Source organism: Sinohyriopsis cumingii, chromosome 7 (assembly GCF_028554795.1).
Source record: "Sinohyriopsis cumingii isolate HCF-2022 chromosome 7, ASM2855479v2, whole genome shotgun sequence".
Classification (NCBI taxonomy): domain Eukaryota; kingdom Metazoa; phylum Mollusca; class Bivalvia; order Unionida; family Unionidae; genus Sinohyriopsis; species Sinohyriopsis cumingii.
In genome coordinates, this window is record NC_142967.1 from 58536056 (window position 1) to 58666357 (window position 130302).

At 36.3% G+C, this 130302-nt stretch overlaps 2 protein-coding genes across 2 annotated transcripts; one reads left to right on the forward strand and one right to left on the reverse strand.

Moving 5' to 3' along the window:
* Positions 1 to 12977: 12977 nt before the first annotated feature.
* Positions 12978 to 46906, forward strand: LOC149795332 (unextended protein-like). Its single transcript, XM_089965103.1, has 5 exons — positions 12978 to 13117; positions 23516 to 23647; positions 31470 to 31637; positions 32986 to 33066; positions 41331 to 46906. The coding sequence occupies exons 1-5, from the start codon at positions 12985 to 12987 to the stop codon at positions 42002 to 42004; spliced, it is 1188 nt and encodes a 395-aa protein (XP_089821229.1). The 5' UTR covers positions 12978 to 12984; the 3' UTR covers positions 42005 to 46906.
* An 8747-nt stretch (positions 46907 to 55653) lies between these two features.
* Positions 55654 to 112645, reverse strand: LOC149795333 (uncharacterized). The gene is made up of 11 exons (XM_089965102.1): positions 112590 to 112645; positions 101294 to 101452; positions 98146 to 98300; positions 91691 to 91806; positions 90347 to 90475; positions 80864 to 81032; positions 77715 to 77772; positions 69327 to 69459; positions 63644 to 63849; positions 62673 to 62782; positions 55654 to 59829 (listed from the first exon to the last, which is right to left on the reverse strand). Exons 1-11 carry the CDS (start codon positions 112614 to 112616, stop codon positions 58083 to 58085), a joined length of 3009 nt encoding a protein of 1002 aa, XP_089821228.1. The 5' UTR covers positions 112617 to 112645; the 3' UTR covers positions 55654 to 58082.
* Positions 112646 to 130302: the final 17657 nt, after the last annotated feature.

The window sequence follows — 130302 nt, forward strand, 5'->3', positions numbered from 1 at the left end:
CCACTCTTCATTCCAAATGCCCACCGTAGCCTAGTTTTTCAAAGGTTCAACTGTCTGTGTGCAATTCAGACTGGTCTGCCTTAGATCTGAGGCCAAAAAATACAAAATCATTTTCCAACCACGAGCGAATTTTGAGTGGGGAAAAAACAGGTACAAAAAATTAGGTTTTTCCCTATGTATTTTGTAGTGCAATTAGAACATCCAGATTATTTGGTATCATTGTAGAGCTATATCTGTCTGCTTTTTTGCAATACCACCCACTTTGGTGTATCTTAAATTACCTTGATGCTGCAGAGCTCGGAGGTAGGGTACAGCCTCATCATGCCTATAGGTGGGATTGGGGCTTAATGAGTTAAGTCCACCAATCTCTGGTATCAAAACCAAGGGTTCCAGTAAAGACACACTGAACATTTCAGATTGGCAACCAACTATAGTGGGTATGCTAGTTCCACATACTAAATACAAATCTTTTATGACAAAGAGCCACAACTATAACTTGTGATATTGTCAGTTTCATCATTCATGACTTGTGTCTATTCAGTATTGTGTCATAAAAAGGGATTGTTAAAGATGGCATCAGTGCTGGATCTGCTATTTGTTGTATCACTTACTACTTAGACACATTTTCTGAGAAAATTATTCCAGATATGTATTTAAAAGTCAAAGAGGACATGAAATCTTGCATGTCCCTACCATCTGAAGCTGTGTTAACAACTAGCAGTTGTTGATCTTTGGGGTTGACGCAAACAAAGGTTTGGAATGGTAGATATTACTAATTTACTGCATTTTGTATTATCAAAATGATATGTAATAGTTATGGCTGCAACCAAAATATATAAACATTACAGTTTACAGTAACTGAAAAATGCTGTTTAATCAAAATGACTGCAAAAGCAACCTTTGCCACTACCTACCCATTATGATTATTGAACATGTATGCTATATCTCAGTGACATGTAATGGTTTCATTTGCTGTTCATTTTCGGTATCTTATCATGAGATGATTCAGTTTGTAGGGCATCTTTATTGAATACATGTTGCAGTTTATGTAAAACAGAGTTTTCATGATATTTTTTCCTGTAGCTTCATACACAGGAGTCGCGCTATCAGGTAATGATAATAATAATAATAACAATGATAATAACTTTATTTAAAGAGGGTAACACAATTAGCTGAAGAACTAATCTACCTTGAGGCCCTCATAAAAAAGAAATGTATTTATTTTAACTGCATCTCTGAAGCCACTAGATATATTGGGTTTGGAGGAAGGAAATAGAATGGGCAACTTTTTTTATCTTAACTGGAATACTTTTCCAGAGCAAAGTTTCATAGTATTGGAAACTTGTTATGAATAATTCCTTATTTGGTTTGGGAATTTTATACTGTTTGGTAGACATGGATTGCAGGTGGGCAGAATTACCAGGTTGCCTATGCTGGAATTGTGATTGTAAATATTCAGGAGCATTATTGTTGGATATCCTGTATATTAATTTAGCTTTTCTCAGCTGAATTTCGTCTTTAATAGGTAATATTTTTAACAGTTAAGTTTAACTTTCTGTCTGGATTGATATTTGCCCAAATGCTCTTTTTAGGAAGATGTGCTAGCTTTGCTATGTTTTTATCATATATTACAGTATTCTCAATAAGGTTGTATTTAACTGTAATGAAATAGTTTTTTTTGTGCCATTCATGGAGAAAATGTCTTATGCTACTGAGAAGCCATAAACGTGAATTAACTTTTTTACTGATATGTTTGACATGTTCAGTCCATGATAGGTGATTGTCAACCAAAAAACCAAGTAGTTTATCCTTTCAAGTCAGACATAGTTATCACTATTAAGATTTGTTCTTTTTTGCCGTGTTGATATAACATTTTAGTTTTACCAGTATTTACCTCCATGCCATTGCATGTGCACCAGTTGTCCAGTTTGTTTATAGCATCCTGTAAAGAAATTTCTAGTTCATGCTTTGTGTTTTTGGATGTCTGCGAATGTTGTGTCATTTGCATAGAGATCTGTAGATGATACTGAGACCCTTACTAAAAAGGGGTTGGTCATTAATAAACAGTATAAACAATAATGGACCTAGAATTGAGCCTTGTGGTACTCCATATCTAATTGTTCCATGTTCAGACAGAACAATACATGTATTTATATAAACATGTTGTATTTTCTCACTTGAGTATGAAGTAAACCATCGTATTGTGCTTTCATCGCATTGAAGAATTGTCAGTTTCTTCAAAAAGATTTCATGATTCACCATATCAAAAACTTTCATGAAATCTACAAACACAGATCCTATTACTTTACCTTGATCAACTGCTTTAAGCCATTTATCAGTTAGGGAGATCAAGGTAGTCTCATGAATGTTTCTGTCTAAAGCCTGATTGCTTAGGGTTTAACAGCAAGTGTTTGGTTCAGTAGTTCATGAATGAGTCACGGACATATTTTTCAATCAGTTTTGAGCAGTGAAGTGGGCAACAAAATTTACATTGTAGTGTGTATTTTGAGCGTGACCTTACTTACAGCTTTTTAACTGCTCCCTTGACTGAGCTGAGTAATTGCAATGTTTTATCCCCATTTAAAATATTTTGCAGGTGTTGATTTCAATTGTGCAGGCAAAAAAAAGTCTTACACATTCATGGGAGTATGTTCGACTAGCTCAGGGGTACACAACCTTTTTTGGCCAAGGGCCAGATTGAATTTTCTAAGACCACTCAATGGCCACAAACACCAATTTCTTTAATATAATTGCAGTTCACTTAACCAGATTTCTGTGTTGTTTTAATTTGCCCTGAAGGCTGGACAGAACACATTCGTAGACCGGGTCCAGCCTGTGGGCCATGGGTCGTGCACCCCAGTGCTAGTGGATTGACCATTAAAATAGTGCACATTAATAGAATGTACAAGATTCATCAACCAGACATACCATAAATTAGCAAATGTAGCATGCATCCAAGTATAACATGCACTCATGTATTACCACATTTTTTCTGTTGTGTGTAAAAAAAAATATATTAGAATAACCCCAGATGTAGATAGCCTGTAGGTTTTTGTAAAGATTAATAAATGACCAAATTTATGTTGGCGCTTTTTCAGTACAAACAGTGCAGCGGTTCACAATTTTGTAGAGATAATTTCGCAGTACATTCTGTTATGGTCAGTGTGACATGTGACCATCAAGATTTATGTTTGGGATAGGTTTGCAATAAATTGCTGACTGCATAGGGTGGAATATGCTCTGTTCGAGGATTGAGTGGACCCCAAATCGATGTATGATTATCTCCAGAGAATGTTGTGATTGATACACTGAAGCATTAATGTGAATGTCTGTACACCTTCAGGAGTACATATCTCACAAGACGGGTCCGGGGAGCCAACGTACATTTTAGTTTAATAGGTACTGAGTGCTAGTTAGAGCGTCTTCTAGGTAGTTCCTTCACCCATTTAGTCTGGTGAATAAATTGTTGAACATTTCCACATTGTCTTGTCCAGATGTTGCTATGTCATCATTTTGCTTGTCTAGGGATAAAACAACTGTTTTTGGGTGGGTTCAGCTCTTTTAGATGCTTCTACAATGTCTTGTTACTCTTACTTTCATGAATAGCCTGTTTATAATAGTCTTCCTTTGCCTTATCTATCAGGTGTTTAGTTAGCTTTATTCCTCCATTTTCTATAGTTTTTCGTCTTTTTTCTTGTGGTAATTATCTCTTCTGTCCCTAACCCTTTTTGTTTTAATTGGGGCATGCTTGCATAAGGCTGCATTGAACATCTGATACTGTTTGTCTAAGGTATTGTTGACATCAGCTATATTGCAAACTGAGTGGAAGGGTTTGCAAATTAGATCATTTAAGAACTTTTCCTCATCAAACTGTTTGAAGTCCCTGTATCATATATCAATATGGCAACCATTTTTAGATGATTTCTGAACATGTCTGGATGAGTTATATAGACTGGATAGTGGTCATTTATTGCAGACACTGGCTTATTAATTTCACTATTACTGTTAACATGATCAGTGATACTAGCACTTTTATCTGTTACTCTAGCTGGGTGTTAATTGTTTGGGCAAAGTTGAAAGTTACTTATCCATGTTAATGGTGGAGTTTACATAACTCTCAATCCAATCAGCAGTAGAACTAGATGGCCTGTAAACTGAACATGAGAGTATTGGCTTGGATTGGGCATGGGATGCTTCGATCTAGATACTCTCCTTCCCATTACCATTAGTTTCTTGATCGACATGTCTGTTAAAAATTATGGAACTGTCTACATAGAGGACCCCCCCCCCATCCCAATGGATCCACTACGTTTTCTTTCAGAGTTAAAGCCCTGTATTTGGAGATCCAAATCATCAGTATTGTCAGAGAGGAAGGTTTCACATAGACCTAGAATATTGACTGATGTAGTTTTCTGTAACAATTATTTAATCTCATTCAGCTTAGGAAGGACATTCTTTTTATTTAGGTTGACTACTTGAAGACCTTTTTTGAAGAGGCCAAACACACTACAGTTCTGATCAAAAGGCTGATTTTCAAACATGGCACTATGCAATGTATTGTTTTAAACTTAACAGATTTCTTTTCATTACTTTGATTATTTATATAAACACATGAAGAGAACATATAAGACTCATCTGCTCTACCATGATCACATGTAGTAGTAGAGCTGGATACATCAGAAGGCTCAATTTGAGTCTTATTTACATATGTTCCAGAAGACATTGAAATGTTAGACACTTGAGGAGCCTCAGAGGGAGAAGTAAAGCTGAAGGTATCACATAGTTGTTTACATGTTAATAAGTTACGCTTTGTACACAAATCGTATAGTGTTTCATCAGTTTATGCACAGTTGGATAATTGTGGAATAAACATAGTATTGTTATACTGTTTCTTTTAGAGTGTGGATTTGGAGAATTAAAATAGTATATTGGTGTTGTGCATTTACAGTTGGTTTCATGGCATTCTGTGCATGTTTCTAAAGAAACATTAAACTTGGTTTTGATTATTTTGCATGTGGGCTTGAGAAAAGTAATTACCCAACCAAGTACAATTAGCATTCTCTTCATGGCTATTAGTCGAACAGAGTTTTTGCTTGTGGCCAAATTCATTACAAACCATTTAAATTTTACTTTCCAAAAACTGAACAATTTTTTACTCAGAATATTCACATTTACTTGGAATTAACCCCCTAATATGTGTAGTTGTGGACTTGTTGACCACAGTGGTTTGATAAGACAGGTGTGGATGTACTGTATCTCTTTATAAGGAGTGTTTCAAATTAATTTGGTTTTTGGTCATTTTCTGGTTAAGATTTAGAAACCTACAAGAATTTGAAGTGGTAGTTCATTATGCGTTTTTCTGTAAACAGAAGAAAAAAAAAAATGTTTAATTTTTCAGTTCATGCTGTTACACAAAGAGCTCTCTTTTAAAAATCTAGCTTTTTCCAAAACCTCTGTTGATATCTGATAAATCTATTTCCAAAAGGTTTTGCTATCTACCCGTTTCTCTGTGTGTTTGCCCCTTTTGAATTGTATAAGCATTTTGACTTATCCCATTCTTTTCATCTACTTGTACTATTTACATCATCTTTTTTTTTTCTCTAACTTTATTAATTGGCATAGGGTTTTATGGTACAAAGATAAACAAGGAAGCAAAAGTTCTTTGCAAAATAAATATTACTCAATTTCCTTATAAATTGCCATATTTTATTTTAGCAAATTTTTTAACTTTACCTTGGGTGTTATGTTGTCATAGTTTGGGGCATGCTGATATCTTCTAACTTGGGCAAATTAAATTTCAGATCAGCTTATTTCCTTCCATAGAGGGGTCCCAAGTGGCTGAGTGGTCTAAAGTGTTCTCCATTACGGATCACTGCCATCTCACCTCTGTCTGTGTGGGTTCGAGTCTCGGATTTGGCCAATATGGGTATGTGAGAAAGCTTGCCAGTAGCTTCTCGTGGGTCAGTGGTTCTTTCCTGGATTCTTCCTCCACCATTAATACTGGCCGCCATGTATAGCCTATCATGTGCTGAAAAATGGCGTTAAACCCAACAACAACAATACAACAGCAATCCTAACATAGAGTGAAGAATTGTCAGTGGAACCCAGTCTAGTCATGCACATCAAATGCCCATGTGCAAAACAGTCTTTTATTTTCTAGAATGCCATCCTCATGGGTGTGTGTCAAAGCTGAGTAGAGAATAATTCCTTGTTGCTAGTGTTTTTCTGCATTGCAGTCTTTCCATTTAGCACATGTTTAAATCTCCATGTTATATTTATTCCTCTTCAATGTATATTCATGTGGCAAGACTCAGCCTCCCCCCCCCCACTTTCAGGTTATTGCTCTTTAAGAGGCCACTCTATAACACTAAAGAATGACAGGTGAGTTCATGATGTGACATTGTATACTTATTATTATTCATTGTTTTCTAGTAGGAATTTTATTTTAGAGAAATATGTCTGGATAGTCTGTAGGAAAGTGTGGCCACAAGAAGAGCCCATGGGATGCTCACCCAGACTGCCTTGTTTGTTCAGAGTGCACAAAGATATATTGCTGTACATTTTGTTTATTTTGGTCAGCTGAAATCTAGAAAATTGGTTATTCCGTACACATATAGAGGGCAGAGCAAACATCCTTTCCCTGTTTTTAAGAAAGTTCAGATTTTTCTCTTGCAGAGCTCTTAAGGACTCGTCTGTAAAATGATAATTCTTCAAGTCAAAAGAATGCTGATGGGTCCCAGGAGATCTCTTTGGAGACAGTCATGGCTCCTCCAGAATTAAAGACTAAATATTAAGAGAGTGCATCACTTCCGTCCCACCCACAAGGGATGAGCAGATACTTCTCACCTTCAGAGTAGTATGTTGCACCCTCCCACCTGGGAGGAGAATCATCAAATACTTCATGTCTTGATTTGCATTTCACTCCTTCCTGCAAGGGAGGAGCTGCACCACACCCATCACAGCCTGGTAGCACGTTTCTGATATCTGTGTATCCTGACTGGTCATTGTCTGGTGACAGTGCACTGGTCAGTTCCTCTTGGTGACTAGTCAGATCATAATGGTCACTGGCCTCTTTTCATCCTGTTCTGATCACAGTGCTTGGTACTGGAATAGGTTCAAAATGAGCCCCCCCCCCAATCCCTTGCAAGAATTGCAGCCTGTCCCCAGGGTTCAGACTTGGGAAATGGATCCAGTGAATATCCCCCCTCTGCTTTATCCCTATGAATTGTTATGGGATGTGGGCTACTCTACCTTGGATCCAGAGTAGAGGTGATGATGTGGCTTATGAACTGCTATCAGCCCCTCATCAGGTGGCATCAGGCAGGAAGACTGGAGGTCTGTCATTTATACCATCCAGGCAAGACTAATGAGACACAGAGCTCTTACTCAGCTTTACGAGTTGTGGCAGAGGTGCCAAGTGACCTATAACACTTTTCTTTGGACTTTTACCTGAAATCCTTGGGGGCACAGTCCAAGAAAATTGTTTCCAGTTTGGAAGAGATATCAGTGACCCAAACTCACCATGATCTGCTTCTTTCTTGTTCGTTTACTATAGAGGAAATCACTCAGATGCTTCCTTTTGGCCAAGATATAGTTCAGTAATGTAGCGTGTGATCTGTTACTTCTACCTTAAGACTTCTGGGCTGAGTCTTATACTACTGGGTACATTGTCCAGAGTGGCCTATTAAGGCTTACCATTTGGATACAAGGTAGTTGCAAGTAGGTATTTCTACTGGAGCCTTGGCCTGCCTTCCAGTTAAAAACAGTTATTAAATAGAAAGCCTGGTTGTTAGTTGCCATGGCTTCTCCTGCTGATCTCTTACTAGTAAAGAGTGATGAAATAGACCCAAACATGGGAAAATTTAATAGTTGACAAAGAATATAACATTGGTGAAAGTGGTAGGTCTCAAAGGGGTTACATTGTTACATCACATGTGGCTGACATCAGTGTTTCTGGAGACGCTGGTGATAAATACCCAGACAGGAATCCATTGTTAAACAGGGTAAAACATTTAAAAACCCAAACGGGAAATTAACATTAGGTCACCATTTTGAAATGTATGGTGTGTGTGTGATTTGGATTTTTAACGTAGCTTTAACAATTTTTCAGTCATATCGCTGCAGTGTAACAGTTTATAGTGATGTCTATCACAGGGGCATCATGCTGCAGATGTGTAGCATCATGTCCCACCCAGTCACATTATCCTGACACCCGGCCGACCAGTCCTACCACTAACCTCTTAATGCTGAGCGCCAAGCGAGGCAGCTGTTAGTACCATTTTTGTAAGTCTTTGGTATGACTCGGCCAGGTATCAAACCTTCGACCTACCGCATCCGAGGCAGACGCTCTAACCACTGGGTCACCGGAGTGGTGAAATGTATGATGTATAGTGTTGCATCAGTTTGTGCTGTTTTCTAACTTAGTTCTTTTTTTTCGAGGGATATGTTATGGGCTATAGTTTTTCTACCTTCTATTAAAAAGTATTAAAGAATTTAAAAAAGACTAATCAACACCATTTTTATAAAACCAAAAGTTTTGAAAAATATTTAAATTTGAATACATTTTTTAAACAAAATACATAAACTTAAATAAATATTGAGGGAGGGTGAGTTCCTTCCATTTTATGTACATAAACAATTCAGATATTAAGGCCAAAAAGAAATATGTGTTTACAGTTAACCAACTGTCCCTTTTGTTTTTTTGTCGACCATATCACCCACCCACCCCCAAGGTTTCCCACCCCAAACAGAAAACAATTGGTTTTTGCATCTGAGTTAGTTTAGCTCAATACTTGAAGTGCTTAGTATATACTAATCATTCTAATATATAATGTTAGAATTAAAATCTTGCGGCACCATGCCACATTTTTACTGTTTGCTATAGTGAGGTATCATGCAATGGCCTTAGTCCTGTTTGCTTTTGTGAGGGATCATGCACTAGCAATATTTTGTTTGCTTTTGTTTAGGATCATGTAATAAGGCCCCCCAAAATTTGTGTTTCCTATTGCACTGGTTTGAAAATTAGGGTGGGTATATAAGTAGTTTAAAAAAAAAAATTCTTACATATATATATATATATATATATATATATATATATATACACACACACACACAGAGTGGTCCCCCTCATGAATGGCCCCCCTGACCAGCAGCCACCCACTTTTTGCTGCCAGAATCCCTTGTCACAGACGAGTTTGCATTCAAAAGTAACCCACAAGAAAGGCCACCCCTCTAATGCGACCAGTGGCATTACATCTGGACATGATTGTCAAGATCATAACATGGTCAGATAGAAAGATAGAAATGGAGTCGGAAATGTTTTTATAGAGCTTTGGCCTTCACACAGTGTTTTTAAGTTTGTTTTTAATTGATGATTACGACTGACATAATTGTCAAGATCATAACTTGGTGAGATAGAAATGAGCTCAGCACTGTTTTGATAAAGCTTTGGGTTTCACAGCAGATTTTTTTTCTTTAAATTGACAATTATGACCAATGTAATTTTCAAGATCATAACTTGGTCAGATATTAAAAATTTATTGTGAATTAACATACACACACAGAAACAATTAACCTTGAACAAAATAGGGTACCAGCCAAAGACTGAAAATCAAGTGTCAGCACAAGTATCACTTCCTTTAGAACAAGGTTTTTCGTTTACAAAAGTTTCGTCTGCAAAATTAAATTGCAGTACTGTACAGTTAGCAACATAAGAATAAATCATTACAAAACTTTAATATGGCATCATGTTATTGAAGAAATAATGCTTTAGAAGGAAAAGTAAAAGTTATTCGACTTAACGACATTGGGGAGAATTTACATGCCAAAAGTTTTTATGTTGGCAAGATTCAAATAAGATTGTAAAAGATAAGTAGAATATTCTGTTGTTGTTGTTGTAGGGTTTAACGCCAATTTTCAGCACATGATAGGCTATACATGGCGGCCAGTATCAATGGTGGAGGAAGAACCCAGGGAAAAAAACCAGGAAGAACCACCGACCCACGAGAAGCTACTGGCAAGCTTTCTCACATGCCCACATTGGCTGAATCCGAGACTCGAACCCACGCGGACAGAGGTGAGATGGCAGTGATCCGTAACGGAAAACGCTTTAGACCACTCGGCCACTCGGGGCCCCGAGAACATTCTGTAACAGTGGGATCATGAAATAAATGGAAAGAATTATTTTAAATACAAAACAATATATGTACCAAGATTTAAATAACGTTTTGTTTTATGCACATACCAACAGTGTTCAACTCAAATTCCATGCCTCAGAATAAGAACTATCAATTTATGTTACCTTAAAATAACTGTTTTTAAGACAAGAAGAACATTTTAATAATTAATGCTACTTTTAAATGAAGATATTAACTGCTTTAAGTTATGTGTATAGACATGATTTTTTTCCGTTTTAAAGTGTAATTCCGCTTTTCTCTCGACTTGAATCCGATTTTACTTGATATAGTCTGGGTTTTTAATCATTTCCGATCTGGTTTTTTAAAAACGGTCTGTTCAGTCCCATTCCACAACTACCCTTGTAACATATTAGTTCCATATATTAATTAGCCCATGACTCTTGTAAAAAGTATTCTGATTGGTCAAAAGTTTAAATTCATCCAATGAATCTTTGTGTAATGGAAACTGATAGCAATGGAAAGAAGAAGCATGCTTGCCAAAAAATGGCATCCCGAATTGTTGAGAGAGACCATGACACGTGAAGGTTGAAAAAATGTATGGAAATGGGAATGGCTGGAGCGAAAAGTCGACGGAAATTTAGTTGGTCAGTTTATAAGAAAACCGAATGCTAGAGGATTGGTATTTTGTGACCTCTGCTCTACGGTAGTCGCGGTTAGCAGAGTTTGGAACAGCACCTACAAAAGAAACTGCATACGGAAAAATTAATTACTATCTAGCTCTCTGTCAGAATATGTGCATTGCATGTTGCCAACACAAGCACCTGCTTGAAAGGAAAAAGGCTCACATTGAGAAAGGAAAGATACGATTTCACATTGAGCCCAAACATGAAGGCTAAAGAAATCTTTACCAAAGCCTCAAAAAGAGCTCAACTGGCATATCAACAGGTTGTGTCCATTGGAGTATTTGGGTGTTTATTTTACACATTTGTTATGAAAAGAGAGAAGTATAATATATTTGCTGCAAGAATTGAGAAATTATTTTGGTTAATTATGATGTGAACACTGACATGCACATGAAATAACTTAGGCACTAATAGTATTCGAGAACAAATTCGTGTGACAATAAATATTGTATTATTATTCAAGTCAAGTTGAAATTTTTTGGTAAGTTTGTTAGTTTTTCATATGATTATTTTATTATATATTATGATCATTAGTTGCACCCCTGGACCCCTAGATCAGGGGCACTGCTCCTCGAGACCCCATTGGGGGAGGACCCACAAACCCTTCTTTCAGATTTTCATTTTTTTTTTTGTGGAATACCAAAATCATGTCTGTGTGTAGCTTTCCTACTGTATATACATATACATACACATCTCACAAATATAGTACCCCTCTGGAAAAGCCACCCGTTTTATAAGGCCACTTTCCCGGTGCGGAAGGGGTGGCTTTATATATAATGATTACTGCCATGTCAGCCTATTCTGCGCATCAGGTAATTCTGGCCAACGATACGTCATTTCTGTAAACATTTGATCATGTCCTATTTTGGGTCAAAAATCCATTTTGTTTCCAGATAGAAGAATCATACTTTAATTAAGAAAAGTGATATTCATAAAGTGTACAAAAATATCCCACATTTAGACTCGAAATGGACATAAAAATGTGATTTCTAAATAGCAACGTGAAGACCCACTCCACCACCTTCTTGAACTTGTAAGCCAGAAAATTTGATTATCTATGCATCTTTTAGAATCATACAAATAAATACATTATATAAAAGATGGAAATGTGTACCTTAAAACAAAATTGTATTTTAATCCAAGTTTCCAATTTCGCAAGAAGTTGTCCCACACGTATAAAATCGTCTGCTACCCAATGTGTCTACTTGCCGCTAGAACATAAATTCTCAACAAATTCCCTGGCATATAGTCTGTTTTGAAATTCTGTAGCAATTTTTCCCCATCAACAAGACGTAAACATATTACATCCTATTCATTGTTGTTTCTCTTCCACATGATAGCTTATTTTTCATAAAATGTTCAACTTTACTAACATTTTTACAAGATTGGTTTAGTTTGCTTAATATCTCATGCCATTTATTGGCATTTTTACATTGAATTTTGTAAAACTAGTATAAACCTGACCTAATTACTCGACTGAACTGCTGACAGAAACAGTCCAAAGTAATATATTTCATTTCTATCGCAAGATGGATAAACATTACATCTTTTCAAAGCTAGCGCAGAATAGGCCGACATGTCGCGAGTCAGGCAAACAGGGGGTTGGTATCCCCTGTGTCCAAAATTAATATTATTTTGAACAGAATATTCTGGTGACATTTGCATCATTTCAAATGGTAAACATTGCTGTATCTTATTTTTGTCAATCACTCGAATTCGGTATGCGTTTTGCTTCAATGTTGGAAACAAAAACCTTAGGTGCGCAGAAATGCCTGACAGCAGTGTAGTATATTTAATTTACCACATCAATTACTGGGCAAAACTGGCTCAGTTAGATGCACAAATCAATTATGGGAATTTTAAAAAAATAATCTTGTTTTTTACCTTGTGGGGAAAATGAAAAACAGGGATGGCCAGAAACAACCACATTTTTGTGGGGTGCCTAACTAACTTTGCTTTTGTTGTAATATGTATTATGCAATGACTCTGTTGTTGCTATAGTGTGTGATCACTATATATATATATATATATATATATATATATATATATATATATATATATATATATATATTGTGACTATATTTAGTAGTCTGGTAGATGTAGACAGATTTCAGCATGGATTTTTTAAAATATTAATTTTTACAAATATTCCAGGACACTCACACATGGCCATTGTGCGTTGCGTTAACTGTGAAGGAGAAGGAGATCCATACTATCAGACCATTGGTGTTGTAACACTGGAAGATGTCATTGAGGAAATCATCCAATCAGAAATCATTGACGAGACGGATACTTTGAGTAAGTACATTTAATGGAAGTTGACTTGACTGGTTAGGAGTTCATCAAGGAGGTTTCAGTTTGCTCAGATTTTAAAAACCACTCATTCTGTTTGCAGAAATATGTAACTGTTAATGGGGATTTATGTTGACCAAAATATGTTTCGATGACTGCTTTTCATTTGTTAGTATGCTTTTCATTTGTAAGTACCCTGTTTAGATGTAACATCTCTTGAATAATAGTAAAATAGATACTAAAGGAAAGGATTCAAATAATGCAGAGTGTTGTCTGTCTTCTTGTATTTGTCTGTTAGCACAGGTTTCTTATTGCTACTCCTTCGAAACTACTTGGATTACACATATACATTATTTGTCTCAGGGTCTAGTTGGTCCTGAATGAAACTGGTGCTGTTCAGACATCCAGTGTTGCCTCCACAGCTTGAAAATCTTGTTATCACCTCTCCACTGGAATGGATGGTCATATCAGCATAGTTTTTTTTATACTTATGATGTCTCTTGTAAGTTCTAAATTAAAATGCACCTTATGGCCAGTTGACCGAATGAGCTTCTTTTTTAAATAAAGTCATTATTATTATTATTATTATTATTATTATCTTGCTATTGCTATTTCTCCTAAATGGAAAGTCATATTGACATGGTGTTTTCACTAGAAGATTTTTTTAATGATATCTAGGTGATCTTGAATGAAAATGTTTACACGTGGATGTCTAATATGGCCACCACAGTGGCCATCTTAAAATATTGCATTGCTGCTTCTCTAGAACAACAGATGGTCATATTAGGATGGGGTTTCCACTCAAAGACTTCTTATATTATCTAGGAAAGGTGTTGAAGTAATTAATGTCCAATAGAGTCGGTCATCTTGAACGTCTCCTTATTGTTGCTCCTTCTGAATATTTTTATTTCTAGTTTGTCCTTGATGATTTGGTTCTAAATGAAAATGGTTATGAGCTGGTATCCAATATGGCAACCACAGTAGTTGTCTTGAAAGTCATGTTATTGCTCTTGAGCAGAAAGTTGTACCAGCATGTAGTTTTCATTGGAAGACTTCTTATGGTATCTTGTTGGTCTTAAATAAAAAGTATAAATTCAGATCTGATTCCCAATAGTTTATCCTCAGTGAAAATCATGCTGATGTTACATCCAATATGGCCATCTCAGTGGTACATTTTAAAATCTTATAGCTCAAGAATATTAGAGATGCTTTCAGCACTCAGCAGTTAAAATGAAGGAATGATGTCACCTTGAACTGACGGAAAATCTCTTTGGGTAGGGCTCTTGTTTCTTTTGTTACACTAACATTGACCATTACTGTTAGGTAAAAAAAAAAACTGGGTTGAACACATTTGATTTTCCTTTGAATCTAGTATGCATTGCTTTTCAGCATCCTTTTATGAAATCAGTGATTCTTGTATTATTAACTGTAAGCCATAGATATAACAGTTGTTAGAGTTTACAAATTGTTTCAGCCTTTCCTTTTGCTTTCCCTATGGTCAGACAGATTTTAAATTGAGATGGTGTCCCATCAAACTATTAAGATTAAATTCATTAATCCAGAAAAGGTATTGGAATATTAGAAACTGTTAGCTTCCCTTTTTTCCTTATTATTGATAATTAATAAGTGTTATCCTTTGTGAAATCTGAAGGTTGTGTTATGTAATGATGTAGGATAAGGTATTATATAATCCACTAGCCCACAGGGCTACCTGAATTCAACATATGCTAGTCCATGCCTAGAATTCTGATACCTCAAGGGTTCTGGGCACAAGAATTGTTTGATATTACCTGTTCATTGATTCCAGTATAAGCCTGAAGTGTTAAATTAAGTTGGTTGAAATTTTTCCTGAAGGTTTTATCTAGAGCGATGAAATAGATCTAAAACAAAATGGTTTATAATTCCTTTTTTACACAGGATTAAATGATGTGGATTTTTCACCATTCTTTAAAAAGATTTCTCAGATTTAAGCCTCTTAGTAAACATTAAATTTGAACTGGCTTCATTACAAATTTGTGTAGCTTCTTTGTTTTCGAAGGAATGATTTCCTTTTTGTCTGCCTGCAGTGTATAGGCGAGAAATTGGGTTTCCATCACCATTATTGTCCTCATTAAATGTTTCTCTGACACTTGTATGAAACTTAATGAATGTATTCATCTTGGAGGGTACTATTCACCACGGGCAAAAGTAGGTCACAATAAAGTACTTTTCACACTCCAGTGATTATAGTAATGTTTTGTGTTTAGGTTTGTTTCTCTGAAACTTTTGTCTGTTCAGTTATGAAACTTGATGTGTTTTGTTTATTTTGGAGGCTACTGCTAATCTTGGGCAAAAGTAGGTAACATTGACCTACTTTTCATTAACCTTTGATGACATTAGATTTTCACATTTAGCCTGTCATGTGCAGAAAAATGGTGTTAAACCCTACAACAGCAACAACAACATTTAGTTCTGTTTCTATGGAATTGTTGAATGTACATTCATAAAACATGGTGGGTGCTCAGCATTAAGAGGTTAGTGTTAGGACTGGTCAGCCTGCTGTCAGGATAATGTGACTGGGTGGAACATGATTCTACATGTCTGCTAAACGTTGCTGTAAACTGCCACTCTGCAGAATTGAAGCAGTATGATTTACATTTTTCAAAAACCATGTTATAAATCCAACACACACACACACACACACTTTCTGATCCAGTCTTGAGTAAACTTGGTACCGTATTTTCCGGCATATAAGTCGATACTTTTTGACTTGAAAGTTCGGTCTTCGTCTTATAATCCGAATTGACTTATATATGGATTGTGTCATTGAAATTGCATCAACTTATATATGGATTACAGTATCGGGTATGCTACTGACATTGCTCTATAATCGGCATAATCGAAAACAGGTCACATAGAAGTACAAATTCATGTTAAATTACTATGTCAATAAATTGTCATAAACTAATATGACTGCGTTTATATTTGTAAGTTTTGTCATTATTTATTTTGCATTCTGCATGTTTTTTCTTATTTCTCAAACATAAAATAAAAGAAAACAATTTACCGTACCGGTAAAAACTTCACCGGGCCGCATAGCACACTTACGGTCTATACTCTATAGTGTACTGTACTACTTCAAAGCATATTGTTTGTTCCTAAAAAAAAAGATATGAAATAAATAGTCCATTAATATTTGATTTTCCAGTATAATGTTGGACACAAGTGAGCAATTACCGGCATAGCTTTTTAATTGATCCAATTGATCCTACAAAGGGATGTAATCCATATTAACTCGAGCGTTCTATGATTATTTATAAAATAATGTAGATCATGCATTCTACTGAATCCCCCAAATCATATGTTTATAATTGTATTTGACAAAGTTTCTCAAATAAATTAGGTTTAAACTACACTAAAAACAGATATATAGATGGACTACCGGTACTCATAGATCATCAGTGATCCATGATTTTTAGTTTCGCAATTCAGTTTAAAGCAAATTGTAATGTCAACACTTCACCTATATTCATTATTAACCAGCTGACGATTCGGTGTCTCTCTTTGATTATACCGGTTGTTGATAAATTGGTCTTTGGTTTCCAACAACAATCAAAGCCAGTTGCCGCAATTGTTTAGACCTTGATATTGGCTTTAGCTACCGATACTAGTTACCATATTGCCGGTACCCCATTGTTCTTTATCATTAATCCGCATCAATTACTCTACCCGTTTTTAATATCAATGGGATTAAGTACAACAGGAAATGATGCCCACTCCCTTCTCTAGATGTAAATAATGAATTTAGCCATGGGCATTGTTTTCATTGCTATAGTACGGGCACATTTTAATGAGTTTTCATAGCAGGCACAGCCACGTGGCTCTTGTTGCAATGGATATCATAATTAAAACAAATATGTTTTAAACTTAACTAAAATCAGATATATTGTGAGCGCGCGCGTGCTTGTGTGTGTGCGCACGAGAGAGAGAGTGAGAGATGAAAAAAATTGTCCGTGTACAAGATCGTTCTTTTATTCAGGGCGGTTTTTATTTATAACTTTTGCAAAGAGAAAAAAGACGGTATTTTGAGTTACCTGACGATTGTGATAATCCTCATGTATTACGATCCTGCTATATTCCATTATCAATAAACACCTCTAAATCAACAATTCATTCTTGTTTTAATTATGATGTACATTGTCACAACAACCACATGGCTATGCAGTGTTATTTACATGGTAATGAAACATGCTTAGCGCTTTGGCTGTAATTGAAACCAGATTGAGGGCAAGAATCGACAGAATAGGTCAAATCAGCAAGGCTGCCAGTAGGGAAATGAGGCTTATTTTAGGGAAATGAAAATCTGTCAACATTTTATTAAAGTCATTGTCCATACAGAATTTGTTATAAGGACAAGAGATCATACCCATTACTTTGTATTCGAACTAGCCGATAAAGATAATAGTGGGGTATAGCATTGAATAGATTAGTAATAAAATGTTAATTATATCCAAGTCCAAAAAGAACAAACACTTAAAAAATAGTATATATATATATATATATATATATATATACAAATCGATTTAATGGAGTCCGTGACTTTCAAACTTACGATAGAAAATGCCAAGTTTGTATAAGTTACATTCGTAACTACAGGTAATAAAATGAACTACATGAATGTGCTTTCAATTATAATAAGACAAGCATGGACTGTTTATTCAGCTGTGTCAATTGATAACAAAATATAGCAGTTCAGAAGTAAAATCACAAGCATGTTAGCATCGGTAATGCCGGTAATATGGAATATCATACAACGATACCATCAATATTCATGCAACCGGAAGTTACTACCGGTAGTATAAAATACAAAGCCAAGTTATTGACCTGGTCTTGTCTTATACTCCGAATCGACTTATATATGGACGAAGGATGGAAAATTTACAAAATTGGTCAATTCGACTTATACTCCGCATCGGCTTATACGCCGGAAAATACGGTAAATAGACTTAAACCATGAAGATGTCAAATGAGTTTTATTGTGAGCAAAATGGCAATTCACGACATGTACATTAGTCTGTTTTATGGACTGTAGCATCTATCACCAGTATCCAGAATCCTTTTTTGTGTGTGTGTGTGTTTGTTCTTTATATGTTTTTTTTTAATCAGAACAATGGTTACTAATCAAGCAACCACTCCAGTGCCTAGTGGTTAGAGCATACACCTTGGATGCAGGAGGTTTGAACCCTGGCCGAATCATACCAAAGACAGCCGTCTTGCTAGATGCCCAGAGGGGCCCAGAGTGGCAGAGTGGTCTAAAGCGCTTTCCGTTACGGATCACTGCCATCTCACCTCTGTCAGCAAGGGTTCGAGTCTGGATTCTGCCAATGTGGGTATGTGAGAAAGCTTGCCAGTAGCTTCTTGTGGGTCGGTGGTTCTTTCTGGGGTTTTCCCGGGTTCTTTCTCCACTATTAATACTGGCTGCCATGTATAGCCTATCTTGTGCTGAAAATGGCGTTAAACCCTACAACAACAACAACAACAGATGTTCAGAATTAAGAAGTTAGCGTTAGGGCTAGTTGATCTGGCGTCAGGATAATGTGATTGGGTGGGACATGATGCTACATGTCTGCGGCATGATGCCTCAGTGATAGACATCACTATTAACTGCCACACTGCAGACATTGTAGCGATATGACTGAAAAATTGTTAAAGCTATGTTAAAAATCCAAATCAAACACACACACACACTAATCAAGCAGTTGTTGTTATGACTGAATACTTACAGGTCAATGGTGTCTGTGTTCTCTTGATACGGTCGTTCATAGGGATACTGATTCCTACTCATGCATATGGACACTAACTATGAAAAGGCCAGGAACCAGGCTAAGTGTGGAAATAATACAAATATGAAAATTTATACAATTATTTTTCTTATTTTCATATTGTGAATGATGGTCTGAAAAAATGGTACATTAAAAATGATTTTATCCATGAAAATAAGCTAATTATGCTTTTTTTGCTCTTGGCTTACATAATATGCTGTGAGGCAGTATAGTGAGAATGGTGGCCTTAATTATGGGGAAATTAGAAAGTCTTAGAATATAGACATGAAGCCAAATTCAATTTAAGACTGTTACATTAAGTTAAAGACATATAATGAAAATGTTTCTTTTCATTTCTTTTCAATGAACTTAAAAAATAAATGATGACCAAACAAATTCGCTTACTTCTGTATTAAACAATAAGCAGATATTTTAACCTGTGACCTTCATGAGCTGCATCTCTTCCATCCCTTTTCAAACTAAAATTTATTGGTGACATGTCAGGAATAATTCTGGCAAGTTTTATGCTCCAGTCTTTCAGCATAACATTAGTTGCTATGTTGACAAAATTGGTAATGTGCATTTATAAAATAGCTCACTTTTCATTGGGGAGGGGGGGCTGGACTTTTGTGAGACTCTGACACTAACAAATATTGTTTTGTGTGTGGAAATACAGGAGAATTAGTCAAAAGGACTGTTTTAATGCTTGCAACATAACATTTTCAGCCATAGAATCAAAATTAAATCTTACAATAACAACAATACCTATATGCTTTACAAGAGAGCGCTGACCAGTTATTATGTTCTTTTGAGAGAGTGACATACATTAAGTGTTGTTTGCATTTGAAACCTGCACAGTGGAGAGAATGCTGGCCTACCTCTACTACTTTGATGTAATGTGGCTGACATTTCTTTGGGTAATGTACTTAAAGAAATTGTACATAACTGCTCTCTTGTGCTGAACAAAAATCAGCCTGAATTAGTCTAAAGTACACTATCTTTAGCACATATTAAAATAGGGAAAATGAATTTTGCCCAACTATACAATAGCAGCTTGTGAAGGTGCAATGGATAAATTACCAAATATATAAAGTGTAATATAAAAAAAGTTTTCAGCTCGTTTCTTTACAATTTACCTCAGAAGTTCAGGAAGTCAAAATGGCCAAGTGGAGCTAGCAGTTTTTTAAAAGCTGCACATCTGGAGTAAGGCCAAGCTGTAAATTCTATAACCCATACTACACCCATAAATCAGGGGCCCCGAGTGGCCGACAGGTCTAAAGCGTTCTCTGTTATGGATCACTGTCATCTCACCTCTGTCTGCGTGGGTTCGAGTCTAGGATTCGGCCAATGTGGGTATGTGAGAAAGCTTGCCAGTAGCTTCTCGTGGGTCGGTGGTTCTTCCCTGGGGTTTTCCCGGGTTCTTCCTCCACCATTAATACTGGCCGCCATGCATAGCCTATCGTGTGCTGAAAAATGACGTTAAACCCAACAACAACAACACCCATAAATCACACACCAAAATAAAGGGAATTAATAGTTCTTTGAACAGTACCTAAGATATACAAGGTCTTTTTTAAATAGTATAACCAGTGAGGACATCTGGGAAGTTCTTTTTCTTTACAATTCTAACCTATGCAAAATAGGAAACTGTAACAAAGTGCCACGTAATCTACATACTTGAGTCTGGTTTACAGTAGAAACTATAATAACCCTATGCAAAGTAAGAAACTGTAACAAAGTGCCACCTAATCTACACATACTTGAGTCTGGTTTACAATAGAAACTATGAAACACTGTCTGGCTTACAATAGAAATTATAAAACACTGTCAGCATACCTACAGAAATTTAGACATCAGTAGCCAGCCTCATTTGATTTTTTAGAAAGGTAGAAGCAGCCATTGTTACAGTGATTAAAATTAAATAAAGGTCTGTGGAGTTTATCCTAGTTTTTTGCAATGATGTTGTTCATAGGAGCATCATATTTTGTCCGACATCGTGGTCGCTGGTCAGCAGGTGCTTGCTCATTACAGAGCATTTATAATAAAATTGATCCATGCATTATGATTGTGGTTGGAAATTTCAGGTGGTTGCTCATAGCAGAGGTTGCTCATAAGTTTTACTGTATTGATTTTGCTCCAGTTAAGAGTGTGTTTCTTGTTAAAAAAAGTTGATGCATTTATTTACAGAGAATTGTTCTTTAAAATATGTACCACATTGAAAAATTTTAAATATATGGAAGCAAGTTGATATGTTTGGTGAAATAGTTTGACAGATGCTAGTATTGTGTTCAGTTGATCCGCAGATATCGCTAATCAACATCAGATAAATTCGTACACATGTGACAGTGGCATTAGTTTCTCAGTTTGAGGGAGAAATTACATGGTTCATAATGTGTTGAAATGTTATTGGAACCTAATGATATTGAGTACCAATATCTTTCAAGATTCAGTATTATTCAGATGATTTTGCATATACAGTATATTACTTTTTGTATGTAACGGTGGTATTGGGACTTTATTTGTTTTGTATAGGAGAGCCAACAGTCACCTATGACAATTTATCATAACTCTGGCTATCAAGGGCCAAGAACATTAGAAAACAATTTATCATACAAAAATCAGGACAGGCCATGGGAAACTATTCAATACTTGCCAAGTACATGTACTAATGAGACATACCAGATTGTTTAGCCTCAAGTCTTCATTCAAGATCTTATATAACTACTATACTCAGTCTTGACTTGTCAAATGCAGACAGAATCATGATGCATATCAAAAACATAATTTCATTACAAGTTGGAACCATTTTCCCACTATGATTCATCAGATTTTATAAAACGAAAAGCCAAATTGTTGTCAGATTGTGCTGTAAATACCGTATATATGTACATAACAGAAGGCCTCAAGGTAGGTTAGTTCCTGTAACTGAGTTACTTTCTGTAATAAAATAATAACTGTTATTAGTAAAAGGTAGATTAGTTCCTTTTAACTGAGTTCCTTTTTTCTAAATCAAGTAAGTCATTATTATTATTATTATTATCATCAGACTTTACATCATAACAGTTCATGTTATCGTTAACCCAAGGCATACAAATCGATTTAATGGAGTCTTTGATTATCATATTTAGGATAGAAAATGACTATTATGAAATAATAAGACTACTTGACAAATGGTCTGTGGTCTTCACTTTAGCATGTACTGAGATGTAATTTTTGTTTGATAAGAAAACATCAAAGGTCTTCTGAACTCATTTTAAAATGCACATGGTGTTTTGTTATGGTGACAGACTTAATACGGAGAAATAATTAACGATAATATTTAAAGGTATGGTCAGTGAAGTCCTTTGTCCATTTCTTAATAAACACCTGTAGATATTGTAATGGCAATAAGAGAGCTTATGCACATGGGCGCCCACATGATTTTTTTGCAGGGTGGGTCAGTCAGCCACGGCCAGGAGAGTTTGTATAGTAAGCAGTGTGAAACTAAAGCTAATATTTACAAAGCAGTTTGAACAGAATCTTTTGACATATTTTCAGCTTCATTTGCATGATTAACCTTGTTGGAATATATATATATAGATGGAATGTTATATAAACATTGGGTTTTCACTCTTGTGATGTCTTGTTAATATTAAATGAAAATGGTGCTCATTTGACATCTAGTATAGCCACCATTTGTTAATATTGCTATTGTTGTAGTCCTTATTTCAACTTGGGTTTTTTTATCAGAGGACTAATTATGATATATACACAGGAAAAATAATAGTTCTGATTGGATGTATTCAGTATCACTCGTACATTTTAAAATTCATTCTCAAGTTGAACCAGCAGGTTATTAATTTGTATTGAAGTCTCCTTTTTATGCCATATTACTAATTTGGCTCCTGAATCATACTTGTTAAGTTATGATCACTACATATGGTAACAGGGTTAACAAAATAGATTTCAAAACTGACGAATCAGTTGACCCTTGACCCAAAAATCTCAAGAGTCAAAATGAAAATCTTAGAGTCAAAACTGAAATCTTGAAAGTCAATTATTTTAGAGAGTCATGATCCCATAACTGATTTCTTGTTATTGGTGGAACAAATGATGTTTAATATTTCTTGTCTTCTGCTGAATAGTGAGAAACATGTGTACAGTATTTTGTAAGAAACATATAATCAAATTTTTGTAAAAGTGTTTCTCTTATTTGCTGTGTGTGATTGTGTGTATATTTTGTATATGAAACAGACATGATTATTTGATACTTTATTATATTTTCAACTTCTCAACCTATTCCTTGATCAACTGCTCAGATCATTTTATATGTAAAAATATACCCATACAGCTATGAAGGTTATATATTATTCAAATATCAAGGATGTACATTACAAAATTGTCAGTTCACTTTTCCACTCGTTCTTAAATTTTCTAACAAATTTCGGAAATTTACTCTCCTTCTCCTCCTCTTCTTATGCAAACTGACAAGATCTTCAACCTTGGTTCTCAGATACATGCATGTCCACATGTATAGTCATTCTTTCTATTATATTTGCTGTTATTGAAGATTTGACCAAGATGTAGCCTTGATATTGATGTTGTTGATACATTCTCCTTGCAGCTGATAACATCAAGAAGGCACCACGAAAGCTGCCCCAGCATGACTTTAGCATCTTTAATCAGCCAGATGAGATGAATCGACCTGTAATATCACCACAGCTGTCTTTGGCTGCATTCCAGTTCTTATCTACATGTAAGTCAAGTCAGATAGCTACTGTATTTGACACAGCTGTTTGTATTAGTTTTATAGTATGTTAATGACCCATTATATAATGATGCCAAGTTAATGGACAGAGACTTTATGCCAAAACAAGGAAGTTTCTGCTCAGTATTATTGCCTAATAACATGGGGCATTCCAAATTGGGTCTTGCAGTGAATTGATCCCACTGATGATCATATTATTTTTATACCATTTTCGTGTGGAAGCAAGGCACTGTAATGGTTAACAGTGTCATAACATAACACCATTCATGATAAGACACATCACAATGACCAGGTAATTATATCCAAATCTCTGTAGAGGTGGGATATATAGCAATTACAGTCTTCAACAGCACTTGTTAGTGCCAGTAAACTCAGTTTTGAGCTTACTTGGCCAAGTGAGTTTATGGTATGACCCTGCATCTGTCATGGTTAATTCAAATTTAAAGCAAGTTATATCAGACAAATGCAAATTAGTTAAGTAATTATATACAGAGTGTATGTCTGACTGTTGGAAAACTTTGTGTTGTTGAGTAATAATGGTCAGAGAAATAAAATCAGGACATGCAAACATCGTTCACTTTGAGTAATTGGAGGGGTGAAAATGAGTTTTTTTAAAAATCTATTCTGACCTGCCAATCCAATTTTCTTATAATGAAACTGGATAAACTTGTATTTGGTTAGGCTTAAGATAGAATGTGACAGCTAAGTGCTGCCATCTTTCTTTTTTCACTTTACAGTTTCATACATGAATTTGTTTTCACTGCCTCGAGTTTTCAGAATTGACCAGGTGAGTGATATCAGATCTACTTTGGTCTCTTGTTAATGAATAGTATGGTCATCAGTTGAACATATACGCATCAACAAATCATGTTGCTCTCACAATTTGTTTTATATAAAGTTATTGGCCTTATTGTCTTTTATCAGCATATGACAGTTATGAAAGAAGGATCTGTATTATCAAGATCATGTGCAATATTGATAGTGAACAGGATCAAGACATATTAATGATGTGATCTTGCATCTGATTGGCTGAACTTGTTGCCACTCTTCAAGCAGTATTTTATATGATTTTGATAAAAGTTCAGAATAGGCTATATTAATGAAATAATTGCATCTGATTGGCCAAGTTTGTTGCCTCTCTGGATCTAGAAACAGTAAACTCAGTGTGCTTTACAGATTTCCCACTCAATCCAGTGGAGGTGGACAGAGTGGCAGGGGATTCAGTGACCACTGTTAGCAGTGGAAGTCCACTCATCCTGGTGGATCCCCCCCCCCTCCAAGACTAGTTGAAATCCACTCAATCTAGTGGCAGTCCTTTATGGATTTTATTGCAGCTGTAGTGGGTTTAATGATGCCCATAGCAGATTCTGTTGTACCTGTTCTTTGAGTCAGCATACTAAACAAACATATAGGAGAAACTCCAACCACGTAAACCCTACTTTGGTAGGGGGCAATTTCATACCTTTAACTTTATAAACTATACAGTATTTATCAATTGATCTTTTAACACTGAGTAACTACAACAGAAAGACTATCATTCAACACAGCTTTTAAGATGTTTAACACATGTAGGCAAAATATTATCAGCAACTTATAAACATCTTATTTCTTGTGATAGGAATACATATTTGGTATCATCGTAAAGAAAACAAATTCATGTCTAATAAAATTTGCTCATAAACAAGTTTAGTCTTACACAGGTGACTATGCAGGTAAATCAAAAGTTAAAGAAAAGTTTCTATATCCAATTTTATATCGTTACAAATCATGCCTTATTTTATGACACTATGGTCTTAAACTAAGTAACAGAATGGAGCAAAACCCAACAAGATTTGTAAAATTCAACAAATAATTTATTTTCCTGGAATACAAAGTGAAAATTTAATAAGAACAATCCCAAATAGTCATAAATGCTTTATCACAAGTTCAGATATCATAATTGAACTTGTATCTCTTTGAAACACCTAAATAATCTTGGCATTGTTTGTTCATCAATCTCTCATCTCGTGCAAAACACGTGTGATTGCATTTTAGTGGGCAAGTTTTTTAATAGTAAACGACATTGTTTATGACTAAAAATAGCATTTTGCACCTTGTACTGCAGCTGAGCCAACAGGTAAATTCCACACAATGTAGTGGACATCCATGATTGCATAATTATATTGCTGTGACTTCTAACTGGGGCAGTAAAACTTCATCCATCCATTACAAGCCACCACATGGACAATCCACAATGACCACTATGTCCTGGACAAAGCATGAAAATGATTAAGGTCCATTGTGGGAACATGGATTTTATGTAAAACATGATGCATGTAATGTATATTTCTCATCCAGATTGTGGATTGTCCATTCAGCACCATGGACATGGACACAGGAGGCAAAGGATTAATTGTCACTACCTATGTTGAAAGTCAATTATGACTGTTTTGAGACTTACTGTACCCCTCACTGGTTTTATTACAGTTGCCTCACAAGTGGACACATTAATAGGACAGAAGGGAGAAACATTAATATTGTAAATCCAACCATGCCAGGTGACAGCTTCTTACCTTTTCCTGGACAGACTATACAATACTAACATTGTCTGTGTTATTTATTAGTGGCCTAGCTAATGATACATTTAGACAGATGTGTTTAATGTAAAAAGCAATACAAGGTTTATGATCTTTTGGATATCCTTCCACACCATTGCCATGACAGAACATATATAAGAAACATTGTCTAGCTACAGAGTACATCCCTTTTGATAGCCTTTCAGCACATATACCTGTTGGGCATATATATACATGCAGAAATTTACATAAAGGTGCTTGTTGTACTGGTTATTCATTTGTCATAGTTTCTCTTAAATTTCCATACTATTGCCAAGATACCCTTTAAACAAATTATTGAAAACATGCACACAAAAAATGAAAATCTTCATCTTGTTACAAACACATAAGTTCATGTAAGATTGTTATCCTTTAAGACAATGGTCTTTCAGACAAGTTTATATCAAGTAAACAGCTTAATTAAATAGGTTGAAGAAGATGCCATTGACAGATGTGGCAATAATAATTTTTGAAAAGATAAACTTTAATTATTTAACAAATAATGACAACAGATTTATAGCATACATGCACTCTGAAATACACCGAAATAAAGGGAATTAAAGGTTCTTTGAAAAATACATAAGATATACAAGGTCTTTTTTAAGTAGCCAGTATAACCAGTGAGGAAACCCAGGGAAATTCTTTCTCTTTAAAATTTTAACCCTATGCAAATTATGAAACTGTGCCACCTTAATACAAATTTGAAAATTTGTGCTATTATTTTTCTTATTTTCATATCATTGTGTATGATGTTCTGAACCAAATGATACATTAAAATTGATATTATCCATGAAAATAACCTAATTATGCTTATTTTGCTCTTGCTTACATAATATGCCTGGGGCCCCGCGTGGCCGAGTGGTCTAAAGCGCTCTCCATTACGGATCACTGCCATCTCACCTCTGTCTGCGCCGATTTGAGTCTCGGATTCAGCCAATGTGGATATGTGAGAAAGCATGCCAGTAGCTTCTCATGGGTCGGTGGTTCTTTCCGGAGTTTTCCTGGGTTCTCCCTCCACCATTAATACTGGCCGCCATGTATAGCCTATTGTGTGCTGAAAAATGGCATTAAACTCAACAACAACAACAACATAATATGCCTTGAGGCAGTAATGTATTAGTAGTGACCTTAATTATGGGGAAATTAGAAGTCTTAGAATATAGGAATGAAGTCAACTTAAATTTCAAAATGTTGCATTAAGTGAAAAAATATATAGTGAAAATGTTTTTTTCTCTCATTTTTTTGCAATGAAATTAAAAAGTAAATGATGACCAAGCAAATTCGCTTTCTTCTGTATTTAACAATAAGCAAATATTTTAACCTTTGACCTTTAGCCTTCATGAACTGCATTTGTTCAATCCCTTTTCAAACTTATAAACATATTGGTGACATCTCAGGAATAATTCTGATAAGTTTTATGTTCCTGTCTTTCAGCATAACATTGGTTGCTATGTTGACAAAACGTAATGTACTTTTTCAGAATGGATCACTTTTTTTCAGGGGTGGGGTGCTGGGCTTGTGTGAGACTAACAGTAACAAATATTGTTCGGTGGAGGGAAATACAGGAGAATTATTGAAAAGGACTGTTTTTATGCTTGCGACAAACTTTTCAGCCATACAATCAAAAATAAATCATACAATAATAATATTTATGTGTTCATTAAGAGGGCGCTTACCAGTTATTATATACTTTAGAGAGAGAGTGATGTATGTAAGGTGAAGTTGTTTGCATTTGATACATACACAGTGGAGAGAATGTTGGCATACTTCTACGCTACTTTAAGGTAATATGGCTGACATTTCTTTGGATATTATACTTATGGAAATTGTACATGATCTAACCACATTGGTAACTAAAATGACTACTCCCTTATGCAAAAAAAATCAGCCTGAATTAATCTAAAGTACACTATCATTAGCACTAATTAGAACTGGGAAAATGAGTTTTGTTGAACTAGACAATACCAGCTTGTGAAGGTGCAATGGATGAATTAATAAATATAGAAAATGTTTTTTAAAAAAAGTTATCAGCTCTTTTTTTTTACAATTCACCTCTGAAGTCCAGGAAGTGAAAATGACCAAGCAGAGCTAGCATTTGTTGAAAGATGCAAATCTGGAGTAAGGCCAAGCTGGATACTCTATAAACCATATTATACCCATCAATCATACACCAAAATCAAGGGAATTAAAGATTCTTTGAGCAATACCTAAGATATGCAAGGTATTTTTTAAGTAGCCAGTATAACCAGTGAGGAAACCCAGGGAAATTGTTTCTCTTTAAAATTCTAACCCCAAGTAAAATACAAAACTTCAGATTGGCACCATAAGTAGTATGAAATGGATAATGTAAACATGAATACACAGAGTATTCACAAAGACCCTACAAGTAGTATGAAAGGGACAATGTCAATATGAATACATGTACAGTATTCATAAAGACCCTACAAGTAGTATGAAAGGGTTACTAAAAATAAATACACTGACAGTATTCATAAAGACCCTACAAGTAGTATGAAAGGGTTACTAAAAATAAATACACTGACAGTATTCATAAAAAAGACCCTACAAGTAGTATGAAAGGGTTACTAAAAATAAATGCACTGACAGTGTTCATAAAAAAGACCCTACAAATAGTATGAAAGGGACAATGTCAATATGAATACATGTACAGTATTCACAAAGACCCTACAAGTAGTATGAAAGGGACAATGTCAACATGAATACATATACAGTATTCATAAAAAAAGACCCTACAAGTAGTATGAAAGGGACAATGTCAATATGAATACATGTACAGTATTCATAAAGACCCTACAGGTAGTATGAAAGGGACACTGTAAACATGAATACATGTACAGTATTCACAAAGACCCTACAGGTAGTATGAAAGGGACACTGTAAACATGAATACATATACAGTATTCATAAAAAAAGACCCTACAAGTAGTATGAAAGGGACAATATCAATATGAATACATGTACAGTATTCATAAAGACCCTACAAGTAGTATGAAAGGGACACTGTAAACATGAATACATGTACAGTATTCATAAAGACCCTACAGATAGTATGAAAGGGTTACTAAAAATACACTGACAGAATTCATGGAAAAGACCCTATAAGTGGTATGAAATGGACACTGTAAACATCAATACACATACCGTATTCATAAAGACCCTACACGTGGTATGAAATGGACACTAAACATGAATACATTGACAGTATTCACAAAGACCCTACAAGTAATATGAAAGGGTTACTAAAAATAAATACACTGACAGTATTCATAAAGACCCTATAAGTAGTGTGAAATGGACAAAGTAATCATGAATACACTGACAATATTCATGAAGACCCTACAAGTAGTATGAAATGGACAATGTAAACATGAAATAACAGGGGTTTATGCCCTTGAAGCCAAAACCTTTTCGACCTTCAGTTTGGAGTAGGTAAATAAGTTCTACCATGGATAACAGTTTAAAGTCAATTAAATTTTGAAGCCACATGTTACATCTAATAGCTGTCAGTGCAGTAGATTTATAGCACTGGCTTAGCTATTTTGGCCATTATACAAGGTGTTATTGATAGATATGATGTATTCAGTGAGTAACACAGTACTATTATACATCAATAACAAAACTCCAAACGAAGTATGAATAAGAAGAGATTCTGCTTATATGAAGCTAAAACTAAACCAGTTTACAAAACCTTGCAGCTATTTGTATTTTTTGTACAGTAAATACATTTGTATCTACATGTACTGCAGATATTTGTATTTTTTTTGTACAGTAAATACATTTGTTTCTACATGTACTGCAGATATTTGTATTTTTTGTACAGTAAATACGTTGGTATCTACATGTACTGCAGATATTTTTATTTTTTGTAAATGTGTTATACCAGATAACTTATATATACATAACTGAGAATAATACAAATTTATCTCCAGTTGAAAGTATTGAAGTGATTATGCTCTTTCTTTGCTTTCACCCATTCATTTGGTAAAATAATAAGATAATCATATGACCAGACTAGCAATCATAAATACATTTGTTTGCACAAGAATACAACAGCACTTCTTTAGTAGACTCTGTATAAATCTGTATGTCTGTGGTAAAGGTAAATATGTCAGATTCTTGAAAAAATGTCTTGCATTGACATGTATATTTGGTTTGAAAGTACTACACAGAGACAGGACATGGGGTTGTGTTTTGAATAGCATGGCACTGTTTATTTCATTGTTTGAGAACATGTTCAGCAAAGTGTAAATGCAACTGTGGAATGACTACAAAAAGAAAAAAACAACAATATTTCTCATATTCTTTGTTTTTGACTGAAAATGTAGTCTATGCAGTCATGTTGCATGTTGCTTCAATGGCTACGAATGTTAAAGTTCATTGTGTACAAATTTCAAAGAGCATTTTGGTCTGTCTTTTGTAACTCAACTGACAGGTAAGTTTCACATGATCTAGTGGATATCAACTATAACATTAATATATTGCAGTGACATTCTGAAGGGGTGAGGGGCAGTAAAACTTAATCTGTTGATGGTAAATTACAATGTTGATATCCACAACAACCATTATATTTGGTCAGTGGTGGACAACAGCATGGAAGGAATAATTTCCACTGTAGAAACATGGATTTTCCATTAGTTCTGATGCATGTTCTGTTGTAAAATAGGTACAATCAACATGTTTTGGGAGATAATTTACCTTGGTTGTGTTCTTACAACACTATATAAGTTTGCTTTGTGAAATGGTGAACTATTCAGCAGATAAGATGGTGAATGATACCAGCTCCACCTGGGCCTCTTGTTAGCTGATTTGTGTAGATCCTTATCAGCTGGCACATATGTGATTCCACTTGTTTCATATTGTATATACTTGTGCATAAGTTGCCTCCATTTTCAGCAAGATAGACTCTGATCTGCCATTGCATAATGTATCAGCAGGTAAGGATCTGTATTATTCGTTATGGTGATAAATTATAACAACATAGATCCAGATCTGCAAGTGCATTATGTGATGGCAGATCTGGATCTGTGTTGTTCAAATGTTTAGTCCTAACAAATACCATAGACCAAGATCTGCTGATGCATATATACTGGCAGATCTAGGTCTGTATAGTTTGCAGTTGAATCTAACTGGTACATTGGTTTGTATGGTAACTGTTACTTTGAAAATGAGACATTTGTAAATATGGTATTTTCCAGCTGTGGAGTCTTTCATGAGCAAGTACATTTCTGAAAATGTTTTGAAGAAGCTGATTAGACAGAATATCATAGTCACGATCCATACCAAAGATTCAGAAACACAAGCAGAGAAAAACTTCATCTACAAGGATGGCGTAGCCTGTGACAACTTTATACTCATACTAGAAGGTAAATTCATTTCATTGTGTTTTGTTAATATGAAATTAAGAAGACCCAATGTTTCGCAGCATACTCATTTATGATAGAACATGTTATATCAAACTAATATGTTACCAACTTTACTGATTTTACAGTTGGCTTTTGTCACTTACCATATATGTTTTGAGTAATTTTGTTGTAGTAACAGTTGTTGAAAAGATCATGCCTTGAATTTAGTAGTGATATGTATAAATGAAAAAAAATACAAGATCTAAATCTTTTGCTTATATATAATAATATCATAATTAGGGCCCCACATCACTGTGAGCCCAGCAGCAACTACCATATATGCATATATGAGTCCAGCTGAAAACTGCACAGACTCAGATCTGCGATCACATAATGCACTGGCAGATCTGGGTCTGTGCAGTTTATGAGAAGTTGTCAGCATAAGAAACAACATAGACACAGATCTGCAGACACATTATGCTATGGCAGATCAGAATCTTTGTTGTTTCCAGTCTGACTAGACCTGCAGGTATAACTTATATACAGTACCTTTTCCATCCATCCATCTGTCCATCTGCCAGTCTATACTTGTAACTGCCAAAACTCTGCAACCTTGCACATAATTTGATGCCATTGGATTAGTCTGGTAAGTTATCCCCCCCCCCCACTCCCCTCCAAGCTGTGCTGATAATGTTTAATAGTTTCTGAGTTTTTTGTTATCTATTTATTAAATCATGGAATTGATGCAGACAAATGTGTCCACATCATATATTTCACAGACTCACTTTCTCATGTTTTTTCTATATAGTTATTCAGCTGAAGGGTTCTTTCGTGATACGTACAGAATATTTGCAAATCTGATTTTATATGATAGTTTATGTATCTATATGGAATGTCCAAACCCTATCTCCAGTAGACATTTCAAAGTTTGTGGCATCATCCTTCCATTCTGTCAGATACAGCAACCAGTCTTAATCTAATGTGAGTTCCACTCATTCACTCATATGTTGTTTTTTGGTCATGTGTTTCAACTTGAGTGACCCTGAATTTTATCATTGGAAACCTTCAGCTGAGCAAATGAGTAGGGAGTCACATTGGATTGGTTGCTGAATATGATGGAACAGCATTATGTAACCTTTAACTTGGAAATGATCACAGTATGTAGTGTTAAAAAATACTTGAATGCCTGTATGTGCTTACCTGCAATGTATACTTCATTGACTTGGACCTTAACTTTCAGATTTTACAGTATTCTGTCAAACTGAGCTGTGAGAGATGGGATTGGATCAACTAAAACACATACTGACTTTTTTCCTATCAAAATTTACTGGTAATTTAATATTGTTTTTTCTATTTCTGTTTATGACAGGTCATGTTGAGGTTGCAGTTGGGAAAGAGAAAATGTCCTTCATTGGTGGACCTTTCAGTTATTACGGAGTGCAGGCACTAAGTGAGTTTCAGAGTCATATATTTTGGACCGTGTTCACCCCTGGAAGAAGAAAAATAAATTACATTTTTTATTTAAGTGGCACTTTGGATAAACATTTCTCAATAGAAGACAAACTCACATGCACATCTGGTCTTCCTGCTACCCCTGTATTATAAATATGTCCCTGTAATAAGGATCAAAGTATCCAAGACATTAGAAAATTAGCAGTTAGGAGAGGTGTGTGTGTGTGATAACCTCCCTTTCATATGGGAGTATGTTGTATCCCTCATAAGTTAAAATTGTGTTGCTGCATCACCTTAAAATAGTCTGCGTTTCTCCCATTTGAATACATTCCCCAAAGGTATTAGTCTGCGTTTCTCCCACTGAATACATTCTCCAATCACATTACATTAGGAATATTAGCCTGCTACTTCATGAATCCAGCCCTACTAAAAGACGAAAATCTTCTTTTCTTGTCCATTTCCAATAGACAAAGGGCAATAACTCTTGCCCATTACTTTATCTTGTTACCACCAGGTCACTAGTGTTTTTCTTCATTCTTGTAGTGATCATTGTACAGGTTATTCTCAGATAATCCAAGCCAATTATGTGTTCAAATCGAACCATCCAATCAAATCCATCCATTCAAATCGAACCATCCTTTTGGATCTCTTGTGTGGTTTAATCATTCTCCTGCAGGTTTTATACTTTCTTTTTTCAGTTTCTGCCATTTGAGTGATTTTGTCACCTTTAGCGACTTTGTCCCTTTAAAACGTCTCACCACACTATCGTTGACCTCTGCAAGGTCATTATGAGTTAGTGCCTCTTTGATTTTTTTTTTGCTTGCTCCATTTGTAACAGAGTTGGTTTTAGCAAGTTATTACCATGCTGCATTGCTGATTTATACTTCGTTTCCCTTCTTGTGTGGTTTCAGTGGAAATATCAACTAAATACTTAAAATGCATAAGTTCAAAGCAAAGTCTATAAGTTTTGAATGTAACACTGACTTTTTGGAATCCTTGGTTAGTAATGGGGAATAATAGTGAGTTAGTATCTTCATGAATTATTAATTTATGCTTTGCTTTCTCTTGTGTCAGCAAAATGTTATAAAAATGCTCTATATGCAACTTCAGAGCATGGAAGTCTACATTGACTCTTGTTTATACTAAGTATACACTGTCTGTGATATTCATTGTCTGTAATACATGGTCAGAGGAGGTCTGGGCTACTGTATTAGCTATTTAATCACATTCTGAATTGCTAATCTATGCTTTGTTTTCTCTTCTTGTGTCGTTTCAGGAGGAATGTTTAATAAATGTATGAAATGCATATTCAGAGCAATAGTCCATTCAGCATTGAAGGGAAGGAAAGATGGAATAAGTCTACGGTTTGTTGTTGGTGATACCAACTCATTGGGGAGTATTCCCCAGTTTTAGGCAGTCCAGTGGGTGTAAGTCCCCCCACATGTTCGAGCATGGCCTATGGATCTGTAAGTCAGGGTGCATGGGGTTTGTATTGGATCAATTGGATCCACTTTGTTATACCACTGCACAGTTACCAGCACAAGCCATCACAGACTGTCCAGCTTGGGAGACCTATTGAGAAGACGGCCCAGCCAACTAGTTTGTTGCTTGCATTTATTACTCATTGGGGGAATGTTTCCCAATGTTAGGCATCCCAGTGGGCAAAAGTTCCACAACATGTCTGAGGATAGTCTCCAGTCCTACAAGTCAGGACACAATTGTGTCTGTACCTGATCCATTGGATAGAGTGCATAATAAAACTGCATCATCGCCAGCTGTCCAGAAATCACTGGCTGTTCCAACATATGGTCCAGCCAACAATGATTTATGAAGACCTTAGTGACCGATCTGTCCATCTAAAAAATAATGTCATTGACATACCCTTTCGTTGACAGAAATTTGAGTGAGAAGTCTGTCTGTCCAGCTGGGCCCTTGGAGCGACTGGTACTGGCGATGGCTGGACCATCTTCCATATCACCAGCTTCCCAGCTGACCATTAGCCAGGCAAACCAGCTAGCTGTCCTAGCAGTGCTGGACTTCCATATGTTCATTGCTTGCCCACAAGGGGGAGCTTGTGATGTTATGACTTCTCCGTGATGTTATGTTTTCTCCAGATCCCATGTAGTCACATTGGGCCTCAGCACACAGTGAGTGCAACTGAACTCCTTCACATCCACCATCCTTCATATCTTGCTCAGATCCAACCATGGAACAGACTGAATTTTAGCTTTGAAACCACCATTGACGACATTTATAGGGTGTTTGCTACTTCAGAATGCCCCCCTCCCACCACTCCTTACTGCTACTCTAAAGAATCAGTAGATCTTGATGAGGAGGAAGAGATACCATCTTCTGGTTCCTACCCCCAATCAAATAGACTCGAGGTGACAGATGCCTCAGTGCAGATCTCCTGGTACTTGACAAGAATATAGCAGCTTTTCATATATCCACTCATCTGTTTTATGAGGTTGACAAATGTGTTTCGTACCTGTCAGAGCTGATCTGGATGTCATTGCACCTTCTTCATTGATGGATTTGGCCTCATTGGCATCTTTTGGACTCAACAGAGACACCTGGTGATAACCATGCTTAGGAGGCAATAGCAAGGACTGCTAGGTCTCTGACAAGGGCTGCACACCACACCATGGCCAATACTTGGACAGGTTGGTAATTTACTCCTGATACAATGTCTGCAATCCATGTCTCTCAGACCTTGTCATACCCTTCATTTCCAGATGATACTGTTCGGGCCACCATTGCTTTGGAGGAAGAATAGAGAAAGTTCAGAGGCAAGCAGGTCAAGAACCGCCCTTCCACCTCGCTTTTTAACCCACATGGGCACTTGGACCCCATCAGTCCCTGCCATTGTGAAATGATGTAAACCCTGGTAGTGCTGTGTTGTTTTACTTGACCTTGAAACCAGTGTTGATTTATTTCTAACTGCACCATCTGTGCATGCTGAATTGTTTCAGAACAATACAGACTTTTTGGGCCAAATTTATGTAACAGCTCAGAACTATTATCAAAAATCAGATTGCTGTAAAATTGCACAAAGTGATGCATATATGCATGCAGATTGCAAACACTAAACATGTTGGTAAAAATAAAGGTAGGTACAGATGCCAATGCACATACTAGAGGTGCCCACCTGTTGCCAACCTTCACTACCATCAGTAACATAGAGAACGACTTCTACACATCAACATCCTAGAATTGAAGGCTGTCATCAACGCCTTTCACTTCTGAATAAATTAACTGAGACAAAACAGTCCTCATTAGGTCCGACAACTCTGGTGATGATCTATTATCTGAAACAGGGAGGTATCCAAATCACCTAGTGTGTGTTTTGGTTTGGCAGGTTCTACGTTGTTATGACAATATCTATATCAGTGTACAAATCTGACACATTCCAGGCAGACTCATTGTCTTGGCCAACAGAAGAGGTCAAGTTCTTGTCACAGAATGGTCTCTCCATGAGAGTCTTCACTCAGATTTGTGCAGCAGATTCCATTTGGTTGGGGGTGGGCATCCGATGATCAACCCCTTTGTGATGAGGTGGAATCAGAAGCTACCCACCTTCATCTCTCCAGTTCCAGACCCAAAAGCTTATGCCGTAGATGCACTGTCAATCATTTGGGAGGGGTTGGGGGGCTCCCCTTCCATGGCGCTGATATCAAAAATAATCCAGATGGTACAGGGTCAGAATGGCAAGATGATTCTGATAGCCTCTCTCCAATGGGACAAGTCCATGATCATCAGTCTACTCATTCTAGTGATAGATCTGCCCAGGAAGATTCTGGCTAACCGGAATCTTTTCCAACAGTCATGGTCACGGGTGGTCCTTCCCTGCTTGAGCTGTCCTTTTCTTCTACATATTTGGCTCTTATCAGGACAGCCTTGCAAGACAAATAATTCAAACCTTCCATTGTGGAGAGAATCTCGAGACCAAGAAGGTCCTCCACTCTGAAGGTTTACGAGAGATAGTGGCATGTTTTTAACATCGCACCTCTGCATACCTCAGTCCCTCAACTTGCCGATTTTTTTTATCTGGCTCTTTGAGGAGAAACAGTTGGCCACAATCTCCATGAAAGGCTACCACCCCATGATATTGGATACAGTCTGACATCATGGCAGACATATTGGACACAGTCTGACATCATGGCAGACATGATATTGGAAAGTGACATCATGGCAAACATGATATTGGACACAGTCTGACATCATGGCAGACTTGATATTGGACATTATATAGACCTATGGGATCTTATTGAACTTTTTTGGAGTCAATCGATCAATATCTCTCACTCTGTTTTCAAATTGAACCATTCCTGAGTTTTAACATGGCTCGAATTGAATCTGTTTGAACTTCTAGCCCAGGCTTTGTTAAAGTTGCTATCATACAAATCATGTTTCCATATGCAGGGTAAGTGAGCTGCATGCCTTTTATGTCAACCCAAACTCAGTTAGATCAGAGGGTTCTCTCTTCAACCAGGCTTTGTAGCCAAAAATATTTTACCATGTCAGTAACCAAAGAGTTGTCATTCGTTCACTCTCTTCTATAGATGGGTCAAAAACAGCAAAAACATGCAAGATCCTGTTCTCAAGCACTACTTGAAATGCACAGAAACAATAAGTGGCACTCATAAAAGCCTTTTCCTTCCGGTGTGAGCTGTAATACAGGATATCACCCTTCAAACCTTTGCATCAAGGCTGAAGTGGGTTGTGTGCTCACTCACCTCATGAAGAATACTACCCAGCAGAAGCTTTGAGCAATCTCTGCGAGCCACACATTTGAACTCAGCATTTTGATCTGAGATATAATAGGACTGGCATGCAGAGTAACCTTCTTGACTCTAGGCTGTGTTGCTTATGTAATTAGGAGAATGGGTTATTGTTAACATGGGGAATCCAGCTTTTCTTCCATAGAAGGATACACAAGGTAGAGATTGGATGCTCAGCATTCCCACCTCCTGTTACTTGTTCTCCTAACGTTTTGTGATTGGGGAACATATTCGAAGGAGAAAGCAAATTTTTAAGTAAATTAATGTTTCTTTGAGAATACTTGCCCATTCACATTACTTTAAAGATCCTCCCATCCATCCTGCTTTGTGAGCATCATTGTTAGTATCTAGCTCAGCGAAAAACTAACATTCCTAACGTAATGTGATTGGATAGGAATTCTTAATTCCTTAATGGAAAATTGTGAACTTTGTTCTAAAACATTTTGAAATTTTTTTGTATTATAGAATTTTAAATATTGACAAGACTGCTCCAGTGGCCTAGTGGTTAGAGCGTCCACCTTTAATGCAGCAGGTTGTGAGTTTGAACCCCGACAGAGTCATACCAATGACTTATAAAAATGGTACTAACAGCTGCCTCGCTAGGCACTCAGCATTAAGAAGTTAATGTTAGGACTGGTCGGCCTGGTGTTAGGATAATGTGACTGGGTGGGACATGAGACATCATGCTACATGTCTGCGGCTTGATGCCCCAGTGCTAGACATCACTATAAACTGCCATACTGCAGACATTGTAGCAATGACTGCAAAATTGTTGAAGCTACTTTATAAATCCAAAACACACACGTACATACAAAAATTGACAATCCTATGGGTGCCATCTTATTAAGAAGGGAAAAAATATGCAGAGTTATCAGGTTCATTTATTTTGAAAATAAACCAGTGCAGTATGTTGAATGAAATTAATATATAGTAATTACTTAGTTATATATAGTAATTACTTAGTTGACAAAAGAGCAATTTTAAAAAATGTTTTACAAAAAGCATCATGAGAAATTGTAACTCACAAGGTAATTGAATAATTAAAGCAAAGTTAAGTTTTATAATATTATACAAACTAAAAGTCAGTATCAAAAATAATCAACTGATGAAGAGAATTTATTGTATAATCTGTCTCTGTTCCACTATTCAGTTGTACCCCACCTCTGGTTTTTGAAAGTATTTAACTGGTAAAGTTACAGTCTAAATAAAGATTATATAATACCTTTAAACTGTGCAAAGTTCAAGCCAGACCTTGTTCCATCAGTGCAAATGTTTGTAATTTGGGAGTATATTTTTTTATAAGTTGATGGGAAAAAAATTAAGTTTGAATGTAAACTAACACATATTTTCCCATACTTAGAAAGCTTAACTGTCAAACCTTGAAACTGTTTTGTTTACCCTGATTATAGCTAGAATTCCTTTTCTCCACCCATCATTTTTTAGTGGCTTGCCAGAAGGCAGAGCATGTTGTATTGAAGTGTGTTCATTGATCCATTGCCAAACTGTAGGGAAAATGCTTTTTATTCATAAACATTTCAGTTATCTATATATAGATGAATATTAAATATGGCCCGGGTGTATAATGTGCTGTTCACCTTACTCTGTTTTATCTTTGTTTTGTTTATGATTTTTATTTCTCTGAATGGTTACCATATTTGCTCTACTCTGTTGCCTTGTCTAAGCAGTTTGTATTCATGAAGAAGTGCATGAAAATGAATGTAGTAAATTTCTCTGAATGATCACCATATTTGCTCTACTCTGTTCCCTTTTCTAAGAAGTTTGTATTCATGAAGCGCATGAAAGTGGACATAGTAAATTTAATTCAAATACATACTAAATAAGGAATCATACTGCTCGTCATTTCCTGTGTAGAGGCAATGAAATTTTCAGGACTGAGGCCCATTGGCCCTGTTTATCACTGGCGTTCTTTACTGTGTAAGGGCACATGACTGAAAAAGGGTAGTCACACTTACCGAAAAGATAATTGGAAATGTAAGTACAACCTGTGAACACTTTTATTTATGCATAGAAAAAAAAATCAGAACTGCATACAGTATCTGTTTTTTATTTGTTCATGTAAGTATTCTTGCAGGCAAGGATAGAATGCAACCTAGTTTACCTTAGCCACTTCCAACTGAATTTCATGATTAAATGTATCAGGACAGAGTAGGGATATTAATTTTTAGGACGAGATATTTGGGAAAGTGATAATTTTCATTAGCACTCCAAAAAATGTAATTATACGTTTTATGTCAGAACAATTGGATAAATGATAAGTATGATTCATCATGATGGATATTCTCAGTACATGCGAGTACGAGTTCCTAATGATATGTACCATATATACTTGCTTAAAAGTAAAGTCCATGTACCATATATACTTGCTTAAAAGTAAAGTCCATGTACCATATATACTTGCTTAAAAGTAAAGTCCATGTACCATATATACTTGCTTATAAGTAAAGTCCATGTACCATATATACTTGCTTATAAGTAAAGTCCATGTACCATATATACTTGCTTATAAGTAAAGTCCATGTACCATATATACTTGCTTATAAGTGAAGTCCAGCTGTTGCATAATGTACTAGCAGAGCATTTTTTCCTACTGATTACTTCAAACAAGTTGCAGTCTCAGATCTGCCAGCACATTATGCAGTCACAGATCTGGGTCTGCACTGTTTAAAGTTGGACTTGACGTATAGATGAGTATCGACAGTGTGTTTAACTTATTGCATTATGTTTAAGAAATACAGCTAATATGTGTGATTAGGTTTTTAAAAAAAATGATATTCATTTGGTAATTTTTACCACTCATTACCCTATATTTATTATGATTTCCTTTTGATATCTCTATACATTTCCCAGTAGTTTTGACACACTGTGCCCTATAAAATCCTAGTAAGTTTTAAAATCATGGCTGGGAAACCTGAGAAAAAGTAAGCTCCATCAATTCATAACAAATGTTTCATGGTTCCATAAAACTTGTATAATGAAACTTTTGAATCAACAGATGTGTCTGAACTTTCATGTACATTCTTGTCAAGAGACGGTCGAGAGATTGGGAGAGAGATAGAGAGATATGCACAAGGATGCGCTTTCTTAATATAAGTGATCATACTTTGTGAATTTTGTAGATAATGGAGGGCCTAAAGAGGGATTAGTTGTACTCCACAGTGTTACCTTCTGTAAGTAAAGACATTACATTTGAACCTGTCTTGAGAGATACACTATCCCTTCTGCCAAAAAAAAAAATGGGTTCTCAAGGCAGCTGGCTTCATTTTGGGCCAGAACACTATAGTTGATTAATCAGTGCATTCAGAATGTGGTCTGTTAAGACAGGTGGTCTTTCATTTTTAACATACAGGTTTTACTTAAGTATTATTATTATTGGAACAAATGGTTTCATTTGCTGTTAGATTTTTTAAAATAATAATCATCATGCGAAACTTCTTGATGAAAAATTATATTAATTTTTCAGATGTGTCTGAGAGCTTACTTGTACCAACCAGCAATTCTGACAGCATCTATGTAAAACATGATCCCTATATTCCTGATTTCACAATGACAGCGATGACAGATCTCCAACTCTTGAAAATCACACGTGCACAATATATTGTAGCCCGGCGTGCTACTTTAATGGGTCGTAATAAACCAGAATCCAGCCAAGAAGAAGAAACCTTTACACAGGAGTGGAAAAAAGTGCGAAATTTGACGAGCACCGTAACTGGTGCTGCATCAGGGGATGTAGTTTTGCACAATAATAGTAATTCTAATTTGCCAATCTCTGTAAACTGTGACGGTTCAGAGGTTTTGCTTAAAAATTTTACACTTGACTCAAACAACCAAAACATAGCCATAGCAGAGTTCCAGAGAAATGAAAGTAAGGATTCAGTTTGGAGCTTTCCTTCAGTGGAAAAGCAGCATGATTCTTCAGACAGTTCAGGAGAAACAGTTGAAGCAAAAGAAACTCCTAGTGTCATAATAAATGTGGAATGTGGAGATAACCAAGATGAAATTATCGAAAAAGTCCATCTCCTCACAGATAGGACTAGTGTGCAAAATGATCCTGGAGAGAATGAGAGTCATTCTGAAGTTGAGTGTCTTTTGGGCGAGTTATCTCCATTGGTACCAAATTCTAAAGTTGCTGGATAAGTTTAATTGTCTTTCTACAATGTTTCCATGGAAATCTGATTTGCACATGTACAAAAATATGACTGAGGATTTTGTATGTCTTTCCATAGATTCTTGTTAACCAATTATTTTGGGTTATTTTTCTTAAACCTGACTTTTTTAACCAAACTGCTTTTTCCACTGTTAATACATATCTGTAGCTACATTAATGCATTTTCTTACATATAGCTGATAATAGTTGATTTATGCAAGGAGTTTTAAATTTGTACATGGTGCACTAGTTTCATTTAACAGATTAGAATACATGTTTATTTCACAAAGGTTTCCATGTCTGTTCTCCTGAGTTTCTTGTTTAAGGCTAATCAATCCAATCTCCCATAAAATAATGAAACATAGTCAGAAATTACTTTTGCACTTGTGAAAATATTTATTGTAATTTGGGACATTTACAGCCATCATATCAGAAGAGTTTATTGCATTTAAAGTGACAGGGATTGAAAATTCTGGAAGCCAGAAAGTTTGGTACCTACATTTTGTTTTACCTTTTGGTCCAGCAATAGTTACCCTAAAATAAAAGTCAGGCAGGATTGGTCTCAACTGGTATGTTGAACCATGTAGATAAATATATAGGCAAAAATAAGAACAGAAAGATCTATTAGGTGCAATAGGACTGGACAGGCATAAATTTTATTCAAATGTCGAGGACCCAGGGATTATTATACATGTTGAAGCAGTACTAAACTACAAAACTTTAATGAGCATAAAATTTTAGCTAATTTTCCAAGCATTCTAATGTGTACTACCAGATAAAACCACAATATTTACCAAAGAAAATAGCCATACTTTGTCTTTTATTTTATTTGCTGCACTGGTGATCGACTGGCAGAGCTTATGGGATGATCATTTGTCCATTGTCTTTTATCCTTTAGCACAAGTTATGACTGCTCCTTGGATGATTGCCATGAAGCTTTACACACATATTCATCCCAAGGCTTGTTGGTCCTAAATGAAAATGGTGCCACTCTGAAATTCATATTAGCTGCCACAGTGGCCAGTTGGAAAATATTTTTTTCACTTCTCATATTAACACAGCATATTCTGATGATGTTCAATTGGTCCTTAATGAAAATGAAGCCAATCTTGCATCTAAAATGGTCACCATGACAGCCATCTTGAAAAGCTTGCTATTGCTGCTTCACCAGAATGGAAAGTCACATGAACAGTGGGTTTTCACCAGAAGACTTTTTATGATGTTCTTTTGCTTCTTACTGAAAATGTGCCGATATGAAATCAGTATGGCTGCCAACCTGAAAATCTTGTTACTGCTACATTTCCTGGATAAAGGGTCATATCAGCATCTGGATTTTCACCAAAATAATCTTTTGATGTCTAGTTTGTCTTAAAATGAAAATTGTGCCAATGTGACATCCAAAATGGTGGCCAAAGTAGTCATTTAAAAAATCTTGTTATTGACCCTTTTCAGAAAAGGGGTTTCATCAGAAGACTTTTTACGGTGTCTGATTGAACCTAATAAAATGATGCAGACTAACATCCAGTATGATCAATATGATGGCCGTTATTTGTATTCTTCCTGAAAGCATGGTTATATCAACCTGTTGTTTTTTGACAAAAGACTTCCAATGATATCTATTTGTTCTTCTTTGAAATTGGTGATAATTTTTTATCCCATGGCATTAATCTTTGGAATTTTGTTTCACCATTCCTCCTGAATGAATGGTCTTATTGACATGGTGTTTCACCCAAAGACTTCTTCCTAGTTGGTCTGAAGTTAAATGATGCTAGTCTTGCATCCAGTATGACCACCCAGGTGGCCAGCTTGAAAATTTTGTTATCGTGCAAAAATGTTGGAGATAGTTTCAACACTAGCCAGCTGAAAGTAAGAAATGGTTTTATCTTCGATTCCATTAAATTCTTTACATCCAGCAGGGATAGTGACGACATTAATAAAGTTGTCGCCATATTTTGTTGCCAGTTTTTAAAAGATGTTGCCATTTTCATAATACAGCACTAGTCGTTTATTTTGATATCCCTGTGACCAAGGTAATATTATTGACTTGAGCGGATATTGAGAGGAGTAATTGTGGAGGGGAGGGCTAAAATGAAAATCAAATTTCAGATAGAAATGAAATTCGTTAAGAGGTAACCTGTCACCATTGAGTAGGATTTACACCGAAAGTGTGAATTGACAGCTTATAACTGTGTAGAAGAATCCTTAATACGTAAAGTACTGTACATGTATGTGAAAAATCCATGAATTTGAGTATGGATCACATGTTATAGAATTTAGATATCATTCACATCCCATTAGAAAAAGCAAATAATATATATGTAAAACAAAATGTCATTCCTGGTTTGATCTAAATCCAATTGTCAACAAACATGTGTCACTAGATAATCACTGAGGTATTTATTGTTGCCAGTAGCCTAGATTTTGGTCAGCTGGAGACGGCTATAATCTTGCCAAGGCTACCAAGGGGACAAAGCTGTTAATAGGGAAATGAAAACACATGAACAGACTAAAAAGTTTAACAAACATCTTTGCGACCTGGTTTCAGAAGATTTTATATTTAGCTTGCGTTCAATGCCGCCTTTGGTGAGATCATAAGCATAAACATTCTTCCTGCAAAGCAGAAACTTTCACAGGACAATAAAAGTGTTCCAGTCACAGTGACTTGGAAAAATGCAACAATCGATCAGATTTGATTTATTTTATGTAAGTTTGGTGCAGACTTCCTTTGATGAAAGGTACTTATGATAGGTGATTTTTTAAAGATTTTAGTCAGTTTGATTTGATAATTGGTGCATGTGTTATTGAAGTCACCGCTAAATGCAAACGTCTGAGGACCAAACAAGTGCCGGTTGGTTATTACAGGAGTAACATCAAGTAACTTTAGAACACTGAGACCGAGTTTTTTGTTTCATTTGCTTAGTATTTTATACAGAACAATCGGTGCTTCAAAGATAATAGTTTTCTATGAAGTTTCAGAAAAATTTGTATTGGGTTAATTTTTATATAAAAAAAACACCACAAAAATTAAACATAAAAATACGTTCATTTGGTCGATTGTAGCCATTCCTGTTCTGCCTTCGGAGGTTGATTGAGCATAGCTAATCTGGAAGCATAACTATTTGTTTGTATCACAGCATAATTACCTAGACCTCGTGTATCCATAATTGGATTGTTATCTAAAAATGTACTGTTAAGATGCATTTGTCAATAGATTCCAGTGCATTTTGTGTCCATTCCCAGTCCAGTAGTGTATCAGTTCCTTCAAGGACTCTTGTATACCTTAATATATCTTTTAGAGAATCGTAATATCATTAACTGTTTTCTTTTGTATTGTGGTATTACATTTATATTGATTTCAAAGGGTTTATCTTCCTAAGTTTTGTTGTTTTCTTTTTTTCTTTACATTTTAGAACTTTTAATTGGCGCTATAGAGCCAATATTGTTCTGATATTCTGCTTAACCATATACGTACATATATATACATACATACTGAAATGATTTTTTTAATAAAATGTTATGCTCGTTAACATTCTGTAATGATATGTATGGTAAAAATGCCAATATCTACCCAAAGGGGCAGTTCTGAAAGTTTGTATTCATAAGTACCAGTTCATACTAATGAGGTAATTGAACAGACTTGTAGTAGTTACCTTAAAAAATGCTCCAGTTGATATTTTGTCTTGTTTTTAATTTCCTTCACTGTTTGCAGCATGTTTTGTGCAATTTGATTATATTGTGTATTCAAATAAAATGACCACATATAACATAGTATAAAACTGGATCCTTCATTTATCTATGTGTGCAGTTTAGCATGAAAAAATATATAGCTTTTCGTTTTTTGGGGTAAAACTACCACTGAAAATGGCATTTTCTGCCTGATGGTCTTTCAGAAAACTGTTGCTAATATGGGTAGATATTGGGATTTACAGTTAGTAACAAAAGTAGGTTTCTTGATGAAAAAATGCTTTTGTAAAATGGAAGAACACATGAAGTATAGATGTAGAGGGAGTCACCAGGGCTGTACAAACCATGGATAAAATTGACTTCATTTGACTTGAGAACTTGTGGATAGAATGGCTCTGTCACTTGATGGCATGAGTATACTATGAGATGAAGATATTTAGAGATTTTTAGACTTATTCACTTCTTTATTGATTAGGTTTTCTGTTTTCAAAGTAACTTAGTAACTTATTTTGCAATTCTTTATTTTTACATTTTTAGAATGTAACATTTAATTGTTACCATATAACTTTTGTGTTGACATGCTGTTAAACCCTAATACCTACCTGCCTGCTGCCTGCCTACCTACCTACCTACCTCCCTGCCTGCCCGCCTACCTACCTACCTGCCTGCCTACCTACCTACCTGCCTGCCTACACACACACACACAAAGAAGGCTTTCCTTATGGGCACATTCTCTGAAACAGGGAACCAGACAATTTTTGTAGTACGCATACTTCATTAGGATTAGAAATGTTTGGGTCTTTCGGTTGTGATACCTAGGCTGCCAAGCAGTTTAAGGTGCTTGCCTTTACAGATCATTCAGACATATCACCTTGTCTGTGCAAGTTCAAGTCTCACCTCAACCATCATGTCAGAAAGCTTGCCAGTAGCTTTCTGTAGGTCAGTGGTTCTTCCTCCAACAAATGTACTAGTTGCCATGTAATGTGCCAAAAAATGATGTTAAATCCTTCAAAACAAAAACAAATTTTCTTGAGATTTATGTATCAGCGCAACCTAACAATCCCTTTGGAAAATCACAAAGAACAAGACAGAGAGATCATACAGTTATGCCAATAACTCATTCTGCCTTTAAGTACAATTTCTGCTTTGTACATTAAAACTAGGTCTTTGTTTAATTTTAGATATGAATAAATGTTTGGAAAATGCAACATGTTTTGTAAATCATTTTTATTGCTTTCTCTTATTGCACTATCTTGCTTCAGTATTGTTTTCTTGCTGTTGGACATATATATGTTGGTGTTGTAATGGGACATAGGGATTTATAAAGTATCTGTCTTGGATGCAAGATGTTGTGGGTTCTGACCCCAGCCAAGTCATACCAAAGACATAAAAATGGTACTAGCAGCTACCCGACTTGGCATTCAGCATTTATAGGTTTCATTAGGACTGGTTGGTCTGGTGTCAGGATAATGTGACTGAGTGAGACATGATGCCACATGTCTGCAGCATGATGCCCAAGTACTAGATATCACTATAAAGTTCCACATTGCAGACATTACAGCAGTATGACTGAAATTGTTAAAGCTACATTAAAAAACAAAACAATTATAAAGCTAGGGCCCCTTGCCACTTTTGAACAAGGCCCAACCTATATATTGCATAGAAGATCATTGTCTCTGTGACCAGATATCATGGTTACTTAAATTCTGTTTTGTGCTATAGACTGGTGCATTGACCTGGTTAACATGCTTACATAAGTTTAAAATGCTTTCACAGTTGAACTCATAGTGACAACTTATATTTTTTCATTGGACATGCAACATAATGTTAGCATTATTATAGACTAATAGGTCTGGAATCAAGTTTTGTTGATAACAAAGGAACGAGGGCACTTCTTTGAATGGTCAACTTTCAGTATGTGCAAAAATTGCTTTTTTACAAGAATTTTAAAATCTGTATTAATATATTGCGTAAAATTGACTTAAGACAATAAAACGTAAACATGAACAGTTCTAGTTTCCTTGAGGTTGAAATCTGGCATCATTGTATGATGCTTCCACAGCATCACACTTTGATACGATAATAAAAAGTTATGACTGTTGAAAGACAGATGTGGTTCAGTAAAAACATAGTCTGTTCTAATGCATTCTTTACACAAGAAATATGTTTTCTCATTTATATACTGTGTAAAAAAGACACTACAATTTGTCAGTTTCAGAAATTGCATCAGCTAAAAATAGCAATGAAGGTCAAATCACATTGGTTTATAACAATATATAAACTCATTTTCCTGCACATGAATCATATAGTATGTCATTTGTGTCTATGTAGATCATTGTCATTGTTTTTGCTATGGCAATGTACTAAGAAATCACAAAACAACCAAGATGAACATTGTAAATGCATTGTAAGCATCTTCAGCTTTCTTTGTGTGATGAAACAATTTAGCAAAGTTGAATGCTTTAGATGAATTAGATACATTTCATCAGAATTGTTATCGACATAGTCATAGTTGTGTGTTTAGATATTTTGGCATGCATGTTGTTCAATACTGGCATGCTGGCTGAAACCAGACATAAAAGTAAATACATATATACACCCTCTCTGCATCGCAACCATTTTTCTTCCGGTTTAGACATTAGTTTGGAGCGAGTTTCATGGCACGTATCCCCTTGGGGGAGGAGGAATGGCTAAGGGGACCAACTTTGTACATGTAAAATAGCTGTACGTTGTATGGTACATTGTTTGCATCTGTCTATGGATTTTGACTAGTTCTATCTGTAAACATGAAACTTGGTGCATCTTGGTAAGTACTACACCATTCTCACAAAAGTAGATCACTGTGATCCATATCATACTTAACCTAGTTTGGTTAAACTTTGTTTTAAATTATTTCTCAAGCTTTATTCATGAAAGTCATCAATACTGATGATTGTTTCCATCTGTTAGTACTATAACCTTTACAACAATATTCACCGTGGCCTACATTTCTCATTGTCTTGGTTAAGTTTCTGCATTTAGTTCATGACCAGTTTTTTGCGACTTGTTTATTTACTGTTATACATAGAATCACGAAACTTGAAGAAGGGATACATCTTGGGGAGTAATACACCTTCATAAAGGTGGGTCATAGTGACCCATGGTTCACTCTTCACTGTCAAGGAAATAATGTCATTATGACACATCAGACAGGGTTAGGTTTAAGTTTTTGCATTTGGTTTATTTTCTTTATTTCATCCTACATGTTGTTATATTTGGAGTCTTGAAACCAAGTGAACAGAGGCAGCTTTATGAGTACTACACCCTTATCACAAAGGTGGATTATGGTAACTCATTTTTCATGCTTAATTGTCTTTGGTTTAAAAAAAATTGTTTCAACTGCTCAAGTTTGAATCATTAATGTAGAAGATTATATACATCTTTCTTATTACCACACCTGTGTATAAAAGCATAACTGACCTACATTTCACATTGTGCTTGCATAGGTCAAGTTTTGCACTAAGCTCAAGACCACAGGGTTTGTGCATGCTTTGTACATACTATCCGATCTAGAATTGTGACAATTGGTGTGGCGGTGCATTTTGATAAGCGCTACTCCCAAGGTACAGAAGTAGGTCCTTATGGTCCATATGTTATGCTTCACTAACTTGTGTTGGATGTTCATTTTTCAGGCACTGTTCTTTCTAGAGTTGTGAAATTGATGATGATATGCATTTTATTACTACATCAACTTTACAACAAAATATTATTATGACCTATTTTTCATCTTTTACTTGCTTTGATTTAAATTTATTTAGCTCATGACCACTCAAATTTATACTATCCTATTTAAAATCCTTAAACTTGAAAAGTAATACCCTCATTTTAAAAAGAGATGTTTTGTTATGAATATTTCATGATCCAGAGACTCTTTAAATTTTGTGTTTAAAGGGCATTTATTTGGTGATGTTGATATTTGAATGATAAAACTTGATAAAAGATTAAATATTTGTGTTTCGCTCATAATGACATAGATTTTTTCATGCTATACACAACCCTTTATGGTTCGAGTCTCGGATTTGGCTAATGTGGGTATGTGAGAAAGCTTGCCAGTAGCTTCTCATGGGTCAGTGGTTCTTTCCGGGTTTTCACCAGAGTTCTTCCTCCACCATTAATACTGGCCGCCATGTATAGCCTATCATGTGGTGAAAAATGGCATTAAACCCTACCACAACCCTTTTTGACCAATGCATGTTGGAAGGAAAAATAAATGTTTATTCACTGGTAGGGATAACTACTTGGATGTGTACTAATGCAAAAAATAAACTGGGAACTGCTTCAAAATCAGAACAATTATTATTATTATACTGACAAAGTACCTTGTTGATATTTTAAAAATATTTCCTTTTTTATATGCTTATTTTTGAGCATAGTGTGCAGAAAGGGAGTTAAGATGTTTGCTAGAGTGAATAATGGTACATCTGATGAAATTTTTAATGCATATACAGAAACATGTTTCTGGGATAGTTTTTGGTTTGCAAAATTTTATTCACTTGAAGCAAAATATGCAACAAAAAAAAATTTGGCCTGAACATTCTTTATTTCTAAAGATGCAAAATAATCTCTTGTATATATTTAAGCACTACCATGCATAGCAATTAGAAAATGTTAATTTAAACATGTCTGAAGTCCCTTTTAAATGTACAAGTTACATCCTGTGCCTTTTCTAAGTATGAAGTAAATTTAGATGAAGATTTAACGCAGGTAAGTGTAATAAGTTATTTAACAGTTTTCTCCCAGTTGTCTCAATAATTATGCATAAAGATTTCTCTCACTGAGCCATCTTCTGTTAATTTGTATTGCTATAAATGGAAATCCTTCCATATTAAAGTCTATACATTGTTTATTGTGCTAGGTGTACCTGGTTTTCTTTTGCTTCAAGGGAGCAAGTTTCAGCTGACAGTCTGGCCAGACCACCTCTTGGTTTTATATCCAGACTTCTACATTCATAACTTACACACATGACAAGTGATGCAAAGCTAGGGTGCCCATTTGTCCGGTTTTATACTAGTCTGTTTTTCAGCTGGTATGTCCCCTTCTTAACATGATCATTTTTGTGTGGCTGTAAAAGAGCATCCAGTCCAGTATTTTTGCATTCCATCAGTGGTCACTCTATGGAAAGGCCAATGAACCTCATAGCTGCTGTAAACAATTATTAATATATTCTATACACCAGAAATGGGTGAACACAGGATTTGTTTAATTTGATAGCCTTACTATATAATGCCCATAGGTGGACATTTCATGTATGCACATCTGAATGGCAGACACAGGAATTTGAGCAAAACATTATATGCTCTTAAATTTACTGCATTTGTTCAGTTATCTATATCTATAATGTATGAATATGGTAAGCTTTTCTTCAAAATAAAATATTCATTCTTACCATCTGTCAGTATTACTATTATTACATAGTGACGTCAGAATATGGCCCACACTGTGTAAAAATTGATGTTAGGGACAGGTACTGAATCACTATTTTACAGCCAGAGAACTGTTTCACTGGTTTGGGAATAAATATTTTGATAAATACCCATTAGCTACTAAAGGGGTTTAATTTTCTTCTTGTAATGAGGCTGCCAGTGTGTGATGAGTTTGCCAGTTTGACTGTGCATATATCATACCACAGTAATTTGCACATAATGAGATTATGTTACCATGACAATTTGTGATGAGGTTGCCAGTTTGATCTTTCATGCATTGTACAATATTAACTCACATATAAGATTATGTTCCCATGACAATTGGTGATGAGGTTGCCAGTTTGACCTTTCATGCATTATACCATAGTAACTTGCACATGAGATTATGTTGCCATGACAATTTGTGATGATGTTGCCAGTTTGATCTTTCATGCATTGTACTATATAATCTGTTGATATATTATGAAGTAAACAAGCTTGGAAATCATACAACTCTGAGCTTTAGTTTTCAGTATCAGCCAATCAGAAATGATCTTTCACCTTTTGAAGGGAATGGAAAGGGGAACACTAATTCATTTACCATAGAACTGGATGTTAATACATTAAAAAATAAAAATAATTTCTGCATTAGATTAGCTTATAAACCACACGTGCCTCCCGTTCACTAGTGTTACAGAGAGTTGCTTCAGCTTTGTGCCAGAATTGTTTCAAATGGCCCCCGCCCCCACAAATAAACTGATCATTTAAAAGTAAACAAATAAATAAATTGATCACCAGTACTTTGCAAATATCAGCTTAATTGGACCATAATGTTCAAGCTCGGGATTCAGAGTTGCAATTTGAGTGATTTGCCAGTGATATATGCAGACTCGATGTAGTGAACCTATCATGAGCATTACTTTCATTATAAATTAACAAACTAGCTAAATAATTTCTGTATTTTGCTAGCTTATTTGGGTTGCAAAACCTGAAATAATTCATAGAATTTTAGGAATTTTATCTGAAATGAAAAGAAATGTAAAAATCTTAAGGTATAACATACTTACTAGTTTATTGCTTGTTTATAAACTGCCACAATAAAGTTAAGTAACTGCCACAATTTTGGGTTTCATTTTAGTTGCCTTGAATATTGGGCTGATGTTATTGAATAGATTTTACACATGCACTGGGATAATTTAAAAATAGAACATTGTAACTGATATATAAATTTGTAACATTATGGACTTGGAATGACAAACTAAAAATAATATGTACTATGGGTACTGCATTTCTTGTTTGTGTGATTTTGCATTAAAAGTTTGTGTGGGTTTGCACTGAATGCAATTTTCTGTTGTGAATTTGAAAATAGAGCATTATTTTTCTAGCTGTTTAATTTTGTAATTACATTTTTTGTCATTCAGGTAACACTAATACCATTTATATTTTGTATTTATCACATATATTTTACAAGTTTAAAATACAAATGTTAAAGTTTGTTACATAGTCTATTTCATTTTTATAGCAACTGAGCACAATGTCAGATGTTGGACTTTTTTCTATTTATAATTCATTTCAAATGCTGCATGAAGTTTTTTTTAAACAAGAAAGAATAAAATCAGTTAAAATGAGATATTTGTATTTACAAAAAGATTATACTCCTTTTGACTAGTGATCAAACAAGGTACATTTAATGTAACCACCATAGCTCAACAATAACTGTATTTACCCTTCTAACTATTTTGCTTTATCTACAAAACTTTGCCTTTGTTTACATTAAAAGAGACAGTATTAATTTTTTTGGAAATGTTTATGTTCCCAAGAGTTGAACCGCTTTTAACATTTACATTGTTACCTAAGGTCTTTGCCTTTTTTTATCTTGAAGGACTACACATTTACATTTGGAAGGGTTGTTCTCCCTTTAGTTTTTTTTTAGTTTTCTTTGTATTTTTAAAATATTCCATTTAATCAGCCCTATATAACCAGGATTTTGCTTACATGCCATCAAATCATATAAATACATGATTGATGTCATTTGATAGGTTAATTGCCTATTTTACGCAGTTGTGCCTTTTAAAGATTTCACTATTTCTGGTCCATTTTGATAGATTGCCCTTTTATCATCAGTTTAAAATTTTCATTACAGCAGGTGATTGTAAGCAGCATAGTTCCAATGTCATTCAACATATTCAGTTTGATGTGTGCATTGTCCCATAGAATTATGGCCCTTTACAATTAACTTCATATCTTCACATGGGATAAAGCTTGCAACCAGCACAGCTCATGAGCCACTCAACATAATCTGACACATTTGGACAAGACTGTTGTCTCAGAGACTTGGATGTGTGTGATAACTGCTTTTTTGTTTTACTCCATTTTGAACCAAGTTCACCTTGTTCATCTTGTCAAACAAGTTGTATTGTTGGAATTTGGTAAAATAACTCTTAGAACAAGACGTCATTTATGGGTTTTGTCTTGTCTACTCTTGTTATATCTTCATATGGGATGCTGCTTGTAATAATCAGCATAGATAAGGAACCTTTCAAGACGTTCTGATGCAATTTGATGTCAACATTGTGACCTAAATGAGCCATGCAGTTTTGTCTCATGTTCTCTATTTTGGTCAGTTATGGCCCTTAAGGATCACCTTCATTTCATTTCTGTGGATACTACTAGCATTGAAGAGATGTCTCTTCATGGATTTGAATTTCAAAGCTTTTATGTCATTAGAGGAGTCATGGCCCCTGAATGCCTGTCTACTTCTAACTTTAGTTTCCTAACACAAATTTCTGTTTAAAGCTCTGGAACAAATCGTAGTAGTGGAACCTTGTGTGATGCATTCATCACTAATAACTAGTTTGAAATCAAGCCAAGTCATGATAATATAACGTTAACAGACTTTCCAGTCTTTTAAAATTCTTTAAGAATAAAGGTGAAGTCATGAAAATATTGTTCTTAAATTAACATCGCTTTATTCATGTACTTGCATGGTAACTAAGATTCTTAACATTGGAATCAATTGTTTATTTCTTTACTTAAATCAGAGTTCAATTTGTGCACCAGGATATTTTTTGTAGCAGGGTCATGTGACTGAGGTGTTACATTTTTCAATTAATAAACTGCGTCTGTTGTAATATAAATCTTCATCTTGCTCTGTATGCGTTTATGATAATAAGGCTGTTATGAAACAAAAAACAATTCAGACTTTTTCTTTGCAAATCAATTAGTGTACTGTTCACACTGTGACATGATTGGTATGCCAGTACATTTATTCTTTTTAATTAAGGCATTCGTTAACGTTTCACATTCACATTTTACAACTAGCTACACACTTCACTAACCTTTATCTTTAATGCACATTATTTATATATTCTTGTATATGTACTTTTTGTAATGTTAATGTTCATGTTTTAAAAAAATTAAAAAATAAAGAATTTACATGTGTCTTGTTGTTTTGGGCCATTTTGAACAAATATGGAAATATAAGTTGATAGGTGACATTCCAAACATTAAAAAAGAACTAAAAACAAGAAACTTGTTGTTGTTGTGGAGTTTAACGCCATTTTTCAGCACACGATAGGCTATACAAGGCGGCCAGTATTAATGGTGGAGGAAGAACCCGGGAAAACCCCAGAAAAAAACACCGACCCACGAGAAGCTACTGGCAAGCTTTCTCACCTACCAACATTGGCTGAATCCGAGGCTCAAACCAGTGTAGACAGAGGTGAGATGGCAGTGATCCGTAACGGAGAGCGCTTTAGACCACTCGGGGCCCCCAAAACAAGAAACTACTCTGATATATAGTCAACATCAATTGAGACAAAAATACCTTATAATGAGTTATCAAAAACTGTTGAACAGTTTTTGACCAATCAGACAGAATATCCTGACCAATCCCCTTTAAGCATATGTGAATAATGCTATCTACCATCCAATATAGCTGCAGTTACTGCTCCAAATCACGTGGTCAGTGACTGTTAGGCCACTGTCAGGCAAATTATTTAGTGATACCTTTCTAATTATAAAAAACTAATAGTGATTCTGAGTAAAAATGATTTGTCATCACTATTGTACTCCATGGGATTTTGTTCTTGTTGTGGGGTTCAACACCCATTTTTCAGCACAAGATAGGTTAACATTGGCACCCAGTATAACTGGTGGAGGAAAAGCCCAGAAAATCCCCGGCATGAACCACTGACCCACAAGAAGCTACTGTCAAGCTTTCTCATGTACCAACATTAGCCAAACTCAAGACTGTGGTCTGGAATGGTGAGTGCTTTAGACTACTTGAGTCCCCTACTACATGGATTAAGTATTTTATTTTATGCTAGAGCATGAATCACTGGATTTTGCAAGTAAATAAATGTGATAATTCATTGGAGTGAATAACGAGAAATAATTTCATTGCCACATTATGAAGATAAATGTGAAATTCAAAGTATTATTAGATGCTTGCATTACGAAGTGGTTAAAATGCCCACCTCATGTTAAGGACAACCTGATTTCAAATCCAGCAGTAAGCAAATTATTTCTTTTATTCATAACGTAGTATTCTGCTTTGAATTGTACAGGAGATCATGGAACAGTTTTTATTTTTTTGTGTGAATAATCACAAAACACTAGAACATGCAGGACTCACGGTACTAATTCAGTTCCCATAGTAAACCCATGCAAACACCACGATATTAAAAATTCAATAACTTAAAATTTTTTGAGTGCTCATGATCAAACTTATATTTATCAGTATAGATGAAACCTGGAAGTCAGCTTCTGTGTGAAGGAAAGGATATGAGCTGCAGCATTTTCTGGACCTGCATGTGTTTGAAACAGGTGCTTTCAATAACGCACCAAAGAGTCCGGTGCTAATTTTAGTAATGAGTGTTCCAAACTCAAGACTGTTAAAGGACTGTAATTCCATCAATAAAACAATGTCTCTATTTTTTTCAATTACAACTAGGATAAGTTCTCAAAGGAGTCTTTTTCCTAAAACATAACAATATTAACCAATCCTGGTCAGCCAAACCCATATATACTATATTTTAAGTTCACCCATTTCCAGGCAGGTTCCCATTTTTCCATATCATTAGTACCATGTGTCCTATATTCACCCTTGATTTTCCTGACAGCCCTAGGAATAGTTCAATACATAAATAAGCAATGTGCATAGTCCTGCTTGTCAAAGATTACATTTGTGAATATTACATTATATTGCAAGTTCCATCTTCACCTAAAGACCAATGGTGCATTTCAGGCAACATTTAAATATTTCAGCTTTATTTAAGAAAATCAGAAAAAATATTAAAATAAAGCTGTCTAATAAAAATCATCTTTTTTAATGTCACCATTTATCGCTCTTCAATTTAATACTGAAATATGTTACCAGCCTTGTCATATTATGTAATTAATGAGTAAAAGGTCAAGGTGACCATCTAATGTACATGTATTATTACAGAAAAAGAGATTAAATAAAAAAAATTACATAACATTCCCCCCAGAAGACATATAATTTAAAGTAAAGTGGACATAAGTCCATTAAAATACAAAATATGAACTTTCAAAACATTCACTGAAAGAAATTAGTGGGATGAAAAGTCATGAGAGGTCATCACCATTACGCATGGTGGAAGAGACTGAAGTGATCATATCTGAAGCATTATGTTTCAAAACACAACTAGGAAATACCATACTGCTTAATGTAATTACTCTATAAATGGTAAATTGTATACATTTTATATATGCATTGCTTAGATATAAACCAAAGTGCTAAATACTCCACCTAACATAGTCAAATCTACACACTGTTCCCCCTCCTCCCTTCTTGGCAACAGTTGATATATCTGAATATGCATTTAACATCCCACTGAAAGTCACTGTGGTTTACAAAAGGTATTAAATTTGCTTGTTATCCACAAATAGAACCATATGATTGCATTTATAGTAAAGTTAATTGCACTTGCATATGTGGAGTCACTGTATTGCTGTGGCGGTCTACAGGACTCGGGGTACTATTTCAGTTCCCATAGTAAACCTATGCAAACACCACCATATTAAAAATTCAATAACTGAGAATTTTTGAGTGCTCATGATCAAACCTATATTTATCAATATAGATGAAACCTGGATTTCAGCTTCTGTGTTGAGGAAAGGATATGAGCCGCAGCATTTATTGAATTTTTAGTATCATGTTTATATTTCAATAAAGTGCAGAGGATATGATGGATTTAAGTACATGTAATACAAGATGGACTGGAATAAGATGGCACAGAATTTCATTAGCTATGTCTATAAGATTCCATGATAGGCGTAATTTGGACTAAAACAGTGCCCTCAAGTCTGTCATTTTGCCTAACCATACCCAAAAGTTTCACATCCCCACCCACCCCCATGCAATGCATTAGCAGAGTAATATGTAGACTTTTGTATCAATTTTACCCTCTAAGAAAATGATGGAAAGAGATGTTTTATGCCCTGAAATCAATTCTGGGGCTAATTTAATCATCATAAATGTTATATATTGCATTTCTCTCAGCAGAAGTCCCACCAAAAGTTTACACATTATCCTTGGGAATATGAATCAAATTTTGTTGTCCAACTGAAAGCGAATTATAGCTAGGTGGATGTATCCCAGTCTATTACTAATAAAATGAATGATTTTATCTAATATTTCATCCCATAAACATATGAAAAGATTACTTCTGCTACTGAAACAATTACTGATTTTTGGAAGTTGCTTAACTATTTTATACAAGAACTGTTGTGAAGCGAAATAAGGAGAGCATCACAATATTTTTTAAAAGCTGTAATATTATTTCATCTGTATTTTAATCATCTGACTTGAAAATATTCTAAAGAAGAAGTTAAAAGTGATAATTTCTGAACATTATACAATTTTAACATTCTACACTATCATCTCAGCCAGCTTCACTCTATTCTGGCTGGGGAGAGGTCATTTTGCACCAACATTAGAGTCCAGCATAGACCCTGCATTAGAATCTGATATATCCTCTAACAACTCGCTCACACAGTACTCAACATTACCATTGTTTAGTGTCAAGGTCAAAGCTGCCCTTGACCTTGGAACATGTGGAAGAATGGATAAGATCATATTTATCTTTTCTTCCTTCTCTCTATCACAGGTAGCATGTTTAAAATGTAAACCTAAATCTGATCCCTTATATTCTTCTTGAAAATCTAATACATTTGTGTCTGTATCTCCTCTTCTTCCAGAATCTAAAAGAGCTGTATAATTTTTTGTCTGCAGTCTAGTTGCCTTTTGGGACAAATCCAGAAACTGAAGTTCTGGTGAATCTGCATGCTTGGGAGACAGATCAGAATCTGTCTTACAAAATCCAATTATATCTGGTAGACTATCTGAGTTTGAATAAGGTGTACTTGGTGAATTTTGCACCACCCTATTAGCACTTTTAATATCAGTAGGACTGAAATCTTTGGAACAACCTATATACAAGTTAGGGTCAATACCAGCATTTTCAGGTTTCCTGACAGATACTGTCTGGGACATTTCAAAACCTGGGGAAGTTGGTTCAAGATTTGTGTCTTTGCTTTTCTCCATATTTTGACCTTTTGATTTTGGACTATCTTTCTTTTTCAGAGTTTTCATTTTGTATAATTTGGCACTCATTAATCTGTGTCTTTTTAATGGGGAGGTAACTTCTGATGGGGAAGCAACCTCTGTGTAACAAGGACTTGCTGTTAAGTTTAATTTGACTGTTGTAGGATTTGGTGGCTGAATGGTTGATTTAGTGACATCGTGATACAAATCCTGACCAATACTATCTGTAAGTACTGAGTAAGAGGTAAAGGTATCCTCTTCTGTTTCACAATGCTTCTTTTTTGTCAAACTAGTGCAAATTTTCTTTGAGCTATAGCTTATGTTAGCTATATTTCTCTCTATAATATCTTCATTATATTCTACCTTATTTTCATTCATGCATCTTTTACAACTATTTAATGAAATGCTGTATCTTGTTTCAGATTGATCCTTTTGGCCTTTATCTTCATCCTTGTTGAGAGATTTAGACACAGTAGTATTTTGGGTGCACAAGATGGCACGTCCTGTATCTATCATTTTCTCAACACTCATTTTTGGCCAATAGGCATGAGAAGCAAGGTCAGGTTTATTACTTCTATAAGGTCCAGGTTGAATAAAAAGTCCTGAAACACACGTGCAATGATACTGGGCAAAGGGCTGAACAGAAGTTACCTCCCCTCCAGAGACAGGAGTTGTATCGCTTTCATCATCTGAGGCTGAAGAAATGTCTCTTTTTCCAATAAAATCTTCACTGTGATCCCTCCTCTTCCATTCAAACTCCTTCCTAAAGGATGAGCATCTTTGAAAAGAATTGTTTGAATCTACATTTCCAAATCTGTTTTGTTCAACGAGTGACAGCATTACAGCTTTTTTCAGCTCTGTATCAGATTCATTTTCACTCTCCAAAGCATCTGAACAAGGTAACTGAGTAAACTGGTTTCTCCCTGATCCATTTTGTGTACCACTGATGTAACTGTTTCTGGCATCATCTGCATCATTCTGATTCTTTATATCTTCCATTTCATCATCATCAGTGTCATCCAGAACTTCAACTGCATTTGAGTTGGCATTACCTATGACAAAACACTCTGCTTGAACAGATTTCCATCCCAACAGGACATCAAAATCTCCTTTCTGCATGCTGTATAATAAAAAGATATATATATTAAAATATGAACTGAGTATCACCATCACACATATTAACAAGACTTGACTGTATGTCTAAATTGTCAAAATAACAAGGAAATCTTTAGACATGTTTGACTTGACTTAATTTTGTTTCTTTTCTGCTTTTGTCTTTCTGAAAAAAAGTCTGAAATCTCTACAATCTTATTACAAACATGTGCTATATACAATGACAGCTTAGTAAGAGAAATCAATGAAATGGTGTATTGTAATTTTTGCCAGATAATCTATGGGTATGGCTCATGTGCCAGATATGCTTGTGGGTATGGCTTATGTTCCAGATACAGTCAATACTTATTAGTTTCAAAAATCTACAAGCAGTACATTTTTAGAAACAACCAGTATTTTCCAGAGCTGTGACCATTTAATTATTATCATAATAAAAAAATTCTTAGAAGTTGCATCGACTGAGATGAATTAAATTCATTTATTTCTAATAAAAAAGAAAATCAAGACCTTCAGCTGTATGTGAAACAACCAACATGTGAACACTGTTTTACACCTGACAAAAACACACCTGCTCATCTGCCAAAGCAGCATGGTCATGTGAATTCTTTGACACTGTGAGCACATATCTGTGAGCTACCACTATGGTCAATACATTTTTTATTCTTAAAAAAGATTGTTAAAAGTGGCTCATGGTTGAGCAACCCAAAATTAAATTACTTAACAGATAGCTAGGTAAATACAAACAAATGTATCAGGAAAATAATGTGGTTTCATTTAATTTCATGGTTTTGTTTTTAAAATAAACCAAAATCAAAGGCACATTTTTAGACATGTAACAACATACATTTGCTTGTCAAAGTTTTCATATTTGTATGTATTTGATTTCAAGGATTAACTTCTACATTATCTTCTACAAAGATCCAAAATAAAGAATACAAAATAACAGAAATATGCCAATAACAAAAAAAATTGGTTCCTTCAAAGGTTACAACAATACTACCACCCGTATGAACAAAAATGCTGAGCTTCATCATGTACATTGTCTTTTTGTCAGAGTGCTTGACATCAATGAGAGTTTATGCAACCAACAACACAAAGCTAATCCATTACTAAAGCACATGTGCATGATCTCTTACTTAAAACACCATCAGTACTGTCTGAAGACCATGATGTTAACTTAGTGGCTTAAGAGCGCTAAAATTCAACTTACCATATGTACTCGCTTATAAGCCAATGTGTTGTTTTTACTGAAAATTTGATTCATGCAGAGAAGGGGTTGAGATGCAAAAATTTGATGCATAGAGGTAATGCTTGTAGTATTTACAAATACTGTCAATTCAAATATTTTTATGTTTTCTTGCCATTATTCACATTCAGAAATGCATATATGGTATGCACTGTGTTTATTTGTTTCATGAAAGTATTCATTATGCAACGCTGCTACCTAGTTATTTGGATTTTAATTAACTGAAAATATTACAGGCAAATTAAATATTACCCATCACAAAATGAAGCATCCATCAATGTTGTTTAACATGGGTGTTTACTAGTAAGTATTTTGCTTACATTTTCATGCCAGTCCAAACAACATGTATTTGTATTATATTTTGTGTTTTGCAGTACAAGTATTATTTGCAATTTTTTTATTTTCCTTTTCTAAAATATGAATCCAGTTCCCAAATGATCTTTTTCAAGCTATCTGCCAGTGAATGTGGGATGATAAGCTGCTGTCATGTAAAGGCAGAACTCACTTTGTTTTCAAGTCAACAATCCTTTTGATTGAGCCATGAATTTGATACTTGTTGAGTGCAAAGCAGAGTAATACAATTTCCTCCGTGTGTTTTGAATATTATCCCCTGATGTGTAAAGGCAGCACCCCCTTTGATTGAGCCACAAATTTTAATTTGCCAGTAACTGAGTATGGTTATTAGAACTCAATTTGATCCTGCCACACAACTGACACATGTTCAGTTGCATCCTTTAATAGATTTCACAGACTGTATGATCAAATTGATACTCAGAGCAAGCAAGCTCATTCTTTTGTTATGTGTTATCTATACTGTGTTAGTGTTTGCATTTGCACCCACATAACACAGCAGAGATGAGGAATCAGAGTCTAACAATATTTACAACAAACAGATGATGATGGAGGATTTCAGAATTTTATTTGGTCACTCAACTAATGCGGATCAATTCTTAGGCTTTGTACCTGATGACATTAGAGAGTGACATTTACAGAATGCAAAAAATCATAAAGTGTGGACTTGACTTTCTTTGCTTATTTCTAAGACACATAATTAAAATCTTACAGGCTACAATTTTTATACCAGTATGTGACCTATAACAGAATTCATGGATTTATTTCATGAAAGGATTTAAAATCTCAAGCATTAGGGATTTCTATGAATCAAGCTGATTTTATGACATCAAGCTGGACACAATGTTAGTTGGTAATTTATTTTTGACATACCACTGATTAATATAATTTTATTTTACTGTTTCTCATGTCTCTATCCTAATTATCTCACTATATCAATTTAGGCAGAGTGGAAATTACATCTACTGTATACCATACACATGTGTGTACTAAAATATTATAAAATGCCTTAAAATTCTTTTCTAGAGTTAAAATATTAAAAAAACACATAAAAGCCAATATTTTAGCACTAGATTACAGAAAAAATGAAGTTGATTTATCAAATAGCTAGTAATGTTTCAGTAAGAAAATGGATGAGGGACTCCTTAATCACATGTGGCTAATTTTTCATCAGGTCTTTATATTCACAGTTCAGAGCAATAAAGTCCACAAAAATTGGTACTCATTAAAGTCAGTGCAACCACAGTAACTACCTGTTAATGAGATCTGAAGTAAGAGACGCCAGGAAGACGACTGTATCTTCAATCCCTGTTGTCTCCTGCACATCCAAGTCAGGGTGGAGCTTGAGATCTTTTATTGCACACTGCATTGTAAAGTGAGAGATTTCAGCTTACAATGGAACTTGTTGTTTAATTCAAGTATATTTATTTGCATTCATTAAAAATAACTTATTTCAAAACTTTTATATTCATAACAAACAAGAGGCATCAGTGGGGGCCTGAACTCTCTCCCCCCTGAATGACATCCAAATAAAACCCAAACAAACAGCATTTGGCCAAGGTGCTTTCTGACATTTAAAATATATATTAGCCCTACTGGGCATAAACCAGAAGAGCTTATGTGATGACCTGTCACCTGTGGTACATCTGTCTATTAACAAGTTTTTTTATCACTCCTTTTAAAAAGTGTCCATCTTGAAAACCTTTCTTCAGTCAGTGGCCTTGACCCAAAAATCAAAAGTCTTCTTTGCACCAAGTGCAAGTCATCCACATCATTTGGCAACTGTAGATGGCAGAGACATCATTGTGCAGAAACAAAATAGTAACAACCAGATGGACAGACAACAACATAAGACAGGCATACAGAAAGAATAAGCTGCCCAAAGACAGTGCACGAAAACTGGCCTAAAGGCAAAACTTAACTTGTTGGATAGACGTAAAGATGTACATGTCTATTTATATATGGACAAGGGTTATATTATATGCAAATATTTTAGTCTGGATTAAAAGAAACTGACTGTAAATCATTACCTTTTTAAAAAAAATATCAAGTTTAAAAAAAACAATACAATAACAAAAGTTTCATAATTTAACCTGTATAGCAACATAATTTTAAAATAATCTGTTATGTCACTGACCTAATCACTAACATTGTATGCAATATATGTGCTTCATTTATTAAATTTGATAAATTTAGTGATACGTGAGTATTGTATTCTCAGTACCTTGACCTGGATGAGGGTGGGGTTACCACAGCGTCCCACCCCCTTACACCCATCTGCACATCGTACTACATACTGGTCAGGTTGACCCTCCAAAAGGTAATGTAACTGACATGGCACACCTGTCTTCAGGAACTCTTTCTTCCAAGCCACCATCTTGTTTACTTGAGACCAAAATCGTCCATCTTTTAGGGTTCTTGCCACATCATCTTCAATAAAAAATGAGCATGTAACTCTGGCAATTTTTTTGTCCCATGTCCAAATATCTTGAGCCTGTACACCCTCCTTATCTCAACTATACCATCACAAAAAAGAAACAGACTAATATGGCTACAATGCCCAAAGTAAAAAAGGTAACACAACTAAGATGACAATGAATATCTTTCTTAAAACAATTTATCATGCAATAAAAACATCCATGTTTGTTATAGTTGGCTGAGATGCAATCTGAAGATTTTGATAGCTGTTTGAGCAACATATTTTCAAGGTTAAAGTGACCCCTAAGGCGAAGATGATTTAATTTATTTTAAGGCTGAAAAAGTGACTAAATTTGTGCATTAAGTACTACTATTTCATGTGTCCCTCTAAAATGGTGCCCCTCAGGTTGGAGGGGGACACTGTCCTCTGCCCTTGGGATCCTATGTGCAGAACTGATACAATGAAATTAGTAGACCATGTATAAAGTTAAAATCACAACTAAGTTTGATCCATGTTTACAGCTGATGCAAACGTTTGGTTCACTTAGATTAAATCTGTAAGTCTTAAGATTTTCACAGAAATTTCAAATACAGCATGAACCATTAGTGTAACCATACAACAAAAATATCCTGCACATATGATGCAATTCTTTGAAATTTTGTAACTGAATGTTTGAAATCCAACCTTTGTTTTAAAAAAAAAATCAAACCAAAACTTGCTTCAATTCACAAGTCCATCATTCCTCGTCGTATATAACCGATATAATTGCTGTTAAGATGATGATTCATTTCAATAAAACCAAAATGCTCCCCAAATTTGGATGAAAGAAGAACAAAAAAAAATAAAAGACCATTTTCTCAAGTAAAATTAGACAGCAAAGTAAAATCTGAACAAATATGTAAGCAAATACTTATTAACAACTATGAGCAACTTTTTAAAATTTCACATATTTATGTGTTCCTTCCTCCATGGTTTGTATTATGTTCAATTTTTAACTTAGTTAAATTGTTTGTCAAATAACTGACCAATCAGGTGGTTAAAGCATCCACCTCAGATGCGGGAGGTTGCAGATTCAAATCCACAGTGGTTAGAGCATCCCCACATATGTGGGAGGTTGTGGGTTCAAACCCTGGCTGAGTCATACTAAAGACTTATAAAAAAATTATATTAACATCTTCCCTGCTATGTGATCAGCATTAAGAGGTTATTGTTATTGTCTTGAATGGTCAGCCTGGTGTCAGGATAGTGTGACTGGGTGGGACATCATGCTACATGCCTGTGCCATGATGCCCCAGTGATAGACTATAAACTGCCACACTGCAGACAATACCAATATGACTGAATTTTTTTTAAAGCTACATTAAAAATCCAATCACACACACACACACACCTGGCAAATAACTATTTAAATCCTGTTTATCATTCTTTCTATCTTTACAAGGAAGATACCTCTCGTCAACCCTGCTAAATTATAAAGATTTTCCATAACTTACCTATTTTTGGGGAGTCTTTCTTGTGTATTTCATTCTAGCTTTCCTACTTACAAAGACAGGCAGAAAACCAGTCTGCTTTTGTAACTCTAAATCATCTAAAGACTTACTGCTGGATTGGAGAACATGTAAAATCCACTTCCATGAGGAGGATCAAGAATTATTAAAACTGATCCTAATACATTCAAGGGGAAGTATGCATTGGTAAGCTAAAGACAACAATTTGACTACAAATATCAAGTGAACAATAATGAAGCAGAATACACTGACTAGATCATTTTGATTGTTCAAGATTTTTTAAATAAACTTTGACGATTTTTGTTTACATCACCTGTTGCTCTCATTGTCCTTGCATCAAAACAAATCCAATGTTCACTATTGCACTTTTTGATAAGAGTCTCTAGAAATACTAGAAATATGTACTCATCAGTGTCAAATGTCAAGAATTTTATAACAAGGTCAATGAATAACTCACTGACAATTGCTTCCATAAATTGCCACGGGTTAGGGGACCCAAAAAATGATGGGAGACGTATATTAGATCATCTTTGAGTTTTGGATGTATTTTCAATTCTTTTACATCCAATTTAAGGGGATTTTTTGTTCTAGGGTTTAATGCCATTTTTCAGCACTAGATAGGCTATACATGGCGGCCAGTATAACTGGTGGAGGAAGAACCCTGGAAAACCCAGGGAAGAACCACCGACCCACGAGAAGCTACTGGCAGGCTTTCCCACGTACCCATGCTAGCCGAGCCTTGGACTCGAACCCACGCAGACAGAGGTGAGATGGCAGTGATCCGGAACGGTGAGCGCTTTAGACCACTCGGCCACTCGGGGCAATTTAAGGGGAGAAGATATTTTATAAAATAATAACTTTCAGTTTACCATAGAGTAAAATTAGATCAAAATGGTAACCCAATAGTTTTAGATATTCAACTCAAAATACAGGTTTCGACTTAAAAACATTTATGGTCATAATCATTGGTTAGATTTCATCCTAGTTACAGAAATTCTTTTCATAATGATAAATGATGCCTGTATATAACCAGGATATAAAAGTGACCATTCTTCAAACCAACTAACTCTTTATTTTTTTTAAAAACATCTGGAAAGGTATCAATTCTCTGTTAAAAGATTTTGAATTTGTTAAGGACTTTAAGTTCAAGAGTGCTAGAACAAATATATGTCTCCCCACATCAAATTCCATCTTGGAACCAACTACAGCTTCTTAGATTTAATTCTCCATAAATGATCAATTATTTTTGGAAATGCTTTTGTTAGAAATAAGAGGCAAAAATATTTCTTGTACTATTTATAAACAACAGGAAGATCAAATTATAGATGAGATTGCTATTTTACAAGAGGAAAACTATAAATAAACTACATGAATTAAAAATGAAAAGAGCCAGTTAGTGAAAAGCTGTGCAAAATAATGGAAGCAATCAAAGATAGACCTAGGGCAAATTGGATTGAAGATGGGGAAAAGGTTTTAAAATATATCCATAATTTGGAAAACAAAAGCTATTTGAAGCCAAATTTAGCTAAACAAGATGAAACAGCTAAGTAAATGAGCTAGAAATTGTAACAGAAACTAAATTATACCAAAAAAAAAATTATATTCCTATCACCATGTATATACAGTTGATATTGAGGCTCCATTGAACTTTGTCAACACCCCTTAAATGGATAACATACAAAATAAATCAATGAATGGCTCAATTACACTAACAGAAGCCTAATAATAAACATCCAGAATCAGATGGATCAAGTTCATTGGTATTTTTAAACAATTACAAAGGTGTTAATATAGTCGATTGTTAAAGTACTATTTGTCTTTTAATTTATTATTTTCTTTAAATTATATTTTAGGAGATTGGTGGTAACAGAAAATAGATCATTTAAATGATAACCAAATGAAATATTATCAAATAAGTGAAGAAAATAGTGTATATGTGTGTCTTTTGGGTTTTTAAAGTAGCTTTAATAATTTATAGCCATACTGCTACAATGTCTGCTGTGTGGCAGTTTATAGTGACGTCTAGCACTGGGACATCATTCCCCAGACATGTAGCATGATGTCCCACCCAGTCACATACATGTGTATGAGTGTCTGTTTACATGTATTAAAGACCACTCCAGTGGCCGATGGTTAGAGCATCCATCTCGGATGCGGGAGGTCGCTGGTCTTTGTTTCTAGACTACATTTAAATAAATCAGACAGTAATTGTTCATATTTCCTGTGTGATAATTTATCATGAATAAGGATCTTCAGTTTGTGGAAATGAGTGTCCTGAATAATGTATTTTTACATGATTTATTAGTGATATTTTTTATGTAAATGTTTACTCTAGTGTTTATGAATGCATATTCAAAGACTTATATGGAAATAAAGTTGATGTATAGAAGTAAGGAACATGAAAGTGTTTGTGGCTTATCTCGTTTTAGTATTTCTCGTTTCAGGCATATGTTGAGCAAGTACCTATAATCGTTAACTTAATGGCAGGCATGTAGTGACACACAGTAGACAGGGGGAGGTAACTAAGAAGAACTGGAAACATCTATAGTAAGCCAGGAGGGCAGATAAAAGGAGGAGGTCCTACATACTCTTATCTTGGAGTTGAGCCTGTCTCTGGTCTACTGATATATGTACAGCAGCTTAGGGTCATGTGTGATAGGGTTAACAGGGGGAATCAGCATGCTTCTAAACAGTGGGTGCTTTGTTTGAACCCATAGTGGGTTCCATTTCAGGCAATGGGCAGCTGCAACAAGCTTAAAATAGAATGAAGGTCAGAAAGGTCTTTCTCGGACCTATATCTTCCCTTCCAAGATGGCAAATATATCTGAAAAATATGGAATAGTAGCTGCAATTGTGATCAGAACTCTCCAAAAAGCCAAAGATGAAGTTTTTTACTTGTGATACGGAACTTTTAAATGAGAGGTGAGTTTGCACTCACACAACTTGAAGAAAGCACATTCTTAAGTAAATTATGTTTCTCCAAGAATACTTACCCAATGACATAAGGAATATTAGCCTGCTACCTGCAAATCCCGCCCTACTAAAAGATGAAAATTTTCTTTTCCTATTTCAAAAGACAAAGGGCAAGAACTCTTGTCATTTTCACTCATAGGCTTGAATTACAATGGGTTTCCTTACCCAAGTAATTCTGCCTACCTCTTGTTCAGAGCAATGTATCTTTCAGACAATTGCCTGTGGCTTTGCACACACTTCAGCAACTCTGGTTCAGAAAGAAAACCTGTTTGGCTGTTTTGGCAGGACAGAAGAAGGCAGGATTGCTCTCTGAATCTTTTGGCAGGGTTACTAATATTAACACTTTATCTTTTTGAGAACAAATGTAAAAAAATTGGAAGAACACCACAGGACATGTACATGATCGATCAACAGCAACAGATAAGAAGTATTCATATATTTAAAATAGCTTATATATTAACAAATATTTACAATCAAAAACATTTAGTGTATAAAACAGACTCAGACCAGTCAAATTCAGCTGCAGCTTAGTTGTGTCTCAGGTGACTGTTAATTAAATTAAAACTGTAGGTAGTAAGTGATGATAACTAACAAAAGTGTTCCCATTAACTTTCATTACAATTAATTTATTTTGCAATCTTTTTTATATCACATGGCAGAAATGTGAGAAGAGAAGATCATATAACAGTGCACTATTTCCTCAGCCACGAGGACAACTTAGACAAGTGAGTGAAAAATATACTTGTGCAGCCCTGATTTCTCCTCGCAACATACAAATCTGACAAATAACAATAGAAAATGTCTTCAGCAGAAATATCAAGCACTTATTTCAAACGTGGTATTAAGAAACCAAAGTGAACGTGAACTCTGTAATCATGTAGGTTTCAACAAACCACAATCTGGAGTTTAATACAGCTATATATTCCTTACGATGACATTACCAGTACGAACTGGATCATGGTAACAAGAATTAAATGCATCAAGGTGCTATGAAGATTAGATCTTACCTGCCCTTTTTCTTTCCACTAGTAAGGGCAGAATCCTCTCTTTTCCATTTGACCTCCAGAGCCAGCTATAATCCCCTGTGGGAAGCCTCTTTGTCTTGTACCTTATTTCTGTCTGATTCAATAGCTCACACAACTGAAAGAGAAATTCTTCAAAATAAGTACAGAAGATGACAATTTGATAAGTTGACATTTGTGCAGCCAAATCACTTTTCTATTGCCTTAAAACATGTACGTTAGTTACTTTTAGTTTTTTTGTTGTAAACCAGTACAGAAGCTTCTTCATTTCATATATCATTCCCTTCTCACACAGCAGATGATTTTATGCAATACTTCCTTCCTTATTAGCCTTGTGAAAATCTTATTCTGTGCTTTTTTTTTTATACATTTGTGCAACAAACTTTTTTATAAAGATTTCTGCAAGACTTTCCATTCTTATGGAAATATCTTCTATGTCAGATTCTTTGTACATTTGAAGTAGCATGAACTAATCTTCACCCTACTCAGTCAAAAATTAAATTAGGTATGACAAAATTACAAAAGAAATGAGTTTTCAGCCTGGTGATAAATGACTCTCTAACCTGTACCTCAAAATCCTCGTTGGGATAAATTTTGTATGAAATAAATAACTTGCTGACTATAGTTAAATTGGTGACTTCACTTCTCACTGTTACACATTTTAAGACCTAGAGTTGTAACAATATATACTCACATATACACTAAAAACCAAAGTCAAGAGCTTTTACCTTAACTCACTGCCAGACCAGCAAAAAGTCTGGTATCATTCAAGGCATTCTTCAGATATACCCATTTATCTTAGGACAAATTAGATTTTCTTCCTATAAGATACAATAATAGAAATGAATGTCCACAATGGTTTCAAAAGATTTTATCATCATCTTCTCCATATCAATGGTTCTATAAATCTCTGCGGGACTTGAAAAAGCAAACCAGAAGGTAGCCCCAGAAAACTTGGTCTCTATCAGCTGATACTCAACTCAACCTGGCAGGATGTTTTACAGAAATCTTGTCTTGATTAAATCAAGAAAAAGAATCATAATTCACTTAATTCATCAACATAGTTTTGTTAATTCATTTCCTATATAAGACTGCCATTTACATTGTCTTCTTAATCTGCAATATTTGAGTTTGTACAACTATTCAATACCTACATTAATATACCGTCTCAAGATATATTATTTCAATTTCAAATGTAAACTGTATCCACTTAACATATTACACCCAGGAATGTCTTTTCATTTTCACCTAAAATGGCAAGCATGTGTGTCTTAGAGACTTTCATGTCACAGGATGCTTAGGGGTTTAAGAGACACTATTTTGGACTGGTATCTCAGCCACACATAGGCAAAAGCGTGAAAATTGGATTTTTGTTGTGGTGTACTGGGCACAATAATTTGTGTCCTGGATTCACTTCACTCCAAATCTGACACCTACCCTACTTTCTGCAAAGGTTCATTTGTATGCAATTCAGACCAGTCTGATTTACATCTAATGCAGAGAAGTCTAAAATCCAAGCAACAACTCCGGTTCCAAAACCAGCCATTTTTAACCTGAATAAAATTGTGTATCAAAGATCATTTTTTTTACCACTGTGCATTTTAATGCAAATAGAAATTCAAAATTTTTTGTATAATTAAACAATAGATTTTCTCTTTTCAGAATACCACCCCCTTTGCTGTATCATAAATAATGCCCATGTTACAAATCTTGGAAGTAAGGTACTGTTTCATGACTTGTAAATGGGGAAGAAAGTATTATTTACAACTTAGTCATCTAACTTTAAGCTAAATGAAACCACTTGTTATTTTGAATCTCAGTGTAACTGCATGATAATTAAAGATGACGTTATAAATTGGCAATAATAAAACCTAACAAGAATCATCATTATAGATCAAGATTCTGTTTCAGTTTTTTTTTAAACTGCAGTCTAGTACAATAATAATGGCTTCACTGAGGCCAATACCAAATGAATGATCCATATGCAGGACCTCAATTAACAGCCTGAACAAATTTCCCTCAGTATTAAATCTCTGATTTTTTCCCCCTGAAATTGAACTGAATTGTGAAGGAAAAATGTAAACTTCTCTGCGGTCATTAAAATCTCATATCTAAGCATGTAGAAAGCAAATTTTTAGTAAATTATGTTTCTCCGAGAATACTTACCCAATCACATTAACGTTAGGGATATAAGCCTGCTACATCTCGAATCCAGCCCTACTAAAAGACAAAAATTCGTCTTTTCTGTCTATCTCATACAGACCAAAGGGCAATAACTCTTGCCCCTTACCTCCCTTTGCCACCGCCAGGTGTCACTAGTTTTTTTAAGCTGAGCGATATATATTATGCGAGGATGCTCACATAGCGGGGTGGTTGGGAGGGTTTTTAAGTAAAAATGTGATCGGATAAGTATTCTTGGAGAAACATAATTTACAAAAAATCTGCTTTCTCCTTCAAATACGTTCCCCGATCACATTAACGTTAGGAGAATAGGTAATAGCAGGAGGGAATGCTGAGCATCCTACCTCCACCCCGGGTACCTTCTAGGGACTGATGGCTGGATTCCCCATTTGAAAGATAACCCGTTCTCCTAATTTCATCAGCAACACAGCCTAGGGTCCTGTGATATGTGATCACTATATACAGTTAAGAAGATAGTTATTGAAATCTTCTTACCTACCAAATTTCACTGGCGAATCCAGGGAAGCTGATAGGCTGTGCTGATTGTTTTAAATGGGTCTGGTGGTCATCTGGGCTGCCGACACCGGACCTACCTGATTCAAGGTTTGCCTCTGCAAAGCCAAATCTCTGAGATGAAAACTGGAGAAGGTTGACTCCGCATGCCAGCCAACAGCTTCTATTATATCTCGGATCTAAACATTTCGTTTGAATGCAAGGCTCGCTGAGATTGCTCTAATCTCATGAGCTGTAATCTTCATGAGGCAACTCTGATCTTGTGAGACCTCAGAGTACGCTGAGTGTATAACCCACTTCAGCCATGAAGCAAGGGGTTGAGGGGTGATATCCCATTTACCAGCTTTGGCCGGAAGAAAGAGGTGATTACGTCTGTCCCGACACGCCCCTGTGCATTTTAAATAGTGCTTGAGTGCACAAACAGGATCTTGCATGGCTGTTGCTCTTGACTTATCTATGGAAGAGAGCGAGCGAATGACGATTCTTTGATTGCCAATGGATGGTAACCTATTTTTGGCTACAAAGCCTGGTTGCGCAGGAGGACCACTGAACCATCTGATCTGAACTGAAGAAAGTTCAGGTCACTGGAAAGGGCATGTAACTCACTCACCATGCATGCTGAAGCTAAGGCTATCAAGAAACATGTTTTGTATGATAGTAGCTTTAACGAAGTGTGGGCTAAAGGTTCAAATTTGTCTGAATTGAGCCATGTTAAAACCCAGTACAGATTCTATTTTGGAAACAGGGTGAGGAATTTTGGTCGATTGAAATCAGAATTGGCTAAAAGATCTGATAGATCTTTGTTATGCCCAATATCACATCTACCATGATGGCGAAATGTGTCTGATATCATGGAGCGGTAGCCTTTGATAGTAATTAGGGCCAACTGTTTCTCCTCGAAAAGCCAGAGAAAAAAGTCGGCCAGTTGAGGGATTGAGACACTCAAAGGGACGATGTTATTGATATGGCACCAGTCCCTGAAAACACGCCACTTTCCCTCGTAAGCCTTCAGAGTGGAGGGCCTTCTTGCTCTTGAGATTCTCTCCACAATTGAAGGTATAAATTGTTTGTCTCGCAAGGCTGTCCGGACAAGAGCCAAGCGTGAAGAAGAAGACGGTCTGGGCAGGGGTGGAACACCCGTGACCGCGGTTGTTTGAGAAGATTTGGGCTGGTTGGAATCTTCCTGGGTAGATCTATCGCTAGATAGAGTAGATCCGTGACCCAGGACTTGTTCCATCTGAGAGGGGCAATCAGAATCATCCAACAGTTCTGACCCCTTAACCTCTGGATTATTTTCAGTACCAAAACCGTGGGAGGGTAAGCGAATGCCCACAACCCCTCCCAGCTGATTGAAAGAGCGTCCACGGCCCAAGCCCCTGGGTCTAGAACCAGAGAGACGAAGATGGGAAACTTGCGATTCCACCTTGTCGCAAAACGATTGATCATCAGACGCCCCCAAAGTGTGCAAATCCAAAGAAAGACTGATTGATGGAGTGACCATTCCGTGTGAATGACTTGATCTTTCCTGGATAGAGTGTCGGCCAAGACATTGAGTCTGCCGGGAATGTGTCTGATTTGTACGTTGATGTGGAGGTTGTCGCACCAACGTAGAAACTGCCAGATCAGAATGCACAGGGTTGGTGATTTGGTGCCCCCTTGTTTGAGGAGGTAAGTCACCACCAGAGTTGTCTGACATAATGAGGACAGTTTTTCCTGAGAGCTGATCCCTCCAGAAATGAAAGGCATTAATGACAGCCCTCATTTCTAAAAGGTTGATGTGGAGAGGCCTCTCCTCTGGCTCCCACGTGCCACTGACTGTAGCGAAGTCTGGCAACAGGTGGGCACCCCAACTGTAGGTACTGGCGTCGGTACATACCGTTATCTCTGCTTGGGGCATCTCCAGAGTAATCCCCGTGGACAGCCAACCGGGGTTGTGCCACTGACGCAGGAATGATTGTATCTCGGGAATGATCATTATTGCTTGATTGAGAGGACTTGAAAAGGGGCGCCATTGTGCCAGTAACGTCATTTGTAAGGGACGCATAAAAAGATGGCCAAGCGGGATCAAGTCCACCGCTGCATTGAATAATCCGAGGAGTTGCAAGAATTCTCTCGCTGAAATCCACGTCCTGTTGGAAATGAACTCGACGAGTTCGACGATCTGGATTACGCGAGCGCGAGGAAGCCGTAACAGATTCAGATCGGTGAGAAACTCCATACCCAGATGGACAAAACGCTGGGATGGACGGAGATCGGACTTTTTCCAGTTCACGAGAAAGCCTAGATGATCTAAAAGTGCTAAAAGATCGTTTCTGCCTTTGAGCAGAATAGAACTTACCCTGGAGGATGTTGTCCAAGTACACTGCTGTCCCTGTAGATAAAGTCAAGTGGAACAGGGTGACGATGCAATCCATAACCTTGGTAAAAGCCTAAGGGCTGATGTTGAGGCCAAAGGGTAGGACCTGGAACTGATAAACCGCAATGCGGTAAGCAAATTGGAGAAATTTCTGTGACGCGGGGTGGATGGAGACGTGAAAATATGCGTCGGTCATATCTAGACTGACGGCATACTCGTCCTGCTGGATGGAAAGACGGATTGGTCTCACCGTTTCCATCTTGAATTTCGGTGGTAAAATGTATTGGTTGAGGCGACTCAGGTTGATGATCGGCCTCAACTTGCTGTTTGCCTTCTGGAAAAGAAACAGCCTGGAATAAAACCCCGGCGATTGTGGATTTTTCACAATCTCCACCGCCCGTTTTTCTACGAGCGACCATATCTCCTGTTGTAGAAAGGTATCCTTCTCCCGATCGGATGGTATGTCCGTGAAGAGGGGAGAGGAGGACAGGGGAGGGGGTTGGATAAATGAAATCCGAAGCCCCTCCGAAATGACCTGGATCACCCAATCATTCTGAGGAAAAAAGGTGATCCAGTGGTCCTGAAATTCCAGGAGGCGGCCGCCCATAGGTAGGCTGTCCGCGGGTGGTGGGGAGGGTATGTCAACTTTTAGAGTTAGGAGGCTTGAAGACGGAGAAACTTTGTTTCTTACCGCCTCTGTATGGTTGCCTCCTAGCTTGATTAGACTGTTGTCTCCTGGCATTGGGTTGGGATCTATACTGCACATTTGATTGTAAGGATCCCTTGTCCCTGGTCCGCCAATCATCCCTCCGCTGTGGCAGGGGATTTTTTCTAAACGCCTGCGAGGGTTGGGCGGAGAGTTGGAGGGGCAGTTCCTGAGCTACCTGCTTCCGAACTTCTTCAATTTTTCCTCCAAAGAGTAAAGGCGACCCAAACAGAGTCATCCGTAAAGCCAGAGTATGATGGGGCTTGAGCGACGTGGACCACAGACATGTGTCACGTCGTATCAGGTCTAAGTTGGCAGAAGCAGTCAACGCATTAGCCATGGAATGGTGAGCTGCCCTGTTAATAACTCTAGCAATCCGGGCCGTCGCTTCCCAAGTGTGGTCATTGTTGGATTTTTCTGCGAGTCGGAAAATGGCTAATGAAGCCAAGTCTAACACGGAAGACATAGCGACTACGTTTTGGACTAGCTTTGACGTGGCATGGAACACATTTTTGTCCACTTTGTAAAACAGTGGAGCGGACATGTGAACTGCTGCCATATTTTTGTCCAGGGCTGGAAGATCCGTATTGAAGGCATCTGAACAAGTTTTGTACCAGCGACACAAGAACGTCGCTGGTACTTGGCTTTCTGAAAAGAACGCCTTAGCATTCCCGGATCAACTATTCGTCCTGATAGACGATCATTGATCTCCTTAAGTTTTGCCGAATGGGGAAGGAGCCAGAAGGACAGCGTCTCTTCCTCCCCGTCAAGATCTACAGATGCCTTAACTTTGCAGTCTTGAGTGGCAGTAGGAGGTGGAGGGCATTCTGAAGTTGCCAACACCCTATAAATTTCTTCCACTGCCGCCTTGAAGCCAAACTCAGTCTGTTCCATGGTTGGATCTGTGTACGGCTGATTTGCAGAAGTTTCTTCACCCTCACTGTGTGCCGAGTCATGTTCTGGAATAGCTTGCATTTCTGGATAGAGCATACCAGGTGTTATAGATGACACAATTCCGTCATCCTTGACACTGTCACTAACTCTCCCTTGTGGATAAGCCATGAACATATGGACGGATGGCCCTGCCGGCTGGTTTGTCTGGCTTGTGGTCGGCCTGAATGTTGGCGACGGTCCTGCTATCACCGGTACCGGCTGCTCCAATGGCCTGGCTGGACGGACAGATTTCTCACTAAAATCTCCGCCATAGTATTGGTATGTTGCCGGCGGTACAGCTTGACGGACGGATTTATCACTAAGATCCCCGTAAATCATATTTGGTCGGACCGTTTTAGCAATAGGATCCCCATGCTGGGACAGCTTGACGGCCAGTGACATAGAGGTTGTATAATGAAATGGATCCGATAAAAACCCCATGCGTCCTGACTTACAGGCCCGAAGGCCATGCTCGGACATGCGGGGGGACTTACGCCCACTGGGCAGCCTAAAATTGGGGGAACATTCCCCCAAAGAGTCAGAAAAAGCTGTGGAAGCGAGCGAGGGAAATAAGGGTAATACCTGGCCTGATGTCAATAGCTGCGTCGTCGTTTCCTGGACCAAACGACGCATCTGTTCAAAGGTGGACTGTTGTACCCTGTCAACATTATTTTCCTCCATTGCCGCTGATGTTACTGTGGCTGACGGTTGCAAACGACAAACTTTAGGTGGAGGGGGGACCCCAACATCCCCCACAAGACTTGCAATGGAGGCTGTCTTCGGATGTATACTGAGGACATCAATGCTATCTTTCTTCGACTTATTCCGTCTATCCATCCCTTTTGCTGCCTTCTGGACTACATCAGCCCACATTTGCTCTGTCCAAGTATTACACACGCTGCATGGTGCAGATGATGTACACTTGGTACATACAATACAAGAGTCATGGTTGTCTTCTTTTGCTTTGAACTTTTTGCATTTCATGCATTTGGTTGACATTTCTACTGAAACGACACAAGAAAAGAAAACAAAGCACAAATGAGCAATTCAGCATGTTATTAATTCGCTAATACCACAACCATTACTAACGGAGTAAGCTAAATTAGTCAGTGTCGCATTAACTCTTAATTGACAATACGAGTTCAGCGATAGCGTGTGCAACATGGTCTTCAGTAGACGAAATCCGTAAGGGTGACAGAGTCACTAAATTTTGAAAAAATTGTTAAAATAATGTATACAACCTGTAGAAGAATGATTGTCCAACGCAATAAATCCAAATTTAACTTCGGATGGTCCAATTTAATGCTAAGATGGCTTGGATTGTTTGGAGGTATAATGTACGTGTTATCAGTACAAGCGAAGCTTAAAATCTAGTGACACCTGGCGGTGGCAAGGGGAGGTAAGGGGCAAGAGTTACTGCCCTTTGGTCTATATGAGATAGACCGAAAAGAAAAATTTTCGTCTTTTAGTAGGGCTGGATTCGAGAGGTAGCAGGCTTATATCCCTAACATTAATGTGATCGGGGAACGTATCTGAAGGAGAACTTTTGGTACTTTTCCCAGTGACATTTGTCTGGCTAGCTTTGCAGCAGAGGCAAATATTTCCAACAATATCCAAGGAGCATTATTACTATTTTTTAGAAAGAGAAATTTTTATAAACAAAACGTGTTCTCTAAGATCAGACCTGCCCAAGACCCACTCTGTCTCCACCCCACTCGGAAGTATCTACCAACATCACAACACTGAAAGAAAAGCAAATAAGTGTCAATAATGAGGAAAACTTCTCACAGAATGTTCTCTACCTATGAGTGCAGAAAATTAAAACAATTTGTCATTTAAAATTATTTGAAGGTATTGCAGTACAATAAGAGCTGAGTACTGGCAATTCACTGATATGACACATATCACAAATCACAAAGTAACTTCTGATGCAAGTCATGTATTAATGATACACATCTAAAGCTATTCAAACATGTCTACCTCTAAATTATTGTTTTGGATTAAATAAAGTTGTAAGGCCCTGAAATGTTCCATTTACCAAGGTCATAGGAACGCTAGCTGCACCAAGAATTGTGCAGACAGATGTGAAACTAAAACAAAGAAAACAAGCTCAACATAATCCATGTTGTTTACTTCCTGCTGTATGTGACTGATTCATACAGAAAACACACGAACATCGTTTTTCATCAGTAGAATGTTAGTTAGAATTTTAACATTTCTTGTTTAACCAATAAAGTAAAATAAAGAATAAATATCGTCCATGATATTGGTGGGTAATAACACTATCTATACCAGTTTATTGCTATGATTCAGCCATAACAACAATGATGGGTTTAGTCCACATCCATGCAATTCTTATCAAACAGTGATGGGTGTTACGCAGCTTCACCCCAATATTTGAAACATTAGTTTATAACATGTGAAAGCAATGTCAAATAAACTATATTTAAATTTGAGAATATTTATTCCATCAAACACTGAAAAAGGATCTGTGAACTGCATCACTATTAGACCCTTCATTGTAACACACCTTCATTAAAACACAGTTTTTATTATGTGTATTATCATGGAACCTATTCCATAAAGTGGTAGTAAAATTGTATGCATCACTGTCTTCATTATAAGGCAGTCTCACTATTAAACAGTATACTATATGGCTCCCATGGGCAGTGTTATAATGAGGAAGTACTGTATGTATCATGTACTTCACCATAAGGTCATCTCACCATTAGACAGTATACTATATAACTCCCACTGGGGACTCCGAGTGGCAGAGTGGTCTAAAGTGCTCCGTTATGGATCAATGCCATCTCACCTCTATCTGAGTGGGTTCGAGTCTCAGATTCGGCCAATGTGGGTATGTGAGAAAGCTTGCCAGTAGCTTCTCGTGGGTCAGTGGTTATTTCTGGGGATTTTCCCCAGTTCTTTCTCCACCATTAATACTGGCTGCCATGTATAGTGTGCTGAAAAATGGCATTAAACCAAACAACAACTATAACTCCCATGGACAGTGTTATAATGACAGATGTTATGTTTTGGAACGCAATAAGAAAAGAGCGAAGACAACAAGCTTTGTAAAATTTAACAAATAATTTACTTCCCTAAAAAACAACGTTTTATGAATCAAATCCAAAAATAATCCAAGAATTAAAAAGAGGTCCAAGTAATAAAATGTTCTAATGAAACTAAGTTAAAATCCCGATGAAAACCAAAATGGAAGGTGATGATGTATGCTGTGGTCAGTGTCAAAGAAAATAATATCCAGTGTTTGAATTCTTTGTAAATTTCAATAACTGTCCTTGTCCAAGAATTCATTTAGAGTACAAGCATTTCCGGGGAAAAATAATCTCTTTGAATCCAAATAATTTGCAGAAAAATTAATTCAGCTCAAACTGGTCACAACATAAAACACATGGACTTCTCAAGTGTTATGGCAAGAATAACTATTATTTTGCAATACGTTAATATTAAATCTAGCTACAGCGCAAAACATATGCCTGGATGTGGGTCAATCCACTGGAAAAACTGCTACATGGTATTTGTCACCTACTCTGAGTATGGCCTCAATTTCACTTTATGAATCTACTCTAAGAAAGAATATTGTTGTTGTTCTAGGGTTTAATGCCATTTTTCAGCACAAGATAGGCTATACATGGCAGCCAGTATAACTGGCAGAGGAAAAACCCTGGAAAACCCAGGGAAGAACCACCGACCCACGAGAAGCTACTGGCAGGCTTTCCAACATACCCACACTAGTCAAGCCTTGGACTCGAACCCACGCAGGCAGAGGTGAGATGGCAGTGATCCATAATGGTGAGCGCTTTAGACCACTCGGCCACTCGGGGCCCCTAAGAAAGAATATTAAAAAAATATAAAAAAGTTGTTTACTTCAACTCTTACTGATTTCTGAATCAAGATCAGGAATTAGGTCAGCATTAGTGTGTGTGTGTGATTTGGATTTTAAACGTAGCTTTAACAATTTTTCAGTCATATCGCTACGATGTCTGCAGTGTGACAGTTTATAGTGATGTCTAGCACTGGGGCATCATGCCGCAGACATGTAGTATGATGTCCCACCCAGTCATATTATCCAAACACCGGGCCAACCAGTCCTAACACTAACCTCTCAATGCTGAGCGCCAACCAAAGCAGCTGTTAGTACCATTTTTGTAAGTTTTTGGTATGACTTGGCTGGGAATCAAACCCATGACCTCTGCATCCGAGGCAGACGCTCTAACCACCAGGCCACCGGAGTGGTTAGGTCAGCATTAGATACAAAGTTTCTATTATTAGTGTTTAGGTCAGGTCAAACTGAACTGAATTTCTGGAAAATAACAAACACAGTAAATAAAATTACATTACAATAGCATGTAATGGAATTAATTTTTTTTAAGCTAACAAGCAAATAATTAAATTAAATCAAATATAAGTCAAATCAAATATACATAACACAGTGTACTGTATTTATCATGCACTTAACCATAAGGTCATCTCACTATTAGACAGTACACTCTATAGCTCCCATGGCAGTATTATAATGACAGAGTACTGTATGCATCTTAATTATGAAACTTAAGGTAGGACAAGAAAATGCACACCACGTTTTAAATTATTGGTGACTTTGGATTGCCTGGACCCTTAACTACGTAACAATATAATTTCTGTGCACAAAGCTAAATATTCCAACATATTACAAGTGAGTATCACTAAGACAAGTTTCATTTTTCACAATGTTGGATCACTGCACATTCAACATGTTTCCTCTCAAATACAAGGGAGCAACCATTCCATGCAATACAAATATTATTTTTTTAACAAAAATGAAATACTTACCCATCACTTCCATTATCATTTGTATAAAGGGAGTCTTCCCCAACAGAAGAAGCAATACTCCTGTACCTGATTTCCCAAGGAGCAAGGGCAGTTTGGTTAGAGAACTGTAAATGATTTTTTGAGGTAGCAGAAATGGATGTAGAGCTTGTAGGTAACATATTTGTTGTCCCTGTGAAAGATAAATCCTAGTGTTAAGTCAGGTATCCTTGTTCAAAATTACCTGACCCAAAGCAGAATTAGACCAAGAAATATGTTGGGTTACATTGATGAACAAAATCATTGAGTTATGATGATGCAGAGAAAACAAAAAGTTGATATGTGTCTGTAAAACAAATATGTCCCACCCCTTCTGCAGCCAAAGTAAAAATTCAAAATATTCAAATCAGAAGCCCAAGTGGGCCAGATATCATAAATGTAACTTAAACCAAACAGCCACATGTAACAGCAGCTTGCTAAGTATAATTGGCAACAATGGCAGACAATTATGATGGCTGATTGGCAACATCTGTATGAATTTTAAAGGGTTTGAATTTAGAATAATATATTAAATCTGGATGTTTTGGTTTTGAGGTGAGATTATTTACATGATTTTCTTTCTATTTTCAGCACCTTTTTTTTTATTGAAAAATGGATCAAAATGATCTATATACATTGAAAATGAAAGGTTCTGAAGCCAAGATCCTCTGTCAAATTTGATTAAGTTCTTTTCATTGGCTTTTGAGAAAATCTTGCTTAAATGTGTCTCTATTTTTAGTAATGACAACCATATTTGATGGCAGATCCATTATCATTTGTATGACAAAAGTACTATAACAGAGTATTGTACTGTGTAACACTTTATTTTCAAGGGTTTCAAATTTTGTGGTTTGGGTAAAAAGTTTGGGTACTTAATTTTGGGATCTATCATTTACAAAGAAACAATAATGCCTATGTCTATGTAAATGAGCATACAGTAGTCCCCCTCTTATAAGGCCACCCCTATTGCAGCAGGAAAGTGGCCTTATAATGAGGGTGGCCTTTCTAGAGGGGGATGACAATGCGAATAGTAAATACATATGAAGAAAGTCACAACTACATTTAATTCTAAAACATTTAATATTATCATTTAAAAAATCACATGCATGTTGTGAAACAAACTGTTTCATCATTTTCAAAAGAATGTTATGAATAATCATTGATGAAGTTTTAAAACTGTCTTTATAATTATGTTACAGATCACATCATCTGTCACTTTGTTGGTAACAGTCTAAAAAAACAAACCAGTCTCCCCTGCATATATCGTTTAGTCTTTTGTTCCAATCTTCGACAATTACATTATTAACATCAGCTGATTCTCCACTAAGGACAGAACACTTAATATTGTGTCGCACTTGAAATCTGTGCAACCATCCGTTACTTGCGGTAAAGTCGTCATATCCCAATTAACTGACAAAATTGTTGCTTTTTTTTGTCATTTAAATCAGGATACAAACATCTCCTGGCTCAGACAATCTTCCTTTCTCCATCCATTTCACCTTCCCACTTCTGCAGAATTGTTTCTCTCTTTCACGATATTGTTTATATGAGTCTTTCCGACATTAGTTTTCTGCAAGGATCCTTGACACACACACACCCCACCTCTCGGTCAGTTTAATTACTTTCACTTTCTCTTCTAAACTGAGAATTTTTCTTTTGCTCTATGACGTGTTGAATTTTTTGCAGTAAGTTATTCATGTTGCCAACTACAATACTGATAAAACAATATTTTATGCATCTAAACAAATTGCCGTGTTTTTTAAGGAAGTGATCTTGTCATGTGATTCGTTAGTCGCAGTCTGGTACCCTATTATTTTTTATACATTTCTTTACAGTAAGTGAGAGAAGCCAAAATGGCTTCGATATGTACCATTAAAATCACGCAGATTTGACCTCGCAGGCCGTTAGAATTTGTAATTTTGACAATTATTGTCAGTAGTAATAGCCACTAATTATCAAAGTGAACAAGCTCAACATCTTACTAAGGGAAGCCATAAAGGCTATCAAATCATTTTCCAGCTGTACATTGATGCTGCCACTTCTCAGCTGTTATTACTGTTAAATAATTGTAATTTTAACAATTATCAGAGTGACTAAACCGGACATCTTATCATAACACAGCAGTAAGGCTAACTGGATTACATGTACTTGCCCTTTTGTATCGATTAAAATTTGAGTCTTTCTCGGCTTAATGGAATAAATGTGGATTCTCGTGAGGCGTAAATGATATAATATTAACCTTAGTGGTACATGTACTTTAGTCAACACTTCTTTCAGTAACGAAAACCTGACATCGGGAAACAACTCGGATTACTTAACACGCGTTATGAATAAAATACTGGTTCTGGATACATATTAAATTAAAATGCGGCCGCTTGTGAGAGGTAAATTTTATATTATTGCACTAATATGCTGGCCGCTGGTCGCATTAATCGGGTGGCCTTTTGAACACAAACTCGTCGGTGCCAACGGATTCTGGCCATAAGGAGCGGGTGGCTGCTGGTCAGGGGGGCCGTTCAAGAGGGGGACTACTGTACATACATTCACTTCAACTCATTTGTGAGCAAACTGGTTTGATCCATACTTCAGTAATTAATTTGATCAATTAATAAAAATACTCATTTGTGAGCAAACTGGTTTAATCCACAGTAAAGTATGTGTGTGTGTGATTTGGATTTTTAACGTAGCTTTAACAATTTTTCAGTCATATCTCTACGATGTCTGCAGTGTGGCAGTTTATAGTGATGTCTAGCACTGGGGCATCATGCCGCAGACATGTAGCATGATGTCCCACCCAGTCACATTATCCTGACACCAGGCCGGCCAGTCCTAACACTAACCTCTTAATGCTGAGCGCCAAGCGAGGCAGCTGTTAGTACCAATTTTGTAAATCTTTGGTATGACTCGGCCAGGGATCGAACCCACAACCTCCTGCATCCGAGGCGGCCACTCTAACCACTAGGCCATTGGAACGGTTCACAGTAAAGTAATTAAGTCGATTATTTAGTAAGTTATTCACTGCTAAAATCTGGCATAAATGCAGAGATCTAAAGGAAAGTGCTAGTTTCTTTTATCCACACAGCTAACACCATTGTAATTGAAAGTATTTAAGTTCTCAGGTGTTTTAAAGACGCTATCAAAGCATAAACTCTGGAAAAATAACGGCACAGCTGCTTGAATAAAACTAATGACTGTAAACCTTTTCTTTTAAAACCAGTTTTGCTATATATATGCACTTCTGCTCAAGGTGAATTTTACCACAAAACTGCCTCACAGGAACAGCTTGTTGCTGAGTGACCTTGTGTCCAAAAACAAATCCATAAAGTTCAGGTGAATGGTAGTGTTATCAATGCATATACTGTGATGGCTAGTACTGAATGTATAGATAGTTCCTGAATGACATCATCAGCCGCCATATTTGTGGTCAGCTGGCAAATTTACCATTGACTTTAGATGGTGTTTAGAAGTTGAAATAAATTCAATGAATCTCAAGATACTTTTATGAAAAATTACATAAATAAAGAGAACACAAATCAAGCTTTCTATCAGTATCTATATTTGTGATTTTTACTTTGACTGCTTCAGTGTGCCTTGTTAAAAATGGTAAATTTTGATGACCGCATATAGGAAAAACTGCCAGGTTGCCAGTCATCCTGGTAAAATGGGCAGAATATCGTCTGCTAGTGACCTTATTAAGAAGCATCTATTGGTACAAAATACGCTAAACTGTAAAGATACATTAGTATTATTAATTCATGAGCAAGTTCTTAGCTAACTGTTCTATTTTGTTCAATGCCATTTCTCAACACAAGACTGGCTACACACATGGTAGACTGGTATTACCGTGAAGAAAGAACCTGTTAAACCTCTGGGAAGAACCACAGACACAAGGGAAACTAATGGCATGTTTACTCATATACCCACATAGGCAAAGCCAAGACTCAAACTAATGTGAACAGAGGTGAGATGGCAGCAATTCAGACAACTCACCCACCCGGGGCCTCGATTAATTGACAAGGATGTGATTTGTAATTTTAAAGGGAACAAAGAAAATTAAAATCACAAGATTTTGAGGATATTAATTGAGAGACCTCTTTAAAATGCGCCTTGAAAAATGGGACTAATCAGTAGATTATTTATTTAGCAGTTACATGCGAAAATGTATTTATAAATGAAAATTCTACGTACTTTGGAAAATAGATAGACATCAACATAGAGTAAATACTTATTTATTATTATACATGAGGTAAAGCCTGTAGAATTTCACACACGTTTTCATGTGCATGAAGTTTTGCATTTAAATTAAATTGTAATCAATCAGTTTCAGTGTTTTTTGTTGTTGTTGGGTTTAACGACATTTTATACATGGTGGCCAGTATAAGTGTTTTTTTTGTACTTATCCTAATGTATATTTTACATTTTCAGCATTATAGATAGCTGTGGTATCAAAGCAAAGAATGAGAAATGGATTTTGTTGTGAAGGTCATATCTGCCAACCTTCTATACATTGCTGGGTTTTTTCTGAGACTCAGAAAGAGTTCAGCAGTCCCAAGATGGGGAGGGCATCATGGGGGGTGGGCAAGGGTGGGGAGGACCATGCATCCAAGCATGTTGCACACGTAAGTTGTACAAGCAAGAATAAGTTATCTAATAATATAGACCTATAGAAAATAACTGGAAATTTAAAAGTGAATTAAAGAAAATACATTCAATAATAAAATACACAAAGTTTCTGCCTTTAAAATCTACTGGACTGAGATACAATATTAACCTGTTTTGACTGAGTGCTGATCTCCATAATTCATTGGAGGATTTTGAAAGTGATGCAAATATCATTGCTTTTCATCTGCACTCATTCAAAACATGATGGTATTGAATTTTTCTAAGCACTGAAAATGCTCTTTCTGCATCTGACCTGATGCAGGGTGGTGTTGGTATGTTGACAGATATTGTATACAGTACTCCTGAATGACTGTAATAATTACAGAGGGATCTCGCTCTTGAGTATCGTTGGTAAAGTGTATGCTCGCATCATACTCAACAGGCTGCATTTGCTGGCGGACCGGGTGTACCCGGAATCACAGTGTGGCTTCAGAGCAGGCAGGTCGATGACAGACATGATCTTCTCCCTACGACAACTCCAAGAGAAGAGCAGAGAGCAAGGTCAACCACTCTACATGATGTTCATCGACCTCACCAAGGCCTTTGACTTGGTCAGCAGGAAGGGCCTTTTTGAACTTCTGAGTAAGATCGGTTGCCCCCCAAAAGTCCTCAGCATGACAATCAATTTCCATGCAGATATGAAGGGAACAGTCCTGTATGATGGATCCTCCTCAACCTTCTTCCCAATTAACAGCGGCGTGAAGCAGGGCTGCGTGCTGGCACCAACACTTTTTGGGATCTTCTTCTCCCTGCTCCTGTCCTACGCCTTTGACACATCCACAGATGGCATATATCTCATATATCTACACACCAGGTCTGACAGGAGGCTGTTCAACCTGGCACGACTGTGCTCAAAGACCAAAGTGAGAGCTGTGCTCATCAGGGAGATGCTTATTGCAGATGATGCAGCTCTTGTGACCCACACCGAGGAAGCCCTCCAGAGACTGGGGGACCGTTTTGCTGATGCCTGCATGCAGTTTGGTCTCACCATCAGCTTGGCAAAAACAAATGTCAGCGTGCAAGATACCACCATTGCCCCTTCCATCAAAATCAACGGTGTCACCCTGGAAGCAGTCAACAACTTTACCTACCTAGGGTCAACCATCAGCAACACTCTCTTGATTGATATGGAGCTGGACAGAAGGCTTGGAAAGGCAAACACCATCATGGCTCGATTAACAAAGAGGGTGTGGGTAAACAACGCGCTGACAGAGCACACCAAGGTCCGAGTCTACCAGGCTTGTGTTCTCAGCACCCTTCTATATGGAAGTGAGACCTGGAGTACCTACATGAGGCAAGAACGTTGGCTCAACTCCTTCCATATATGGTGCCTAAAATGCATCCTGAAAATCAGCTGGCAAGACCGTGTTCCACATAGCGAGATCCTGCAGCGTGCAAGTACCCCCTGCTGAGCAAATGCCGCCTTTGATGGCTGGGACACGTCCGACGCATGAAGGATGGAAGGCTGCCAAAGGACATCCTATATGGACAGCTGGCCACTGGCATAAGAAGAGTCGGACGCCCCTCACTCCGTTTCAAGGATGTATGCAAGAGGGACATGAAGGCATGCAACGTTTCAACCGATGGCTGGGAAGAGCTGGCCGAGGACCAAGACACCTGGAAACTGACGGTAAACAATGGCATATCAGTCACTGATGCAAGGAGAGGCCAGTTGGTGGCAGAGAAACGCAAGAGAAAGAAGAACGCAGCAGCAACCACAGTAACGCAGACTTCCCAGTATGTCTGCACCAACTGAAATAGGGACTGTCACTCACATATAGGCCTGCACAGCCACAGCAGATGATGCCAACAGAGACAGACAACAGCCCAAGGGCACTATTCGCATGGTCTTTTGAGACTGAGTCACCAGTGATGATGATGACTCCTGAATGACTAACATTCATACAGTATTTGCAGTATGTTAAAAGTATATGATGCCCCCTTGCTGCTGAGTTTCATAAAGTCAAACTCCATCACCCAGGAGTGAAATATAGTTTTGCTTGGTTTTTACCACTTCACACATGTGTATCCTTCTCTAAGTTTTGACATTTGCCTATAAAAATGAATCTGCCAGAGTGTTTACTTTACCGTTCCAACTAACAAAGCAATCACTTTTTGCATTTTATCCCCAGAGTAAAATCTGACTTCTGAGGAATACTGCTCCTGATCACAAAAACTATCCAAGAATCTTTAATAAATAGTTTAAACATTTTCATTAAAGGCAACAAAACAGTTTAATTTTTGTTTCTGCAACATGCATTCCTGACTAACCAAACTTCAAATAAACTGACTTGTTCCACTTTGCTTACTTTACTTTTGCAAATGGGCTCTCCTTTGGCAGTGTAAAATTAATACCAAACATAAAGTCCCCTTAGCTATTGTCAGTTTATTATGTAATATGTGCAGTGGTGTTTATCTCTGACTGCCTGTATATTATAAATGCTTCTATGACAATTAACTATATAAACTGCCCTGGTGTGATAGCACTGCACTAGTCATGAATCTATCATGATATCCAAAAAGGTCTATATTTTTTTGCCAAAAAGTTGCTGGAAATAGCGTTTTTAGAAATGTAATCATGTTGAAGTGAGTCAAAAATTGTGCTTTCTGCATGGTAAATGATCTGGCAGGTATGGAAGGTATGGAGTCCAGAAGTGAATTTTTTCCTGAAACCATTTTTCTTCATTTAGTCAAGAGTAACCAAGACCCTTGACTCCCTAATCAATAGGGTTCTTCCTTACCCCATGTACAAGCTATCCAAAACATTTTAGTCCAGATTCAGGATATAAAACTAATGTTATTTAATAAAACAATTTTTTTTCTTGCTGTTACAGTGACCTAGCCCTTTATCCTTTTGATCCCAAAATTGATAAGCTTATTCCTTGCCCAAAGTGCAAGCTACCCACAAAGTTTGGTTCAGTTATGTGATATTGAACTAATGTTACTGTGTAGAAACCATTTTATTCTTGCAGTCAAGGACCATAACCTCTGACCCCAAAACTGATAAGCTGCTGATTACCCCCAACTGGACAATATTAAAAAAGCTTGCTAAAGTTCTGTGTTGCAGACAAATCAGTAGTACATTCACCAGGGACTAACAAATTTTCTTTTTGGACTACTTAAATCTCTGAGTAATAATTTTAAATCCTGTTGGACTAACGTCCGAATCTGATGCCTTTTACTATGAAGTAGGCAAACCTTCCCCTTCATGCAGACTATATCCTTCTATTTTTAAAACAAAGGGATATAAATAATGCACAAAATTTTGTCATTTCATTAATTTGTAATTTCTAACCCAGTTGTTGGTCTGGAATCCCTAACAATGGTATCTCCTTCATGCTGAAGACCAAATGGAAGTTTCCATGTAAACAACATGCAAGCAAGCACAAAGTCACTTTCTGTTTATTGGAAAAGTCCAATTTTAGGAGTGCGATCTTTGGACTACATATATGCAGAAGGAAAACTGGATATTTTAAATTTCAAGTTCGATTTCTCACCAAAAAACCTGGAAGAAAGAAAAATATGGAACAAATTTGCCCACAAATTTTACAGTATGTACAGGAAGTAGTTTTAAGAACTGTAAATTTACTGTACAAATTTATCAAAATAGATTTGTCCACATAAATATGGATGCTGTGTTAGCACAAAAACTCCCATCTGGTTTGTCATGGACCCCACTGCAACAATTGGTTTCAAATTAAAAATTAATGACTGAAGTAACAAAGTTTAACGCAGAGAGGTGCAAAATGCCAAGACAGATGATGAATACTATAGTTTAGTAGTAAATATAAATTGCATTGTGGTTCCAAGACCCACTCAAACATTTTAATAGCCAGCATAATTTATGCTACACGATTTATTTCTTTTATCGAGTAAAAACAGTTTCACTTGACTGCCAAGTTTAAATTACAATTAATTAACATAACAACATAAAGCATTGCATGTACATGGACATTTTGTTTGAATCTTTTATCACTTTGCAATTTTATCTCTCAACATGTTTTTAATGCTGCATTAAATGGAAATGTTTCTCAACTGAAATTGTATGCTACCAAAATTTCTTGCAGGTTACCATAGTTTCCCTTCTGGCAGTCCATCACACTACCACACATTTTAGAAAGCAGTCCACCCCTTATGGTGCAGAACTGAAGCTAACATGTGAAATGAGAAATGGGCAGATGAACTGATAGGTCATATCATCCTAAAAAAGATCGGCACTGATGCCAGAATGCTCTCATTCATAATCTGTAAATTATCTTTATAACTGTTTAAAGTCATTTAATGGTGTTTCTATTTTTATTAACAATGTTCATTTCTGATCGTTATCATTTATAAGAACTTTAAAATCTTTAACGTACTGATGCTTTGGTCAAACTAGGTTAAATAATGTTTTAAGCAGTTGTTTTGAATTGTTTTTCTAATTTTGTTGAAAGCAATATATCTGGCAGAGGTTTAACATCACCTACACAGAATGTAAAGGTCTTTTTTAATTTATGATGAACTTTGCCATACTTTGTTGAAATACATCCAATGGTTTTTTGGGTGGTGGGGGTGGCAGGTGAGAGTTTGGAACACAGCAAATGTTAAAACATTCTAAACAAAGTAACTGTTGACAGAAGATGCATGGCATATAGTCTTTGCTTAGCCTAAACTAAAAACCAATACAACTAACAAATTCATTTAAACAACAATTAATTAATAATTAAATACAATTAGTCACCAATCTGCCATTTCTAACTAAAACAGCTTGTGTCAAAATCATGAAATTAGTACATTTTTAAGAGAAATATTTTGTAAGCACTGTACCTCTAAGATGATGAGCAGCATCCATCCCAAGGGGAAGAAGTACATACACAGGGGAAGTGTTTAGGGTCCTCCTCTTAATGTAGCTCCTTTTGATCAAAACCTCCATTCTCCACCATGCCATGCAAAATCCTTCCTCAGAAATGATATAAAATTAGAGATGTATTGATATTATATAGTTGCCTCTGCCAAATATGATACAATTCAAGGGTGAAAAGGTGAAAGTCAAAACAGGACCAGAACTACAAAACATATTGTAGAAAAAAGTGAAAATCAAACTTGATCTGTCTTTTTTTTATGTAATACCTCATCATGAATTTGGTCTAAATCCATGAAGACATTTTAAAGTTGTCGAGTGGATATGAAATCTGCGATGGATGTGATAGAGCATGCAAGATGGTTGGATATGGGACACACTATCTTTCACCTAAGATATGGCAGGGTATTAAATCTAAGAACACTAATCTAACTTCCATTTATCCTTTTTTTAATATGATAAACTGTAAAACGTTGTTAAGCTAAAATTTTACAGAGGTGGCCAGTTTAATGAGGTTTTAACTTGTATTAGAACAGTCTCAGTGAAAAAATAAAGTCAATTAGCAGAGAAAGCCAAGTCATGGATTGGACAATTGAGAAACGTTTCAGTGTATGATGTGGGGTGGGAGGGGGTAATTTAACAGATGATAATTAAAATCCAATGCATTGATCCCAGTCAGGTTTATCCAACATTTTCAAAAGTCATATTTTGAGGCTGGACTTGACATTTATTCCACACACAGAATGCAGAGTTGTGTTTGTGTATGATATTAAGAAGGCAAGACAAGCATCCTAGTAGAAGAAATTGACAACTAATTAGAACCACAACTTTTTCACAAACCATTTTCTTCTTTGTAACTGTAACTTTGAACTTTTACCTGCTGACAGTGACAAGTTTCTTCCTAACCCCAAATAAACGTAACACCACTACCTCAATAACTCTTGCACATCAGGGACCAAAACTATATTTCAGGACAACATATACTGAAAAGATGGTTAAGATCATTTTTCAACCTGTTTTCCATACACTTAACATGTGTACCGCCAAATAGATTCTGTCTTACATCACTGCTTTCTGTGATGAATTCGATACATTATAATTTCACATTCCTGTAGGGATATTCTACAGGCCCCTTCCGCATTCGTGGTGGCATATACTGTATGCCCCTTCCACACTCCTGGAGGGATATACTGACATTTTTCTTAGATGGGAAAAAAATTAAAGTTTCAAATGATAATACAGAAATATATTCTGATTGTATCTGCAATTTTTGTTAAAATGTGAAAGAAATTATTGAAATTAATATTCACCCTGCTCAAGATTTTCTCCCTGGAATTCATCTCTGTGACGAATGAAAGCTTCCTCTGATAATTTCTCAGCTCTGTGCTTTAGCTGGCTCTCTGAGATTAAAACTGCATGATCCTGACTGTTAAAAAAACAAAAAATAAATCCACAACAGGGTTTTTAAACTGTACACAGATATTTAAAATACATAAAGGCCACCTGTAATACCTGGTAGTGCCTATTGACACAGTACTCTCTCCTTATCAGGTGTCTCAATATGAGGTGCTTTTTTATAGCTCGGTTGGCAGCATGTCAGACTCAAGGGTCATGGGTTTTTATGGATCCCAAAGACTGTTACAATGAGGGAGTTATGAATGAAGAAATTGTATCTGTGCAGAACACAAATGCCCCATCAATGATGGGCCATGGATCAAGTGGTCATAGGTGCTTGCCTTTACTGATCATTTAACTCTCACCTCTTGACCAATGTGGTTATGTGAGAAAGCTTGCCAGAAGCTTCCCATGGGTCAGTTTTCCTGGGTCTTCTGGGTTCTTCCTCCACCAAATGTACTGACTGCTATGTATTGCCTATCATGTATTGAAAAAAGGCATTAAGACCCACCACAAATCAAACCATCACAGCCTTAATACAAGCCTTTGACAGATGGTTGCATGTATGTCTGGATAAGGGTAACACTGTTTAGCCCAAGCACAATAATGGAGGACATAAGGAAAACAACAGGATGTTCATGCTTAGAACATTTTCTTATTATTTCCCTTAACATATGCTGCATTATCATGCTGACTTTTTAGAATTTCAATTGTGTTTTCATTTTGCTCTATAAATTAGAACCTTGTTTAGTTACTTGGGCAAAAAGTCTGTTTCCAGTTGGTCAACTGTGTTTCTCACCGCTGACCCAGACATTTTTTCCCACCATAATAAATTTTAAAAAAAATAAAACTTTCTGAAATTGATTTGTGCATCTAATTAAGCTGGTGTTGCCCAGTACTTTGAACCACTTATCAAAACAAAAAAAAAAAAAAAAATATATATATATATATATATATATATATATATATATATATATATATATATATATATATATATATATTAATCATCATCAGTATATATACTAATCATTATCATCACTATATATATTAATCATTATAATATATATACAGTGTGACCCCGCTATAGCACGCTCCATTATAATGCGAATTCGGATATAACGCTGTTGTTGCGTGGCTCCCGAAATTTCATATACTTGTATTTTTCTTGTGCACAAAAAAATTCTTAAAAAGTACGAAAAAACCTAAACAGTTGCTTATCATTTTGGGGAAGAGATCGCGTATGAATAATACAAGACGATTGTGGCTTTGCTCCTGAAATTTTATATGCATTTTTCTCGTACACGAAAAAGTATTTTTTCTTCTTAAAAGTAAGAAGAAGAAAAAAAAGCGCATAAAAAGTTTATTCTGGGATCATGTAGGTCTTTGCCGATGTCGCAAACTTGGATTGTTTTTGCTTATTGACTGCAAAACATACCATGTGGCTTTTTTTATTTATTGCCAACATTGTTGGCTGTTTAAACTTTTATATACAACCATTGGTTTGGAGTGGAGAAATTCAGAGGCCCCATGAAAGGAAGCTGCAAACTGGATATAAAATGCAGACATTTATCTATTGTTACATAAACAAATTCTTTGTCCATACTGACAAACCTTCTAAACAGTGCATTGTTATATCATAATCCGCTTATCTTGACATCTTGCATGAGTTATGTATGTTGTAAAATATCCGGTTTTTTGTTGTTGACATTTCTGGTAACAGAGATCAACCGGACAAGGCATTGTCTCATAATCTATCTTTTATCGGATTTTCAGCCGCTCGCTAATAATTAATATATTCACAAAGACTGACATTTGTATGTGGATGGTAAGTAAAATTCCTCTTCTTTTCACTCAGAATTAAATCTTTCAGAATACTCTCGTTTTCTGTAATAATCCATGTCATCAGAACACTTGCGTCTCTATCTTACTTATTCAGTAGGCATGGAGGGATAGTAACTAGAATAGTCTTAACGACGGCCAATTCCTTTTTAAAAAGGTACCCAGATCAAATAGTTTGCTGAAATTTTGAAGGAAACAGATTACCTTTGTAGCACTGACTGTTATGAAAACGTACTCAGCAAATGTAAAAAATACCAGTTTCAATCATGCAATACAATTATTTGATGTTGCCGCCACAATAAGAAATGGGCATTCGCTTGGTTCTCCAAAGCTGTCCTTTAGTGGTGACTTCAATAGCGCATGCACCCTTCATCAAAGAAAGACTACAATCTTTCAATAACAGCAAAGAACTTTTCTTCAAAGGAAGTCAGTACCAAACTTAAATAAAAGTGATGGAATCTGATGGATTTTTGCATTTTCCAACGTGACTGGAACACGTTAACTGTGCTGTGAAAATTTCCTTTTTGTAGGGAAAAAGGTTATGCTTACGAACGCTACCAACGATGGCTTAAAACCCAAACTAATTTTTACCGACTTGGAACGTACTTTAAAGTAAATGTGTTTCATCATTCATTACGTGATTGTGCCATGTTTTTCCACTGAATTCAGACCAATATGACCTGTTACAAAATTAATAAATATTTTAAAGCTCTGTGTGTGTGCATATTTTCGATGGAATCACTTGTACTGTGGATTCAATGTATATGATGAGGTTCGCAGGTAAGTACACGATGCTGATACTCAATTCATGCTATACATTAGACATTTATATATAAACAGGATTCCCATATATATACCAATTCATGGTTCTCTAAATAAAGTAAACTATTATATTATGTCTTCTCTGTTTTCACTACAGGTGTATTTCTCGTTTAATATGCATCAATTTAAGATGGTAACTGTGCCAACGAAGCAAGTATTTTACCACCTGCATTTATTACCCACACACCCCCCACACAATTTTTTTGGGGTACATTTTCTTCAGTTAACTGACTTGGTTGCATATAACATGGTTCAGTTTTATGACTCCCAACTACCGTGTTATAGCGGGGTCACACTGTATAATGTAATTAGACTACCCTAATTTTAAAACCATTGAAAACATTTTTCTTTATGCATCATCTCTAACAACTTACACCAGGAACTCCGCAACCTGGTTAGTAGCTCATGCATAGCTGCCAACCTTCCAGGCTCACAATTAGTGAAAATAGGATAAAAAGTCATGAATTTGGACATGAATTCGTGAAAAATACCATGAAAATAACTCCATCCACTCTGACCACTCCATCCACACCGACCGTCAATACTACACTATATCAAGTTCGAAAAATAAAAATAAAACACTACATATATGCAGAAATATTTATCAAGACATGATACTGTGGCAGACTTGAACTTCCTCAACTGCTTGATCGTAAATTTGTTTTCTAACAGTTCCGATTTCTTGCCTGCTGGTTGATCTTGGGGACTAAAGTTGCTGAAAAATTTTCTGCAGCTAGGGAGGCCCTAAAGTCTGTCTTATTTTTCCTCACTAAAGAAAATACTCTTTCGCTGTCACTGTTGCTGTGAGGAATGCACAGGAGGTGCAGCATTTTTGGTTCTTCCACAGGAAAATTTGGAAGCGATTTTCGAGTCCGGGAACATTTGATGATTTGTCAGAACAAATGTTTAGCATGGTCTCCAGCTGATAAAGGTTAAAAGATAGACTGTGTTCGACAAGAAAACTCACAAATAATCCTTCAGCGTTGGTAGCCTGCAGGTTTTCCGCCAATGGTTTAAAATATTCCAGAGCTGAAATCTGTGAATTCTTAATTTTCCCAACTTCTACGAGTTTTTGCAACCGACATTCTTCCTCACATCTAGCTACCACACATCGTCTCTGCGATGGCACACTGAGTGCAAAAAGCATGAATGAATATCAATGTTTAACAGCAGAATGCACGGCCAATTTTTTATATATTCCAAATTAAACATCACTTTTTGAGTAATACATTTCTTTTTCCTTGGTGGTGAAGACATTTTCAAAATCTTATATGTGATGCTGAACGGTAACTCAAATCAGTGTTTTGACGCATGCGCGGAGCAAATTTCCTGTTAGGCCCCAGTTTCTTTCAAAGGCATTTGTAAAACTACTCTTATACATATAGATTAAAATAGGCTAAAATGCTTGCTACCGGGCAAACTGTACTAATCGGCTGTAGATCTACTAATATCATGACCAGCAGTACTGGACCGTTTCGGCAACTGCGAATATCACAACTAGCGCTTAACAGGAAATCGGTTATTTTATTAAAGATTTAAAATAATTGAGGATTGGAAAATTCGTGAATTTTTGGCTTACGGCGTGAATCTGTGAATCGCTGAAAAAGTCGTGAAATTCACACCAAATTCGTGAGGGTTGGCAGCTATGCTCATGGTTGCCACCCACCCACTTACAGAAAACAATGAATTCGAAAGAAACCTTTGAAAATGGCACTTGCATGCTACAGGATCAATGGAGTACAAAGTTTAAGTTTTATTACAGCGCTCTCCACACTAATGTGAATGCACCGACAACCAGGATATATGTTACCATATCTGTCCAGAGTGATCCATTGTATATTTTTCAAATTGTCAAAAAGGAACATTAATGGCAAATTTGGCCCCTCCATAAGACTACTCAACAATTCAAGTAATAAATGCTACTCCTGACTTGGCAATTTTACTCCAAATGTATCATTCTGATTTAATGTTACTCCTGACTTGGCAATTTTACTCCAAATGTATCATTCTGATTTAACGTTACTCCTGACTGGACAATTTTACTCTGAATGTATCATTCTGATTAAACATTACTCTGCACTTGGCAGTTTTACTCCAAATGTAGCATTCTGATTAAACATTACTCTGCACTTGGCAGTTTTACTCCAAATGTAGCATTCTGATTAAATGTTAGTCTGCACTTGGCAGTTTTACTCCAAATGTAGCATTCTGATTAAACATTACTCTGCACTTGGCAATTTTACTCCAAATGTAGCAGTCTGATTTAACATAACTCCTGACTTGGAAATTTTACTCCAAATTTAGCATCTTGATTAAACTTTACCCTTGACTTGGAAATTTTACTCAGAATGTAGCATTCAGATTAGGCACAATATTATCAAGTAAGATACAAAGTTTGCAGACATTTTTGGACATGAGAGGGAAGCCTTGATATTATGGATACAAAATAAACTAAAAAAGTCCTATGATATAAAAAAATTAACTTATATAATAATTTAAGAAAAAAGTCAACTTTTTACAATAGATTTTGTCTCATCTAACATAAGTTTACAGCCTTAATGTACTGTTAACTTTTAAGTAATTCACACCATCCCCCATTTTGCTATATTTTTTTAACTGCATGTGGTTATCGTTAAAGTTACGTTCTTCAGAAACTGAATCAACAATATTAGCAAAATAACCTGAAAAATACACAGTGATGGCAGTCTGGAATAGTCAAGACATTCAGTTGCCAATCTGTCACTTTTTTCATAAAAATACCATCTGAAAATCTGATTGAGTTTGGTGGTTTTAGCACTCATTGGTGCTTAACCAGCTTAGATTTATCTCTGAAATTCACTAAAATTTTCAGCAACACAACTGAATACAGATGTGCACAAGTTTATACCCATATCTTGTACAGATTAAGTTTTAATATTATTTTCTTGAAATGCCTCACAACTTCATGTAACACTGTCCCTTCTCAACTGATTATCATTTGTAGTTGTTGGCAGAAAGTTTTAATATTATTTTCTTGAAATGCCTCACAAGTTCACGTTACACTGTCCCTTCTCAACTGATTATCATTTGTAGTTGTTGGCAGATTATTGTCTGAAAGTCAACATTAGGCAGAACTAATCAGTGCAGAATTAACAAGTACCTAAGCCAATAAAAAAAATATCTTCAAAACTATATTGGGGCTCAACATGTGAATTTGATACACACATACTGTCTACCTGATAACAGATTATTGCTAAATGCACTCAGTTAGGATATAATTTGCTGACAGATGTGCAGGGTAAGGACCACAACATAATCAAATGACAGAAATCAATAAAATCAAATCAAATTGACAATGAATATTTTTAGTGGGTCAGCCTGTCCAGTGCAGAATTTCAATTTTTTGATTGCAAGTTGCCTCTCACATTCTCCACGTCACGACAAGAGATCAAAATCACCAAATACACAAGTAAATCTGAATCATCAACATACCATACTCGCTTATAACTAGATTCCAACTGCAAACTGTACAGACCCAGATCTGCCATCATATACTGAGTCAGAAGATCTGGGTCTATGAAGTTTTCTAGTGGTAATCAGAAGAACACACCCTGACATGATAGCAGATCAGGATCTATGTTGGCTGCAGCTGGACTGGACTTTATAAACAAGTATATACATTATGGTATTTCCATACATAGGCATTAAAACATGCCAGTCAATGTGTTACCTATGACCTTGCTGAAGAGCCTCCTCGGTTGCTTCCAACATTGCCACCAGAATAGCTCCTGCACTGCTGACAAACTTTCCTCCCAAGGGCTTGAGACTGCTATAGCGGTTATCAGTCTGAAGGGCCTTCAGTCGTTTGCTTGTCTCTCCTCCGATCTGCCCAAAAATATATTAGTTTTACAAAAGTCAACCAGAAAGGAATGTTATGGTCTTTTTTTCCATGAAAATGTAGTTTGGGGGAGGCTAATTTTAATTTAAACATATATAAAGACAAATTGTTTAAAGTTTTATTTTCCTCTAAATATGAATAGTTGATAACATTATGGTTGTACCAATTAGTGAAGCTTGTATGTGGGTGGATGTGTTTAGGATTTTTAACGTAGCTTTAACAATTTTTCAGTCATATCGCTACGATGTCTGCTGTGTGGCAGTTTATCGTGATGTCGAGCACTGGGGCATCATGCCGCAGACATGTAGTATGATGTCCCACCAAATCACTTTATCAGACTGACCAGTCCTAACACTAAACTCTTAATGCTGAGTGCCTAGCAAGGCATCTGTTTGTACCATTTTTGTAAGTTTTTGGTATGACTTGGCCGGGGTTCAAACCCACGACCTCCCGCTTCTGAGGCGGACACTCTAACCATTATGCCATTGGAGTGGCATGTGAAGCTTGTAAATAATCTTAGAATTACAACCTTTTAGAGAGGCTGACAATATCTAAACAATTAATTCAATGTTTTCTTTAGAAGATGTTCAACTCTGGAACTACTGTCAAGTTATTTTACATGTTTCTGTTGCTTATTTTAAAGAATAATTTTTATAAGGTAATACTTATTTGCTATTATTGCATTGCTTTCACTTTTCCTGGAACGAATCCCAAGTCCAAGGTTGAAACTCCAGTCTCCAATTATTAATTACATATATAGAACAAAAACATAATCCCAGCTGGATGCTTAGGACTCACTGAGAATATCATTGCTATATGACTTACATGCAGGCCACAGCTGGATGCTTAGGACTCACAAAGAATATCATTGCTATATGACTTACATGCAGGCCACAGCTGGATGCTTAGGACTCACAAAGAATATCATTGCTATATGACTTACATGCAGGCCACAGCTGGATGCTTAGGACTCACAAAGAATATCATTGCTATATGACTTACATGCAGGCCACAGCTGGATGCTTAGGACTCACAAAGAATATCATTGCTATATGACTTACATGCAGGCCACAGCTGGATGCTTAGGAGTCACAAAGAATATCATTGCTATATGACTTACATGCAGGCCACAGCTGGATGCTTAGGACTCACTGAGAATATCATTGCTATATGACTTACATGCAGGCCACAGCTGGATGCTTAGGACTCATTGAGAATATCATTGCTATATGACTTACAGAGAATATCAGTGCTATATGACTTACAGAGAATATCATTGCTATATGACTTAGAGAATATCATTGCTATATGACTTACATGCAGGCCACAGCTGGATGCTTAGGACTCACTGAGAATATCACTGCTATATGACTTACATGCAGGCCACAGCTGGATGCTTAGGACTCACTGAGAATATCATTGCTATATGATTTACATGCAGGCCACAGCTGGATGCTTAGGACTCACAAAGAATATCATTGCTATATGACTTACATGCAGGCCACAGCTGGATGCTTAGGACTCACAAAGAATATCATTGCTATATGACTTACATGCAGGCCACAGCTGGATGCTTAGGACTCACAAAGAATATCATTGCTATATGACTTACATGCAGGCCACAGCTGGATGCTTAGGACTCACAAAGAATATCATTGCTATATGACTTACATGCAGGCCACAGCTGGATGCTTAGGACTCACAAAGAATATCATTGCTATATGACTTACATGCAGGCCACAGCTGGATGCTTAGGACTCACTGAGAATATCATTGCTATATGACTTACATGCAGGCCACAGCTGGATGCTTAGGACTCACTGAGAATATCATTGCTATATGACTTACATGCAGGCCACAGCTGCACATTACCCCAAAAATCAATGGTTTCATCATGAGGAATTCTAAAGTCACACAACAGAAAGTTTACTTTATAATTCCTCAAATTAGGGGCTTTTTAAAAAGTTTTCTCAAAAGTGGAAATTTGTATAAAACAAAATCTTGAAATGTAAAATGTTCTCATATGAAGGCACAAATACCTTTTTTTCCACATATATAAACTAGATTTTATTGTTAATTATAAAAGCACACTAAGCTGGATTTTTAATGAAATGAGATGTAATGAAATGTGTGATATTAGGAAGTTCTTCTGATACGAGAAGGGGCCCCGAGTGGCAGAGTGGTCTAAAGCGTTTGCCGTTACGGATCACTGCCATCTCACCTCTGTCTGCGCCGGTTCGAGACTCAGATTCAGCCAATGTAGATATGTGAGAAAGCATGCCAGTAGCTTCTCGTGGGTCGGTGGTTCTTTCCGGGGTTTTCCCGGTTTCTTCCTCCACCATTAATACTGGCCGCCATATATGGCCTATCGTGTGCTGAAAAATGGCGTTAAACCCAACAACAACAACAACTGATACGAGAAAAGTGGAATTCCACTTTAAAATGAGAAAAAAATCATGTCTGTTCAAGGTAATGCAAGAGATTTAAAATACTTTGTTCTTCATATCTGGTAAAATACTTGCATAAAAAAGCCACTTCTACTCACACACAAGCCAATGCATGCCAATGGAAATGAGGCTGCTGCTAGGATCTGCCTTGAATATCATGTTATTCTCTCTAAAATGTACTTTGAAAATCATGATTTTCTCAGAATATACCACTATACATGGTGTATTGTTACCATTTAATTTTGTGTAATAAATCAGTCTTAAAATCATTTTTGCAACTGATTTACCTTGGGACTGAATGTCCAGAGTGTTGAGTACCCAACATAGACAAAGAAGCTAAATCTTACATATATTAACGTGATGGAGCACTGTTTAATAACATTGTTGGTGTGCGCTTATTTTGATGAGGTTAAGTCTCCTGAAATTTACCCAAATTATAATTTTGTATGCACACAGTGCAAGAATCATGTTGAACACAGTACATCTTCAGCTGCCAGCCTTAGGATTTGTTTCCTGCTTTTATATTTACTCACCGACTCCAGTTTTTCTGCCTGCTTCACAGATTTGATGGAGGAGGGAGATAACTCTAATGATACAATGGCTTTTGAGGTGCACTCTGCAGCAGATTTCAGATAATGACGAGTTCTTTGCCATCTCTCATGGGCTATCAAACCTCTCATGAATAGGTAACGCTGAAACAAGGAAATAAAATATGTATAACAGATAGATGAATGGATCAACAGTATTTTATATATCAGAGGACATGAATGGCAATTACTGTCCTGAATTCACCTACTTGCCATCAATTATCAACTTGTGGTCACTGAGGGAAAGTAGGTGAGATCAAGACATGGATGGCCATCCACATCCTGGTTTAAGTACTTCCATGCCAGGAGGTATTATTGCCCCCAGATATTACCGTACACACAAATTTTTATATGAATGCAGTTAATTAAATTTATCATCAATTTGATTATTCTTCAAGAATTGGAATTTTTATAATATTTTTATTACAAAAAGACACAGAGACAGTGAGATCATATTTGTAGGACACAGTAACCCCATCAAAAGTATTTTGTTGAAACATAAGTAACCTGTAGACCCATGTACATTAATCATGGTTCCCACACTTATATAAATATAAATTTCTAGGTCTTTTCCAAGATGAAATTAATTTTTTCAAGGTTAACAAATGACCATTACCGAGTGGAATTAAAGAACATTTTGGATTGTAAAACATGCATTTTCCTTATCTGAATATGTTTCTTTTTCAAGACTCCAAAACATATAACATATATGTCAGAAAAGATGATCATGCAGAAAACCACAAAATGAGTCACACAAAACAATTTGACTATATTCCCAGAAATTGGCATTTAAAGCCAATTCAAAGTTACAAAATACAAATTCTAACTTTACTTTGCTGACCAGCATTATGTTGCTACATGGAAACAACAGAATGAGCGTGAACTATTTTGTTTCCTTTCGAACCTTTAATTCAAAAGATTTCTAGAGCAATATGTGTGCACGTTATACAAAGTAAACATTTCCTATTACAGTATGAAAAAAAAAAAAAAATAAATGCAAAGTATTAGTATCCTATCTTGTAATAGAAAAATAACAAGATTTTTCAACACACCTAAACTCCTTAAGACAATTTGGTTAAAATCTCCATCATTTAAAGACATTTACAGAAGGGTTGATTTAAATTTTGACTAAAGACCTTCAAAAATATATATACCTGGTATTGTGGTATAAACAAGGACTGAGTTTTCTGTAAAATCAACTTGTTTTCTTGTAGTTCAATAAACCAGTCCCCAAACCTGTATTGATACATGGGTTCTTCTAGTTTCCTAATATATAATAAAAGGGACGACAATTTCCAATTTTTCATACGTTCCATTTAAGATATAAAACCCAATGCTTCAAGCTACATGTCACTGTGTAATAGTTTCACACCAAAGTTCAGCTCAGAGATTCTAATTTTTTTTAAAATTTGGTTCCAATTCCCATTTTTCACATTTGGACATTTTGGATGGAGTGTGGGTTCAGAGCAATTACATATCAAAAATATGGAATCCGCCAGCAGGCCTAGCAAATTTAAACTAGGTTATATCGACTTATACAGTGTACCTGCATGAAATCAATAGGAAAATTATTTATTTTCTCAAAAATGTTAAGTATTGTAATCATTATGCCTTTTATCTGCTGACAGATAGACGAAACCTGACCCGGTACTCGCCATTTGCATTAATAGTCACATGACTTCACAAATCTCAAACAACGACACTGGAAGTCCAATAGTCACGTGATCAACAACAAATTCCTTTCTACTGTGCTGTACAAAATTTCAATTATATTAAATGAAAGTCTGATACCTACTGTAAAAACCATAAAGAACATATAATTCTCAACATATTTATTTTGAGAACTACAAGAAACTTGGCCAGTCTGAGTCATCAAGCAGAGTAGTCTGGTTCCACACTTCATATGCTCCGTGCCTGACAGCACATGTCAACATGGTAGTCACATGATACAACAAAACTCTGAAGTTAGTCTTGGAATAAATATACAGAATTATGTGTTCTTTTGTTTTTGTATTTTTTTTATGACCAGTGTAAGACTTTCATTTAATATTTTTTTCTAAAATATTTGAACGTGATGGTTGTGAGATTCTGTGTGCTCATGTGACATGCTATCGAAATCACTAGTACCAGCTCAAATTTCATAAACACATTAGTTTCATCGTCTTTCAACAGATTAAAGACACAGCAATTTTAATACTCTAGCAATTTCGGAGAAAATAAATAATTTTTTTTTATAGATTTTTCATGCAGGTATAGCTTGATTTAACACGTTTAAGTTTGCTAGCCCATCTGCTAATGCCACCATGTTGGATTCTTGTAATGCTAGACTGGTTTTCAAACCTTACATAAAACAAAAAAAAACATGGATATCGAGCTGTCTGTGAAATAAAAAGTTTACTAGACGAATCTAATCCACTGAGCATTTGGATTGTCTCAACAAATATATTTATGTCAAGCACTCAAATGATCCATACTGGAACCTCCTAATATTCTGGTTAGAACTTGATAAATTTAACTTGCAATCAGTTCAGTTATGACTCAATTACATAACTGTTTTGGGCATCATGTTGTGGAGGAAAATTCCTGGGTTTTTCCCAGACTTTCATCAATATTTGCAAAATTCAAGGACTTTTCACAGTTGGGACAAAAATTATCATTTCTCCAGACTTTATTCCAACTTCCTGGTAGCGTGGGAACCCTGATTAATAGGTTTCCTCTGTGCAAATATGGATAAATTCTGACTTTGGGCAAATGAATTATCAGGAATTGAAAATTAAACCATTTCTTCCATTTAGTTGTGTTAAGATTTTAAAGATGTCTGCCTTAGTGCTATGACAATCCATTTTATGAGTGGGATTGATAACAAGAATGTTAAGATGGTCAATGTGGTAGCCAGAATGGATGCACTATTTTCATCAATGACAAAACTGGACCATGAGATGAATGTGTGTTTTTATTGGATCAGCTATCTAGAAGAAGCAATGATAAGATTTTCCAGCTAGGCAATTTTTGATCCATTTTGGAAGGCAGATTGGAACATTTTTATTTACAGACATCATAAAAAGTCTTCTATGGAAACCACATGTTGATATAAGCATTCATTCTAGTAATAATTAGTTTTACAAGATGGTCACCTTGATGGTCATATTTGAAGTCTTAGCAGCACCATTTTCATTTAGAACAAACAAGACATCACAAGAAGTCTTTTAGTAAAACCCCCTGTTGGTATGACTCTCAAGAGTTGTAACAAGATTCTAAGGATGCAACCATAATGAATGTGCCAGCAGTACCATTTTCATTTAGTACCAAACAGACAATGTAGGAAGTTTTCTCATTAAAACCACAGGTCAATATGACTTTCAGTTCAGGATGAGTAGCAATAATTGAACCATCCATTCAGAAGTAGCAACAGCAAGATTTTCAAGATGGCAGCTGTAGCAGCCATGCTGGATTTTAAGTGGAATCATTTTCACTTTTTCATTTAGGTCCAACTAGGTATGAGAACATTCCCCATTAACACATTAACCTATGGCGATGAGTTAACATGGCAGGAGGTAGTAGCTGAGCTCTGTAGCATCATGGTCATGCATGATACACTAAAGTGGGTGGTATTATAGAAAGGTAGACAGATGTAGCTCTACAATGATACCAAATAATCTGGAATTTCTAGTTAAACTACAAAATAAAGAGGGAAAAACATCATTTTTGGACCCATTTTTTCTAACCAAAATTTGCCCATGGTCGGAATCCGATTTTGTGTCTGGATTTTAGACTTTTTGGTCTCAGATCTAAGCTAAACTGGTATAAACTGCAAACAGACAGATAAACCTTTGCAAAAAGTAGGATAAGATGGGCATTTGGAATAAAGAGTGGTCTCGAAACAAAAATAATGGTTCCGTTTAGCACAAAAAATGTACAAAAAAATCCAATTTGTACTCTTCTGCTCATGTGCAAGCCAAATAGCCAATGAAAAACGATGTTTCTAAAACAACTAGACAGTAGGTTATTGGATGATCACCTGGAAGTTGGTGTTTTCGGATGTATTCAGAAATAGCTTTCAAAATGTGTTTCCTACTCAAAATTCAGGCGAAAAAGACAAAAACCTCTAGAGGTTAATGTGTTAAAAACAGAACAAAATGTTCACAAATCAAGTAAGTTTGTATGGGGCTGGCATTATATATCTAGTCATTGTCTAATTCATTATTCTGCTGATACCTTTATTCTCATCAAATACAAAGTCCTCATTATTATTATTATTATTATTATTATTATATATCTAGTCATTGTGTAATTCATTATTCTGCTGATACCTTTATTCTCATCAAATACAAAGTCTTCATTATTATTATCATATATCTAGTCATTGTGTAATTCATTATTCTGCTGATACCTTTATTCTCATCAAATACAAAGTCCTCATTATTATTATTATTATATATCTAGTCATTGTGTAATTCATCATTCTGCTGATACCTTTATTCTCATCAAATACAAAGTCCTCATTATTATTATTATTATTATTTTTATTATATATCTAGTCATTGTGTAATTCATAATTCTGCTGATACCTTTATTCTCATCAAATACAAAGTCCTCATTATTATTATTATTATTATATATCTAGTCATTGTGTAATTCATAATTCTGCTGATACCTTTATTCTCATCAAATACAAAGTCCTCATTATTATTATTATTATTATTATTATTATTATATATCTAGTCATTGTGTAATTCATTATTCTTCTGATACCTATATTCTCATCAAATACAAAGTCCCCATTATTATTATCATTATATATCTAGTCATTGTGTAATTCATAATTCTGCTGATACCTTTATTCTCATCAAATACAAAGTCCTCATTATTATTATTATTATATATCTAGTCATTGTGTAATTCATTATTCTGCTGATACCTTTATTCTCATCAAAGCAATCCTTAGCACATCAACTGAGCTTGCAAGATCAATACTGTATCACAAAGGGAAATTTCTCTTATCATGAAATCAAAACAACCTAGCAAAATCAAAAGACCAAAAACAAAGGCATTAGAACTCTTTGGAAATATATAATTGAATAACATCCAGGATTCAAAAATTAAATGAGAAATGGCAATAAAATCCCCTCAGACACCGAAGACAACTGAACATCTATGTAAACAATCATTTCTGTGATTGTGCTAATGATATTACAAAAATATGAACCAGCACCAATTTTTAAAAAAATCATACCCCTGAAGGTTTCTGTCATTTTCACCTGAAACGCACGTAGGAAGCACATTTATTGGGCCCAATTCTGAATGCATCCTCATACATAAATTTCCAACAGATTTCAGGTTAACAAAATGCCTAGTTGTATTAGAAATATTGTTTTTCATCGCTTATTTTGCTCATGCTTGAGCAGAAGGGTAAAAGTTGGGGGTTTTCTTTTGTTTAATGGACCCATCATTTTCATATCTAGATTACTTTTTTTATTCTGAATGCTTATCTTATTCTACATCTGACAAAGGTTCACCTGTTGCAGCCCAGACAAGTCTACCTTAGATCTGATGTCAAAAATCTGGACACAAAATTGGATTCCAACCACAGGCAAATTTTGGGTCGAAAAAAAATCAGGTATAAAAATTATGTTTTCACCTCTGTATTTTGTAGTGCAACTAGAAAGTGCAGATTATTTGGTATCATTGTAGAGCTACATTTGTCTATCTTTCTATAATAGCACCCACTTTAGTGTATCTTACATGACCATGACACTACAGAGCTTAGAAGTAGGCTACAATGTGTAAACGAGATATCAGGGGTTAATGAATTAGTATGTGGACTCCAAACATAAGAACTAAGTGCTAATATAATGCATAAGTCAACAGCATGCATTATAAACTTAAGCCTTAAATGTAATAAAATTCCATATACCTTAAAGAGGGCAAGGATAATACCATTGCATAAGGGCAATGAAAAAGTTCTTCCAGAAAATTGCAGACTCATTTTGGTCCTACCCACCATTTCCAAAATTACTGAGAAATATGTTGCAAAACAAACTGGAACTTTCTTACAAATGACCTCTTACATCTAATGTCAGGTATTTGATCAAACCACTCATGTCATATTGCACTGATAAAGATAACTAATAAAATGACTCAAAGACATTGATAAGGGAACATAATAGGATCAATCTTCATAGATCTAAAATAGTATTTGACTTTGCTGATCATACTTATTTGAAATAAGTTTATTACAATTTCAAAAACCATTTTCTGGATATACATAATCTTGTGTTAGTGACAGAACCCATTGCGTACAAATAAGCAGTCCAAGTTCTAACGGTTCATGTGCCTATAACACGTATCATGTGCATCTGGGCTCAATTTTTATTTCATCTATACATTAATGACCTGCCACTGGTTAATGAAAAAAAGCACTGAAACTGACGTGTATGTAGATGATGAAACATTCCACAGGTCAAAAGAGCAACACAATCCAAGCACAGTTATAGCATGGTCTTTATCCTATCAGTAAATTATGTAATATATTTATTATTTTTTCCATGTAATTATTTGGCACTCGTATGAAAAAAGTGAAAGTTTTATTTTTATAATTAGTTGGTTTTGGTTTAATAAATGCATATCCAGGTCAAATCTTGTTGTCTGTTATTTTAATCACCATGAAAACTATATTCATTTAAAAGACTCATCTAGACATTTATGGCTCTTTTTAAATTACTACAGTAATAACACAAATTCTAAAAAAAATCTTGACTGTAATAACGTTAAACATACCTTTTGACTTTTACGAGAAGTTTCAACTTAGAAAAGTTCATCAGATCAGGACGAGCTTTCATGAAACTGCTCAAACCTGAGTACATAATCAACTCTCCTTTTATTAGCTGTCACTTGGAAATTACAACAAATAATGTGAACAACCTAGTGTTCAATACAATTATCCACATATTTGCTGGTCATAACATTTGACGGGTCAATAAAATGTCAGGAATTGACAAGCACTGTAGTCCCCCTCTTGAACGGCCCCCACTCCTTATGGCCAGAATCCGTTGGCACAGAGGAGTTTGTGTTCAAAAGCACCCCTCATGAAAGGACACCTGGCTAACATGACCAGCATATTAGTACAATAATATAAAATTTACCCCTGACAAGCGGCTGCATTTTATTTTAATATGTATCCACAACCAGTATTTTATTCATAACGTGTGTCAAATAATTCGATTTCTGTTTCACGATGTCAGGTTTTAATTACTGAAAGAAGTGTTGACTAAAGTACATGTACAACTAAGGTTAATATTACATCATTTACGCTGCATGTTAAGCCACATTTATTCCATAAAGCGAGAAAGACCCAAATTTTAATCCATACAAAAGGGTAAGTACATGTAATCTGATTAGCCTTACTGCTGTGTTATCATGAGATGTCCGGTTTAGTCACTCTGATAATTGTTAAGATTACAATTATTGAACAGTAGTAACAGCTGAGAAGTGGCAGTATAGATGTACAGCACATAAGTCAGCAGGAAAATGGTTTGATAGCCTTTATGGCTTCCCTTAGTAAGATGTTGAACTTATTCACTGTAATAATTAGTGGCTATTACTTCTGACAATAATTGTCAAGATTACAAATCCTACTGGCCATGAGGTCAAATCTGCATGATGTACAGTTTTGGCTTCTCTCACTTAGTGTAAAGAAATGTATAAAAACAATAGGGTACCAGACTGCGATTAACAAATCATGCAATAAGATCACTTCCTTTAAAAACACTGACAATTTGTTTAAATGCATAAAAAATTCTTTTTATCAGACTTGTAGTTGGCAACATGAATAACTTAACGCAAAAAGATCAAAATGTCATCAAGGAAAAGAAAATTCTCAGTTTAAAAGGATCCTTGCAGAAAACTGTGATGTTGGAAAGACTCAGATAAACAATATCATGAAAGATAAGGAAACAATTCTGCAGAAGAAGGAAGGTGGAATGGACGGAGAAAGGAAGATTGTTTGAATAAAGAGATTTCTGTATCCTGATTTGAATGACATGGTTTCTGAATGGTTTTGCACTTTGCGTGCTAAGAAAATTCCACTCATTGGTCGAATGATCCAAGAAAAAGCAACAATGTTGTCAGCTAAAATGGGATATGACAACTTTACCACAAGTAACGGATGGTTGCACAGATTTCAAGTCCGACACAATATTAAGTGTTCTGTCCTTAGTGGAGAATCAGATGACGTTAATAATGAAGTTGTCGAAGATTGGAACAAAAGACTAAACAATATATCCAGGTGATATGATGGCAAGGATAGTTTTAATTGTGACGAGACTGGTATTTTTTTTTTTTTTTAGACTGTAACAAAGTTATAGATGATGTGATCTGTAACATAATTATAAAGACAGTTTTAAAACTATATCAATGGTTATTCATAACAATCTTTTGAAAAGATGAAACAGTTTGTTTTACATTTATTTCAAAACATGCATGTGATTTTTAAATGAAAATATTAAATGTTTTAGAATTAAATGTACTTGTGACTGTCTTCATATGTATTTACTATTCACAGTTGTCATCCCCCTCCAGAAAGGCCACCCTCATTGTACAGCCACTTCCCTACTGCAATAGGGGTGGCCTTATAAGAGGGGGACTAATGTACATCAAATAATAATTCAGTTTTGTGAAAATGGTTACAAGTAGAAATGAAAATGAACTGAAAATAAAACCTTAATCCTAACACAGTCCCACTTCATGGCTTTTGTCCACGATTATCTGCACTTCTACAGTAGTGAGTTATGAAGACTGTATGCAAATACTGAAGTTCGAAAACAGTACGTTTAAGAGACTGATGTTCCGCATATCCATTTATCAGTTAATTTTTAAATAACAGTTCATCAACTAATTCTAATATATGCTGCTCACAAGTAAACAATTTTCTTATAATACAGTAGTCCCCCTCTTATAAGGCCACCCCTAATGCAGCAGGGAAGTGGCCTTATAATGCGGGTGGCCTTTCTAGAGGGGGATGACAAATGCGAATAGTAAATACATATGAAAAAGTCACAAGTACGTTTAATTTTAAATATTTAATATTTTAATTAAAAAATCACACGCATGATGTGAAATAAATGTAAAACAAACTTTGTCATCATTTGCAAAAGAATGCTATGAATAACCATTGATACAGTTTTAAAACTGTCTTTATAAGTATGTTACAGTTCACATCACGTCACTTTGTTGGTAACAGTCTAAAAAACAAACCAGTCTCATCACATTAAAAATATCCTTGCTGTCATATCCCCTGCATATATCGTTTAGTCTTTTGTTCCAATCTTCGACAACTTCATTATTAACATCAGCTGATTCGCCGCTAATGACAGAACACTTGATATTGTGTCGTACTTGAAATATGTGCAACCATCCGTTACTTGCGGTTAAGTCGTCATATCCCAGTTCAACTGACAAAATTTTTGCTTCTTTTTGTCTTTCAAATCAGGATACAAACGTCTCCTGGCTCAAACAATCTTCCTTTCTCCGTCCATTTCACCTTTCCACTTCTGCAGAATTGTTTCATTATCTTTCACGATATTGTTTATCTGAGTCTTCCCGATGTTAGTTTTCTGCAAGAATCCTCGACGACACTCTCCCCCACCGCCGTCAGTTGAATTACTTTCACGTTCTCCTCTAAACTGAGAATTTTTATTTTCCTCGATGACATATTGATCTTTTTGCAGTAAGTTATTCATGTTGCCAACTACAATACTGATAAAACAATTTCGTATGCATCTAAACAAATTGCCGTGTTTTTAAAGGAAGTGATCTTGTCACGTGATTCGTTAGTCGCAGTCTGGTACCCTATTGTTTTTATACATTTCTTGAAACTAGGTGAGAGAAGCCAAAATGGCTTCGATAGGTACCATTAACATCACGCAGTTTGACCTCGCGGCAGCTAGGATTCGTCATTTTGACAATTATTGTCAGTAGTAATAGCCACTGATTACCAAAGTGAACAAGCTCAACATCTTACTAAGGGAAGCCACAGAGGCTATTAAACCATTTTCCTGCTGACTTGGGTATTGTACATCGATACTGCCACTTCTCAGCTGGTACTACTGTTCGATAATTGTATTCTTAACAATTATCAGAGTGACTAAACCGGACATCTTATGATAACACAGCAGTAAGGCTAATTGGATTATATGTACGTACCCTTTTGTATGGATTAAAATTTGAGTCTTTCTCGGTTTTTATGGAATAAATTTGGCTTCTCGTGAGGCATAAATGATATAATATTAACCTTAGTGGTAAATGTACTTTACTCAACACTTCTTTCAGTAACGAAAACCTGACATCGGGAAACAGAAATCGGATTACTTAACACACGTTATGAATACAATACTGGTTCTGGATACATATTGAAATAAAATGCGGCCGCTTGTGAGGGGTAAATTTTATGATTTTGCACTAATATGCTGGCCGCTGGTCGCGTTAGCCGGGTGGCCTTTCGCGAGGGGTACTTTTGAACACGAACTCGTCGGTGCCAACGGATTCTGGCCGTAAGGAGCGGGTGGCCGCTGGTCAGGGGGGCCGTTCAAGAGGGGGACTACTGTACTTTGAAGACTTTTCCTAATGTGATTCTTCTAGCTTTTGAAAAGAAATATATTCCAGAACAAAAGTTTATAACAATAAATCTTTCAGAATGCAAAATTATATTTTTGTGAAGTTTCATTATAACCTTGTTGGTTTTATGTTATAATAATGCTGTTCTGCGATATATATATATATATATATATATATATATATATATATATATATATATATATATATATATTTGCGGACCGTCAATACAACAGAACAGGAAGATGTGAAGTGCGTCAAAACAAGTTCCATAACTTCTTTGCATCATGCATCGCGTCGTCTGTTTTAGGTATGCCAAATAGAATACGAGGAAATATATCATATATTTATGTTACTCTGCTAAGCTAATTAATTTTTCTAATGAAATGACAAGTTCAATGTGAATGGAGTTCATTTTTCAAAGGTTGAAAGAAGTGCTGAAGTTCGTCAAACCCGATGAAAACATACTTTTCGAAAAACTCGACTTTTAATCTCGATTTAGTATATAACCTCCACAACTGTTCATGGAAATTTGTGAATGCTTACAACGACTCATTTCAGTTATGAATAATATTTTCATTAACCATACACGCAAAACTGATTAAAGTGGCTCTGAAAATATGAAAAGTGTTACCAGATCAGGATATTTCTTTCCCGCCATTGCAAATAACGCATGTACTTCCGTACCTCCATTGGAAGAGCTAACTAATAGACTGGTTATTTGTCGTGATAAAGCAATAGCCGGTGCGAAGACCCGGCTCATGGTCATTCCGTACCGAAGTCGTTTCGTACCTAGTGGAAATTGGTCGTTTCGTACCCAAGTTGCTGGCCGTTTCGTACACAAGGTGCTAGTCGTTTCGTACCCGAGGTGCTGGTTGTTTCGACCCAATAATTTACAAGGTCAAATATACAGTATTGTCATATTTACCGCTCCCTCTCTAGACCTAATATTTTTTGTAACTTAATAAATGCATCAGCAAAGCATATCTGGGTTTTTTAAAAAAAATGACCAAGCACAAATAATTACAGTAATTGTATTGTTTTCACTGTATAATAGCATCTATGTACTAAAAAGAATTTTAAAAAATTCACATTGCCAGGAAAAAGAAAAAGAAAACGTTGGCCAGATAAATAACTAAACAAGTCCATTCTCTTTTTTTTTATCGTTCAAATTAACAAACATTGTAATATTTCTTGGTATTATTTAGTAATGACTAACGTGACTGAAAAGATCATAAATGTTTATCCTCTCAAAGCAACTAGAAATTCTGCAATCTTTTAATAATGGGGCTGAATGCAGATAATACAGTGTTGCTTGATTTAGTTTCTCTTCTCCAAGGACCAATATTGGTGTTCATTGCAATTTGTATTGCCTGCTTTTAAAGGTATGAAATATCTTTTTGTGATATTGGTGGTTACATTTGCACGTTAAGTACGAAATGACTATAACACTGGGTACGAAACGACCAGCACATTGGGTACGAAACGACCATTGCTTTGGGTATGAAACGACTTGGGTACAGAATGACTGGGTACTATGGGTCGTCTGTTGCCATGGAATTGTATAAATCCTTTTATTTATTAAATACATGTACTCGGGTTTCGTTTTTTGTGTACAACGATACCCGAGGGTGATTTATGTATATTGTACATTTCCAAACACTGAGATCAGTTCATCATATGCCACTCGTGCGAAGTGCTTTCAATGGGAAGAACCGAATGCTTCCAGCTGCACAGCTGCATCGTCTGTGTATAAATGCCTTACCGTAAGACCAAATCTACACATTACGGAACGTCTTGTCAGTGAGCGTTCTACTTTAAGGACTTGCACATCTTCAACTGTAGAGGTATGTGAGTTATTTCTCAATTTCTTGTGTATAACTAATGTACTATCACATTTATTTTTATATATTTTCTACGTAACTTCAGCTTATATAGTATAATGCAAATATTTTCTATTCTTGTTTGTGACTTAGCAAGAGATTTTATACTAGCAATATAAAGTTGCATTTTTAAGAAACGTTTAATACCATAGGATGCTTATCAGGGACGGACAGGTTCACTTCTAAATCTGTGTATTGTTTTGTAATTATTGTGTCGATAATGTAATCTGTATAGCTTACAACATATAACGTCCTTACGTTTTATCGTATATGCCAATGTCATGTATAGTACACGGTGTCAGATGTATTTTCAGCTGAAAGGAGTCGACGTGGTACCAACTGTAGAGCAAACCATAGAAGTTGACCATAGCAGCTGTAAAGCTGAACCATAGCAGCCGTAGAGCTGAGTTAACAGTGTTGTTGGTCGAATAGCAGGTGATCGGGTGTTGCTGACCGACGGGTGGGCGCTGATTGATTGATTGTCCAAGGAATTGAATGGTGGTTGGTGACTACCTGGAATACTGACTGCTTGATTGACCAATGCTACTGGTAGCCAAGTGTGCTGGTGACGGAGTGTGTAACTCCATACATGTAATCTTTTAGCTCTGGGCTAATTTGGGGTTTTATAGAACCCAGTGTTTTGGGATTGTAAATATATTTTGTATATCTGTCCCTTTGTTTTCATCATTTTATTATTGAGTAAAATACCTCATTTTTCACTATTTGAGTGAACACATTTTATTACGAGTAAAGTACCACATTTTTTACTATTTGAGTAAAACATTATTCTTACTGTGAATCATTCAACCTTGTCCTTGTACTGTATAAGATCATTATTTGCATTTTCAGTTGTTGTATTAATAGGTTCTTGCGGATTATTTTAATGTGTCCAATATTTGGATCTTATACACGCACGTATTAATCACGAAAGAATCCTCATTCAAGCCATTCATCACTAAACATTGTATCTGTATCACCATCAAAAGTTTTCTGTTATAAATTCGAAATCCAACCGGGTTATCTTGCAACATCTGTTAAAACCATGGTGTTCCTTAAGCCCGAGATACATTTACACGGTATGTTCTCATTTTCAGTCTGGTTCACAGAAGAAAGGCAAATGTCTTACAGGTCCAACATAAAATAAATATTCTATGTACACGAGTTCCGAAAGTCAATTCTACAATACGTCCGGCAATGATATTGCATATGATAACATTATTATTAGGTATTTCCAATTTATTATTGAATAGTAATAACAAATAAGATGTAGATAAAGAGTAGAATGTTACCCCTCCCTAAAAATAAATCCCCCAATAATAACTAAACAAAAAGCAAAACATAACAGAACAATGCAGTTCTCTGTAGGTCAACATATTGATTAATTGTATTGGATGACCACAGACAACTTCCACATATCAAAGTAACACCTAACATACATTTGGTCGTTTGGCTAAGAATAAGTATTTGACACAATGAATACTGTTCAGTAGAAACTGGTCTCCGCTTTTTGCTCTGATCAAGTCATAAGCAGTAGGTGGCAGAAGCAAAATGTGAAGCATCCACCAACGAGGTACTGAATAACCTGTAAAGTTTAGGTGCCCATGTAAACTACAAAGTTCAGACCCCATGGTCATTGTTATTGAACGTGGATGATGTAAAGGGAACATTCAGTAAGGAAGGAGAGGTGCCCGGCATCTTTTCAATGCTGTTTAATGCAAATTATGGACTTGAAGCAGTAGTGGCCTTTGCTAGATGCAAAAGATGCGATCACACCGGACCGCAAGCTAGGGGGGCCCGAAAATTGTGGAATTTTTTAAAACAGATTATAATTAAAGCAGATTTAAAAATAAAGTTGATTTTGAAAAAAAAAACCTGTATTTTTCTATGAATATTTCACAGAATTTCTGCAGTAATATAGAAATTAGATTTTGAGGGCCCAATTTCCTCATTTTGCACATAGCTCTAAGATCATATATCCCAGGAGCGTACAAGTAGGTGTTTTATTGTGGGTGTGTGCATGTATGTATTCATGTTTTTTGTATGTTTGCCTTTTTATATACATGCATGCCAAAGGGTTGAGCATGCTATGTTATGATGTTATTCGTTTCTGCATCCATTTATCTGTCTGTCTTTTACTAATGTCGTTTCTGCACAATAACCATTGTTGTCCCAAATCTGCCGTTTCAAATATTGTGGATAGATTGCACTTTGGGTAAGAAAGAACCCAGTCGATTTCACCTCGAAGGTTAATGTGATTGAAAGAAGAAAACTTGTTTCTGCGTAATACCTTGAGTTCTGCACAATACTTTGAGTTCTGCACCATCTTCAATTACCAACCTTTCTCAATGACTTCCAAGTGGGTTTAGGAAGAACCATATCAATTTCAGGCTTAAGAGTTTACAATGACTGAAAGAAGAAAGTTTTCTGCACAATAACTAGAGTTATCCGTCATCTCTCATTCCCAAACTTTGTTGATGCTTGAACTTTTCGAAAGGAAGAACTCTAATGATTTTGGAGTTGTAAGGTCATACAGCAAGGTAACATGACCTGCAAAGGAAAAAATGGTTTCCACCCAATAGCATTACTACTACATGACGTACCTCAACGAAACTTCATAACTGGCTTACATATGGTCGGGAAAAAGGCAATTGAATTACAGGTCAAGGTCACTAAAATATATTTCAGGTTATTTACTGGTATGCATGATCTCAAATCAATTGCATTCATACTTATTTGTCTTGCAATATCTCTCAATCTGATTAAAACTAGATCTTCACTGCGTGAATATCTGACGGTGACCACTTATAGGTCATGTTCTGGCGACCTTTGAATTTACCAATGGAAATGCAGCTTTTAGGAATCTGAAGATGAAACAAATCGTTACAGCCAGTCACCTGATAATGTGATACGATGTATTTTTTTAAAAGAACTAAATCGATTGGAAACGGCAAAGTTTAAAACTTTACAAGTTTTTTAAAAATAAAACTGATCTCTTCTGTTTAGGCATAATGAGACTGTGAACTACAAACAAGATTTACTTAGATCCACAATTGAGGAGTTTTACAACGAGCAAAAACTACGCACCTCCGAAAATGAAGATTTGACAATGGAAGTGTTCCAATAAGCATCGGCAATTTTACGCTTTGCAAAAACACCTGTTAGCACATTTTTACACCAAAGTGCTTATTTTGAAATTACGTCTAAAAGATGCATTAGACTGACTCCATTAAGTCATGAAAATTAACAAAATGGGGTCATGTGTTTGGAACTAATCTGTTGCTCTTAACCTACAGACTTGACCTCAGATTTGGTCGGTTTAGGAATAATATCCAAAATAGGATAATAAATCGCCAGACAGCAGAGTCGTTTATTTAGTGACTATGGCACAGAGTAGATAAGCTTAGCATACGGTAGAATATCACCAGTTCCAATAATCTGTTGTAATTATTTTCAATGAAAATTATTAGATTAAGCAGACATTCATAGTTCAAATAATGATCTGTATGTCCCGTAATTACCGAACACAAAACTAAAAACTAATGCAACTGATTTTTATTTTATTTTAACTATTTACACTGGAACCAAGCTCCACTTCAAGAAGTTAGCTGTCTGATCAATTTAGTGGTAGAGTACTCTCTTCAAACCAATACCATCCGGATGCGATCCTCATCCGGAGAAGTATAATACCGTAGTCGCCAAATCGGACAGACGGGGTTTCTCATTACCCTGATTTATTTATTTATTGTATTGGTTTCAAATGGAAGTTTGATTTTACCCAGTCGAGATGAAAGGTGACGCAATGCAATATATGGCGTGCTCCAACTACAATACCATGCACAGTAAATTACCGCATATTTATCTGATTGATGATTGTTTACGAATATCAAAGGAAAAACCTCCTTTCTATGATATATGCAATATTCAATTGCTTTCAAAGGTAACATATTTAACTCGCACGTGACTGAAGGTAGAATGAGTGGGTTAAATCAAATATCGCTTGGCAAAATGCTGTTGTTAACAACAGCCAGTAAAGTAAATTGACGGATGAATGGAGTTGGGTTTTACGGCCACTCGACAGTATTCAGGGCCGAGTCAGGTCAAGTGTTTGGGAAGGGAATGTATTTTGGCTGGCATTAACGAGTCAAAAAGGCGACTGATTTCTGTTTAATATGTTCTTTTCAGGTATTTGTTTAGTTTGAAAATCTGATCACAAACACAAATAAGATGAAGCAGCCTGTATTACCTATTGTATTGAAAGCTTCGAGGTAAACTCTTATTTACAGAACGCTATAAAAAAAATCCCTAGATATGTATGAAAAAGGCTGTGTGAAATGTTGATAGGAACAAAAGGATTTTATATGAACAAAGGCGTTGATGGGGACAAATAAACATAGACATACATAAACAAACGATCACTTATGCAACACAAAAGACAAAATAAATTTTGGCAATGAGTATATCTTTTCAAGGCAAGTGAGTGGTCTTGAAAAGTGCCGTTGGGTTTTTGTCAACCTATTCGAGTCAACGTAAGGAGCATCGCACTGGTCTGCTCAAAATTAGTCTGATAGCCGCACCATACATCAAGAATCTCTTCAGACAATCTTGCATCTCCACATAAATCCTTCTTTTCCAAATAGCCGGATCTGTTATCTTCCTGATTATCCATGATGATTTCACATACATGGGATAGTTCAGGCTGAACAGCATTCCCGATATTAGGGTAGGCGACCCAATGTTTGTCCACATCTTGCCATGAGAACATGTGAAATCAATAAGGTGAGCAAATAGTACTCATAGCCTTTGAGGGAAACGAAATGGAGTGACATCTTTCACCAATACAAACGAGCGTTACAAAATTCAGGTACAGTGTGGAGTATCTCTTCCAATCAGAAGAGAGCTGTATGTGACGGCACATGCAATATATAGGTGCACTAGCGTGCGCAGTGAATCGATACGACATAGTTGGAACATGGCTGAAACTCATAAGACGACGTATTTGGGTGCCCCTGCAGCGGAGACAAGAAGTGATGGGATACCGGCTACCAAAGCAACCATAGTGATACTTAAAAAAGAGAATGATTTTAATTAGGATTTGGCCGATTTTCTTTTGTCTTCGCAAGAAGTTGTACCGGTACCAGTACCTTCACCGCCTTCTCCTTTCTTACCTCATTTTGAGGAGTGTAGACAGAGGCAGAAGAAGAATTGGAGAAATTTTCACAACATCAGAAAGAAGCAGAACACGCCTTTATCATTCAACAGCAACAGACAGAAGAGGAAAGAAAAAAAACGAGAGGTAGAAGAAGAGAAGAGAAAGTGCAGATAAAAGAAGGACGGTGAACGTCAAATGGTGATGGTGCTACTAAACATGTTGGCAGTATTAAGGTATCTGAGACACATGAATCGGACTTCCTTTACTCGACATATGAGAAAAAGGCCATCATGAGCCAAACATTCCAACCCAGTTATCACTCCCACTATGCTGGCTAGCCCTGAGATATCTGCGTCAGCAGCTATCAATACCAAAATCAGTGCCAGTAGCAGGTGAAGAAGTACGACTTGGCCGTGGCAAGGGAATAAGGCAGTTAAAGCTCATTGCCTCCAGTTCAAGAGTATGTTTACACAAATTTCAAATGCAATCAAGAGACTGGCATGCACATTCCTAATTTCTGCGTGGCTCATTAAGCGTGCCTGAAGTGCACACAAGAATGTTTTTTTCATTGTGCCTACTGTAGCAAGATTCCTGGAGGACGTGAAAAAAAAATGTTTTGAGGACCTAACACGCTTCCCGATTTTGCCCAGTGGATCTTAGACCCTATCAATGAACGTGGAGTCAAGATGACATTGCACATTCAGAGACTTCCCAGGCAAAGTTACAGCGATGGCTCACAATTTCTGAATATACTATGGACAATTTCTTCCGAAATACTATACAGAACAAGGCACAGAAACTCCCAATGTTACCATGAACGGAGCCAAAATCATCTCCATGCACGTGGGATAAGTACAGTTTAAAAATTCCATGAGCTATTTGGCCATGCCTTTGAGGCGAATGCCTATAACGCTTGGAATGACGGAAATGGATAATGGGTATTTTCCGCACTTTTCCAATACCAAAGCCAATCAACACGCGAGCCTACAATATTTGTCTGATACCCACTATTACGACTCCTTTGACTTTCAGGAAGAAATGTTATGGTACTGTCGATCTGACATTTTACGGCGTTGTTGTGGAAAATTTCGAGGATTGTTAATGGAACACGGAAGGATCGACCCTTTGAATGAAGCCGTACCATCGCTGAAGCATGCTCCTTAATGTACCACAAGAGATTCGTGCCTGAGAACACCCTAGCGGTCATATGCATTCAAACTACGGAGTTTTTCGTGCGTCGATACTCGGTCAAACCTCTGCATTGGCCACATTACTTGTACGAAAAGGAAGATAAATGGATCCAACATGCCAGGAACAGAGGAGGCGGAAAAAAATTGGAACATATTTGGCGGATGGCTGGGGTTTAGAATACCCCAAGATCGGGTTCCCTACCTGTTACACTGAACGTGACATGAACAATCCATTCTCAGAGCGTACCACAGAAGACCACTTATACGAGGAAACTTGTCAATGACGCTTGAAGTTAGAACAAGAAGGATACAGAGTCATTGAAATGTGGGAATATGAGTATGACCACCGTTTTAAAATCGATCCAGAGTTTAAACGCATAGTGGAATGTTGCAACCTGGTGGACCTTCTAGACTAGTGGTACTTGGGGGCAGTGGGATTACCTGGGGGGGGGGAGCACTGATGCTGAATAATGCTTCTTATGGGTAATGTAGGTGGGCTCTGAGGATATGCATGTTTGGGAACCACTGCGCTAGACCCATGGGATAGTTTGTTTAGAGGAGGCACAAATGCCACATGGTTGCTAAACAATACGGACGAGGAGAAAGGAGAAGAAATCAAATACCTGGATGTGTGCTCGCTGTATACTTGGGTATGCAAATATTATCAATTTCAAGCAGGACACCCACAATTGCTTACGGAACACATCGACGTGAAAATGTTCGACATAACGAAGGATTGATTAAATACAATGTCTTACCTCCCACCGACTTGTACCATCTCGGCTCACCTTATCATTGCCAGGGAAAACTCCATGTTTCCTTTATGCCCATACCTTTGCAAAAAATTGTAACCAAGACCGACCTTGTCATCGCATTCCGAAGAACGCGCTTTGATAGGGGTGTGGGTCAGCGTGAAGTTGGTTTGCACTCTGGAACTGGGATAACAACTATTAGAAGTGAAATCTACCACCTCCCCAAGACAGAAAAGTAAAAAAGGACGACGACACTCAGAAAGACATTTTTCGAGCATTATAGATGCCTTGTTGGAACTCAAACAAGAAGCTAGCGGCCATCGTTCCTGGTGTTAGAGTCCCGAAGACCAAGTCAAAGTCGAAGAGGGATACCGTTCCAAGGAAGGCATTACTTCCGACCATGTAAAAGAAAAACGAAGGAAGACGCTCGTTCATCAAAGATATGTTGAATTGCTTGTAAGGAAAAATGGTACAACGACCGTGCTTACGCAACACGGAATACTTGATAGAGCCATCCCGCTACTACAACATGATTTAAAAAATATATGAAACACGTGGACATCGTTCGCTAAGATCTGATCCTAGTCAGTTACGAAAAAGAACCAGAGTTTGTACAGGCCGACGAATTTGTAAATGTCATCATTGCTGCCTACATGACAGCTCACCCTAACTTAAAATAGTATGAACCGTTACGTCAGTTAGGTGATCGTGTCCTTTACTTTGACAAAGACAGTTACATCTACATCCATCGTCATGATCATCAATCATTACCTTGAGATCGAAAGAGACCGTTTAGGAGCCGGGATGAACGAGCACTTCGAAAATAAGATTCTGAGGTTTGCCAGCGGAGGTCTCAAAAATTGATGTTACTAGTACCGAGAAAAACGAGGAGAATTGCACACACCGACTGCAAAGTCAAAGGATTGGATCTGAATCATCGAACGAGTGAACAGGTGAACTTTGGTGTACGGAAAGAAGCTTTGTAATCTGGAGAGAATCAAGACTTGAGGCTGACCACCTACTAACCGCACATAATTGTCTGTTTACCCACTCACCAAATCGTCAGCCGACCCTTGGAAAAATGTGCCAAATCGTGTGCGACTTCCAAACACTTCACTTTCCCGTACAGACACGTTGATGTTGGCCGGCACATAAATGTGAAGACTTCCAAGACCGACATTTCGTTTATGAAGAGAAACAAATAGCTAGAATGATGAACCTTTTCACACAGTTACAAGCGAACGAGGGTTATAAATTTAGTGATAAACACGAGTACGATACCATGCTTTGTGATTGCATCGATGCTGTACCCTGCGACATCATTGATTCAGCACGACACGGACACCTCTCTACTACTACCACTATAACCACCATAGAAAGTGATGCTGTGCTTGTAAAACCTTATGGATGTGACAGTGATGCTGTTTATTTACGTCCACCAGTCAACAGATTGGATGCTACACAGCCACTCAATTTTTGTCATGAAAGTAATACCCTGAATCTACCACCCTACGTATCCCATCCATGTCTGAGCAAACTACTTCGGATATCACCACTGCCTCATCGAAATGCATCCGTCAAAGAAGAATATTCGTTCCAGGTGGCTTTGACTGTCTATTGCGACTTTGAAAGTTGATTCTAAACGACCTTCATAAGTGGGAGAAGATAGAAAAGACTTACCTGGAGCATACTGGATGGTCTCTTCACTATCACTACCTTCCACTGGGCTAAATCTTGACACAAAGAAGCCAGCACCCTTTCCGCGGAAGATAAAAAAAATGAACTGCTGAATTACACATATATGACATCCCACTGGAAATACCATTAGATGCTACAGTAGAAAGATTGGAGAAAACATTTAAACTTAAAGTCACCAAAGCAAGATTGGACACACACTTTGGAATTAGAATCCTAGAATCCTAAAGGAAACAATCAGGACAATGAAGAAAGTGTTCTTCCTTCATGGATTCCTAGTGAGAACATGGTACAAGGGCTGTATTTATCATAGGAGGTGTAAGAAGTGTGGAATCGTAAGTCACAAACCCCAAAAATGGCAAACAATTGAAGAACAACCAGGAACCACCACGAACTCCAAACAGATTGAAGTTACACAATAAACACAAGAAGAGAAGGTACCAGTACCCAAACCGCGGAATAAGAAACAACTAACACAAAAAAGTGAGCTATACAAAGAAACTCAAAAACCGACTAATCAACCATAAAATCTGAGAAAAGAGAAATAAAAAGAGATACGTGTACATTCGTATAAGAACAACAACAAATAGACAGAAAAGTGAACATCCGATAGAACAAAACGGTGAACAAGCTGCAACGATAGGAAGGGCAGAAAACCTACAACAGACAAAACAGACAAAGAAAAAGAAAAAGAGAAAGAAGAAAGCACGAAGATCCCTAAACAATGATTTTCAAATGGACCAATCACAAACAACCTCCGAAGAAAGTGAAAGGAAAAGAAAAATCAGAGATGTATATAAATTGACATTTGATGAGGAGCTCGAAGATACAGAATACGAATTTGAAGACATTAATTCTTGAAATTTTAATAAAAGATCCAAATGGACAAAAAAAAAAATAATAAAAAAAATAAAATTTAAAAAAAAATGTACCTTTCAAAACCATGGAAATCAAAATATGCCATAAAATTATCCAGTGCACTGGCGGAATACAGAAACACTAACTGAAAACTTACTGCATTTGTCACACAAAAAAGCCTTCGGGTTACTTGATTACAATGTAAGCCTTCGGGTAGCCATAAAACACAAGGATGGGACACGACTCGAATGGTCTACAAAGATCAGACGGGAAACCTCCCCCCCAAAATGAAAAAGTAAATCCACTACTCGGTTCGATTTCTGTGCTCGGAGTTGTCGGCGATTTTCCATTTCAGCCAGTACAATCTCGAACTCAGCCAGGCTAATTATTTTATCCTCGAATGCCGCCAAAGATAGTTTACTAATTGTGTTAGGTCAACTTTGTGACGCTGCCTGCAATTCTGAATAAACACTTATCCGTGAATGTAATCGCATCGAAATTAATTTGCTAGCACAACCAGAGACATCAGTTCCTATCTATATAATTCCGATAGTTTTACCTATGATGATTGTTGTGGTTGTGAATCTAGTCACAACATGACCAACAGTTGTTACCACAAATGGCATCTACAACCAAACACGCGCGTTTGTATTTCAGCGCGGTTCTCTTAGTGATGTTATCTCTCAGCTGATTTTTAACGTCGGTAACACCGTGAGACTATCATATTTCTTCTATTAATTATACAATAGTACAATTGCACGAATTGCAGACCTTGTCCAGACTCATCACGCCCAGGTCCTAATATATTAACATTTCTTACTGGCATACCTGTCATACAATTATTAAAAAATCTCTGCACCAGGAATATTTAAATTTCCTGCGATTGTGCGTTTTGGGGATATAGCGCCTTTTTCATTTCAGTACACACCGATTACGCTTGTGCTTTTTGCATCTAACGATCCTTATGGACCAATTACTGTTGCCTGGACATCAGTGTATATCTTTATTTCTGAACTGGGACAATGCTGGTGTAAAGTATTGGTTGTTGAACTTAACAGGTTTAGATATGGCAGTAAATATCACTTGGCAGTTATAGAAATTACGCCAGAGTGATTTTGCATTTAGTGGTGTCTATAACCTTTGGGCTTCTGCTTTGTAAATACCCCAGGTTGATCGCGGTGATTCCAACGGTCAGATTCTACTTGACCCGTAACAAAATTGCAGGTTAGTTCATACGAGAGTTTGGTAAAACTATTTTGAATCAGATATTCATGGACAAGTGGAATGAAATTGTTAACGATGCTCCACAATTTCATCATTACGGTCAGAATCCATCACGTATATATAAAATGATAAATTTTAATCTTAAACGAAAAAGGGCAAACACGGTTAAGTACCGATCGGGATAAATGTTGAGCCTTTCGAATTGAATTTATCTCCAGCACTAATGATTTTGCTACCGTATATGTGAAAAAAACTATAACAGTACCAGGTTTGCCTATACGTGATATTGGTGACAAAAAGCCAAGGTACTTCTTGATCATCAACATTAACATTGTACCCCAACCATCTTTACAACTAGAACAAAGTATGACCCAAACTAGCGCACCTTTAAGATGTAACTTTTAGGTTTATCATAGTCATTTTCACGAAGAGAACGTAAAGTCTGCCATATGCTACGGTTAACACGTTAGTGTGTTCCTTTCTTTGATTATTATTCCTGAAATTGCACTCCATGAAGTTACTACGCGTTGTAGTGCGGGCATGTTAACGATATGTTCACCCATGTTTTGTTTTGTTGCAGCATTTATTTTCAAAATACTCTTTAATAAATACAAGGGATACGCCACTGGCTCTGATTCCCCCATTTGCACTGTCCTCAGCCAGGTTCTTTGCGACAGCGCCTTTCAACTTGAAAACAATATCTCGAATGTCAACATTAGACTTATGAAGTTTACCATTTTTATCTTGCAATATCGCAAGCTCACCCGGGTCGACATCAACAACAACACGACATATAAACTCAGTCAAATACGCTTTGTTGGCAAATTTATTAAAATACACATCACTACCGCGTCGGGCAGAGTAACATCCGTAAATATTAATAGTCATTTAAAAAATATTAAGCTTACTTTAACGCGAAATCAGTAAGTGCTTGCGGGCATGAGCTCTCTGCCAACGCATACGACGCTTCAACAACAAAATTACCGTATATGTGTTCATCCAACCGAGTTTGCAATGGTATATGTGAATAAAATAGTGGTTATTTACCGTACCTGGTTAAATAATAAATAAACTAACAAATTCAACTGGTGGCGCAAGTCCATACGAGTCAAAATAAAAACGAAGTTGAGGTGTCATCACGTGTGTGACTCAATGAGTGCCAGGTCATGTTGTTAAATCCAGGTTGACAATGCCGGTTTCACATGTGCGTGGAGCCATCAATGCAAGTTTATTTCGCATTAAAACATCATGAAAATGTTTGACTGATCTCACAATCGCGATTAAATCAATATTGGTCAAGGCTATGATCTTCTGTGTGTTGTGCCGGATAATCAAAGACATCTTCCCGATTGTATTTGGCAACTTGTTCCTGGTAATCGAAGACCAACAATCGCCTTTTTAGCGCTATCAGAAAGCCAATAACGTTGCAGCTTTTGCAACTGATGAAGCCGTTGCGGCTAACAACGCTGGAAATATTCAACCAGTTGTTTGCATTTGCGTCACCTCTGACTTGGATAACTTTAAAGTTACTGAGGTGTTATTTTGTTTTCCCGCATTAAACTGATCGAGTTGTGTTTGGGTCAACCACAGTGGGACATTTCCTGTCAGTTTTGTTGAAGAAAGTTTCAATGTGATACCACAATCATTTTTTTAATTGCGTTTCTTATTTTTTTCAGCCGATTTTCACTATAGCCGACCTTAACTTCGTGATATGACATTATAATTTAAATACGTTACTCCTTCATTTATGTTTTCTCTACAGTTTCATAAATGATCCTCATTCGGCCACCAGCACCCTCCAACAACCGAAGTCTTGTCAAAAGGTATCACACCATAACATGTGTAATTAACAGCAGCGGGAGCTACATGTGTATGAAAATAATGTCGACAACAGATTGTCTGAACAACTCCAATTATTCCAGTGAAAAGTAATAGATTGGGTACAACGTACGGAAGTCATGTTGGGAAATCTACAGACACGTGTGACGTTTTGATGCTGGTCTATGTACAACCATAGATTTTGATATGCACGTGCAATATGAGGAGTGTCTGCTACAGTTTCAAGCCGGATTTTTTCTTGATGACCGTTTAACCTCAACTTAACTTTCGTCACTCCTAAGGTGTAAACTATCATCTTACTATGTTGTTGATATATTATCATGATTTTTATTTTGAAACGCCTAGAACACATCTTTTGGTGTAGTATGACCAAGATGGATAATGTTTGCCAAGTTAACTGTCCCGCAATATCATTTAGTGGGTGTGCGTCTTTGGTGTGCACGCGAAACAACAGTGTGGGCATTGGTACCGTAATTGTTATTATCGGTCTTTAATCTTTTCCTCTATTTCTATGAATGGCTCATATGGAAGAAAAACCTAGACGTGTCCTGCACTTGTAATTCTACTTTCTGATAATCATGTACCTTAGCTGGTATGAGTAATACTGAAAATTTCTTTTCTTACGATCCACCAACGCAGACTCACCCATATCAAAAGGTGGATCACATATATCTTTAAACTTAGCCATGATGAAAGTTTTGCTTCCATTTGTACATTATTTAATTGCTTTAATAATACCTTTAAACCAATGCTAATGAATACATTATAAACATGTTATTGATTGTTTACACTGCTGCCAAAGAACTGCATATAGAGTGAGCGGGAAACTTAACACGGCTGCAAATTTCCTAATAGCAACAGAGAGAGAGAGAGAGAGAGAGAGTATAATAATACTCATGCGATCAGTAGAGGGCATTTATGAGGTCTCAAAAATTAGGGTTAACCTGCCAAATGACTGGAATATAAAAAGTGTAACTGAAAAACTTAACTGTTCTTTCGTTTGAATGCATCATATAGATTTTTCAAAGAGGCCGAAAAGATGGTATGTGTAGTTTCAGACACATATTCAAAGTACACTGACAAAATGATTAACTTAGGAATAATCTAGAGCTAGAACGGAATAAACTAAGCCAAGCTTATGAGGACAAAACGAACAAAAAGATTTATGTAATATTGTGCAAGAAGTAATAGAGTCTCTGAAGTTGAGCGAGAATAGTTCAATAAATCAGTTTTCTGATTATTTTAGTGAACTTTCCTGCTGTAATGATTATTGGGGTATTAGTATAAGAATGGAACATACACTTCCTAATCGAGAGAATTCATTTTACAAAATAATACACTATGATGATGAAGCAAAGCAGCGCAAGCATGAAAGGAAATTAGTAATAGCTGTTTCCAAACATAAACAACCCCAGAATGTGGAGAAAAATTATTATGCGTTTGACATTATTGAGTACTTTTTCAGTCTGAACAAATCTATGTAGGCATTGTATTCAGCGAAGGTCTTTGAAAGATATTGTATCTAGCTCCATACACGAGTTTCGTTTTGAGGATCATAAAATAGACAAACTTAATTGTTTGGCAAGAGCTGATTTACAATTTCGTGTAACTGCTGGCAGATTCCACTGAAATTTGTACAAAATACCCCATGAGGCTAATAACGAGATACAGTGCGGACGACTGGGAGATAACAAGGACATCTGCTGACCCATGGTCGGAATTTTATGAACGCCTTTCTAAGTCCAGAGAAGCAAAAACCATATCTGAGATATACAAACGTTCCAGAACTTTTAGGATCATTGGATTTCATGCTCCGAACGGTCGTAAATTTGTTGCGCAACAAGTCATAGTGATGTAAATGTTTATAAAGACAAAGGTTTGTCTGTTTTGTTTGCTGTTTTGTTTTGTATTTGCCTTTGAAAATGACGCATTAAGAGTCGAAAGCGCTTAGGCTAGATAGATACTAGTTTTGCACTGTTCGTAGTCAGTTTATTACATTTATATATATCTAAAGCACAGTAAAAACGATCTCCATCTCCAATATATTTCAAGATAATGTCGGCATTAACGTTACAAAAATAATACGTTCCCATTACGTAGGCTTTACAAGTGTGTGTATATGATTACGACAAGTTTGAATCGTTTACATTAATAAAGGAAGAAAACAAACCACAGAAATAGTGCAAATGCCATGTTGCGTTTTAAGTTCAAGTTTGAAAATATGTCAGGGTCGGATCTTAATGCATTCAATTTACAGTTTTAATCTTTAAATGGAACAAATTTGATAACGTAATTATAAACATAACGCTAACGATACCAAGTCGGTCGCCTTTTCAATGAGTACTAGTTTCAGCGCCACTAACACATTAAAAATTTGACCCCATGAAAACGGCTTTCAACAACAGGGACAGCTTTCCACGAGAGAGGGTTTCAGGGACGCATTTTCAACAATGTACACGATTCTTTGTTACACTGTTTTACTCCGAGTCGTCCTGTGTTCTTCGTCCACCAAATATACTAGCCGCCTTGTAAGTCATATCATGAAAGATGGCGGTAAAGCCAACAAACACCACTTTAATGTGTAATGTAAAATTAGATGACCAATGGTTTTTCCTTCCGAAAATCACACTCAATCACTTTGAATAAATTCAGTCCTTCCGCATAGAGAGGGCTTCTAGGTGGCCGAGTAGTCTTAGGAGCTTGCCTTTGTAAGTCGCTCCAATCTCGGTTTGATCAACTTGAGTATGTGAGAAAGTCTGTGGGTCAGTGGTTATTCCCTGGGTCTTCCCTTGAGTCGGTGGTTTCTCCCAGGGTCTTCCTCTTCCAAAATTATTGGTAGCCATGTATATCTACGGAAAATGGCATTAAACTCGGAAACAAAAATCAACTCCAGAGAAATAATTTTCATCTCTAGAAACATTTATAAGAAACGAGATACTTTTATAACTTTACAACAAGACTAATAAAATTATAACTGATAAAACCAGTAGTATCATCATGGCGGTTGTGTTCTTCTTGGTTGCTTTTCTTGGTCACTACCTCTATCTCCCACGACATAAAATGTGTTTTGAATAAAAGCCACACGGGTTGTACAACTCGTGGATTATTAGCACTGATACTAAATAACAGTGAAGTGGCCAGAGTCATACAGTGACCAGCAAAAATAACCTATGATAATTTTGTTTTACTCACATTTTGAACCGGAGTCTATTTCCCATTGCCAGATTTGTAATCTGCAATCACCAAATCTGACAGTCTTTCACGAGCGGTTTTATTAATAATTTTACCAATTTTTCTGTTGATGGTAGCGTAATCGGATTTGGCGGTACTCTAGTCACTAATCGATTAAGTTGATCTCGAAGATATTGAGCCGTTTGTAATCCCGGTTTTTCATTCGATCCACAGCAACATTGTCGATACTATCAACAACTCGCATCGTAACAAGCTTAGCAACTGGTGCAAACCGCGATTACAATGCTATGTACACCTTTGGTGCACCTGTGAAAAATCCACGAACAACGTCTCTGAGGCCAGTTTCATAATATGTCGCGTAAACAGGTTTTCTGCGCTAACAACCCGAACAAGTCTCATACATTCACGTGCGATGTCATTATACTAACTATCCGATCGATCTCTAATGTACAGATGTATCGTCACCGCGAAGATCCACAACATGCAACCGCGTTTCGTTAAATTTTACTCCGGTGATATTCACGACGCAATTACTCGGTATTAAAAACGATCCTGTTTGGTTTCT

Bases quoted from the DNA above. Each gene is read 5' to 3' on its own strand.
- LOC149795333 (XM_089965102.1), bottom strand. From the start codon at position 112,616: ATGGCGGGAAAGAAATATCCTGATCTG. The intron at 77,773-80,863 runs GTAAGTATTTCA...CTTTTCTTTCAG, and splicing joins AATGATAATGGAAGTGATGG to TGTTGTGATGTTGGTAGATA. The intron at 63,850-69,326 runs GTAAGATCTAAT...TTTTTATTGAAG, and splicing joins AGTGGAAAGAAAAAGGGCAG to ATGATGTGGCAAGAACCCTA.
- LOC149795332 (XM_089965103.1), top strand. From the start codon at position 12,985: ATGGCCATTGTGCGTTGCGTTAACTGTGAAGGAGAAGGAGATCCATAC. The intron at 13,118-23,515 runs GTAAGTACATTT...TTCTCCTTGCAG, and splicing joins TGACGAGACGGATACTTTGA to CTGATAACATCAAGAAGGCA. The intron at 33,067-41,330 runs GTGAGTTTCAGA...TTAATTTTTCAG, and splicing joins TTACGGAGTGCAGGCACTAA to ATGTGTCTGAGAGCTTACTT.